Here is a 138,794-nt window from a genome sequence, read left to right as displayed (position 1 = left end):
TTGGGGATTCAAGACCAGCCTGACCAAGAGGGAGAAACCCTGTCTCTACTAAAAATACAAAATTAGCCAGCGTGGTGGCGCATGCCTGTAATCCCAGCTGTTCAGGCCGAGGTGGGCGGAACACCTGAGGTCGGGAGTTGGAGACCAACCTGACAAACAGGGAGAAACACTGTCTCTGAGACTGCGGCAGGAGAATCACTTGAACCTGGGAGGAGGAAGTTGCAGTGAGCTGAGACTGCGTCATTGCACCCCAGCCTGGGCAACAAGAGCGAAACTCCGTCTCGAGAAAAAAGAAAAAAAAAGAAAAAGAAAATTAGCCAGGCATGGTGGTGCATGCTTGTAGTCCCAGCTACTCTGGAGGCTGAGGCAGGAGAATCACCTGAACCTGGGAATTGGAGGTTGCAGTGAGCTGAGATTGGGCCACAGCACTTCAGCCTTGACAACAGAGCAAGACTGTCTCAAAATAAATACATACATAAATTAAATTAAATTAAATTAAATTAAACAATGCTGCTGGGTGCAGTGGGCTCACACCTGCAATCCCAGCACTTTGAGAGGTGGAGGCATGAGGTTGCCTGAGCCTAGGATTTCAAGGCTGCAGTGAACTATGATCAGCCACTATACTTCAGCCTGGGTAACATAGCAAAACCCTTTCTCTAAAAAAATAAAATAGTCTAATGCTGTGTCTTTATAGCGTGAAATAATAGTTATAATTTATTAAGCCCAAGAACCTTATATCCATATCTCATTTAATTCTCACAACACCCAGGAATATTAAACCATGGTGTTCATGTTTTGTAAAACAGTGGTGATGCTGGAGTTTGGTGTCAAGACTTGTTCTCAACCACTTCTATGCCAATCTTCTGTTTTAGTCTATATTGGAGTCACTTGTCCTTCCTGTCTCCACCCTACATCCCCTTACAGTGGTGCTGTTATTTTTTCTGTTTGTCCCACTGTCCTCCATTGCCATTCATTTTCCCTGGGAGACTGAACTTTCTCTTTAGCTTTCTTTCTTTCTTTACTTTCTTTTCTTTCTTTCCTTTCTTTCCTTCTTTCCTTCTTTCTTTCTTTCTTTTCTTTCTTTCTTTTTTTTTTTTTTTAACACAGAGTCTCGCTCTGTCGCCCAGGCTGGAGTGCAGTGGTGCCATCTCAGCTCCCTGCAACCTCCACCTCCTGAGTTCAAGTGATTCTCCTGCCTCAGCCTCCTGAGCAACTGGGATTACAGCTGCACCCCACCACGCCTGGCTAACTTTGTATTTTTAGTAGAGACGGGTTTCACCATGTTGGCCAGGCTGGTCTCAAACTCCTGATCTCAAGTGAGCCACCTGCCTCGGCCTCCCAAAGTGCTGGGATTACAGGCATGAGCCACCGCACCCGACCTTACTTTTCCTTCCTTCCCTCCCTCCCTCCCTCCCTTCCTTCCTTCCTTCCTTTTTTATCAAGTTTTTGCTCTGTTGCCCAGGCTGGAGTGCAATGGCACAATCTTGGCTTACTGCAACCGCCACTTCCTGGGTTCAAGCGATTCTCCTGCCTCAGCCTCTTTGTTTATTTATTTATTTTTTGTGACAGAGTCTCCCTCTGTTGCCCAGGCTGGAGTGCAGTGGTGCAATCTCGGCTCACCGCCTCTGCCTCCCAGTTCAATCAATTCTCCTGTCTCAGCCTCCCTGGTAGCTGGGACTACAAGCACATGCCACCACCGCAAGCTAAATTTTTTTTTTTTTTTTTGAGATGGGAGTCTTGCTCTTGTTGCCCAGGCTGGAATGCAATGGCACGATCTTGGCTCGCTGCAACCTCTGCCTCCTGGATTCAATTGATTCTCCTGCCTCAGCCTCCTAAGTAGTTGGGATTACAGGCACCCACCACCATGCCCAGCTAATTTTTTTTTTTTTTTTTTTGTATTTTTAGTAGAGATGGGGTTTCACCATGTTGGCCAGGCTACTCCCAAACTTGGATCACCTGAGGTTGGAAGTTCAAGACCAGCCTGACCAACGTGGAGAAACCCTGTCTCTACTAAAAATACAAAAAAGTAGCCAGGCGCGGTGGTGCTTGCCTGTAATCCCAGCTACGTGGAAAGCTGAGGCAGGAGAATCACTGGAACCCAGGAGGTAGAGGTTGCAGTGAGCCAAGGTCGCGCCATTGCACTCCGGCCTGGGAGATGAGAGCGAAACTTCGTTTCAAAAAAAAAAGTTTATCTTTTTTCCCTCTGGGCTCCATGCGGGTCCCCTTCCTTCTCCACTTTTGTTACCAGCAATTTACAGTTTCCTTGATTATCATTTCTCTGACAACTATGTTACCGGAAAGGGGTCCTGATGCAGATCCCAAGAGAGGGTTCTTGGATCTCACACAAGAAAGAATTCAGGGCGAGTCAGTAGAGTAAATGAAAGCAAGTTTATTAGCAAAGTAAAGGAAGAAAGGAATGCCTACTTCACAGAGCAGCCTGAGGGATGCTGGTTGCCCATTTTATGGTTATCTCTTGATGATATGCTAAACAAGGTGTAGATTATTCATTCCTCCCCTTTTTAGACCCTCTGGGGTAACTTCGTGACGTTGCCATGGCATTTGTGACAGTTGGCACAGCAAACTGTCATGGTGCTGGTGGGAGTGTAGGAGTCAGGACACCCAGAGGTCACTCTTATCGTCATCTTGGCTTTGGTGAGTTTTAGCTGGCTGCTTTCCGGCAAACTGTTTTATCAGCAAGGTCTTTGTGACCTGTATCTTGTGCTGACCTCCTATCTCATCCTGTGACTTAGAATGCCTTAACCTTCTGGGAATGCAGCCTAGTAGGTTTCAGCTTTATTTTACCCAGCTTTATTCAAGATGGAGTTGCTCTAGTTCAAATGCCTCTGACAATTATACCCTCTTAGTTATGTGCTTTCTGTTCTCTTGGTTAAGGTTTGTTCGTTTGTTTTTGAGATAGGTTCTCCTCTGTTGCCCAGGCTGAAGGGCAGTGGTGTGATATTTGCTAACTACAAACTCCATCTCCGGGGTTCAAGCTATTCTCATCCCTCAGCCTCCCAAGAAGGTGGGATTACAGGCACTCACCACCACGCCTGGCTAATTTTTGCATTTTTAGTAGAGAGAAGGTTTCACCATGTTTGCCAGGCTGGTCTCAAACTCCTGGCCTCATGTGTCTCGGCCTCTCAAAGTGCTGGGATTACAGGCATGAGCCACTGTGCCCCGCCTTGGTTAAGGTTTGAAGGTGTCACAGGGTGAACTCCAGAATTGGGGTTCAGCCTGGGAGGCCCCGTGGGTTCTTGGTTTCACAGGAAGTAATTCACAGCCTGGTCAACACGGTGAAATGCCGTCTCTACAAAAATACAAATATTAGCTGGGTGTGGTGGCACATGCCTGTAATCCCAGCTGTTTAGGAGGCTGAGGCACGAGCATCACTTGAACCCAGGAGGCGGGAGTTACAAAGAGCTGAGATTGCCCCACTATACTCCAGCCTGGGCGACAGAGTGAGACGTCTTAAAAAAATAAATAAATAGATGGGAGTGGTGGCTCATGCCTGTAATCCCAGCACTTTGGGAAGCCGAGGTGGGTGGATCACGAGGTCAGGAGTTCAAGACCAGCCTGACCAGCATGGTGAAACCCTGTTTTTACTGAAAATACAAAAAATTAGCTGGGCATGGTGGCGCATGGCTGTAATCCCAGCTACTTGGGAGGTTGAGGCTTGAACCCAGGAGGCAGAGGTTACAGTGAGCCGAGGTCACGCCGTTGCACTCCAGCTTGGGCAACAAGAGTGAAACTCCGTCCCCAAAATAAAGAAATAAATAAATAGGCCAGGCACCGTGGCTCACCCCTGTAATCCCAACACTTTGGGAGGCCGAGGAGGGCAGATCACAAGGTCAGGAGATCGAGACCATCCTGGCTAATACGGTGAAACCCCGTCTCTACTAAAAATACAAAAAATGAGCCAGTTGAGGTGGCGGGCATCTGTAGTCCCAGTTACTCGGGAGACTGAGGCAGGAGAACGGCGTGAACCCGGGAGGCAGAGCTTGCGGTGAGCCGAAACCATACACCACTGCACTCCAGCCTAGGTGACAAAGAGAGACTCCATCTCAAAAAAAAGAAAAAAAATAATAATAAAATAAATAAAAAGTAGCCTCCATAGGCAGAGCAGCCCTGAGGGCTGGTGGGTGGCTGTTTTTATGGTTATTATGGTTATTTCTTGATCATACGCTAAACAAGGAGTGGATTCTTCATGAGCTTTTTTTTTTTTTTTTTTTTTTTTTTTTTGAGACGGAGTCTCGCTCTGTCGCCCAGGCTGGAGTCCAGTGGCCAGATCTCAGCTCACTGCAAGCTCCGCCTCCCGGGTTCCCGCCATTCTCCTGCCTCAGCCTCCCGAGTAGCTGGGACCACAGGTGCCGCCACCTCGCCCGGCTAATTTTTTGTGTTTTTAGTAGAGACGGGGTTTCGCCGTGTTAGCCAGGATGGTCTCGATCTCCTGACTTTGTGATCCGCCCGTCTCGGCCTCCCAAAGTGCTGGGATTACAGGCTTGAGCCACCGCGCCCGGCCCTTCATGAGTTTTCTAGGAAAGTGGCAGGGAATTCCTGGAACCTAGGGTTCCTCTTTCTTTCAGAGCACACAAGGTAACTTCCAGACATTGCCATGGTGTTTGTAAACTGTCATTGCACTAGTGGGAGTTTCCTTTAACATGCTAATGTATTATAATTAGCATATGATAAGCAGTGAGGATGATCAGAGGTCGCTTTCCTGGCCATCGTGGTTTGGGTGGGTTTTGACCGGCTTCTTTTGCTCTATGTTTTATCAGCTGGGTCTTTGTGAGCTGTGTCTTGTGAAACCAGTCCTGTCAAACTCCTATCTCAAAGGAAGCGACTTCATTTCATCATCAACATTCTTAACATTTTTTTCCTTTTTTTTTCTTGAGACGGAGTTTCGCTCCTGTTGCCCAGGCTGGAGTGCCATGGTGCGATCTCAGCTCACTGCAACCTCTGCCTCCCAGGTTCAAGCGATTCTCCTGCCTCAGCCTCCTGAGTAGCTGGGATTACAGGTGTGCACCACCACACCTGGCTAATTTTTGTATTTTTTAGTAGAAATGAGGTTTCATCATGTTGGTCAGGCTGGTCTCAAACACCAGACCTCGTGATCCACCCACCTCAGCCTCCCAAAGTGCTGGGATTACAGGCGTGAGCCACCGTGCCCAGCTTAGTTTTTTTTATTGATTTAGTTTTCCTTATTGATTTGGAGAAATTATGTGTTAAAGAAGCTGGCCCCTTGTCCATACATAAGTGGTAAATATTTCCCACTTTTTTTGTTTGCTTTTGAATTTGTGTTTTGATCATGTTGATGTTTTAATATTTTTATATAATTGTGATGGTTAATTTTGGGTGTTGCCTCTACTGGATTGAGGAATACCTAAAGAACTAGTAAGCATTTTTTTCTGGATGTGTCTGTGAGGATGTTTCCTCACAGTCAGTGGACTGAGAAGGGAAGATTCACTCTCAGTGTGAGTGGGCACCATCCAATTCTCTAGGGGCCCAATAGAATAAAAAAAGAGAGGAAAGGATTTCCTTTTCCTCCTTCCTCACTCCCCTGATCCCCAGGCTGGGATATTCTCCTCCTCTTGCCCTTGGACATCAGAATTCCAGGCTTTCCAGGGCTTGGGACTCCAGGGCTTACAATCACCCTCCCGCAGGGTTATCAAGCCTGTGGCCTCAGAGTGAGAACTGTACCATCAGCTCCACTGGTTCTGAGGCTTTTGAACTTGGACTGAACCACAATACTGGCATACTAAGGTCTCCAGATTGCAGATGCCTTGCTGAGTCTCCCATAATCACCAGAGTCAATTCTCCTTATTAATCTTCTCTCTTATATTTATATCTCTTAATGGTCATGTCAATTTGGAGAACCCTGACTAACACAATAGTCTATTATTTTTTGATAGAAAATTTTATTCAAGCCGGGCGCGGTGGCTCAAGCCTGTAATCCCAGCACTTTGGGAGGCCGAGACGGGCGGATCACGAGGTCAGGAGTTCGAGACCATCCTGGCTAACACGGTGAAACCCCGTCTCTACTAAAAAATACAAAAAACTAGCCGGGCGAGGTGGCGGGCGCCTGTAGTCCCGGCTACTTGGGAGGCTGAGGCAGGAGAATGGCGTAAAAACCCGGGAGGCAGAGCTTGCAGTGAGCTGAGATCCGGCCACTGCACTCCAGCCTGGGCGACACAGCGAGACTCCGTCTCAAAAAAAAAAAAAAAAAAAAGAAAATTTTATTCAAAAATGCATATAATAGGCCAGGCGCAGTGGCTCACGCCTGTAATCCCGGCACTTTGAGAGGCCGAGGTGGGTGGGTCACCTGAAGTTAGGAGTTCAAGACCAGCCTGGTCAACATGGTGAAACCCGTCTCTACTAAAAATACAAAAAGTAGCCAGTCGTGGTGGTGCACGCCTGTAATCCCAGCTACTCAGGAGGCTGAGGCAGGAGAATCGCTTGAACTCAGGAGGCGGAGGTTGTGGTGAGCCAAGATCTCAGATGTCCTTCAACAGGTAAATGGTTAAACAAACTGGTACATACATATCATAAAATACTATTCATCAATAAAAAGGAATGAACTAATTTTTTTGTTTGTTTTGAGATGGAGTCTGACTCTGTCGCCCAGGCTGGAGTATGGTGGCGGGATCTCGGCTTACTGCAACTTCTGCCTCTCGGATTTAAGTGAGTCTCTTGCCTCAGCCTCCCAAGCAGCTGGGATTACAGACACACGCCACCATGCCTGGTTAATTTTTTGTATTTTTAGTAGAGGCGGGGTTTCACCATGTTGGCCAGGCTGGTCTCAAACTCCTGACCTCAAGTGATCCACCTGACTGGGCCTCCCAAAGTGCTGGGATTAGAGGTGTGAGCCACCGCACCCAGCCAAGAATGAACTATTGATATACACAACAACTTGGATGAATTTCCAGGAATTTATCCTGTGTGAAAAAAGACAATCCCAGGTTACATGGTGTAAAATTCCATTTATATAGTCTTTTTGAAATGAGAAAACTTCAGAAATAGAGGACAGATTAGTGTTTGTCGAAAGGATAGTGGGCAGGGGTGGGGATAGATCCAGTGGGAGGTAGAAGTTGTTATAAAAGGACAACATAAGGGATCCTTGTGATGTTCCAACTTTTCATTGTCTTGACTATGTTGGTAGGTACATGAACTTACACAGGTGAAAAATTATATAGAACTTAATGCACACGTACACAAATGAGTAAATTGGGGAAATCTGAATAAGACCAGTGGATTACTGAGCCAATGTCAATATCCTGATTATGATATTGTTCTATACTTTTGCAAAATGTTACCTTTGGTTGAAACTGAGTCAAACAAAAAAGGGATTTCTTTGTATTATTATTATTATTATTATTGTTATTATTATTTTGAGACAGGGACTTGCTCTGTCACCCAGGCTGGAGTGCAGTGGTGCCATCACAGCTCACTGCAGCCTTAACCTCCTGGGCTCGGGTGATTCTCCCATCTCAGCCTCCTGAGAAGTAGTTGGGACTACAGGTGTGAGCCACCACACTGGACTGATTATTATATTTTTTGTAGAGATGGGATTTCACCATGCTGCCCAGGCTGGTCTTGAACTCCTGGGCTCAAGCAATCTGCCTGCTTCAGCCCTTCAAAGTGCTGGGATTACAGGCGTGAGCCATCACACCCAGCCTGTATTATTTTTTACTACTGCGTATGAATCTGAAATTATCTCAATAAAATTTTCAATTAAAAATGCAGGCAATACAGTAGTTTAGAAAGTAAATAAGTAAGTACTAATAGTCTTCTCTCCATGGCGACGCTAGATAATTTCATTCCGGGCGCGGTGGCTCAAGCCTGTAATCCCAGCACTTTGGGAGGCCGAGACGGGCAGATCACGAGGTCAGGAGATCGAGACCATCCTGGCTGACACGGTGAAACCCCGTCTCTACTAAAAAAATACAAAAAAAAAAACTAGCCGGGCGAGGTGGCGGGCGCCTGTAGTCCCAGCTACTTGGGAGGCTGAGGCAGGAGAATGGCGTGAACCCGGGAGGCGGAGCTTGCAGTGAGCCGAGATCTGGCCACTGCACTCCAGCCTGGGCGGCAGAGCGAGACTCCGTCTCAAAAAAAAAAAAAAAAAAAAAGAAAGAATTTCATTCCCTAGAGAGAATGTTAACACTATAATATATATTTTTCCAGACTTTTTTCTATACTTACACATTTTTCTAAACAAAAGTGGGACTGTGCTATTTTTGTATCTCAGTAGCTTATTTCGTTCATATAAAAAAAAAAAACCAGACATCTTTCCATAGCATTTAGGGTTGCCAGATACAGCAAATAAAAATACAGGATGCCCATTTAAATTTGAAATGGCTGATCTTTTAGCATAGCTATGTCCCTAATATGTTGCTATTTTATTTGGCAATACTAATGGGAGTATGCTCACGTAACTCTTTCGAAATAATTGCATAATATTCCTCTGTATAATGCTTTGCCTTTGCCTAATAATGAGGGTGCTCTTTAGATCACAGTGTTCATCATCATTCTCATTAATACAGAGAGTCTCTAATATTTCTTTTTTTTTTTTTTGAGACAGAGTCTCTGTCACCCAGGCTGGAGTACCGTGGCTGCAACCTCCACCTCCCGGGTTCAAGCAATTCTCCTGCCTCAGCCTCCCGAGTAGCTGGGACTACAGGCACACGCCACCATGCCCGGCTAATTTTTTTAGTAGAGATGGGGTTTGGGGTTTCACTGTGTTAGCCAGGATGATCTCGATCTCCTGACCTCTTGATCCGCCCGCCTCGGCCTCCCAAAAGTACTGGGATTATAGGCGTGAGCCACTGCGCCCAGCCTTTCTTTCTTTCTTTCTTTTTTTTTTTTTTTTTTTTTTTGAGACGGCGTATCACTCTGTCACCCCAGCTGCAGTGCAGTGGTGTGATCACAGCTCACTACAACCTCCGCCTCCCAGGTTTAAGCAATTCTCCTGCCTCAGCCTCCTGAGTAGCTAGGATTACAGGCATGCGCCACCATGCCTGGCTAATTTTTACATTTTTAGTAGAGATGAGGTTTCACCATGTTGGCCAGGCTGGTCTTTAACTCCTGATCTCAGGATCTGCCCACCTCAGCCTCCCAAAGTGCTGGGACTACAGGCGTGAACCACCGGGCAAGACTGAGTCTTGCTGTGTCACTGGGCTGGAGTGCAGTGGCACAGTCTCGCCTCATTGCAATCTCTGCCTCCCAAGTTCAAGCAATTCTCCTGCCTCAACCTCCCGAGTAGCGGGGATTACAGGCGCCCACCACCACGGCTGGCTAGTTTTGTATTTTTTAGTAGAGATGGGAGTTTTACCATGTTGGCCAGGCTGGTCTTGAATTCCTGACCTCAGGTGATTCACCTGCCTCAGCCTCCCAAAGTGCTGGGATTATAGGTGTGAGCCACCAAGCCCAGCCTAAAACTTTTTTTTTTTTTTTTTTTTAGTCTTCCTGTGTTGCCCAGGCTAGACTGTAGTAGTGCCATCTCAGCTCACTGCAACCTCCAACTTCCTGGGTTCAAGCAATTCTCATGCCTCAGCCTCTTGAGTAACTGGGACTACAGGTGTGCACCACCAAGCCTGGCTAATTTTTTGTATTTTAGTAGATAAGGTGTTTCACCATATTGCCCAGGCTGGTCTCGAACTCCTGAGCTCAGGCAATCCACCCGCCTTGGCCTCCCAAAGTGCTAGGATTACAGGCATGAGCCACTACACCTGGCTGGTACCTTAAACTTTAATTGTTCTAACTGCTATATTTAATTCAGTGAACACTAAGAACTGCAGTGGGAAAAGCCTTGGCTTTCGATCCCTGGCTCTGCTTCTTACTAGATACCTAACCACCTTTTATTTATTTTTTACTTTAATTTAGCGACAGGGGGCCGGGTGTGGTGGCTCATGCCTATAATCCCAGCACTTTGGGAGGCGGAGGGGGGCAGATCACCTGAGGTCGGGAGTTCGAGACCAGCCTGACCAACATGGAGAAACCCCACCTTACTAAAAATACAAAATTAGCCGGGTGTGGTGGCACATGCCTGTAATCCCAGCTACTAGGGAGGCTGAGGCAGGAGAATCACTTGAACCCAGGAGGCGGAGGTTGTGGTGAGCCGAGATCATACCATTGCACTCCAGCCTGGGCAACAAGAACAAAACTCCGTCTCAAAAAAAAAAAAATTTAGAGACAGTGTCTTGCTCTGTCACCTGGGCTATGGTGCAGTGGCATGATCTTAGCTCACTGCAGCCTTGAACTCCTGGGCTCAAGTAATCCTTCCACCTCAGTCTCCTGAATAGCTGGGACCACAGGTGTACACTACCACACCTGGCTAATACCTCATGTTCTTTGGCCTTGGTTTCCTCACCTGTAAAATGGGAATAGAAATAATTATTTTACAAGATTAGAAATAATGTATTTACAACCCTCTAATCTAGTGTCTAGCAGAGAATGGAAACTTAAGAAATAAATCATTGTTTATTTATAGTAATGTTAAGATTCTATGGTGGGTACTAAGGGATAAACAGAGTTAACATTCCTGAAATTTTTTGTTACTTTTTTTTTGTTTTGAAACAGTACCTTGCTCTGTTGCTCAGGCTGGAGTGCAGTGGTGCCATTTCAGCTTACTGTAACCTCTACCTCCCAGGCTCAAGCAATCCCCCCACCTCAGCCTCCCAAGTAGCTGGGACTACACTACACCTGGCTTGCTTTTCATTTTCATATAATTGTTTTTTGAGGTGGAGTCTTGCTCTATTGCCCAGGCTGGAGTGCAGTGGCTTGATCTCAGATCACTGCAAACCTCTGCCTCCCAGTTTAAGCGATTCTTCCTGCCTCTGCCTCCCAGGTAGCTGGGATTACAGGCGCAAAAGCCACTACACCCTGCTAAGTTTTGTATTTTTTAATTCTTTTTTTGAGACGGAGTCTTGCTCTGTCGCCAGGCTGGCGTGCAGTGACGCGATCTCGGCTCATGGAAACCTCCGCCTCCCAGGTTCAAGCAATTCTCATGTCTCAGCCTCCCGAATAGCTGGGATTACAGGCAGGTGCTACCACATCTGGCTAATTTTTGTATTTTTAGTAGAGACGGGGTTTCACCATGTTGGTCAGGGTGGTCATGAACTCCTGACCTCAGGTGATCCACCCACCTTGGCCTCCCAAAGTGCTGAGATTAACAGGCGTGAGCCACTGCTCCCAGCCTGGACTTTCTCTTATACAACCACTTAACCACAGTTCAGTTATCAAAATTACAAAATTTAACAAATTCCTGAAGTAGTTTCTGAATTCAAATCCCTAAAATATTTTTAATAGTTTTTAAAAGCTGTTTCCTTTTCTGGCAGGACTGTGACCAAAACGCTAATTCTGTGTGGCTTCCCACTTGCCCTTAGATTGGATGTAAAATCTGGGCATGACTTGTAGCCCCAGGCTGGCTAACCTGGAGGCCCACAGAAGGGAAAGGGCATTGTACTGAGAGGTGCCTTCAGAGACTGGACTCCAGCCTTTGTTTCCCGTTCCACGGATGACTCAGCCACACATGGCACTGAGATTCATGGCATTCATTCTGCCAACAGAGAAGCACAGCTCTCACCCTGCCTTGGCAGGCCTGGCACACTCCAATGCTGGCCCAGCGTCTGCTCTGGCTTTCTCTGAAATGTAAATCCATTCTTTTCCTGGTCAGCACACCTCCCAGCTCTAGCCTGGCACACAAGGCTCTCCCACTGGGTCCCCTGCTTACCAGCTCTTCCTCTCCTGCCTTCTGCCATCCTGTGCTCCACCCAACTGGCCTTTCTCCACGTTGACTTGTGTTTTCTTGCCCCCTGCTTCTGCACACCTAGTTTCCCCTGCCTGGGGAATGCTCTTCTTCCCCCGTTGGATTTTTCTATTATTTTCAAGGCCTAGCTCCGGTAGAAAATATTTCAGTCGCTTCCCTCTGAGCTCTAAACAAGATAGCTACCTGCACTTGTATTTAGCACTTCTATGGGGTCCTTCATTAGCATTAGCCAACTCTAGTATGGGTCTGGCTCCTCTGTCTGTGAGCTCCGTTGGGCAGAAACCATGTCTCTTTTCTTCATTTCTCTGGTATTGCCCTGACCAGGGCCTGGCACAGTGTAGACATCGGTGACTGATGAAAGAATGAATAGCACAAATTACCCTGTGAGAGAGGGGCAGGCTTTTGAGTATAGAGATGATGCATGGATGTGCACATAAATCATTCAAAAGACTGTTGTGGGTTTTATTATTGCTGCTAATGGTGTTATTCTTGGTAGAGATGTTACATTCGGCCGGGTGCTGTGGCTCACGCCTGTAATCCCAGCACTTTGGGAGGCCGAGGTGGGTGGATCACCTGAGGTCAGGAGTTCAAGACCAGCCTGGCTAACATGGTGAAACGTCATCTCTACTAAAAATACAAAAATTAGCTGGGTGTGGTGGTGTGTGCCCGTAGTCCCAGCTACTCGGGAGGCTGAGGCAGGTAAATCGCTTGAATTCGGGTGGTGGAGGCTGCAATGAGCCAAGATTGTGCCACTGCACTCCAGCCTGGGTGACACAGTGAGACTCCATCTCAAAAAAAAAGCCCATAATCCCAGCCCTTTGGGATGGCCAATATGGTGAAACCCCGTCCGTACTAAAAATACAAAAATTAGCCGGTGTGGTGGCGCACACCTTTAGTCCCAGCTACTTGGGAGGCTGAGGCAGAAGAATCGTTTGAACTGGGGAGGCGGAGGTTGCAGTGAGCCCACTGCACTCCAGCCTGGGCGACAGAGAGAGACTCCGTCTCAAAACAAAGAAAAAAAAAAAAAGAACAACAACAAAAAAAGGATGTTACATCCCAAATGGCCTGACCTACCCAGTTAGTGACTCTTTTTTTTTTTTTCTTTTGAGATGGAGTTTTGCTTTTTTTGCCCAGGCTGGAGTGCAATGGCGCAATCTTGGGTCACTGCAACCTTTGCCTCTCGGGTTCAAGCGATTCTCCTGCATCGGCTTCCCAAGTAGCTAGTATTACAGGCATGCACCACCATGCCTGGTTAATTTTGTAGTTTTAGTAGAGACGGGGTTTCACCATGTTGGTCAGGCTGGTCTTGAACTCCTGACCTCGTGATCTGCCCACCTCAGCCTCCCAAAGTGCTGGGATTACAGGCGTGAGCCCACACAGCAGACCAGTTATCTTGATGCTCTTTTTGTTACTGTTTTAGGATACCATGAACTATGCCCATAATTAGACTGCAAACTTAATTAATAAATGTTGTGTGTGTTCTGACTGCTTCACTGGCTGACTGTTCCCGGTCTCTCTCCCTCTCCTCAGGCCTTCCTATTCCCTGAGACACAACAATGTTGAAATTAAGCCAATTAATAACCCTACAATGGCCTCTAAGTGTTCAAGTGAAAGGAAGAGTCACACATCTGTCACTTGAAATAAAAAGCTAGAAATGATTAAGCTTAGTGAGGAAGGCATGTCCAAAGCTGATAGGCTGGAAGGGAAGCCTCTTGTGCCAAATAATTAGCCAAATTGTGAATGCAAAGGAAAAGTTCTTGAAGAAAATTAAAAGTGCTACTCCACTGAACACATGAGTGATAAGAATGCGAAACAGCCTTCATGCTGATAGGTAGCAGTCTGGATAGAAGATCAAACCAGCCACAAAATTCCTTGAGCCAAAGCCTAATCCAAAGCAAGGCCACGACTCTCCTCAATTCTGTGAAGGCTGAGAGAGGTGAGGAAGCTGCAGAAGAAAAGTTGGAAGCTAGCAGAGGTCAGTTCATGAGATTTAAGGAAAGACGCTGTAGGCTGGGCCTGCAAAATCCCAGAGCCTTATGAATTATGCTGAATCTACTCTGCCTGTGCTCTATAAATGGAACAGCAAAGCCTAGATGACAGTATAACTGTTTGTACTATGGTTTACTGAGTATCTTTGTGTTTTTTTTTTCGAGGCAGGGTCTCACTCTGCCACCCATGCTGGAATGCAGTGATGTGATTATAACTCACGGTAACCTCGAACTCTTGGGCTCCAGTGATCCTCCTGCCTCAGCCTCCTGAATAGCTGGTACTACCAGCATATGCCGCCACACCTGGCTAAGGTTTACTGCATATCTTAAGCCCACTTCTGAGACCTACTTCTAAGAAAAAAAGATTCCTTTCAAAATATTAATGCTCATTGATAATGCCCCTAGTCACCCACGAGCTCTGATGGAGATGTACAAGAAAATGAAGGTTGTGGCCGGGTGCGGTGGCTCAAGCCTGTAATCCCAGCACTTTGGGAGGCCGAGATGGGTGGATCACGAGGTCAGGAGATCGAGACCATCCTGGCTAACACGTTGAAACCCCGTCTCTACTAAAAAAACAAACAAACAAACAAACAAAAAAACTAGCCGGGCGACGTGGCGGGCGCCTGTAGTCCTAGCTCCTCTGGAGGCTGAGGTAGGAGAATGGTGTAAGCTCGGGAGGCGGAGCTTGCAGTGAGCTGAGATCCGGCCACTGCACTCCAGCCTGGGCGACAGAGCCAGACTCTGTCTCAAAAAAAAAAAAAAAAAAAAAAGAAGGCCGGGCGCGGTGGCTCAAGCCTGTAATCCCAGCACTTTGGGAGGCCGAGACGGGCGGATCACGAGGTCAGGAGATTGAGACCATCCTGGCTAACATGGTGAAACCCCGTCTCTACTAAAAATACAAAAAATTAGCCGGGTGAGGTGGCGGGCGCCTGTGGTCCCAGCTACTCGGGAGGCTGAGGCAGGAGAATGGCGTAAACCCGGGAGGCGGAGCTTGCAGTGAGCTGAGATCCGGCCACTACACTCCAGCCCGGGCGACAGCGCGAGACTCCCTCTCAAAAAAAAAAAAAAAAAAAAAAAAAAAGAAAATGAAGGTTGTTTGGATGTCTGCTAACACAACATCCATTCTGTAGGCCATAGATCAAGGAGTGATTTTGACTGTCAAGTCATTTTATTTAAGAAATATATTTTGTGAGGTTACAGCTGCCATAGATAGTGATTTTATGATGGATCTGGGCAAAGTAAACTGGAAGCTTTCTGGAAAGAATCAACTCTTCTAGATGTCATTAAGAACATTCATGGCCAGGCGCGGTGGCTCATGCCTGTAATCCCAGCACTTTCGGAGACCAAGGTGGGCGGATCACGAGGTCAGGAGATCGAGACCATCCTGGCTTAACGTGGTGAAACCCTGTCTCTACTAAAAATACAAAAAAATTAGCCGGGCACGGTGGTGGGCACCTGTAGTCCCAGCGACTCGGGAGGCTGAGGCAGGAGAATAGTGTGAACCCGGGAGGTGAAGCTTGCAGTGAGCTGAGATCGTGCCACTGCACTCCAGCCTTGGTGACAGAGCGAGACTTCATCTCCAAAAAAAAAAAAAAAAAAAAAAAAAATTTATGATTCATGGGAAGAGGTCACCATATCAACATTAACAGGAGTTTGGAAGAAGTTAATTCCAACCCTTATGGATGACTTTGAGGGATTCAAGACTTCACTTCTGGAAGTAACTGCAGATTTGATGGAAACAGCAAGAGAACTAGAATTGGAAGTGAAGCCTGAATATGTGACTGAACTGCTGCAATCTCATGATCAAACTTGGATAGATGGGGAGTTTCTTCTTACTGATCAGCAAAGAGAGAGAGGTTTCTGGAGATGGAATCTCCTCTTGGTGAAGATGCTGTGATCCTTGCTGAAATAACAACAAAGGATTTAGAATATTCCATAAACTTTGTTGATAAGGCAGTGGCAAGGTTCAGAGAACTAATTTTGAAGGAAGTTCTACTGTGGATAAAATGGTATCACACAGCATTATATGCTACAGAGAAATCTTTCGTGAAAGGAAGTGTCCGTCGATGTAGCATTGTTGTTTTATTTTAGGAAATTGCCACAGCCATCCCAACATTTGGCAACCACCACCCTGATCACTCAGCAGCATGGAGGCAAGACCCTCCACCAGCAAAAAGATTATGATTTGCTGAAGATTCAGATGACCATGTTTAATTAAGTTTAGCCTAAAGCTGCCTCCTTATGCATTTTAAGTTCAGCCTAACTCCTTCCTTCCTTCCTTCCTCCCTCCCTCCCTCTTTCTTTCTGACGGAGTTGCTTTGTTGCCCAGCCTGGAGTGCGGTGGCAGCATCTCTGCTCACTGCAACTTCTGCCTCCCGGGTTCAAGAGATTCTCCTGCCTCTACCTCCTGAGTAGCTGGGATTACAGGCACGCACCACCACGCCCGGCTAATTTTTTGGATTTTTAGTAGAGACAGGGTTTCCTCATGTTGGTCAGGCTGGTCTCAAACTCCCGACCCCAAATGATCTGCCCCGCTAGGCCTCCCAAAGTGCTGGGATTACAGGTGTGAGCCTTTGCACCTGGCCTAACATTTTCTCCATACATAGTGAATTGTGTAAAGAAACTGTAACCTTTCTTGTAACGAGTAGCGAGTCTCAATCACAGCAGCGGATTTTTGGCCAATCACAGGTAGCCAACTGTTTAAACAGTGCTCAAAATAGTCAGAGGTTGAGTTGCAACCAGTCCGGCTGTTTCCATACTCGACTGCCATTTCTGTAAGTCATTTTCCTTTTTCTGTCCATAAATGTTATTTGAAGATATGGCAGCCCGAGTCACTCTGAACCTATTTTGGTTCCGGGGATGGCTGGATTCTGGACTCATTCTTTGGTCAATTCAACTCTGTAAAGTTTAATTTGTCTAAAGATTTTCTGGGCCGGATATAGTGGCTCACACCTGTAATCCCAGCACTTTGGGAAGCCGAGGCGGGAGGATCGCTTGAGGCCAGGAGTTTAAGACCAGCCTGGCCAACATAGCGAGATCCCGTCTCTACCCACAAATAATTTAGCCAGGCGTGGTGACGCGTGTCTGTAGTCTCAGTTATCGGAGTTTTTATTCCTAGTGGGAACACATTTTGGAGAGGGGGAGGTATTCCTGTCTTTGCTGGGTGGGAGAACGGCCAGTGGGCAAGGAAAAACGAAAATGAGAACTATGACTGCCAGAGGGCACGTCAATTTTAGGAAGAGAACGTGAGAAAGTTGGGTTATGTGGAGACTTGACATATCTACGCCACACGGAAAATCATCACGTGCCCTCCGGGGCAAGACCAAGGCCTCAAGTCCGGGGCAAGACCAAGGCCTCAAGTCACCCCTCGCAGCCCAGTGGACCTCACGGCCATCCCTTTCAGGGCTCCACAGCTACCTCCTACCGTTGCCCGGGTGAGAACCTCCCCGCACTGTGCGCGCCCCCGCCTGCCGTGCGCGTCCGCTTCCCTGGGATCCGGTGCCGCGCGCGCCCCGGCTGCCCCCCCCCGCCCCGCCCCTTCCGGCCCGGGAGATTTGATTCCCTTGGCGGGCGGAAGCGGCCAAAACCCGGCGATCGAAAAGATTCCTAGGAAGGCTGTACCAGCCACTTCTGTCAGGACAGCGCACTCCTGTCTTGTTGGGCGCCGCCCCGCCGTGCCCTCCACCCCTCAGGTCAGTTTTCCCGCCTGCCCGCCGGAGTCGCAGGTGAGGGCTGGGGTCTGGGCTGTGCAGGGCGCAGCGGCCCAAGCCCGGTTTGCTCCTGGCTCTCGGGAGACTGGAGCATTTCATCGGAGCCCCGCGCTTTACCAGCCCTGTTCCCTGGATAAGATATTTAACCTTTCCGACCCGCGTTTTTCTCCTCCGTAAGTGGGGGTAATGACCGCGTCTACTTAACAGGGTTATTGAAGTGCTCAGGCCAAGCGTTTGCCACCTAGGAGGCTGCGATAGATGTGAATTCCCATTTCCAGTTTCCGTGACTCTTCTCCGCTAAAAAAGTTCACAGAACAGTTTCGAGTTTTTTCTGTTTATACAACTCAGTTTCCTGGGGCAATCCAGTAAAAAAGGAGATGTGTTATCACTACCTTTTCAGAGTCCAAATCCATCCTCTCCTATCATCTCCCCAAAGTAGTGGCGTCAGAGGCGCACACTAAAGGGGAATTTTTTTTCTTGTTCTTCGAGATGGAGTTTAACTCTTGTTGTCCAGGCTGGAGTGCAATGGTACGATCTCGGCTCACCGCAACCTCCGCCTCTCGGGTTCAAGCGATTCTCCTGCCTCAGCCTCCCGAGTAGCTGGAATTACAGGCATGTGCCACCACGCCCTGCTCATTTTTGTAGTTTTAGTAGAGACGGGGTTTCACCACGTTGGCCAGGCTGGTCTCCAACTCGTGTCCTCAGGTGATTCGCCCACCTTGGCCTCCCAAAGTGCTGGGATTACAGGCGTGAGCCACCGCGCCCGGCCTAAAAGGGGAATTTGCACCGAATGCTGTATCAGTAATAGGAGCAGCAGGGTTGCTCCCACCAAGAAACCTGGTGTAGGGTGGGGGAGCTGGAAGGGTTAGACTCAGGAAAGGCTGCCCAAGAGAGGGATTAGGCCCCTAGTACTTAGGGCGAGTAATTACCTTTGGTATTTCTCCTTCGTTAGTGGAACGAGGTGAGTATCAGGAGCCTGGATTGTTGCTTAGAGGCCAGTGTTCCTAACTTTGGTTTGTATTTTGGTTTCTGTTTCCCATGGAGTCTGGGAGAAATTAGAAAATCAGAAAAGTCAGAAAAGCCCTTACTGGGCCTTCGTGGGCTTGTTTCGCCGGAGGGTCTGCCCTTTCTGTGTAACTAGTGTGGACCAACTAGATGGGCAAATCCATCCCAATGAGTGCCTCATTGTTGGTGCTCCCAGAAGCCTTTGCAAGGGAGCAGGGCAGGATGCTAATTAAATGTGTTGCAAGGCCACATTATAAACCATTCTGAGCCCCGCGTGGTGGCTCACGCCTGTAATCCCAGCACTTGGGGAGGCCGAGGCGGGCAGATCACTTGAGACCAGGAGTTCTAGACCAGCCCGGCCAACATGGCGAAACCCCGTCTCTACTAAAAACACACACACACACACACACACACACACACACACACAATTAGCTGGGCACACACACACACACACACACACACACACACACACACAATTAGCTGGGCATGGTGGCGCATGCCTGTAGTCCCAGCGACTTCGGAGGCTGAGGCACGAGAATCGCTGGAACCCAGGAGGAGGCGGAGGTTGCCGTGAGCCGAGATCAAGCTACTGCACTCCAGCCTACGTGACAGAACGAGACCCTGTCTCAAGCAAATAAACAGACAAACAAAACCGAAAAAATCATTCTGTATTCTACTTCCTCTTTGAAATTATCCTCAGCATCAGTGTCTTTCCAAGCTCTGAGGATAAGGTAAATGTATTATGTGGCAAGTAATAGACTAGCCCAAATAATACTGTTAGAAAATGCCCCCGATTTGTTGCTATCCTTTAAAATTTAACCATAAACATCTTCTCATTATCCCAATTCCTTGCTCTTCAGAGAAGTTTAAAGACCCCAATTATAGGCCGGGCATGGTGGCTCACGCCTGTAATCCCAGTACTTTGGGAGGCCGAGGCGGGTGGATCATGAGGTCAGGAGTTCAAGACCAGCCTGGCTAAGATGGTGAAACCCTCTCTCTACTAAAAATACAAAAAATTAGCCGGGCATGGTGGCACACGCCTGTAATCCTAGCTACTCGGGAGGCTGAGGCAGAAGAATTGCTTGAACTCGGAGGGTGGAGGTTGCAGTGAGCCAAGATCATTATGCCACTGCACTCCATCCTGGGCGACAGAGACTCCGTCTCAAAAAAAACCAGTTACATATACCCCCAATTCTTCTATCTATTTAGTCAAGCCCAGAAGGGCACTCAGGTGTCTGATTGGGGTCTAATTTCCTTCTTCATTCACAGTTGAGAGACTGTCTTCCACATTGACTGATAATATACCTCCTTCAGCAGCTACAAAGTTGGGTAACTCTGTTCACAAGGCTTTTCTGTATTCTATATTAACAAACTCTAGAGGATAAACAGGACACATAAGAATATTTAGAACCAGCTCCACATTCACAAAGATTTACAAATCAAGTATAATCTGCGATTAGTGTAGCAGTTTGTAATGTAAGCACCAGTTTTCTCATATAGCATCCACAACGATATTCCCTGGATTGAGTAGATATAATTTAGGCCCACATTGGTATTACTCATCCAAAGACATGGTGTAATTTGAGAGAAGGGTGTAGATAGAGAAAATGGAAGAAAGAAAGGGAAAAAAAAAGCACATGGCTTCAGTCTTACCTTACTTGTTAAATGGACAGCTAGCCCATCTCTGGTAGTTTCCAGAGGCCATGACTGGGATGTTTATAACTCTTTAGGGAGAAGTCTATTAAGTTAATTATGACACTCTTAAATCCCTAATCTGGGAAGTGAATTCCAACATCTTACAAATTGCTTTCTCTTTCTGAGTGACAATTTGAAATAGTCCAGTCCTTTGCATGGAATGTAGACATGTGCATTCAGATTTATAGCCCAGTGTTTCTCCATTTCCATTCTCCTGCTCTTTTTCTTCTTCTGTGTCAGGATTCCAGAGATTTCTGAGACTTAGGTTGACCTCTGTACTTTTACTGTTTTTATTGCCTTTTGGAATTTTTTAGTCCTATGGTTCCTGTTTGTTTTTAGGATGAGGTTCCTGTTTATCCCCACATTTGCCCCACTGACAAATGCCCTTTAAAATATTTCTGAATTAGTGTTGCTGTTTAAAGTATTTAATCCTGTGCCTTCAGGTGCCCAGTGAGAATAAATTTGTCCTCTGTGGTATCTCTTTGCCATGAGTAACTTTTTCTACTCCAGTGGAAGCAGAATGTTTCATTGCTATCAATAGTTTTCCCTCAGCACTGGGACCTAACCTTGCTGCTTCTAATGTTTGCCTACCCTGTTCATGCAGATTTCGTTAGGTTAAATTTTCAACCTACTTATTAAGTTGGGTCTAGCGTGATCTCTTCCTAGGAAATGGCTTAATATTGTTTATTTTATCAGAATGTCTTTTTGCATGTTATCTTTTTGCGTGCTGTTTCTGCTTTGATATTGAAGACTGAACCCTGTTTTTTAAAGCCGATTTAATTTTTTTCTTGAGTTTTGATATTTTTCCTTCTAAAACTTCTGCTCTAGTTTTCTATTCATTGACCAATTTTTTTTTTTTTTTTTTTTTTTTTTTTTTTTTTTTTTGAGATGGAGGCTCACTCCTGTTGTGCAGGCTAGAGTGCAGTGGCATGATCACAACTCACTGCAACCTCCACCTCCTGGGTTCAAGCAATTCTCCTTCCTCAGCCTCCCAAGTAGCTGGGATTACAGGTGTGCGCCACCACGCCCGGCTAATTTTTGTATTTTTAGTAGAGACTGGGTTTCTGCATGTTGGTGAGGCTGGTCTTGAACTCCTGACCTCAGTTGATCCACCTGCCTTGGCCTCCCAAAGTGTTAGGATTACAGGTGGGAGCCACTGTGCCCCGCCAGCTTTTTACTTGCTGATAATAATTTTCCTTTTCTCTCCAAGTAAAATGATTCATGGAATCAGTGTTTCAGGCATTGAAAAATGGTATTTTTAAAACGTCCTTTGTGGCTCTTGGGGTTTTGATAACTTCATTCAGATTTTTCTCCACCTCAATTTAAGAAGACTACTCATCATTGTATGAAGGGCCTTCTCTTATTACTCTGTCTTCCTTTATAAGCTTACCACACTTCTGAGGTTGAACTCACACTCTAGGTCTTCCAAATTCATGGCCATTATTAAGGCTTAGTAACATGCTAGTCACTCAGTTCTGGATAAGAACAGGGTAAAGAACACAGAATTTGAAGGTAGTTTATGTGGCACCTGCCACTCATCAATTTGAGGCTTAAACAGTCATGCTTGGCCAGCACGGTAGCTCACACCTGTAATCCCGGCACTTTGGGAGGCCAAGGAGGGTGAATCACCTAAGGTCAGGAGTTTGAGACTAGCCTGGCCAACGTGGTGAAACGCCGTCGCTACTAAAAATACAAAAATTAGCTGGGTGTGGTGGTGTTCATCTGTAGTCCCAGCTACTCGGGAGACTGAGGCAGGAAAATCGCTTGAACCCGAGAGGCGGAGGTTGCAGTGAGCTGGGATCACACGACTGCACTCCAGCCTGGACAACAGAGCGAGACTCCATCTCAAACAAACAAACTAGCCAGAAGTGGTGGCATGTGACTGACCTTGACTAGTTTTTAATTTTTTTTTTTTGAGACAGAGTCTCGCTCTGTTGCCCAGGCTGGAGTGCAGTGGTGCGATCTCACCTCACTGCAAGCTCCGCCTCCCGGGTTCACGCCATTCTCCTGCCTTAGCCTCCCAAGCAGCTGGGACTACAGGCGCCCGCCACCACGCCCGGCTAACTTTTTGTATTTTTAGTAGAGACGAGGTTTCACCATGTTAGCCAGGATGGTCTCGATCTTCTGACCTTGTGATCCACCTGCCTCGGCCTCCCAAAGTGCTGGGATTACAGGCGTGAGCCACCGCGCCAGGCCTAGTTTTTAATTTTTAATTTTTATTATATTTATTTATTTATTTGAGACACAGTTTAGCTCGTTACCCAGGCTGGGGTGCAATGGTGCGATCTTGGCTCACCGCAACCTCTGCCTCCCGGGTTCGAGTGATTCTCCTGCCTCAGCCTCACTAGTAGCTGGGATTACAGGCATGGGCCACAGCACCTGGCTAATTTTTTATATTTTTAGTAGAGACAGGGTTTCTCCATGTTGGTCAGGTTGGTCTTGAACTCCTGACCTCAGGTGATCCGCCCGTCTCAGCCTACCAAAGTGCTGGGATTACAGACATGAGCCACCATGCCCAGCTATCTTTATGCTTCTTCCTTTTGCCACTCCTAGCTGTAGGTTTGGTATGGGTAAGCCTTGGCTATATATGTTTTCAACTTTTCAGAGATTTGTCTTTTACTTTTACGTCTTTACAACTATTATTGATTTTGTTATGGTGTGAGATAGAGATCCAATGTGTTTTTTTTTTTTTCCTTCGCCTCATGGCTAACCAATTGTCCCAGCTCCAGATCTGCATTTCCATCACCTGTTACCTCTAAAAGCAGTCTCAGTTCAGTACCTGTCAACTTTTACTTCCTCTAGGATCTCTGCACCTAAATTCCCTCTTTCTGGAATATTCTCCCTCTAATTCTTTGTGGGCTATGACTGTTAAGGCCTACAGACCAAAGACCACATCCGTAGTAAAAATCATTAGATGTGTTTAGCTTGCTGCAGCAAGAGAAACCATACTCTTGAGAATTTTGGGTAGTCTCAGAGTGAGTTGAAAGGGGCAGAATGAGGGAATAATGAGGTGGGGCTGAGGATATCATTGAAGAGAATGAAGTCAGCCAAATAAAGGATCTTTATTTTAACAGCCTTGAATGGAAACATTGTTTACATGGTCATGTTCAGATTCTATTGAAACCATTGTTCAAGTTTTGATAGGAATATCACAGTCTGATTACTGGCAGGGCTGATTTTCTCAATTCTCATCCTTCGAATTAGAGCTTGGCTTAAATGTTACCTTCTCAGAAACCACTGTTGCTTATTTTTATTTCAGTATTTATTATAGATAATAATAATAATTATTATTATTTTTTGAGACAGAGTCTTGCTTTGTTGCCCAGGCTGGAGTGCAGTGGTGTGATCTTGGCTCACTGCAAACTCTGCCTCCAGGTTCAAGCAATTCTCCTGCCTCAACCTCCCGAGTAGCTGGGATTGCAGGCGCACACCACAAGGCCTGGCTAATTTTTGTATTTTTAAGTAGAAACCGGGTTTTAATATGTTGGCCAGGTTGGTCTTGAACTCCTGACCTTGGAATCCGCCCACTCCGGCCTCCCGAAGTGCTGGGATTACAGGCGAGAGCCTCCGCACCTGGCCTATAAATTATAATTATTAATTTGTTGTCTACTTATTTGTCTTTTGTCTTCTCCACTAGAATATACACTCCATGAGGGTAGAATCACATTTCTTCTCCATTACAGCCCTAGTGCCAAGGGCAGGTTTGGCATATCATAGGTGCTCAGTAAATATCTGTATGAATAAATGAATGAATAAAAGCAAATTCAAGAGTTTTCTAGGACTGCATTTGCAGTTCTTCCAGACACACTGCTGATCTCTAAAAGTCAACCAAGAGGATATTTTCCACAAGTAAGACAGAGATGGTATGAGTGTGACTTTGTTTATTAATGTGCATAACAGGGCCCTACTCATTTCTATGGTTTTTTTTTAAAATAAACTACTTAATTTTAAAACTCAGGGAGACAAAATCAGTAAGATCTACCTAATTTTTTTCACAACTAATTTTTATGTATTATTTGATGTATACTTAACTGTATATATAACCAACAAGTTGTGAAGCATAATAATAAAATACATCATATTCATATTAAAATTGTATATGACTGGGTTCTTAGTTTGGGTTTTCCTGATAATACTGATAAATTTTTTCACGTTTTTTTTTTTTTTTTTTTTTGAGAGAGAGTCTTGCTCTGTCACCCAGGCTGGAGTGCAGTGGTATGATCTTGGCTCACTGCAACCTCTGCCTCCTGGGCTTAATTGATTCTCCTGCCTCAATCTCCCGAGTAGCTGAGACTGCAGGTGCGTGCCACCATGCCCGGCTAATTTTTTGTAGTTTTAGTAGAGATGGGGTTTCACCGTGTTAGCCAGGATGGTCTTCTTTTCCAGACCTTGTGATCCACCCACCTCGGCCGCCCGAAGTGCTGGGATTACAGGTGTGAGCCACTTTGCCCGGCCTTTTTTTTTTTTTTTTTGGAGATGGAGTTTTACTCTTGTTGCCCAGGCTGGAGTGCAATGGCGTGATCTCAGCTTACTGCAACCTCTGCCTCCCAGGTTCAGCGATTCTCCTGCCTCAGCCTCCCAAGTAGCTGGGATTACTTACAGGCTCCCGCCACCACGCCCGGCTAATTTTTGTATTTTTAGTAGAGACAGGTTTTGCCATGTTGGCCAGGCTAGTCTCGAACCCTGAGCTTAGGTGATGTACCCGCCTCAGCTTCCCAAAGTGCTGGGATTAGAGGTGTGAGCCACCTCGCCCAGCCTCATTCCTTTTTTTTTTTTAATTATTTTTTCTTCAGGCAGCCTCCCAAGCCAGAGTAGGCTCAGAGACTCCCTTTTTCATGTTTTTATTGGCCATTTGTGTTTCTTTGAGAAAATTTTTTTTTTTGAGACAAAGTCTTGCCCTTTTGCCTAGGCTACGATCTCAGCTCACTGCAACCTCCACCTCCCGGGTTCAAGCGATTCTCCTGTGTCAGCCTCCCAAGTAGCTGGGATTACAGGTGAATACCACCACGCCTGGCTAATTTTTTGTATCTTTGGTAGAGATGGGGGTTTCACCATGTTGGCCAGGCTGGTCTCGAACTCATGACCTTGTGATCTGCCTGCCTCGGCCTCCCAAAGTGCTGGGATTACAGGCGTGAGCCACCATGCCTGGCCAAGAAAAGTTTTTTGTATCATTTGCTTATTTTGCTGTTGAGTTTTTCTTATTGTTTTGTCAGAGTTTATGTATTTTCTGTGTATATCCACTATTATATTTGTTGCAAGTATCTTCTCACATTTATGGTTTTCTTTTTTTGATGGTGTCTTTGTATGTATAGAAGAACTTATTTTTATTTTTATTCTTTTTAGAGACATGGTCTTGCTCTGTTGCCCACGCTGGCCTCGAACTCCTGTGCTCAAGCAATCCTCCCTAGTGGCTGACAACACATGCGCCACTGTGCCCAGCTGAAGTTCTTCATTTTAATGTTGTTTAATATATTAATTGTTTTCATTATTATTGGTACTTTATTTAAGTGATCCTCTCCTATCCTGAAATAATGACAGTATTCTTTAAAAAGTTTTAAAGGTTTATGTTTCATACTTTTTAAGTCTTTATCTGGAATTCATTTTTATATATGGTGTGAGATAGGAATCCTTTTTTTCATATGGCCAATAATCAGTTTTTTCAGTATCGTGTATATGCATAAGACTTATTTAGATTTGCAGTTGTAAGAATGGAGGAGATGATCCGATATTATTTCCTTTATTGATTATGTACTTTCTGTCTTCTAGGTTCTTTTTCTAATTCTAAATAAACTTGCAAGAGGACTATGAAAGATTATGAAGAACTTCTCAAATATTATGAATTACATGAAACTATTGGGACAGGTAATTATTATTTTTTTTGGAGGTAGTGGATCGATCAACTATTTGAGAGTATAGATTATTTGGGTAGGCATGAGGTTTTTCGTCTAACCCATACAGTTTTAAAATTCTTCTACCTACTTCAGTAAGAAAAAGTGGAGCAAGCAGAGAGGAGAATAGTAGAAGCCCTGTAGGTTATTGCAAGAACTTTGATTTTATTCTAAATAAAAAATTTATTCTAAATATTTATTTTATTTCTTGAGTTTTATTCTAAATAAAAGTCATTGGAGAGTTTTGAGTTAAGGGGTAATCTGACCTTTGTTTTTACAGAGCTGCTGTGGCTGCTTGGTAGATAAGAGGTTGGGTGAAGGAGGGCAAGAGCAGAGGCAGGGAGATGTTAGCAGGCTATTGCAATAATTCAGGTGTTGATGCTAGAGATGATGGTGGTGTGGATGAGCGTCATGTAGTAAAAGCAGTGAAAGGGGTGGGATTCTATACACTTTACACACACCCATATATACACACCTATGTGTGTGTGTTTTTATTGAGGTATAACATATAGTAAAATATGCAAAGTGCAATAATCTCAGTGGAGTTTTACACATATATATGTATACACACACCCATATATTCCCTGTGTGGATCAAGACATAGACTGTTTCCAGGGAGTACCTGCCTACTTTCCCCCAAGGTAACCATTGATACATTTTGAAGACAGAGCCAGTGGGATTTCTTTTTTTTTTTTTTTTTTTTTTTTTGAGACGGAGTCTTGCTCTGTCGCCCAGGCCGGAGTGCAGTGGCCGGATCTCAGCTCACTGCAAGCTCCGCCTCCCGGGTTTACGCCATTCTCCTGCCTCAGCCTCTCGGGTAGCTGGGACTACAGGCGCCCGCCACCTCGCCCGGCTAGTTTTTTGTATTTTTAGTAGAGACGGGGTTTCACCATGTTAGCCAGGATGGTCTCGATCTCCTGACCTTGTGATCCGCCCGTCTCGGCCTCCCAAAGTGCTGGGATTACAGGCTTGAGCCACCGCGCCTGGCTACCAGTGGGATTTCTTGATGGGTTAGAGTACTAGAGAAAGAGAAGGGCTAAGGATGGTTCCAGGGTTTTTGGCCTGAGCACCAGGGAAAATGGAGTTGCCCTTTGTTGAAAGGAAGAAGACCATGGGAGAGACTACTAGGAAGTTCTTTTTGGAAATTTTAATTTGGAGATTTCTTTTAGCTACCTGAGTGGAGACATTTATCCAGCTTTTGATCCAGTTTTGAAAAATAATTGCTTATCTTCAAAGTTTTAAAACTGAGTGGAATTTTCACATAATTTGTCTTTGGCCTCAGCAACTTTATATTGTATTCTAGCAGTGTTAACTATAAAGGAAATTTAATTGCAGTGTTAATCATAAAGCAAATTTCTAAAGTGAGTTCTGTTTTTTTTTTTTTTTATTACAAAGTTAGAGATACACTTTCATGGTAAAAACAAACAAACAAAAAAAAACCTTTAGCTAGACATTGGATAACAAGAAGCAACAGGAAAAAAAAAGCCACAAACTTCTAGGAAAATTTGGCTTGATAGAGTCTTTTAAAATTATTATTTATAAAAAGGTGTTTGTGCCTGAGTCCTTGCTTATGCTTTCATAATACATTTTCCTACTTAGGTGGCTTTGCAAAGGTCAAACTTGCCTGCCATATCCTTACTGGAGAGATGGTAGCTATAAAAATCATGGATAAAAACACACTAGGGGTAAGTTTAAATTTATTTTAAAAATAGTCTACTTATAGATCAGTTTTGTGAATTAAAACCTGAATTGTTCTAATGTTCTAGTTACTGCTCTTAGAATAATATTTTTATAGCTTTTAAAAAAACATAGATCTGTGGTTTTAAAAAGTAATCTGAGGGAAGGGATTACTTTGTCCTTCAGATTTTAATGCAGGACAGTGGCACATATTTGAAGTCTGTATCATCCATCTGTAGTCTGTAGTCTGTAGGTGTTTCTGGATATTAATATGTCCCATCTTTCTTTTCTTTTCTTTCTTTTTTCTTTTTGAGACGGAGTCTCGCTCTGTTGCCCAGGCTGGAGTGCAGTGGCCGGATCTCAGCTCACTGCAAGCTCCGCCTCCCGGGTTCACGCCATTCTTCTGCCTCAGCCTCCCGAGTAGCTGGGACTACAGGCGCCCGCCACCTCGCCCGGCTAGTTTTTTGTATTTTTTAGTAGAGACGGGGTTTCACCGGGTTAGCCAGGATGGTCTTGATCTCCTGACCTCGTGATCCGCCCGTCTCGGCCTCCCAAAGTGCTGGGATTACAGGCTTGAGCCACCACGCCCGGCCTTCTTTCTTTTTTTTGAGTGGCACAATCTTGGCTCACTGCAAGCTCTGCCTTCCAGGTTCACGCCATTCTCCTGCCTCAGCCTCCTGAGTAGCTGGGACTACTGGTGCCCACCACCACTCCCAGCTAATTTTTTTGTATGTTTTTTTTCTTTTTTTTTTTTTTTTTTTTTTAGTAGAGATGGGGTTTCACCGTGTTAGCCAGGATGGTCTTGATCTCCTGACCTTGTGATCCACCTGCCTCAGTCTCCCAAAGTGCTGGGATTACAGGCATGAGCCACTGCGCCTGGCCCCATCTTTATTATGATACTTTTACTAAATATAAATATATAAATCATTTTTGTAGTATAGATAGGTGGACAGATAAGTATTATGTCCCAGCTTTTTTTTTTTTTTTTTTTTTTTTTTGACAGAGTCTCACTTTGTCGCCCAGACTGGAGTGCAGTTGCACAATCACAGCTCACTGCAGCCTGTACCTGCCGGGCTTAAGTGATCTTCCCACCTCAGGCTCCAAGGTCTCACTCTGTTGCCCAGGGTGGTCTCAAACTCCTGGCCTCAAGCAGTCTTCCCATCTCAGCCTCCCAAAGTACAGGGAATGTAGGGGTGAGCCACTACACTTGGCCTGTCCCAGCATTTTATTCAAAATGGCTTTAGAAGTTATCTAATTAAATCCTTTTCCTAATCAGCCTCTTTTTCCTCTGTGTGAATTCTTCCAGGATGAACAGCTTGTTACCTCCTAAAGCAGCCCATTCAATTTGTGGTCTTGGCTACAATGTATAAAAAGTTATTTTTATATTGAGATAAAGCCTGTTTCTTTTGGTGGTTTTTCTGGGGCTTCTATACCCCTTCCGGTGTTTGAAGTCACCTTGAGTCATCTTTTTTTTCTAATTCCTCCTACTATTCTTTGTTTTTTTTTGTTTTGTTTTGTTTTTGTTTTTTTTGAGATGGAGTCTCACTCTGTCACCAGGCTGGAGTGCAGTGGCACAATCTCGGCTCACTACAACCTCTGCCTCCTGGGTTCAAGTGATTCTCCTGCCTCAGCCACCCAAGTAGCTGGGACTACAGGTGTGTGCCACCACATCCAGCTAATTTTTGTATTTTCAGTGGAGACGGGATTTCATCATGTTGGCCAGGCTAGTCTCGAACTCCTGACCTCAAGTGATCCACCCACCTTGGCCTCCCAAAGTGCTGGGATTACAGGTGTGAGCCACTGCTCCCAGCCTAACATTTTGTAAATGTTCTTAATTGTCAAACACAAACAATAATTTTTGGTTGGGTGTGGTGGCTCATCCCTGTAATTCCAGCACTTTGGGAAGCTGAGGCCAGAGGATTGATTGAGGCCAGGAGTTCGAGACTAGCCTGGGCAATATGGCAAGACTTGTCTCTACAAAAAATAAAAAAAATTTAGCCAGGTGTGGTTGTGCATGCCTGTAGTCCCAGCTACTCAGGAGGTGGTGGTGGGAGGATCCCTTGAGCCCAGGAAGTTAAGGCTGCAGTGAGCTGTGATTGCACCACTGCACTCTAGCCTGGACAACAGAGCAAGATCCTGTCTAAAAAAAATTTCGTTTTGATGTTTTTATTGTCGGAATGAGATAGAGCTTAATATCAATTGTTACCTACTTTTTTTTTTTTTTTTTTTTTTTTTTTGGGAGGGGGGACAGAGTCTCGCTCTGTCACCCAGACTGGAGTGCAGAGGTGCAGTCTCGGCTCACTGCAAGCTCCACCTCCTGGGTTCATGCCATTCTCCTGCCACAGCCTCCCGAGTAGCTGGGACTACTGGCGCCCGCCAGCACACCCGGCTAATTTTTTGTATTTTTTTAGTAGAGACGGGGTTTCACCGTGTTAGCCAGGGTGGTCTCGATCTCCTGACCTCGTGATCCTCCCGCCTCGGCCTCCCAAAGTGCTGGGATTACAGGCGTGAGCCACTGCGCCCGGCCGTTACCTACTTTTTTAATTGTTAAGGATATAAGTTCTGATTAACACATAAATAAGTCAAAGAGAGCCAGGCACGGTGGCTCACACCTGTAATCCCAGAACTTTGGGAGGCCAAGGTGGGTGGATTGCCTGAGGTCAGGAGTTTGAGACCAGCCTGGGCAACATGGTGAATGCCCTTCTCTACAAAAAATACAAAAAGTTTAGCTGGACGTGGTGGTACACACCTGTTCCCAGCTACTTGGGGGCGCTGAGGCGGGAAGATCACTTGAGTCTGGCACGTTGCGGTGCAGTGAGCCGAGATGGCGCCACTGTACTCCAGACCGGGCAACAGAACAAGACCCTGTCTCCAGAAGAAAAAAAAGTCAAAGAGAATGTAAGTAGTTTTGTTATAGCAATGTCATTAAATTCTTTGAATTTCTTCCTAAATATATGCTAAAATCATACAGTGACCAGTATAAGAAATTCTGTCAGTGGACAATTCAGGCTTTCCTTCAGTTTTTTTGTTTTATTCAATTTTTTATTTTCTATTTATTAATCTAAGAAAAAAGCATTAAAACCATTTTTCTTGAGCATTTAAACATGAGTATCAATTAGATTAAGCAGTTTAAACTGCTTAACCCTTAAGCAGTTTAAATTTCAGTTATAACTTTAATATGACTTACTTTAACATTTCAAATACTTAAATAGCAAACAAAATGTTAAATAACACAAAATGTGTTATCACATTGATGCTCAAAACTTATTCTAAAGCGTCAGTATGACATGATTTCTAAACTTGTTTTTATATTTTCTGTTGTTATTATGCTTATTTTAGTTATTTCCTAGGATTTTAATGTATTTTGATTATTTCCATGGTTTTATTTATTTTTATATTTATTTATTTTGAGATGGAGACTGGCTCTGTCCTCCAGGCTGGAGTGCAGTGGCGCAATCTCGGCTCACTGCAAACTCTGCCTCCCAGGTTCACGCCATTCTCCTGCCTCAGCCTGCCGCGTATCTGGGACTACAAGCGCCTGCCACCATGCCCGGCTAATTTTTTTTTGATTTTTAGGGGTTTCACCGTGGTCTCAATCGTCTGACCTCGTGATCCGCCCGCCACGGCCTCCCAAAGTGCTGATATTACAGGCGTGAGCCACCAGGCCTGGCCTTACTTATTTTTTTTTGAGGCGGAGTCTCGCTCTGTCGCCCAGACTGAAGTGCAGTGACGTGGGTCTCGGCTCACTGCAAGCTCCACCTCCTGGGTTCCCGCCATTCTCCTGCCTTAGCCTCTGGAGTAGCTGGGACTACAGGCGCCGTCCACCACGCTTGGCTAACTTTTTTGCATTTTTAGTAGAGACGGGGTTTCACCGTGTTAGCCAGGATGGTCTCGATCTCCTGACCTCTTGATCTGCCTGCCTCGGCCTCCCAAAGTGCTGGGATTACAGGCATGAGCCACCGCGCCCAGCCGATTACTTCCCTGGTTTTAGTCATCAGGCTTCCTCCCCACGAAGAAAAAAGATTATCATACTAAGATAGTCAAAGTTGCAGTTGATTCTTTGTCAAGACGTGACATCTAGTTGCATAGTCCTGGACAACTGGATCCTGAGCCACTGGCCATTAGACGGAGTCCCTTTTTATTTTATTTTATTTGTTTTTCAAGACGGAGTCTTGCTCTGTCACCCAGGCTGGAGTGCAGGGGTATGATCTTGGCTCACTGCAACCTCTGCCTCCCGGGTTCAAGCAATTCTGCTGCATCATTCTCCCGAGTAACTGAGATTACAGACATGCGCCTCCATGCCCGGCTAATTTTGGTTTTTTTTGTTTGTTTTTTTTGTTTGTTGTTTTTTTTTTTTTGAGATGGAGTCTGGCTCTGTCGCCCCGGCTGGAGTGCAGTGGCGCGATCTCAGCTCACTGCAAGCTCCGCCTCCCGAATTCATGCCGTTCTCCTGCCTCAGCCTTTGGAGTAGCTGGGACTACAGGCGCCCGCCACCAGGCCCGGCTAATTTTTTGTGTTTTTAGTAGAGACGGGGTTTCACTGTGTTAGGCTGATCTCGATCTCCTGACCTCGTGATCTGCCCGCCGTGGCCTCCCAAAGTGCTGGGATTATAGGCGAGAGCCACCGCGCCCGGCTTAATTTTGTATTTTTAATTTTGTATTTTTAGTAGAGGCAGAGTTTCTCCATGTTGGTCAGGCTGGTCCTGAACTCCCGACCTCAGGTGATCCACCCATCTTGGCCTCCCAAAGTGCTGAGATTATAGGCGTGAGCCACTGCGCCTGGCCCAGAGTCCCTTTTTGTTTTTTTGTTTTTTTTTTGAGACGGAGTTTCGCTCTTGTTGCCCAGGCTGGAGTGCAATGGCACGATCTCGGCTCACTGCAGCCTCTGCCTCCCAGGTTCAAGCAATTCTCCTGCCTCAGCCTCCTGAGTAGCTGGGATTACAGCCATGAGGCACCACGCCTGGCTAATTTATATTTTTAGTAGAGATGAGATTGGTCAGGCTGGTCTCAAACTCCCAACCTCAGGTGGTCTGCCCACCTCAGCCTCCCAGAGTGCTGGGATTATAGGCGTGAGCCACTGTGCCAGGCCTAAGTCCCTTTTTATAATGAAGTTTTACTTTTTACTTGGTGATATTTCTAAGCTTCTGTCCTTTAAAGTTTTTTCAGCTTGGCTTATCTTCGTCTCCCCACCCAAGTTTTTATTTTGAAAGTTTCAAGACCTCAGAAAAGATAGGAGACTGAGACAGTGAATACCCATATACCTTTTACCTAAGTTCACTGGTTTTCTGCTCAGCATACTTCTTAAACGGTGTTGCTGAGGCTGAAAGTGGTAGCTTAGGCATGATAACTGAGTAGTGTTTCTGTCATTTTCCTTGTTTGGAATGCTAACCTAAGGAGTCTGAGATTGTTTCCTGGATGTTGTACTGTTGACCCACATTGAACCTGTCTTTCATAAAATCTCCAATGCCCATTTTATGTACATGCAAATAAATTTTGCTATATTTTTCTGTAGTGTTGAACAATTTTTGGGGGGCTTTTTGATAGCTTTTGCTACTTAGTATTAAAGCTGGTAGTATTGGAGCTTGGAATACCACCGGAGTAAGTTTATTGCTCATTCCATATGATGTTTTGTCACAGAGTGATTTGCCCCGAATCAAAACGGAGATTGAGGCCTTGAAGAATCTGAGACATCAGCATATATGTCAACTCTACCATGTGCTAGAGACAGCCAACAAAATATTCATGGTTCTTGAGGTTAGTAGTATGTTCCAGATACCTAAAAACATTTCGTCACTTTATCAGTAGTAAAAGAGAAAAGTACATTTCACCTCAAAGATTAGAATAGATGTTAAGCGACTTACCTGTTTTGTTCCATTTGTAACAATTTAGATCAAGTAGATGTATATAATAAATTGGAGATTCAGTGTAAATGTCATCTTATTAGATAGAATATGTTAGAATTTTCTCTTAGAGGGAAGGACTCATTCTAGTTTTTTTTTTTTTTTGAGACGGAGTCTCACTCTGTTGCCCAGGCTGGAGTGCAGTGGTGCAATCTCGGCTCACTGCAAGCTCTACCTCCCGAGTTCATGCCCTTCTCCTGCCTCAGCCTCCCGAGTAGCTGAGACTACAGGCACCCGCCACCACGCTCGGCTAATTTTTTACATTTTTAGTAGAGACAGGGTTTCACCATGTTAGCCAGGATGGTCTTGATCTCCTGACCTTGCCCACCTCGGCCTCCCAGAGTGCTGGGATTACAGGCGTGAGCCACCGCGCCCGGCCTCATTCTAGTTTTATATGGTATATTAATTTCCTAGGACTATTGGAACAAAGTACTACAGACTTGGTGGCTTAAAGCAACAGAAACTCATTGTCTCACAGTTCTGGAGGTTTGAAGTCTGAAATTAAATGTGGGCAAGGCTGGTTCCTTCTGGAGGTTCTGAGGGGGAATCTGTTTACTGCCTCTTTGTTAGTTTTTGGTAGTTGCTGGCAGTCCTTGGCACTCCTTGGTTTATAGATGCACCACTCCCATCTTGGCCTCCGTCTTCAAATGGTGTTTTCCTCTCTGTGTAGCTCTGTCTCTTTCCAAATGTCTCTCTTCTTAAAAGGACCCAAGGATTAGGCTTACCAGTGACAGTTCAACACACAGCACTGGGTAGCTTCCAGTGTCTGTTATGTAAACCAAGCAATTTCAAGTTTTAACTTGCCCTTTTTGTCTTGAAAGATATCTTTAGAACTTGTATTATTCAACTTGTTTAGTTTTTGTTAGTCTCCGCCAAATAATATGTAATTTGCACATGATTTTCACAGGTTAGTACTGTTTTAAAAGCATATTTTAAAAATCGTAATTTTGGCCAGGTCCTCTCATGCCTATAATCCCAGCACTTTGGGAGGCTGAAGTGGGAGGATCATTTGAAACCAGTGGTTTAAAACCAGCCTCAGTAACATAGCAAGACCCTGTCTCTACGTACAAAAAAAAAAAAAAAAGCCGGGTATGATGGCGTGTGGTGCGCATCTGTCATTCCAGCTCCTCAGGAGGCTGAGGCGGGAGAATTGCTTGAGTCCAGGAGTTTGAGGCTGCAGTGAGCCATGATAATGGCACTGTACTCCAGCCTGGGTGACAGAGCAAAACCCTGTCTCTAAAAAATAAAAACAAAAAAATTACAACGTTGAATGTTTTGGATCTAGAACTATTTTCTGCCGTTACTACACTGTAGATCTATCTACATGGTCCACAATGGTAATTTTAAAACCTCTTTATATTTTTAGCTGATCCCTTTGTTCAAATAAAATTCTTAGGGCCAGGCATAGGGGCTCATGCCTGTAACTCCAGCTCTTTGGGAGGCCAAGGCTGGTGGATCACTTGAGGCCAGGAGTTCGAGACTATCCTGGGCAACATGGGAAAACTTCATTTCTACAAAAAATACAAAAACTTAGCCAGTTGTGGTGGTGCATGCCTGTAGTCCCAGCTACCTGGGAGGCTGAGGTAGGAGGATTGCTTGAGCCTGGGAGGCAGAGCTTGCAGTGAGCTGAGATTGTGCCACTGCACTCCAGCCTGGGTGGCAGAGCGAGACTCTGTCTGAAAAAAGAAAAAAAATTGTTAAACAAAATCTCCCAAGCATCCATGAATCTAGGAGAAAATTTAAAGGTACAAGAGAGTGGCTAGGTGCAGTGTCTTGTGCCTGTAATCCCAGCACTTTGGGAGGCCAAGGTGGGAAGATCACTTGAGCTAAGGAGTTTGGGACCAGCTTGAGCAACATAGTGAGACCTTGTTTCCACTTAAAAAAAAAAAAAAAAGGCTGGATATAGTGGTGCACACCTGTAGTCCCAGCTACTTGGGAGACTCAGGTGAGGAGTCTGGGAGATATAGGCTACAGTGAGCTATGACTGCACCACTGCACTCCAGCCTTGGTAATGGAGTGAGACCCTGTCTCAAAAAAAGAAAGGTACAAGGGAGTATATATTAAAAACAAAATCCTCTATTTCCCCTACATCCCAGTCATCCAATATTCTTTAATTTTTAAATTTTATTATATTATTCATAGAAATGCGGGTCTTGGCCTGTTGCCCCAGCTGGTCTTGGACTCCTGGCCTTAAGCGATCTTCCCTCCTTGGCCTCCCAAAATGTTGGGATTACAGGCGTGAGCAACCATGCTCCACCCCAGTCATCACATTTCTTTTTCTTTTTTCTCTCTTTTTTTTTTTTTTTTTTGAGACGGAGTCTCACACTGTCTTGAAGGCTGGAGTGCAATGGCGTGACCTTGGCTAACTACAACCTCCACCTCCCAGGTTCAAGTGATTTTCCTGCCCCAGCCTCCTGAGTAACTGGGATTCTAGGCATGTGCCACCACCTCCGGTTAATTTTTGTATTTTTTGGTAGAGACGGAGTTTCACCATGTTGTCCAGGCTGGTCTCAAACTTCTGACCTCAGGCAATTTGCCCACTTCAGCCTCCCAGAGTGCTTGGGATTACAGGAGTGAGCCACCGCTCCTGTCCTTCACATTTTCTTTTCTCTGAGCCATTCATGTATTTTTCTTGTGTCTCTTGTAGATACCTACAGATATTTTATACGTATGTGTATTTTATATGTGTGTGTGTGTATGTGTGTGTGTTGCTTATTGGTTTCTGTCACACAAATGGTCACAAATTATTACTTTGCACCTTGTTTTTTTCCCATGTAACAATTGATCTTAGAGACCATTTGAGCACATTCAGATATTTCAGACATTTTTATTTCTCTTTATTTTGTATTTCTTTATTTGGAAATATGAAGTAGGCTGTTTTCTTTTTGTAAAACTTATTGGATAACATTAAAAAAATTTCCTATTGAGGTGTAATTTAGATATAATAAAATGTGCACATTAGGTATGCAATTTGACAAATGTATATACCCATGTACCTCCCACCCCAAAGTGTAAAACATCTCTTACCACCTCAGAAAGTTTTCTCCTGCCCTTTTGAAGTTTTCGCTGTAACCATAGTCACCCTGCCCTTACCAGCAACTACTCATCTGATTTCTTTTTTTTTTTTTTTTTGAGACGGAGTCTCGCTCTGTTGCCCAGGCTGGAGTGCAGTGGCCGGATCTCAGCTCACTGCAAGCTCAGCCTCCCAGGTTCACGCCATTCTCCTGCCTCAGCCTCCCGAGTAGCTGGAACTACAGGCGCCCGCCACCTCGCCCGGCTATTTTTTTGTATTTTTTAGTAGAGACGGGGTTTCACCGTGTTAGCCAGGATGGTCTCGACCTCCTGACCTCGTGATCCACCCGTGTTGGCCTCCCAAAGTGCTGGGATTACAGGCTTGAGCCACCGCGCCCGGCCTACTCATCTGATTTCTATCACCGCAGATTAGTTTAATCTGTTCTAGAATGTGATGTAAATGACTCATACAGTATTCTTTTGCTTATTGTTAGGCTTCTTTTGCTCAGCATAATGCTTTTGCAAGCCACTATATCAATTTGTAGTCTTTTATTAACTTAGTACTGGACATTGTTTCATAGCAGTTTGTAAAGAGCTTCCTTTTTTTTTTTTTTTTTAAATTACTGCCTAGAATTCCATTCCGTGTCATAGTTTATCTAGTATCAGCATTTAGGTCTGAATGCTGGTGTTCCCCACAAATTTGTATGTTGAAACTTAATCCCCAGTGTTAAGAGCTGGGGCCCTTTAAGGAGGTGATTAGGTCTGGAGGGCAGAGCTCTTATGAATGGGATTAGTGCCCTTATACAAGAGGCTTTAGGGAGCTCGTTTGCTCCCTTCTACCACATGAGGATACATAGCATATGCCAACTGTGAGCAACAGAACCTCACTAGACACTGGATCTACTGGCACCTTGATGTTAGACTTCCCAGACTCCAGAACTGTGAGCGATACATTTATCTTGTTTATAAATTACTTGGTGTAAGGTATTTTGTTATAGCAGCCCAAATGGACTAAGACAGTTGTTTCTAGTCTTTTGCTTTTACAAACACTGCTGCTGTAGTAAATGATCTTTTTTTTTTTTTTTTTTTTTTTTTTTTTGAGACGGAGTCTCGCTCTGTCACCCAGGCTGGAGTGCAGTGGCCGGATCTCAGCTCACTGCAAGCTCCGCCTCCCGGGTTCACGCCATTCTCCTGCCTCAGCCTCCCGAGTAGCTGGGACTACAGGCGCCTGCCACCTCGCCCGGCTAAGTTTTTGTATTTTTAGTAGAGACGGGGTTTCACTGTGTTAGCCAGGATGGTCTCGATCTCCTGACCTCGTGATCCGCCCGTCTCGGCCTCCCAAAGTGCTGGGATTACAGGCTTGAGCCACCGCGCCCGGCCTGTAAATGATCTTTAAGGTACATTTTTTGTTAGTGATGGTGTTTGTTTTTTGAGACGAAGTCTTACTGTGTCACCCAGGCTGGAGTGCAATGGTACAATCTTGGCTCACTGCAACCTCTGCCTCCCGGGTTCAAGCGATTCTCCTGCCTCAGTCTCCTGAGTAGCTGGGATTACAGGCACCCGCCACCACGCCTGGCTAATTTTTTGTATTTTTAGTAGAGACGGGTTTTCACCATGTTGGCCAGGCTGATCTCAAACTCCTGACCTCAAGTGATCCACCCACCTCGGCTTCCCAAAGTGCTGGGATTGCAGGTGTGAGCCACCGCGCCTGACCAAAGTACTGTTTTTTGATATGAGTGAGTACATCTATAAGAGCAATAACTAAATGTGGAACTGTGAGGTCAAGTCTATATGCATTTGTAATTTTAATTGATATTGCTAAAATGGAAACCCAGCTCACAGAAAAGTGGAACTGCCCTGGGAAAGGGATGGAAAGCCTTGAGCTTTGTGCTCTGGTACCTGTTCTGCAGCGTCTGAGATACCTCTGTAGACCTGGGCTCCTTCTGGTACAGATTGAAAACCACTGGTCTTTGGGATAGAGAAACAATAATTACTGCTGGGTTTTAAAATTTCAGGTAATTACACTAAATGAGAGTGCATTAAGATGAGAATGGGTTTTAATACTTTGCTATAAAAATATAAAACCCTGGATGAGCTTTTTAAAATCACAGTGGTAGTTGGTTTTACTTCTACTTACTGGTGATAAAACTGTTCGAGGAAAGAGTTATTGTTCTCATTCCTGGAGTCATTATTGACTTGTTTGATCCTGAGAGTGTACTTTTGAATATGCCTTACTCGGTTCTATTCCCTATAAAGTCAAATTAATAATATCTGAGTTAAGTGTACTTTTTGATTTTAAATTTCTGTGAAGTGATTTTTGTACGTTGTAACAATATCTGTGATTCCATTGCTGTTGAAGTACTGCCCTGGAGGAGAGCTGTTTGACTACATAATTTCCCAGGATCGCCTGTCAGAAGAGGAGACCCGGGTTGTCTTCCGTCAGATAGTATCTGCTGTCGCTTACGTGCACAGCCAGGGCTATGCTCACAGGGACCTCAAGCCAGTAAGTGACTGCATCATAGTTAGATGCTCACCTGAGAGTTCAGCATCATTTACCTGTTAGTTTTAGGTTTCCAAATGATCTGTTTAGGAATCTATCTTAGGTTTGCTATTTTTTGTTGTTGTTGCTCCAGTCATAACATCACATTTCTTTTTTCCTCTTACTTTTTTTTTTTTTTTTTTTTTTTTAGAGGTGGTGTCTCACTGTGTCGCCCAGGCTAGAGTGTAGTGGTGTGATCTCAGCTCACTGCGACCTCCACCTCCTGGATTCAAGCAGTTCTCCTGCCTCAGCCTTCCTAGTAGTTGAGATTACAGGCATAAGCCACCATGCCCAACTAATTTTTGTATTTTTAGTAGAGATGGGGTTTCACCATGTTGGCCAGGCTGGTCTTGAACTCCTGACCTCAGGTGATCCACCTGCATTGGCCTTCCAAAGTGCTAGGATTGCAGGCGTGAACCACTATACCCAGCCTTTCTTCCTCTTATTTTTGACTTCTGGGAGGTGTTACTTTTATTTTTATTTTTTCTGTTGTTCAGACAAGAGTGCAGTGGTGCAATTTTGGTTCACTGCAGCATTGACCTTCAGGGCTCAAGTGATCCACACACCTCAGCCTCTTAAGTAACTGGGAGTACAGGTGCACACAACCATGCCTGACTAATTTTTTAGTTATTTGTAGAGACAGGGTTTCACCATGTTGCCCAGGCTGGTTTCGAACTCCTGAGCTCAAGCTATCCTTTTGCCCTGGCCTCCCAAAGTACTGAGATTACAGGTGTGAACCACTACTCCTGGCCTTGGTAGGCTTTTTGGATGCATTTAGGAGCATTCTGTGTATCTGTCAATTGTGTGTGACTTTATAAATGTCTTTTTTTTTTTTTTTTTTTAACAAGATCTCACTCTGTCACCCAGGCTGGAGTGCAGTGGCATGATCAAGGGTCACTGTAGCCTCAACCTCCTGGGCTCAAGTGATTCTCCCACCTTAGCCTTCCGAGTAACTGGGACTACAGGCGTATGCCACCATGCCCAGCTAATTTTTTGTATCTTTATTTTATGTATATATGCGTTTATTTATTTTTATTTTTAATTTTTTGAGACTGAGGCTTGCTCTGTTACCCAGGCTGGAGTGCAGTGGCGCAATCTTGGCTCACTGCAACCTCTGCCTCCCAGGTTCAAGTGATCCTCCTGCCTTAGCCTCCTGAGTAGCTGGAATTACAGGTGCCTGCCACCACTCTTGGCTAATTTTTGTATTTTTAGTAGGTCCGGAGTTTTGCCATGTTGGCCAGGCTGGTCTCAAACTCCTGACTTCAAGTGATTCAAGTGATGTGCCTGCCTCAGCCTCCCAAAGTGCTGGAATTACAGGCATGAGCCAGGGCACCTGGCTGGAAACTCTTTTTCCGCCTGTTTATACTGAACTCGTTGATTTGAACTCACTCTTTTGGTTTAAATTTGCTTTTGGCACAAATGGTGTTTGCTTGTAGTTGACCCTCAGAACACCAAGGAGAAAATAGGAGAAAATGGTTTATACTAGTGAGTCTTGTGGGGAAGTGATAGAGTGATCAATATTCCTCCTCTTTTCCCTCCTTTTTTTTTTTTTTTTTTAAGACGGAGTCTCACTCTGTCACCCAGGACGGAGTGCAGTGGTGGGATCTCCGCTCACTGCAAGCTCTGCCTCCCAGGTTCACACTATTCTCCTGCCTCAGCCTCCCAAGTAGCTGGGATTACAGGCATGCACCACCATGCCTGGCTAATTTTGTACTTTTAGTAGAGACGGGGTTTCTCCATGTTGGTCAGGCTGGTCTCGAACTCCTGACCTCAGGTGATGTGCCCGCCTCAGCTTCCCAAAGTGTTGGGATTATAGGTGTGAGCCACCGTGCCTGGCCCTTCTTTTCCCTTATATACTTCTTGTCATTTCATTAGTTTCTAGTCATTTTCAGTTTGTAGTATCCAGATTTTTTAACAGAAACAACCTTAGATCATTTTTACTCATTTTAATTAATTTATTTTTAAAAAATGAGACCAGGTCTTGCTGTGTTGCCCAGGCTGATCTTGAAAACCTGGGCTCAAATAATCCTCTCCTCTCTGCCTTCAGAGTGCTGGGGGATTACAGGCATGAGCTGCCACACTCGGCCTTAAATCATTTTTAGAAATGGCTAGAGGTGGGATTTGATATAAGGAAGTCAGTATACAGTTATCAAAATATCTTTGTTTTCCCAGGAAAATTTGCTGTTTGATGAATATCATAAATTAAAGCTGATTGATTTTGGTCTCTGTGCAAAACCCAAGGTAAGTACAGAAATAAGATGCATCTATGTTCTTTGTAAATGCATTTGTTTCTTAGTGCGTGATTTCGTCCTGACTTCCACTTAGTCTTTATTGAGCTTGGTTGCATCCATTGAGAAGAATGTTAAATTTCATCCCTGGTATCGGTAGTTTTTGTAAGTTCTCTAGATGATCATAACATGCAATCAAGATTGAGAGTCACTGCCCTAGTTCTAAGATTGGTCCTGCTGAAGACTCCATGAGTATGCTGTGAAAATTTGCAGTGCAGAGGTGACTTGAGGCTATTATAGCAAGAATGCTGACTTGACAATGTGCTTGCAGTTTGAGTATATTGCCACTAGATGATGCCTTTGTTTGTTTAGATAAAAGTTGAGAATTTAGTGCAAATCTATTATCCAAATGGTTCTATAGCTAACAATTAGTTACATTTTGAGAAACAATCCCCTTTCCTTTTAAAAGAAGGAAAAATCCCATGTGCACTTCTAAATTTATAACTGTTATATATTTCCTTAATTTGCATTCCATGGTTACGTTTTGGTGTTCTCCAGCATAACTTCTCTTTGAGGTGACTGAACTTTCTCGCTGTCCTGTCTGCAGCAGATCTCCTGTGTGGTTGCCTGTTGGAGGCTTCCTCTGGAGTTCTCTAATCATGGTACTCACAATCTCAAAAATGAGCTGTCTACACTCATTAAGAATGTTGAAATTGCAGACTTGTCTCAGGCTTTTGTAGTCCCATTACTGTTTCCTGTCCCGATCAGAATTAGCTAGGTGCAAAGGGAAGCAGATTTTACCCCTTTGGCAGAATGACTCTTTCTGATTCTTCTCTGTTTCCCTTGGCTCTTCAGAAACTATCAGTGGAACCTTTTTTCTGGGAACCAAATGCTAGAAGGCAGGTTTTTTTTTGATTGACAGACATGTAAAGATAAAACATACTTTGAACAGATAAACTGGTTTAAGTCATTCTCCATGGGAGGCAGTGGAGAAGGCTTGTGACAGACCCTGTGTGCCTTCATTTATGGCTGCCACAGATTACCCACATAGACACATCTAAGGAAAGCGGGGTTGCCTGGGAGAGGATTGCCTCAGCCTTCTTCCGAGGAGCGCGCTCCTGGGCATGTTGTTTCAGTTGTAAATGACATCTCACAATTCACAAATCCTTTGCCAGCTGTAAGAACTCTATGCAGCTGTTGGACTGTAGCTTTGTTTTCATTATGTCTTGATATTCTGTGGGAGGGCAGAGGAGGATGAGCAGATTACTCATTTTAACAGATCTGGAAGCTAAGGGAGTGATTTGTCTTATAACTGCATCTAGAAAACAGACTTTGAAGGCACTGTTCTATGTAACATATTGCTTTTTTCCCTCTAAAAAAATAGAGCTCTTCTGTATTTGTAAAGATTTGATACTGGAGATAAGGTCCAGTAAATAAATTTTCCCCCCCGGGATACTTGGGGATGGAAAGACTTGGATGCTTGGATATATGCTAGGCTTATTTATGTATGTGGATATTTAGGGAAGTATGAACCTGATTTGACTGAGCTAAGGGAAAAGGATTTGTTCATGCCAGGTTGTAGTGGTGTTGGGAATCCAGAGAAGCAGAGACCACACGTGCATGCACACATGTATACAGAGTATTGCGTTGGCTACAGAAATCCTTTATAATGTGGGGTAGTTTTTCATCTAGCTTCTCTTTGCTTGTGCTCATAAAATGCACAGGTATAGAGTTTCAGTTTTGCAAAATTAAAAGAGCTCTGGAGATCGGTTGCACAACAATGTGATTATATTTCAGTACTACTAAACTATACATTTTAAAAAGGTTAAGATGGTAAATTTTATGTTATATGTTGTGTGCCATAAAAATTGGCATACAATAAAAATGGCCGATAATTTTTATCAGCCAGGCACGGTGGCTCATGCCTGTAATCCCAGCACTTTGGGAGGCCGAGGTGGGTGGATCATCTGAGGTCTGGAGTTTGAGAGTAGCCTGGCCAACATGGCGAAACCCCATCTATACCAAAAATACAAAAATTAGTTGGGCATGGTGGCAAACTGCGCGCCTGTAATCCCAGCTACTCTGGAGGCTGAGGCAGGAGGATCACTTGAACCCAGGAGGCAGAAGTTGCAGTGAGCTGAGATTGCACCATTGCACTCCAGCCTGGGTGACAGAGTGAGACTCAGTCTCAAAAAAGAAAAGGATGTTTATCAAGGTTTAATTCTCTTAAGGGCTGTAATTAATAAGTGTTTCATTTTTATCTTATTGACAGGGTAACAAGGATTACCATCTGCAGACATGCTGTGGGAGTCTGGCTTATGCAGCACCTGAATTAATACAAGGCAAATCATATCTTGGATCAGAGGTAATTATTCATTGATTAATTCATTATATAATCAACAGGCATTTATATTGGTGACCTGTAGTGAGTCAGGCACTGTGCATTGGGGGTATAATGATGAAGTAAGAAATAATCTTGTTAATCAAAGAGTTCAGTCTATTTGGTGAGTGAGATATATATACTTATAAATGAAATTAATAACTTGCAATAAATATAGTAACACATAATATACTTTTGAAGCAGGGATATTTCTGGTGTCCTTGTTGTGGTTGCTTTTGAATTAAATAGTGCCATAGTTTGGACTGGTTAGTCTAGCTGGATAGAACAAAAGACCGAGGTTCCAGGCTCAGTTTTCAGAGATGCTGGTTAGCACAGAGAAAACCTGTGCTTTGTTTATTCATAGCTGATTCTCCAAGGCCAGCAGCCCTGTGTAGGAGTCCAGGCTGAGAAGGACTGGGCTTTGCCTGATTTATATTTGCTGTATCTCAAATTATCAAATTAGCAGCTCCTCCCATTCTCTGGAGTACTAGTTTTGCTGATGTTAGTGTCATAGGATTTAAAAAAACACTGTAGTTGTGAAAAGCTCAGGAACTGCTCGGTTAAACGGGTTTTTTATTTTAGGACATGTCCAAATCTTTTTTTGTTTTGTTTTGTTTTGTTTTTTCGAGATGGAGTCTCACTCTGTCACCCAGGCTGGAGTGCAGTGGCGCGATCTTGGCTCATTGCAACCTCCGCCTCCTGGGTTCAAACGATTCTCCTGCCTCAACCTCCCAAGTAGCTGGGATTACAGGCACCTGCCACCACGTTCGGCTAATTTTTGTATTTTTAGTAGAGACGGGTTTCACCATGTTGGTCAGGCTGGTCTCAAACTCCTGACCTCAAATGATTTACCCACCTCGGCCTCCCAATTATAGGCATGAACAATTGTGCCCGGCCTCCAAATATTTAATGTACTCTTGTGCAGTGTGATCCTTCAGGAAAGGAACATCACAGATAGCAGCTGGTCCTGATTTTATTTGCCTATGGGATCCACTTTTGATGGAGAGCATCTTTTGGAACTAGTGTAAGGAACTTTGGGAATACCAAGTTACTTCCTAACACGAGAAGATGGGAACTGTTTTTGGTGACTTTTTATTTTGATATAATCTCTAACTTACAGGATAGTGCAAAAATAGAATGGTATATCTTTTACTCAAATTCACAGTCTTTTACATTTTTCCTTATTTGCTTTATCATTCTCTATGTTTATATATATGCATTTGTTTTGAATCATTTGAGTTAGCTAGAAACATCATATCTCTTTATCACTCAATATTTCTTTATATATTTTTCCTGAAAGTAAAGACCTTTCCTTTTATAACCACACTTTAGTGTCAAAATTTAACATTGATACCATTTATTTAATTCATAATTCATATTCAAATGGTATTAATTGTGCCAATAATGTCCTTTACAGTTTTATTGTCCCCCCCAGTCTAGTATTTGGTGCAGGATACATTTAGTTATTGCATTTAGTTATTGTGTCTCTTTTTTTTTTTTTTTTGAGACGGAGTCTCGCTGTGTCACCCAGGCTGGAGTGCAGTGGTGCGATCTCGGCTCACTGCAAGCTCCGCCTCCCAGGTTCACGCCATTCTCCTGCCTCAGCCTCCGAGTAGCTGGGACTACAGGCGCCCGCCACCACGCCCGGCTAGTTTTTTGTATTTTTAGTAGAGACGGGGTTTCACCATGTTAGCCAGGATGGTCTCGAACTCCTGACCTCGTGATCCACCCGCCTCGGCCTCCCAAAGTGCTGGGATTACAGGCTTGAGCCACCGCGCCCGGCCATATTGTGTCTCTTTAGTCCCTTTTAATCTGGAAGACTTCCTTAGGCTTTATTTTTCTTGATCTCAACATTTTTGAGGAGGCCAGTTATTTATAGTAGAATGTACATTAATTTGAATTTATTTGATGTTTCCTTATGATTAGATTCAGGTTATGTATATTTGGCAGAAATACCACAGAAATGATGTTGTAGCTTCTTAGTGCATTATAGGAAAGGGACCAAATGTTTTCTGAATGTTTATCATGGTCCTGGAATCATGCTGGATACTTTTTATTTTTAATTGTGGTAAAATACACATAACATAAAATTTACCATCTTTTTTTTTTTTAAATGGAGAGTTAGGTCTCTCACCACTTTCTTTTTTTTTTTTTTTTTTTTTGAGACGGAGTCTCGCTGTGTCTCCCAGGGTGGAGTGCAGTGGCATGATCTCGGCTCACTGCAAGCTCCGCCTCCCGGGTTCACGCCATTCTCCCGCCTCAGCCTCCCAAGTAGCTGAGACTACAGGCGCCCGCCACCACGCCCGGCTAGTTTTTTGTATTTTTAGTAGAGACGGGGTTTCACCATGTTAGCCAGGATAGTCTCGATCTCCTGACCTCGTGATCCACCCGCCTCGGCCTCCCAAAGTGCTGGGATTACAGGCTTGAGCCACCGCGCCCGGCCAAAATTTACCATCTTAACTGTTTTTAAAATGTGTAGTTTAGTAGTACTGAAATATAATCACATTGTTGTGCAACCAATCTCCAGAGCTCTTTTAATTTTGCGAAACTGAAACTCTATACCTGTTAAACAATTCTTCATTTCTGCCTACCCTATTCCCCTACCCTTCTGCTTTCTGACTCTATGAATTTGACTAATCTAGGAACCTCATATAAATGGAATCATACAATATTTGTCTCTTTGTCACTGGCTTATTTTACTTAGCATAATGTCCTCAGGTTCATTCATGTAGCATGTGTCACAATTCCTTTCTTTGTAAGGCTGAATAATATTCCATTATATGTATATACCACATTTTGTTTATTCATTCATCCACTGGTAGATACTTAGATTGCTTCTACCTTTTGGCTCTTGTGAATAATGTTGATAGGAATATGAGTGTACAAATATCTCTTTGAGATCCTGCTTTCAATTCTTTGGGTATATATTCAGAAGTGGAGTTGCTGGATCATATTGTAATTCTATTTTTAATATTTTATGGAATCTCCATACTGTTTTCCATAGTGAGTGCACCATCTTACATTTCCACCAACAGTGTACAAGAGTTTCATGTGGGCTGGGCGTGGTGGCTCATGCCTGTAATCCCAGCACTTTGGGAGACTGAGGTGGGTGGATCATGAGGTCAGGAGTTCGAGACCAGCCTGGTCAACATGGTGAATCCCTGTCTCTCTTAAAAATACAAAAATAAGCCAGGCATGGTGATGTGCACCTGTAATCCCAGCTGCTCGGGGGCTGAGGCAGAAGAATCGCTTGAACCTGGGAGGCAGAGGTTGCAGTGAGCAGAGATTGTATGATTGCACTCCAGCCTGGGTGACAGAGCAAGACTCTGTCTCAAAAAAAAAAAAAAAAAAAAAGAATTTCACATGCTATATACATTTAATAATTTTCACTTAAGCTCTACAGACTTTTTTTTTTGAGACGGAGTTTCGCTCTTGTTGACCAGGCTGGAGTGAGATTTGAATGGAGTGAGGTACTGTTTCCACTACTCCATTTAGTTTCCCAGAAGGAGTGATAATTGTATGCTTGATCTCACAAGATTCTTAGAGGTGATGAAAATCTGCTGATTTGAGTGTATCTGGGTTTTTCCTATGTAATTTTAAATTGTTTTCTTGTCCATGTTTGTTCAACTTCCTGTCCTTCTCAGAGTGTCTAAAGGATAGTGGACTGAGGAGTCATTTGAGGTACTTACTAAATGATGCAGAGCTCAGGGTAGTAACTCCTTCAGAGATTTTGGTTTCATTTTCTAAGATGGGGCTTTAAGAATCTTCATTTAAAATACTAATAAAATAGTTGATGCTGATGTTCACGGTCCTGATTGTGCTTTAAGGACATGTTCCATTGTAAATATCTCTAATTGCTTCAGTAATTTTTCATGGGAAATGGTTTCAGTTCTCTCTTCCTCCCAATTATTTTATTATCTCTTTTTTTTGAGACAGAGTCTCACTCTGTCTCCCAGGCTGGAGTGCAGTGGCATGACTATGGCTCACGGTAGCCATTACCTCCTAGACTCAAGCAGTCCTCCCACCTCAGCCTCCCAAGTAGCTAGGACTACAGGTGTGCACTACCACACCTGGCTAATGTTTTTTATTTCTTTGCAGAGATAGGGTCTTTCTGTGTTTCTGGGGCTGGTCTTGAACTCCTGGGCTCAAGTGATCCTCCTGCCTTGGCTTCCCAAAGTGCTGGGAGCCAGTTATTTTTCATGTCAACTGGTAGTTTTTGGATTTACTTGCATTTGCTTTAGTTATGATTTTAGTTAATTTATTCTCATATTCAATTCAAAACAGTGAAGTAAAAGTGCTTTGAGTTAACTGAAAAATACTTTTTCTGCTTTCTTTTCTCTAATAAGTGTTGGTAGCACTATGAGGATGTTATTATAATTTTATTCCTCTTTAAGTTTAACCCTAGACATAATCTTTCTGTTGACTTTTTGTTTGTTTGTTTGTTTGTTTTTTGAGACGGAGTTTCGCTCTTGTTGCCCAGGCTGGAGTGCAATGGTGTGATCTTGGCTCACTGCAACCTCCGCCTCCCGGGTTCAAGCGATTCTCTTGCCTCAGCCTCCCGAGTTGCTGGAATTAACAGGCATGTACCACCCCTCCTGGCAAATTTTGTATTTTTATTAGAGATGGGGGTTTTTCCATGTTGGTCAGGCTGGTCTCGAATGCCCGACCTGAAGTGATCCACCCGCCTCGGCTTCCCAAAGTGTTGGAATTACGGGCATGAGCCACCGTGCCCAGCCTTATTTATTTATTTATTTATTTGAGACAAAGTCTTGCCCTTATCCCCCAGTCTGGAGTGCAATGGTGCGATCTCGGCTCACTGCAAAGTGCTGGGATTATAGGCGTGAGCCACCATGCCCGACCCTTTTTTTTTTTGGAGACAGACTCTCACTCTGTTGCCCAGGCTGGAGTGCAGTGGTGTGATCTTGGCTCACTGCAACCTCCGCCTTTTGGGTTCAGTGATTCTCCTGCCTCGGCCTCCTGAGTAGCTGGAATTACAGACATACACTACCACACCCGGCTAATTTTTTTTGTCTTTTTAGTAGAGACAGGGTTTCGCCATGTTGGCCCGGCTGGTCTTGAACTCCTACCTCAAGTGATCCGCCTACCTCGCCTCCCAAAGTGTCGGGATTACAGGCATGAGCCACCGTACCTGGCCCCTCTTGTGATATTTGATGAGGCCATGTAGCTCACTGTTTCCTGTGCAACCTCTTTGGTTTGATTTTTTTTTGAGATGGAGTCTCGCTCTGTCGCCCAGGCTGGAGTGCCATGGTGTAATCTCAGCTCACTTCAACCTCTACCTCCCGGGTTCAAGCGATTCTCCTGCCTCAGCCTCCCGTGTAGCCGGTATTACAGGTGCCCACTACCACACCCGACCAAATTTTGTATTTTTAGTAGAGACAAGGTTTTACCATGTTGACCAGGCTGGCCTTGAACTCCTGAGCTCAGGTGGGAGGAGGCCCGTTTTGGCCTCCCAAAGTGCTGGGATTATAGGCGTCAGCCACTGCACCCGATCTGCTTTGAATTTAATACCATGAATGAGTGTCATGCCATCATGTCTCAATTTATAGATTAAATATTTGACATCTCTGAGGCATAAATGGTCAATTTCTGACCTCCTGCAACTTGGAAGAGTAATCAGGTGTTTGCTTCAAAGCAGATTGTTCACTTGAGCCATCGTAGTAGAGTCCTAATAATCTGATATGATTTGGTAAACAGGACTAGGGGTTAGATTTGGCTTATCTAGTATAAGTACTACCCAGATACGTGATGCTGCTCAACTTATTTTAACTCTGTTTTCTCTTTGTTTCTTTTCTTTCTTTGTTTTCTTCCTTCCTTTCCTTCTTTCCTCTTTTTCTTTTTTTCCTCTTAAACTTTCCTAAGCCTGGGAGGCAAATGTTGTAGTGAGCTGAGATTGTGCCACTGCACTCCAGCCTAGGCAACAGAGTGAGACCCTCTCTCCAAAAAAAAAACATTTTCCTAAGGCTCAAATGAGAATAAGAGCTGTGACTTCTCCTCGACTAATGGTGGCATCATTACTAAGGCCAAATACTGCTTGAATAAATAGTTACTGCTTAGGACTCATGGGACACATGGATATCACGTATAAAGGTTAAGCTCTTTCCTGGGATTTTGAGATTTGTAGGACTATTTGTGCTGGTAGGCTAATTTCTAGTCTCTCTCTCCATATATATACATATAAATACATATATATATTTTTTTGTTTGTTTGTTTGTTTTTAGATGGAGTTTCACTCTGTGTCCCAGGCTGGAGTACAGTGGCGTGATCTCGGCTCACTGCAACCTCCATCTCTTGGGTTCAAGTGATTCTCCTTCCTCAGCCTCCCAAGTAGCTGGGACTGTGGGCATGCGCCGCCATGCCTGGCTAATTTTTGTAGTTTTGGTAGAGATGGGGTTTCACCATGTTGGCCAGGCTAGTCTCGAACTCCTGACCTCAGGTGATCCGCCCACCTCGGCCTCCCAAAGTGCTGGGATTACAGGCATGAGCCACCATGCCTGGCTGCCTCTACATTTGAAAAGTCAATCATTGAACTTTATTAAAGTTCTCTACATAGAATTTTATAGTACAGCTTAGTCATACTTGCTGATTATTAATACATTTTAAGACATCCTCATGCCTGTTTACATAAACTTCATGTGTAACCTAAACCTTCAGTAGCACTGTAGAATTGTCTCATCTTCTTATAATGTCCAATACAGCCCAGCCTACTGGAAATTATGTTCTGTTAAGTGTTAAGAGTCCAGCTGGAGGAGAGTGCATTGAATTGGAAGTCAGGAGGCCTTCCTGGGTGGCCTCCAATTGACTGGGTGACCTTAGAGAAGCCTCCTTAGCTTCAGGTTCTCTGACTATAGAATGAGCAGGTTGAAGTTGTTGATCTCTGAGCTCTCTTTTAGCTTTGTGACAATTCTGTGATTGTATCAAGAGTCCTGCCGTTCTGAAATATGTTTGAATTTTTGTTTCAGTGATTTTCCTTTTTCCCTCTTTCTCTCAGGCAGATGTTTGGAGTATGGGCATACTGTTATATGTTCTTATGTGTGGATTTCTACCATTTGATGATGATAATGTAATGGCTTTATACAAGAAGATTATGGTGAGTATTACAAGGCATAGAATTTCAATGTAGAACTTTTCTATTCTGCATAGTATATGCTTCCATTCATAAATGTACAAAAACAGGCAAAAAAGTTATTCTCTGCTGTTAGAAGTCAAAAATCATAGTTATTCTTTGGGAATGGTTAAGGAGTAGGCTTCTGTTCTGTTTCTTAATCTGGGAGTTGGCTACACCTATATACAGTAGTTCCCCCTTGTCAGCGGTTTTGCTTTCTGCAATCTTAGTTGCCCATGGTCAACTGCGGTCTGAAAATTGGTGAGTTTATATAATACAGTAAAGATATTTTGAGAGAAAGAGGCACATTCAGGCCGGGCGCGGTGGCTCACGCCTGTAATCACAGCACTTTGGGAGGCCAAGGCTAGTGGATCACGAGGTCAGGAGATCGAGACCATCCTGAATAATGTGGTGAAGCCCCGTTTCTACTAAAAATACAAAAAATTAGCCGGGTGTGGTGGCGGCGCCTGTAGTCCCAGCTACTCGGGGGGCTGAGGCAGGAAAATGGCGTGAACCTGGGAGGTGGAGCTTGTAATGAGCCGAGATTGCGCCACTGCACTCCAGCCTGGGTGACAGAGCAAGACTCTGTCTCAAAAAAAAAAAAAGAGGCACATTCACATAACATTTTTAACTGTATATTGTTATAATTATTCTATTTTATTATGTTATTGTTAATCTCTTATTCTACCTAATATATAAATTAAACTTTATCAAACACACACACATATATATATATACACACACACAGAAAGAAACATAGCACATATAGGGCTCAGTACTATCTGTGGTTTCCGGCATCCATGGGGGTCTTTGAAGGTATTACCTGCTGATAAAGGGGACTACAGTATTCAGGTTTTGAAAACTCATTGAAGTGTACTCTCATGATATACAACCTATATAACCTTCTTCTTTTTCTTTTTTTTTTTGGAGACAGTGTTTCACTCTTGTTGCCCAGGCTAGAATGCAATGGCTCTATCTTGGCTCACTGCAACCTCAGCCTTCCAGGTTCAAGCGATTCTCCTACCTCAGCCTCCTTAGTAGCTGGGATTACAGACATGTGCCACCATGCCTGGCTAATTTTTTGTGTTTTTAGTAGAGACGGGGTTTCTCCATGTTGGTCAGGCTGGTCTTGAACTCCCGACCTCTGGTGATCTGCCCGCCTCAGCCTCCCAAAGTGCTGAGGCGTGAGCCAACGCGTCCGGCCCAATATACAAACTTCTATATATATACTTCCTCAATGAAAAGCTTAACAAAACAAAAACAGAATGCTGTGTAAAATCACATTTTCCTTTTGACTTATAAAATAAGAATCTCTTCTTCTCTTTTTTTGGAAGATAAAATTTTGACTTCAGGGTATAATAAAACCACAATTGAGATCACCTACTGTAAGCTTTGTTAAAATCCTATATATCAGAGACAGAGAGTAGATTAGTTGTTGCTTGGGGTTGGGGGTGGAGAGTGACTGCCTGTGAGTATGCATTTTCTTTTTTTTTTTTTTTTTTTGAGACGGAGTCTAGCTCTGTTGCCCAGGCTGGAGTGCAGTGGCCGGATCTCAGCTCACTGCAAGCCCCGCCTCCCGGGTTCACGCCATTCTCCTGCCTCAGCCTCCCGAGTAGCTGGGAGTACAGGCGCCCACCACCTCGCCCGGCTAATTTTTTTTGTATTTTAGTAGAGACGGGGTTTCACCGTGTTAGCCAGGATGGTCTTGATCTCCTGAACTCGTGATCCGCCCGTCTCGGCCTCCCAAAGTGCTGGGATTACAGGCTTGAGCCACCGCGCCCGGCCTGAGTATGCATTTTCTTTTTGGGATGATGAAAACATTCTGGAATTAGAAAGAGGTGATGATTACACAACTTTGTTAATATACTAAAATCTACACTTTAAAAGGGTGAATATTATGGTATGTGAATTATGTTCAGTTAAAAAAATCAGAAAAAAAATCACAGGAAGGAAAATAGGAAAATTATTTTAAAGAGTAATATTTCAAAGCAAACTAACAAAAGAAGACAGGTAAAGAGGAAGAAAGAACATCTTGTGTTCCATAGCAAACCAAGGTCAGAGTAGCAGAGCAGCTTCTCTGAATGCTTCTCTGTATTTCTTCTTTTTTTTTTTTTTTTTTTGAGACGGAGTCTCGCTGTGTTGCCCAGGCTGGAGTGCAGTGGCGCGATCTCGGCTCACTGCAAGCTCCGCCTCCCGGGTTCACGCCATTCTCCTGCCTCAGCCTCCTGAGTAGCTGGGACTACAGGCGCCCGCCACCTTGCCCGGCTAATTTTTTGTATTTTTAGTAGAGACGGGGTTTCACCGTGGTCTCGATCTCCTGACCTTGTGATCCGCCCGCCTCAGCCTCCCAAAGTGCTGGGATTACAGGCGTGAGCCACCGTGCCCGGCCTTTGTTTTTTTTTTTTTTTTTTTTTTGAGATAAAGTCTTGCTCTGTCACCCAGGCTGAAGTGCAGGAGTGCGATAATGGCTCACCGTAGCCTCAACCCCCTGGGCTCTAGTGGTCCTCCCACCTCAGCCTCCCAACTAGCTGGGACCACAGGCACTGCACCACTACACCCAGCTAATTAAAAAATTTTTTCTTGTAGAGATAGGATCTTCCCTATGTTACCCAGGCTGGTCTCAAACTCCTGGGCTCAAGTGATCCTCTCACCTCAGCCTTCCAAAGTGCTGAGATTACAGCCGTGAGCTACTGTGAGAAGCCTTCTGAATGCTTCTTGAATCCAATTGTTTAACAAATATTTCCTGAATTTCTGCTTTATATGAGGTGCTGAAAGGCATAGAAAAGATCTAATGAAACTTTATTATTGTCCACCAGGGCCTCATTTCTTGTTGGAGACAAGTATAAGCTATCTAAAAATTGCAAAGGGTGGGGAATGCCATATTATAACACAGTGTAAATGAAGTTAATATAGGAGTTGGGGTGGGATCTGGGAGGGCATCTTAGAGGAAGTGAGGTTTGAGCAGGTCTTTAAAAGAAGGGTAGAAGTATTTCAGAAAGAGATGTGGGTGAGAACATTCCTGATAGTACAGATAGTATGAGCAAAGGCATAGAGATGGGAGAGACGTGGGGAGGAATGGGCAGTTTTATGTAGCTGAACCATTGGATCTCTAACAATTAGACGAGGAGACTACCTAAAGCAACTCTTACTTCTAGGAAGTAGCACACAGCGTTGAAAGTGGTAGACCCGGTTGGCTTGTTGCCCACTCTATAGAACACCAAGTCTAAGGATACAGTTTTTCCTATATCCCACCTTGGAAGATTCTTTAAAGTTGATTCCCAAGCTTCAGAGAATAGCTTTGGGAAGAGATGGAATTGCAGTAGTTCCAACTCCTTGAAGGCTGAGGAGCTCTGATTCTACAGGGTCAAAGAGAAGCAGTGTGAGTGGTAGCTGTTAACACCGCTTTGGGGACCCATGTGTGTCCAGGCTTCTCCTTGTGAAGGGGAGATAAATGAGGAAGTGGGCTGGAGACCGGCCTCCTAGAGCCTGCTGCTGTAGCCAAGACAGCTTGTTTTCCTCCCGAAAAACAACTTCTTGAACTTCTCGAACTTTGCTGAGTAGCACTCGTTGCTTTGGCTTCTGCATGCTGACTGTGGCAGTAGTTCCTGACTCCATAGAACCACACCTGACTGCATCAACATCAGGATACAGAGGAGAATAGGGTTAGGATCCCTTTGTGGCTTTAGCTCCAGTCAGCAGAAGTGATCTTTGTGCAGCTCAGTAACATTTATCCAGTTATACTTTTACAAAATATTAGGTTGGCCTCTTGAATTCTTCCCTCTTTTTGCTACTCTTTTCTGTAAAGTAGAGCTGTGTTTCTTATTCTTAAATAATTGTATTCTAGTATAGGTTGAGTATCCCTAATCTGAAAATCCAAAATTTGAAATGCTCCAAAATCTGACACTTTTTGAGTGCTGAGATGATGCTCAAAAGAAATGCTTACTTGGACTCGGGAAGGGGAACATCACACACCGGGGCCTATCATGGGGAGGGGGGAGGGGGCACGGATTGCATTGGGAGTTATACCTGATGTAAATGATGAGTTGATGGGTGCTGACGAGTTGATGGGTGCAGCACACCAACATGGCACAAGTATACATATGTAACAAACCTGCACGTTATGCACATGTACCCTAGAACTTAAAGTATAATTTAAAAAAAAAAAAGAAATGCTTACTGGAGCATTTCAGGTTTTGGATTTTCGGATTTGGGATATTCAGTCAGTAAGTATATAATGCACATATTCCAAAGCCTGAAATCTGAAACACTTCTGTTCCCAAGCATTTGGGTAAGGGATACTCAACTTGTATTATAAGTTGCTAGGATATTTTACCCTATTCTTGTTTTGGGAACTCTATCCCAAAGAAATAAGCTGACAGATTTCTCCAAAGTGAACTAGAATTGAATCTGCTAGCTGGTGTAACATGGAATATTACACCTCCTAGACTTCTAGAAAGACTATGTGGAAACAGATAATGGTAGACTTTCACTGTTGGAAAACACTTGGGAAATCGTTTTCTGACCCTTGTTGCTTGTTTTATATTTAATCCTCACTAAAACGTCTCCTGCCTTGGCTATGTCCATGTACTGTCTCTCAGGGTGGGGGAAGTTAGCTAATGGATTTAGTTCTTCGTAACCCTAGTTGCACATTAGAGTTGCTTGGGGTGCTTTAAAAAATATTGGTTCCACCCCCCAGAGCAATTAAATCAGAATATCATTGATGTTTTTGAAATTCATAATCTTCAGAATCTCTACTTTCTTTCTTTTTTTTTTTTTGAGATGGAGTCTCGCTCTGTCGCCCAGGCTGGAGTGCAGTGGCCGGATCTTGGCTCACTGCAAGCTCCGTCTCCTGGGTTCACACCATTCTCCTGCCTCAGCCTCCCGAGTAGCTGGGACTACAAGCGCTCGCCACCTCGCCCAGCTAGTTTTTTGTATTTTTTAGTAGAGACGGAGTTTCACCGGGTTAGCCAGGATGGTCTCGATCTCTTGACCTCGTGATCCGCCCGTCTCGGCCTCCCAAAGTGCTGGGATTACAGGCTTGAGCCACCGTGCCTGGCCAGAATCTCTACTTTCTATCTGTTGACTTTGGTAAATTATGTAGCCTCTCTGTGTCTTCATTTCTTTGTAAAAATGGATGAAATAACATGGCATAGGGTTGTTGTGAAGATTAAATGAGTTAATCTATGAAAAGCATTTAGAGTGGTGCTTAATAAATGTGGCTATTATTATTATTTGAGATGGCGTCTTGCTCTGTCACCCAGGCTAGAGTGCAGTGGTTAGATCTCAGCTCACTGCAACCTCCACCTCCGGGTTCAAGCAATTCTACCTCAGCCTCCCAAGTAGCTGGGACTGCAGTTGCACACCACCATGCCTGGCTAATTTTTGTATTTTTAGTAGAGATAGGGTTTCACCATATTGGCCAGGCTGGTCTTGAACTCCTGACCTCGTGATCCGCTCGTCTCTGCCTCCCAAAGTGCTGGGATTATAGGTGTGAGCCACCGCGCCTGGCTGCTATTATTATTTTGTTTTTGTTTTTTGTTTTTTTCTGTGACAGAGTCTCACTCCGTCACCCAGGCTGGAGTGCAGTGGCGCGATCTCAGCTCACTGCAACCTCCCCCTCCTCAATTCAAGCGATTCTCTTGCCTCAGTCTCCTGAGTAGCTGGGATTACAATCATGCGCCACTGTGCCTGGCTAATTTTTTTATTTTTAGTAGAAGTGGGGTTTTGCCATGTTGGCCAAGCTGGTCTCGGACTCCTGACCTCAAGTGATCCACACACCTCGGCCTTCCAAAATGCTGGGATTACCGGCATGAGCCACCACATCTGGCAATTATTTTTGAGACAAAGCCTTGCTCTGTTGCCAAGGCTGGAGTGTAGTGGCGCCATCTTGGCTCACTGCAAGCTCTGCCTCCTGGGTTCAAGTGATTCTCCTGCCTCAGCCTCCCAAGTAGCTGGGATTACAGGCGAGTGCCACCAAGCCCAGCTAACTTTGTATGTTTAGTAGAGATGAGATTTCACCGTGTTGGCCAGGCTGCTCTCGAATTCCTGACCTCAAGTGATCCTCCTGCCTTGGCCTCCCAAAGAGGCTGGGATTATATGCATTTCTAAATGAGATTTGCTAGTATTTTGTCCAGGACTTAAAATTGGCTCAAAAATTAATGGGTGCTTTTTTGGGAACTATCTTTGTATGTTTGGTTTTAGATTCATGATTTGTATTAGCCCCATAAAGTTACATTGGGGAGTATTCTTTCTTTTACTTGTCCTGGGAGAGCTTAACATTTTGTGGATGGAAGTTCAGCTCCACCTGTGCCTTCTTTATGGAAAGATTTTTAACTAACATGTAACATTTAACTAACATAGATCATAACATTTCATTTGAAGCTCTCTAGTGGCCTCTTTCTCATCTCATACAAGCCAGAGTTTGCCCTGTGTGCTGTGGGGTTTCCCCCGTGTAATGTGGCCACCCATCACCTCACTGCCCTTGTGGTTTACTTCCTGCCTCACTTGTGCCACCCGCATTGTTCTCCTTGTTGTTTCTTTTTTTCCCTTTTTCTGGAACATGCTAAGGTGTGCCTGCCTCAGGGCATTTGTACTTACCCTTTCCCCTGAAATGGTTTTCTCCAGGAGAGATGCTTTGTTCCCTCTCTTCTTTCAGGTCTCTGTTCAAATGTTCTCTAATCAGAAAGACAACCCCTTGTTTATGTGTTCATTTACTCATTTATTCGATGTCATTTCACCTCAGGGAAGAGTAAAATAGTTACCAAACACCTAATATGTGCCAGGCACTTTTCTAGATGTGTGGGGTATATCTGTGAATAAAACGAATGAAAGATCCCTGTCCTCGTGGAGTTTATCTTCTAGTAGTGGGGATATAAAGAAAGACAATAAACCTAATAAGTAAATTTTACTAAAAGATGATATGTACTTTGGAAAAGAGAAAAAAATTGAGTAGGATAAAGAGGAATCAGGAGTACAGATGGGGGAGTTGTAGAGGAAAGGTCCAGTAGGTTGCATGATTAAATAAGATAGTCAGGATAAACTTCATGGAGGCGAGGTGTAAGGAGACTTGAAGGATGTGAGAGTGTCAAGTGGATATCTAGGAGAAAAATATTTCCGGCAGAGGGAGCAGCTAGAGCAAAGACTGGGAGGTAGGAACACACCTGGTGTTGTCAAGGGAGGGCGAGAGGGCCAATGCAGCCTGAGTTTAGTAAGTGAGGAGGCCAGTAGGAAAGGAAACCTTGGGAACAGGAGGTCAAGCTGCTTTGGGCTGGGTAGGCTCTCATAAGGACTTTAGCATTTTTTCTACGTGAAGTGGATAGCCATTGGAGGCTTTTGAGGACATGATTTGGTTTAGTTTTTAACAGGATCACACTGGCTGCTGTGTGGAGATGACTGTAGGAAATGAAGAAGAGAACCAGGGCATCTGGTCAGGAGGATATTGTAATGATTCAGATAAGAGATGGTGGCAGTGGAGGTGGTAAAAAGTGGGTAGACAACAGATGTCTTTCTTTGTTTGTTTGTTTTGTTTTTGAGATGGAGGCTCACCCCGTCGCCCAGGCTGGAGGGCAGTGGTGCGATTTTGGCTCACTGCAACCTCCACCTCCTGGGTTCAAGTGATTCTCCTGCTTCAGCCTCCCGAGTAGCTGGGATTATAGGTTCTTGCCACCACGTGTGGCTAATTTTTGTAGTTTTAGTAGAGATGGGGTTTCGCCATGTTGGCCAGGTTGGTCTTGAACTCCTAATCTCAGGTGATTCACCTGCCTCGGCCTCCCAAGGTGCTGGGATTACAGGCGTGAGCTACCGCTTCTGGTCTGGATGTCTTTTTTAAAAAATTATTTTTGTATTAACATAAAGTAAAATTGACCCTTTGTATATACAGGTCTATGAATTCTAACACATGTATAGGTTCATATAACCATCGCCACAGTCAGAATGTAGAACAGTCTGGATGTCTTTTGAAGGCGTAGCTAACATGATTTGTGGATGGATTGGATGAGGGGAGTAACCTGAGTAGCTAGAAAGTTGGAAAATTATTAAAGGTATCTAGCATGTGAAACTCTTTTTTTTTTTCTTTTGAGGCAGAGTCTTACTTTGTCACCCAGGCTGGAGTGCAATGGTGTGATCTTGGCTCACTGCAACCTCTGCCTCCCAGATTCAAGCGATTCTGCTGCCTCAGCCTCCTGAGTAGCTGGGATTACAGGCTCCCACCATCACGCCCAGCTAATTTTTATAGTTTTAGCAGAGACGGGGTTTCACCATGTTGGACAGGCTGGTCTCGAACTCCTGACCTTAGGTGATCAGCCTGCCTCGGCGTCCCAAGTGTTGGAATTACAGGCGTGAGCCACCGTGCCTGGCCATAAAACCTGTTTCTTAGAGGCAATCATTGTTACCACGTTTATCAGATTTTTATGTATTTTTTTTTCAGACATTAGTCTGCATATGTAAGGAATTATATATTTATATATTTTCTCTTTCTGTTACCCCCTTCCCAGTTTTTTTTTTTTTTTTTTACACAGATGGTAGCGTACCATAAACACTGTTCTGCACCTTGTTTTCCTCCCTTAGCAGTGTGTCTTGGAAGTCATAGCACTTCATACCCAGCTCAGAGCCTCTTCATTCTTTTTATGACTGCATAGAATTGCAGTGTATGCATGTACCATAATTTATTTAACCAGTCCTAGGTTAATGGACGTTTAAGTAATTTCCAAGTAGTAATTTGTACATTGTGAATATAATAAATCTGTAAGAAAATTTCTAGAACAGTTGTTGGGTGAAAGGCATGTGAATTAGTAATTTGATAGATATCGCCAAATTGCTTCCTAGTAAAGTCGTATTGGTTTATGCAACTACCAACAGTAGCATAATAATGCCAGTTTCTCCATATCCCCCACCAATACAGTGTATCACTGTTTTTGATCGTTATGTTTAAGACTTGTTTTTTGCTCTGCAGGAATTTTTTGTTTTTAGTGGAATTCATCAGTCTTTTTCTTTCTTTCTTTTTTTCTTTTTTAGAGACAGGGTCTTGCTCTGTCACCCAGGCTGAAGTACAGTGGTGCAGTCATAGCTCACTGCAGCCTCAGTCTCCTGGGCTCAAGTGATCCTCCCGCCTCAGCCTCCTGAGTAGCTGGAACTACAGGCGTGCTCCACCACACTTGGCTAATATTTTTTGTAGAGATAGGGTCTCACTATGTTGCTGAGGCTTGTCTCTGGCCTCAAGTGATCCTCCCACCTTGGCCTCCCAAAATGTTGGGATTATAGGCATGAACCACTGTGCCCAGCCTGTCAATTTTTTATTGTCATATTTGGAAGGGCTTTTTGACTTTATTTTTTGAAATGTCCGTGTTTTCTTCTAGTGCTTTTATGGTTTCACTTTTTAAAAATGTTTAAATGTTTGATGCATCTAGAATTTGCTTTAGTGTGTTTTCTTGACTTTAAACATCATTAAAAAAAAAACAAAACTGTAGAGATTTGCTTTCATATTCTGGATTCTGGATTTTAAAAATCTAATTGTAGGCCAGGTGTGGTGGCTCATGCCTGTAATCCCACCACTTTGGGAAGCTGAGGCAGGGACATGGCTTAACGCCAGATGTTTGAGACCAGCCTGGGCAATGTAGTGAGACTCTGTCTCTACAAAAAATAAAATTAGCTGGGCATGGTGGCATTTGTCTTTAGTCCTAGCTACTTAGGAGACTGAGGTGGGAGGATTGCTTGAGCCTAGGAGTTCAAGGCTGCAGCGAGCTATGATTGCACCATTGCACTCCAGCTCAGGCTACATTCCCCACATCTTAAAAAAAGAAAAAAAAAAAGAAAGTCAGGCCCAGTGGCTCACGCCTGTAATCCCCACACTTTGGGAAGCCAAGATGGGCAGATCACTTGAGGCCAGGAGTAGCTTGGCCAATATGGTGAAACCCCATCTCTACTAAAAGTACAAGAGTTTGCTGGTCGTGGTGGTGCATGCCTGTAATCCCAGTTACTTTGGAGGCTGAGGCATGAGAATCATTTGAATCCGGGAGGCAGAGGTTGCAGTGAGCTGAGATCGCGCCACTGCACTCCGGCCTGGGTGACAGAGAGAGACTCCTTCTCAAAAAAAATAAAATAAAATAAAATAGAATTGTGATGGCAATATAGCTATATATACTTAAGATTTAAGGTTCATTGTTAACAATAGTGTATATAAGTCCTTATTTAAAATAGTCTTGCTAATTTCAAGTTTTGCAGACAACTTGTTAAATCTAATTAGGTCTTTTTTTAACTTTGTGTTTTGGTTGATATACCAAAAGTCAGCTCCATTACTGTTTGCTTGTATTCATAGTCTTCAATCTGTGGTTTCTTTGCAAGAGTCTTCAGCCACTTGTCTATTCAGTGAGGATTTAGCTTCATTAAACTGTATACTATAATCTGTAAATCCATTTAACTGTGCTCCTGTAAAGCACAGTGCTTTGCAATACCATTCTTTCTTAAAAGTGTCTCATAATGTAGGTTATATAGGGACTAGTGAGCGTACCAGTGCCGATCCATATACTAAATATTAACAAAGCTCAATTTCTTATTTATTAGGTAGAAAATGAATATAAATAGAAGTCTTAATATATTCTTTCCACACCTCAGTGATCATCTTGCATATTCTCTGTGGTACAGATGCCCCAACTTTGAAGACTGCCAATCAAGAATGAGTAAATGGTTAACTCTACGTTTTTTGTTTGTTTGTTTTGAGACGGAGTCTTGCTCTGTTGCCCAGGCTGGAGTGCAGTGGCGTGATCTCAGCTCACTGCAACCTCCACCTCCCGGTTCAAGCAATTCTCCTGCCTCACCCTCCCAGCTGGGATTACAGGTGTGTACGACCACACCTGGCTAATTTTTGTATTTTTGGTAGAGACAGTGTTTCACCATGTTGGTCAGGCTGGTTTTGAACTCCTGACTTCAAATGATCCACCTGCCTTAGCCTCCCAAAGTGCTGGGATTACAGGCATGAGCCACTGTGCCTGGCATAACTACATATTCTTTAGGCAGTCCCTTGATAAGTATAATACCTCTCAGCCAAGTTATTAAGTGTCAGTCAATTAGGGATTATTCTACCTGGAAATTCACTTGAAGTTATGGGTATTCTATGATGCTGAATAAGAACAAGAGGGGCCGTGAGTATAACTGGGGCTAGGATTGGCATTCTTCTGTAAATATTGAGCCTTCTAACCATACTTTACTTCTTGGTTATGAGATACTGTGCCATAAAGGATAACTAGAGTCATTTTATCCAGCTAAGATTTTGAATATTCACCTTGACCATAAAAAGTCTTGATAAAGATGTATGTTGTGTAAAACAAAATGAGGTGTTATGTGGATTTTTAAAAAAATGGAATGATAAAGTTTTCAGTGCGTTTTGAACCCCCAAAAACTGATGTAGAAAGTGGGGGAGATGCCGACCTGCAGACCAGGTCTAAGTCTTAGGTGTCCAGAAATGGAGTTCTGTGTTTGAGTTGTGCTGAATGAAATCTCTTCCATCTAGAGCATCTGCAACACTCTTTTGGTTGTTTTAATTCTTTCTGCTTTTTTCTCTACTTCCTTGTTTCCCCCTCCAAATGGATAGTTTTCTGAAGTGTGTGTGTTACATATCTTTGTGGCTCTTGCACATGGTTGCTCAGAAAAAATAAAATACTTGCTGGCATGCATATTCTCATCCTATTGTCACAAAAATAATACTTAACATGCATGAGCTTTTGTTACTTACCAGGCTCTGCTCTAAATGAGGTGGTTGCTATTATTGTCTTCCTCTTACAGATAAAGAAACAAAGGGACAGAGACCTTAAATAACTTATTCAGGGTCTTATAGCTAGTGAGTAGCAGAGCTGGGATTTGAACCCTAGCAGTCAAGCTGGGAGCCCACTCTCATAGCCACTATGAAATAAATATTGTTTCTCAGCTCTGTAGTTGCTAGTCATCTGAGAATCACAGATGCCTAAAGAAGGAAGGATCCCCATCCCAAGCATCTTTTTGTGCCTATTAATTTGGGAATATTCCCAGACATCCCATCTTTTCTGATTTACTAAGGCTACAAGTTAGTTCTCCTAATTCATTTAGGTATTACTGTGCATCGGCTTTCCCACGCATTTTAGGTGTAACCCCGGAAGGGTACTTAGTGGTCCTTGTTTACTTCATCAGCAGCGTTAGAGCATTGCAGTAATCAATTATTTTCAAGATCCATTCCAGCTCTGAGTAGCTATAAGTTCTTTGACTTCTGTTTCTTCACATTCAGTTCTTCTTGTTTCAGCCTAGCATTCTCTTCTTTTTTTTTTTTTTGAGACGGAATCTCTCTCTGTTGCCCAGGGTGGAGTGCAGTGGTGCGATATCAGCTCACTGCAACCTCCCCCTCCTGGGTTCAAGCGATTCTCCTGCCTCAGCCTCCAGAGTAGCTGGGACTACAGGCGCCTGCCACCACACCCAGCTTATTTTTGTATTTTTAGTAGAGATGGGGTTTCACTATATTGGCCAGGCTGGTCTCGAACTCCTAACCTTGTGATCCGCCTGCCTTGGCCTCCCAAAGTGCTGGGATTACAGGCATGAGCCACCTCACCCAGCCGCTTTCCTTTTTTTTGAAATTTTGAATCTTGATTCTGCACTCATGTAATAACAGCTGTCTCTGCCAGCATTGCACCTGCCAGCATTTGCACATTTCTTAAATATCCCTAAACTAAGTTGTTGATTGAAAAACTGAATAGAGGCCGGGCGCAGTGGCTCACGCCTGTGATCCCAGCACTTTGGGAGACTGAGGTGGGCGGATCATGAGATCAGGAGTTCGAGACCAGCCTGGCCAACACGGTGAAACCCCGTCTCTACTAAAAATACAAAAAAAGGCCGGGCGCGGTGGCTCAGGCCTGTAATCCCAGCACTTTGGGAGGCCAAGACGGGCGGATCATGAGGTCAGGAGATCGAGACCATCCTGGCTAACACGGTGAAACCCCGTCTCTACTAAAAAGTACAAAAAACTAGCCGGGCGAGGTGGCAGCGCCTGTAGTCCCAGCTACTCGGAAGGCTGAGGCAGGAGAATGGCTTAAACCCGGGAGGCGGAGCTTGCAACGAGCTGAGATCCAGCCACTGCACTCCAGCCTGGGTGACAGAGCGAGACTCCGTCTCAAAAAAAAAAAAAAAAAAAAAAAAAATTAGCTGGGCATAGTGGTGCACGCCTGTAATCCTAGCTACTCAGGAGGCTGAAGCAGGGGAATTGCTTGAACCTGGGAGGCGGAAGTTGCCGTGAATTGAGATCGTGCCTCTGCCTTCCAGTCTGAATGACAGAGTGAGACTCTGTCTCAGAAAAAAACAAAACAAAACAAAACAAAAAACTTGAATAGAACAGGACCACTCCCTGAGTGTTCCAAGTATTGGTTTTTAGTTTTATTCTGTTTCAGTTACACTTAACTAAGATTTTGTAGTCTTATCCACAAAGATAAGATAAGTAACTGTTATTTTACTTACCCCCCACACCTAGCTAATTTTTGTTATTGTACTTCTTTTATTAGATGAAGAAACTAAAGCACAGCAAGGTGAAATAGCTTGTGTAAGGTCACACAGCTAGTAAGAGGTAGGTCCTGGATTTGAACCTAGCCAATTTGCTTTCAGAGCCTTTCTTAGGATCCAGGGCCAGAGAGACTGAATACCTTACCTTGTTAATACCTTACTGAAATGGAACTACATTATATTCATGGTGATCCTAATTTATTGACTTAACTCTAACCTTTGCTATATTTTTTACCTGTCTGGACCTTAATCCTCTGTGCTGTTTATTTGTCTTCATTTGTTGTTACTGCAAGTTCACATTCATATGGCAGCCATGAAATTCATACTATTATCAATATATTGTTTCATCAATAAAAGGTGAATGTACCAACATACAAACTTCAGTGTTTTCTACTTTTATTTATTTGAATGCACTAGTGGATCCTAGATTAATCCTTTGAGGGAGAGAGCTTACCTTAAAATAATACAAAAGTATATCCTAATAGTATATGTGAGATTCAAGTTCTGATATTTTTGAAAAATTAAATATCTTTGCAGTGGAATGAATATGGTAGAAAATGTCTAATTCTTGTTCAGTGGAAATTTGGCCTTCCTAATTAATAGTATTTACTGATACTTGTCTATTCTTTGTTTCTCCTACCCTGAATTTCATTTTTTAGTTTTTCATGTATTTGCAAGTTGAAAATTGATTCAAATTAGGACTTTTATGCATTATTGTAGAATTTAATTTCACACATTATAGATTTTGAAATTTATTGTAATCTTGGCTCAGAACTATTGTTCCGAGTCGCAGTGTAATACAGTCTGCTGGTTGAATCTAATTAAGGTGTCGTATCACTTGCATGCAGTATGTATCTTTGCCTAGAATGTTCTAAAATTCCTCACTTGGGAATAACACTTTCCTCAGTTCTTGGTTTGATTGAAAAACCCAGCAATATTTGACGCACCGTATGTAACTCTTGTTTAAAAGGCAGACTTCGTTTATCTTTTGCATTTGTTGACTCTTTTAACCAAAATGCTCAACTGCAATTTCCAGCATGATTACTAATGGCTTGAATATTAATCTTATTAATGTCACCTATATTCATTTGTCGTCACTGCATTCAAAGACAAGCACGATTGTACTCCAGCTGTGGTATACAAATATTAGGGAAGTATAAATAACTTAGCAATTGAAAATTGAGTAGCTTGAAAATAAAATTGCTGCCTAACAATTATAATTTATAATTTTAAAGAGCAAGTTGTCTCTTTATGAAATTGTATTTTTACAATTACAGAGTTGACTATAGCATTATGATTATGTATTGGAGAGATGGCCTGCCTCTTTTAGAACAGTGTGAAAAGCAAACAATTTCAAGCCACTGGAATTCCCAGGATTATTTTGCTTTGTCCATAGATCTTTTCTCCCCCTCTTCACTTGGATTCTTCCACTGTTATCTGTTTCTTGCTCTTATTTGCAAGGTAATTGTCCCTTAAATAAACAAACAAAAATTCTTTAAAGAATAGCAGAAACAAGGGTCCTATCTCTGACCCTTTTTTGCTCTGTAACAGTGTTTCTCAACATTAACACCGTTGGCGTTGGAACCACATAATTCGTTGTTGTAGGGGACTGTCATGCATTATAGGATGGTTAGCAGCCTCCATGACCTTTATCCACTAATTGCTAGGGGTAATATCCACGTAGTGACAATTTAGAATGTTTCCGTACACTACCAGATGTCCCCTTGTAGGACAAATCATCCCCAGTGCCCTACAATATTGAACAAGTACTTAATCTCCCTGGCTGAGACTTGGTTTCTCCATTTGTATAATGTGGTTAATAGTCCCTACCTCTACTATACAGGGTAAAATATATGTACAAGTGTTCTGTGCATTTTAAAGCATGGTGTACAAATAAGAGATTGGGTTAAGCCTGGCAGCAGAGCTTGTTTCTGAACTCTATTTTGGCCAGTATTTCAGCACAGAGAATGAAGTTGAGAATGTCAGGACATGGTAATGAGTCAGAAGCCTTATGACCCACTTGTGAGTGATACTCTACAGAGGTGTTCTGCCCAAATAGGGGAAGTGGATGGGTACATTTCAGGAGGTGATGTGAACAGGGCTTGACTAGACGATGTGTACCTTACCAGACAATCCTGAGATTCTGAGATAGCTGCAGTGGGGCAGTGCTCCATTGGGAAGGCCTATGACATTCCTCAGAATGCCTTTAGCCTTTCTTGCTGCACCGAGTATTTAACACTTTTGGATACATGGGTTTTGGCCAATGTGCCCATCTCTGGCCCTCAGAAAAGGAATACTACTTTTTTGAGTATTCCTATCTCCTCCTATTTATTTCAGATTCAACACATATTTATTGTCTCTTACGTGCAAGGCAGTATGCCAAGTGCTTTCACATACATTGTCTTGGCTTATAATCCTGTAAGTGGCATTAGTTGTATTACAGATAGTAATAATGGTAGTAATAGTATCATCAGCAGCAGTCAAAGCTAACATTTATCAAGTTCTTACTGTGTTCATGGCACTGTGCTAAGTGCTTTATGTATACTAAATCATTGAATCCTAGCAAAAATTCTATGCAGTAGGTATTGTTGTTATACTTCTTTTTTTTTTTTTTTTTTTTTGAGTCTTGCTCTCTTGCCCAGGCTGGAGTGCAGTGGCGCGATCTCGGCTCACTGTAACCTCCGCCTCCCGAGTTCAAGTGATTCTTCTGCCTTAGCCTCCCAAGTAGCTGGGACTACAGGCATGCACCACCATACCCAGCTAATTTTTGTTGTTATACTTTTTTTTTTTTTAGATGAAGAAACTAAAGCACGGCAAGGTTAAATAGCTTATATAAGGTCACACAGCTAGTAAGAGGTAGATCCTGGATTTGAACCTAGGCATTTGTCTTCAGAGCCTTTCTTAGGAAATGGGGCCAGAGAGACGGAATACTCTTACAAGCCCATGGAGCCAGTAAGAGGTGGAACTGGGATTCAAATATAATATATGACTCCAATCCATTGCTGTTCCAATGTGCCAAACACCACACTTCTCATTCACTTGTTTTTTTCTGCTGCTTTCTGGATAGGATTGCTTCCATGGTGCCAGCTTATAGCTGGGGAATCTATTAAAAGATACTTGAAGAATTCAAAATAGGTTGATTAAAAGGGGTGATAAAAAGGCAAAGAGGAATTTGGAATCAGTGTGGTAGAGTTCTCTTTAGTACTTTGGTCTGAGTATTTATTTTTACATTTGGTTTCTGTGGAGTACTCCTTTTAGTTAAGAGTACTTTTCAGAATTTAAAGGCATAATGTCTCTTATTACGATAGCTTCAGAATTTAAAGGCATAATGTCTTTTGATTATGATAGATCTGGTTATGGGTCTGTTATTTGTGTGTTGGAGCAGACCACAAAGGGCTGAAACCTGGAATCAGACTTGTCCTTGAGATGAGCAGATGTTGGTGTCAGGGAGGTGATGTGAAGCAGCTAAACCCTCATAGATAGTGTATGAGCTTCCTAGAGTTGTTGTAACAAAGTACTGGAGAGTGATGCGTTAAAACAACAGAAATGGATTCTTGCGCAGTTGGAGGGATACTGTTCAACCCAGTACAGATAGTGTCCAGAGAGTAAGCAGCAAACAGCTTTGCAAATAGCAGAGGGGAGACCACCCAGAGTACAGGGAGTGAAGCTGGCAGAGGACACTCTAGGAGCAGGCTGTGATCAGAGATTCAGACAGCTCATGGCCATTTGATCAGCACATAGGAAGCTCTTTGTTCCAAGCTGATCTCCACTCTCTATGGGACCCTGGCAAGAGCAAGCTGAAATATTTGAGGCCGGGCAAATAAGCAGTTTGCCAAGGAAGAGAACAAGGCAAGTCCTCAGGATTGGGATCACGAAAAGCCTGGGTCTCAGGAATAAAGTAAAGCTCAGATATGAAAGTGGGGCCAAGTAGGTCAGGGCTAGTCATGCAGCAACTGTGACTCACTACTGCTGACTCCCAGAGAGCCGGCTAGAGCATCTAAAACCCCTCCTTCCCAGGGATAGGCATGGAGCCCAGGCAGCAGTGAGCCTTCAGGTTGGGGTCTAGTTGGCTGTAGATGAAGCATGGTGGGGAGAAATGAATTCAAGGCTTCATTGCTGTAGTTCAAAAACAAACTTTGAGCAGGGCACAGTGGCTCATGCCTGTAATCTCAGCACTTTGGGAGGCTGAGGCGGGTGGATCACCTGAGGTCAGCAGTTTGAGACCAGCCTGGCCAACATGGTGAGACCCTGTCTCTACTTAAAATGCAAAAATTAGCCAGGCATGATGGTGCACACCTGTAATCCTAGCTACTCAGTAGGCTGAGGCAGAAGAATGGCTTGAACCCGGAAGGCAGAAGTTGCAGTGAGCGAAGATTGTACCATGAGACTCCATCTCAAAAAAAAAAAAAAATTATGAAGAATAACATTCATCACAGAATTGTTTATGATATAATTAGGAACTGGTCTATGACAAACTCCAGAGGGTCTCCAAAATGAATGAAAGACAAAATGCACTGAATAAGGATTCTAGGTTAGAAATGTAAGTGCAAGTGTGGTAGGCCAGGTCTCACTAATGCGGGCCTCTATTACAACTGTCTCAGCACTGACTGAGCAGCTAGGTTATACATTAAAAGCTGATTGAGCCAGTGCCCTTATACCAAGGCTGGAGTGTAACAAAGAGCCCACCAAGAGTTTTGCCTACGTTTTTCCAGGGCCTTGAAGCATAGCAAGATAACGAAGGAATTCTTATCAGGACCCTTTTAGGATTAAACAAATTATATTGGGGGTCTGAAGAAATTCCCCAGGCCTGCACAAAAAATTTCATTGGAGTCTAAAGGAACTCCCCAAACCTTTATGACTTAGCAGGATACAAGATAAGGGTAATCACCCCAGCACCTAGACCCATTTAGATTAAGTAAACTTACTGAGGCTCCAGAAGGTCTTCGGGACTCAGACCTTAGTTATAGCTTAAAATAAGTTAATCACTTATGTTTTTAGATAAATACACACTTACATGTAGACATATAGCTTAGAAGATATATAAGCTCTGGAAAACTTGGTAATTTTGAGTTGGTCTGGCGATAATTTCCAGGCCTTTTCCCTGTGGCTGGTTACAGAGAAAAATTCTTCCTCCGCAGTTCATCTACATCTTGTTATTGGGCCACAAGAAATAGCAGCCCAAGAGGCTGGGCGAGGTGGCTTACGGCTGTAATCCCAGCATTTTGGGAGGCTGAGGCGGGCGGATCACCTGAGGTCAGGAGTTTGAGATCAGCCTGACCAACATGGCGAAACCCCATCTCTACTAAAAATACAAAAAATTAACCAGGTGTGGTGGCAGGCACCTGTAATCCCAGCTACTCTGGAGGCTGAGACAGGAGAATTGCTTGAACCCAGGAGGCGAAGGCTGATCGCGCCATTGCACTCCAGCCTGGGCAACAAGAGTGAAACTCCATCTCCAGAAAAAAAAAAAAAAAAAAGAAAAGAAAAGAAGTAGCAGCCCGACCCTCAGTTTAGTCTGGGAACACAAGGGAGACAAGGACAATCACAAGCACGCGCGCACACACACACACACACACGCCAACTGTAAATGAATGCGGCTAGAAGGATGGAGGCAGGTAGGTGAGGAAGCCATTGACTTGTACTGGCATTGGGGTTCTCTGTTCTTATGAACTGTGTAGGATATAATTCTTACAGAATCAGTCCACCTTAAAGGTGAAGGAGAAAATAGACAGGTATGGATCACTCAGAGTCCTAAGATGTTAAGGCAGGCTGGCTTTTGATTATGTTAAAGAAATAATCAAAGTCCCGAAGCATTGTCAAACAATGAATCTAAAAAGAAAGGGTCAAAAATCAACCTCTCTGATGAGAGTAGACACACTGACCCATGAGTGTTTCCTAGGAAGAACAGTAGCTTTCATTTTACAAATGCCTTTTAATATTATTACATTTTTATTCCCTTTATCTAAAGCACTCAATATTACCCAGAGAGCCCTTTTTTTTTTTTTTTTTTTTTTTGAGACAAGAGTTGCGCTCTTGTTGCCCAGGCTGGAGTGCAATGGCGTGATCTCGGCTCACTGCAACCTCCGCCTCCCAGCTTCAAGCAATTCTCCTACCTCAGCCTCCTGAGTAGCTAGGAATTATAGGTGCCTGCCACCACACCTGGCTAATTTTGTATTTTTAGCAGAGACGGGGTTTCTCCGTGTTAGTCAGGCTGGTCTCAAACTCCTGACCTCAGGTGATCCACCCGCCTTGGCCTCCCAAAGTGTTGGGATTACAGGCGTGAGCCACAGCGCCCAGCCTGAGAGCTCATTCTTATTTATACCTTGCCAGGGCACCTTAACACTTGCCAGAGACAGAAACTAACAAAGTTTTTTTGTTTGTTTTGTTTTTGAGATGGAGTTTCACTCTTGTTGCCCAGGCTGGAATGCAATGGTGCAATCTCTGCTCACTGCAACCTCCACCTCCTGGGTTCAAGTGATTCTTCTGCCTCAGCCTCCCAAATAGGTGGGATTACAGACATGGGCCACCATGCCTGGCTAATTTTTTGTGTTTAGTAGAGACAAGGTTTCACTGTGTTGGTTGGGCTTGTCTCAAACTCCTGACTTTGGCTTTCCAAAGTGCTGGCATTACAGACATGAGCCACTGTGCCTGGCTCAGAGTTTGTTTTTGAATTATAGCAATGAAACTTTGAATTTATTTTTCCCTACCAAGCCTCATGTACGGCCAACTGGACCCCAACCTGAAGGCTCACTGCTGCCTGGGCTCCATGCCTATCCCTGGGAAGGGGGGGTTTTAGATGCTCTAGCCGGCTCTCTGGAAGTCAGCAGTAGTCTGACAGTTGCCTGTGACCTTTGGAAAAGGCTTTTTCTCAATTTGTTGTTAACTTTGTTAATGATTTTTTTTTTTTTTTGAGACGGTGTCTCGCTCTATTGGCAGGCTGGAGTGCAGTGGTATGATCTCGGCTTGCTGCAACCTCCACCTCCCGGATTCAAGCAATTCTTCTGCCTCAGCCTCCCGAGTAGCTGGGACTACAGGTGTTTGCCACCATGCCCGGCTAATTTTTGTATTTTTAGTAGAGACAGGGTTTCACCATATTGACCAGGATGGTCTTGATCTCTTGACCACCTCTTGATCCACCCACCTCGTCCTCCCAAAGTGCTGGGATTACAGGCATGAGCCACCATGCCCGACCAATGATGTTTTGTTATACAGAAATATCAAATGTTAATTTTGTCATATATTATTCTTTATAGTGGTTGGCTTTGCTGTCATGTCTAGAAAGATTATAAAAATAATCACTCATGCTTTCTTTAAGTACTCTTATGGTTTTGTTTTGTATTTCCCTTTTTTGTTTGAGACAGAGTCTTGTTCTGTCGCCCAGGGTAGAGTGCTGCAGTGGCGCAATCTCAGCTCACTGCAACCTCTGCCTCCTGGGTTCGAGCAATTCTCTTGCCTCAGCCTCCCGAGTAGGTGGGACTACAGGTGCCTGCCACCACGCCCAGCTAATTTTTGTATTTTTAGTAGAGACGAGGTTTCCCTATGTTAGCCAGGATGGTCTGGAACTCCTGACCTCGTGATCCACCTGCCTTAGCCTCCCAAAGTGCTGGGATTATAGTTGTGAGCCACCGTGCCCAGCCTGGTTTTGTATTTTCATTTAATCTGGGTGGAATTAATTTTGGTATGTTCTGTGAGTTACAGTTCAATCAATTTTTCTCAAATAACTTGTTTTCTTAGCATCATTAAACAATGTGATTTCTGCCGTGAGAAACTGTAGTATTGCTTCCTCTGAATTGGGAAAGAGGATGTGTGTGGCAGGTTTATAAGAGATATTCTATCATGTGTTAGTATTTAGCCAAGTCCCTGATCTTATCTTTGATGACTTGCTGGCCATAATTTCTGAGTATACTAGGTTGTATACATTTGCCTTCTTAGTCTCTTTTAGTCCTAAAAGAGGTATTTAACTTAGAAAGTGGCTTTCACTAGTTTTCCTCAAAGATTGTAAATTCTGTTTTGTGGATGACCTGTTTTTAACCATAGCCTATGTCCTGTCACCAAATATGCTTTTCTGCTGCTTCATTTTGTCAACTGATAATTGGTCTGAGATTATAGACTAATACTTGTTTCAGCAGTACAAAAATGGACTACAGTGTTTACTTGCTGTCCCTTTAATACTACAGATTCCAAAGCTGTATTACATTTATGTTTTCTGTGGTTACGTTCTTTGTGCTCTAGCCCTTCTCTGATATGTGGGTAATTTAGAGGCAATGATAGTATTTAATATGCTCGATTTTGTTCTTTGATTTTTTTATTTTATTTTATTTTATTTTTTGAGATGGAGTCTCGCTCTGTCACCCAGGTTGGAGTGCAGAGGCGCGATCTTGGCTCACTGCATCCTCCGCCTCCCGGGTTCAAGTGATTCTCCTGCCTCAGCCTCCTGAGTAGCTGGGATTACAGGCGCTTGCCACCACAATTGGCTAATTTTTGTATTTTTAGTGGAGACGGGGTTTCACCACGTTGGCCAGGCTGGTCTTGAACTCCTAACTTCAGGTGATCTGCCTGCCTTGACCTCCCAAAGTGCTGGGATTGCAGGTGTGAGCCACCACTCCCAGCCAAGAAATTGATTTTTTTTAGTTAATAATGTTTACCAAGTATTGTAGTTGGGAGAAGTCTTCAAGCTTAAAAGTAAACCTCCAGCATGTTATTACCTAAGGAATTTGTGTCAAGGCTGATTGAACCTGAACCTCTTAAATGTTTTGTTTTTTGTAGAGAGGAAAATATGATGTTCCCAAGTGGCTCTCTCCCAGTAGCATTCTGCTTCTTCAACAAATGCTGCAGGTAAACTTTATTTTTAAATAATAGAAGTCTATTGTAATTGTTTGGTTCAACTTTTAAGATATCTGTGGTGCTACATCATTTCCTATTAGCTTGAAAAAAATCCCACTCATATCTACCTTGAAAATATCCTCTATTAGATCCTTTCTTAATTATGTTGTAAACCTAATTTGTTTTAGACACCTACCATATGTCGTAGCTGGTGTGGTTTTTTTTTTTTTTTTTTGAGACGGAGTCTCGCTCTGTCACCCAGGCTGGAGTGCAGTGGCCGGATCTCAGCTTACTGCAAGCTCCGCCTCCCAGGTTCACGCCATTCTCCTGCCTCAGCCTCCCGAGTAGCTGGGACTACAGGCGCCCGCCACCTCGCCCGGCTAGTTTTTTGTATATTTTTAGTAGAGACGGGGTTTCACCATGTTAGCCAGGATGGTCTCGATCTCCTGACCTCGTGATCCGCCCGTCTCAGCCTCCCAAAGTGCTGGGATTACAGGCTTGAGCCACCGCGCCCGGCTGGTTTTTCTAACTTTTTTTTTGAGCACTGTCTGTTTTCTCTAACTAGCTCTTGTTCCACTCTCTTTTAATCCCAAAGTATTAATTGATTGATTGATGGAGATAGAGTGTCACTCCTTAGAAGACCCCCAGGCTGGAGTGCAGTGGCACGATCTTGGCTCACTGCAACCTTTGCCTTCTGGGTTCAAGCTATTCTTCTGCTTCTGCCTTCCAAGTAGGTGGGATTATAGGCGTGAACTACCTTGCCTAGCTAATCTTTGTATTTTTAGTAGAGACGGAGTTTTGCCATGTTGGCCAGGCTGGTCTCGAACTCCTGACCTCAAGGTATCTGCCTGCTTCAGCCTGCCAAAATGCTGGGATTACAGGCATGAGCCACCATACCTGGCCCCAACTGTTTTTTTTGTTTTTTGTTTTTTTGAGACGGAGTCTCCCTCTGTTGCCCAGGCTGGAGTGCAGTGGCGTGATTTTGGCTCACTGCAAACTTTGCCTCCCAGCTTCAAGTAATTTTCCTGCCTCAGTCTCCTGAGTAGCTAGTACTACAGGCGTGTGCCACCATGCCTGGCTAGTTTTTGTATTTTTAGTAGAGACAGGTTTCGCCACGTTAGTCAGGCTGGTCTCGAACTTCTGACCTCACGTATTCTGCCTGCCTCGGACTCTCAAAATTCAAAGTGCTGGGATTGCAGGTATGAGCCACTGGCTTTTTGTTGTTGTTGTTGTTTGTTTGTTTTTGATACAGAGTTTTGCTTTGTTGCTCAGGCTGGAGTGCAATGGTGTGATCTCAGCTCACCGCAACCTCCGCTTCCTGGGTTCCCAGGTTCAAGCGGTTCTTGTACCTCAGCCTCCCAAGTAGCTGGGATTACAGGCATGTGCCACCATGCCTGGCCAGTTTTTGTACTTTTAGTAGAGATGGGGTTTCACCATGTTGTCCAGGCTGGTCTTGAACTCCTGACCTCAGGTGATCCACCCGCTTTGGCCTCCCAAAGTACTGGGATTACAGGTGTGAGCCACTATGCCCAGCCTGGCCTCTTGAAAAAAAAAAAAAAAAAAATTTATAGACAGGGTTTTACTCTGTCACCCAGGCTGGAGTCCAGTGGTATGATCTTGGCTCACTACAGCCTCGACCCCCAGGTTCAAGTGATCCTTCTACTTCAGCCTCCCGAGCAGCTGAGACCACTGGTACACACCATCACACCTGACTAATTTTTTGTGTTCTTTCTTTAGTTTTCTTTTTTTTGGTTGTTTTTAAATTTTATTTATCATTTCATTCCTTATAATTACTTTCAGCAAACCATATATTTTTTGTAGAGATGGGGTTTCGCTCTGTTGCCCAGGCTGGTTTTTAACTCCTGAGCTCAAGCGATCTGCCTGCCTCGATCTCCGAAAGTGCTGGGATTACAGGTATGAGCCACGGCGTCCCGCCTGTTCCCAACTCTTGCACATTAAGTATGTTAGTAGATAATATATGCTTGAATATTAATTAATGTTTATTTAATTAATTAAAGATAATAAATGCTTGAATGAGTTGATGTGCTATTGAATGGGCCCTGTTACCTAGTGCAGTGGTTCTCAAACTTCAGCAGATATCAGAATTACCCCAGGCTTGTTAAAATACAGATTGCTGAACTCCAGCCCCAGAGTGTGTAATTCAGTAGATTTGGGGCAGGACTGAAATTTTGCATTTCTAACAAGCTCCCAGAAGATGCTGATGCTGCAGGTCTTGGGGCCACACTTTGAGAACCACAGTTTTAGTGGAATGAGCCTCTGAGGGTGAAAGATAGGAGTGCTGAAGCCTAGGTAAGCACTCTACCAGTTAATCAATGTATCACCTAGTCTGATCTATAAAATGGGGGTTCTGAGCCTGGCCTCACTGCTATGTAGTAGTATGAGGACAAAGTGAGATTGATAGGAAACACTTTGAAAATCTGAGTATCTTATTAGTGCAATTTTTTTTTCATTATGTATTCAGAATATCTTCTGTTTTTTCCATCTATTAAGTCATCTCCATCTTTTATTCAAAATTTACCTCAGACTCACTCACCTTGATTAAGTAGGGCCAGACCACCAAATCTCCTTAATGAGATTGAAAATGACTTACTCTTTCTTCTAGACTCCAAAAAAACCTTAAATCTTTGTTGATTAATTTTTCTCTCCTTACATTTGAAAATTACAAATGGAAAAGTGTGCTTTTTCAACTTGTTCTGTGTGATTGTAAGCTCATTGGAGGTAGAGATTGCCTGTTTAGTATGAATGCCCTGCATTGTGGCTGCTTGAATGTTAAATTGGTGAATATTTCCCGTGAATAGGTTTTCCAGCAAAAGACTATTACATCATACAATAGATTGACTGAACTTCATGAATAATGTCCATACCAATGAAGTTCATGTTTGTTAAACATTTATCTTCTAAGCCTGTGTTGTTTGCTATAGTTTTCTTGCCTCTGTTGCCTTTTTAAAAGAATTTATTCCAAGGCCATTTTAAGGTCTTTGACAGCATTTTTGTGATGATAAAGTTTACATCTGTTCTGGTGCATGTTTAGTTCTCAGGAGGAAAGGTGTTCTATGTTCTGTATTTGAAATGTTAATCTCTAACTACTTTTTAATGGCCACTAGGTGGACCCAAAGAAACGGATTTCTATGAAAAATCTATTGAACCATCCCTGGATCATGCAAGATTACAACTATCCTGTTGAGTGGCAAAGCAAGAATCCTGTAAGTAAAATGAAATCCCGTAGAATTTTTTTTTTTTTTAACTTTGTGTGGTTTTTGGGTGAATTCAGAGCCTACAATGATGTGGTCTAAATATACAAGAAAATATATTTTGTAGACTTACTAATCAGATTGGTGTTTAGGAGACTTGACACCTAATAGACAGTGGTTCCTTGACCCCATCTGCAAATGAGAATTACCTGGGACCTTAAAAAGAAATGCCTGCTCCCCATCCGAGAACACTTAACGGGAGTTTTTAAAAGCTCCCTGGTGTTTCTCATGTGCAGTCAGTCACGGTGCTCTGGGAATCTTGGGCAAGTTACTTAACTTTGCAGAGCCTATTTATTCATCTGTAAAAAGTAGGTTAAACCACTTCTACTTCCCAGAGAAGTTATGAGGGTACAGTAGTTCTCAAACTTTTTAGTTTGAGGACCCCTTTATACTCTTAATATTTATTTATTCGTTAAAAAATAACATAACTATTACATATTAACACAAATATTTTTATGAAGAATAACCATTTATAAAATACATTTAGCAAAAAGAATGACATTGTTTTACAACTTTGCAAATTTCTTTAAAGTCTAGCTTAATAGAAGACACCTGTATACCCACGTGCTTCTGTGTTCAGTCTGTTTTGATAGGTTTTGATTGAAGCCAAGGAATAAAATGCAGCCTCACACAGATATGTACTAGGAAAAGGAAGAAAAATTTTAATAGCCTTTCAGACAGTTTCTGATATCCCATTAAAACTTGAAAAGTGGTAGTTTCTTAAAGGGTAATTGCATGTGGAATCTGAAGCCATATCAATGACATTTTGTACTCCATAAAATCCATTGTTCTGTCCATTGGATCTTTTCCCCACATAACGTGATGCATTGGTTATTTGGAAAACACTGGTTCGCTGAGTTATGCAAATCTTCCAAACGTTAACAGATTTCATTATACAACATTAAATCACATTCCTTAAAATCACTACTGATCTCAGTAGAAAAGTCTTTTAACTATTGGAAAGCACTGAAGATCATGGTGGCAAATAAAAGTTTTCTAAATTCTAATTTTTGCTTAAAAGTTCAAATTCTGTCATTGACAACAAATGTGTCATTTTCCTTGAACTGACAAGTTCCCTTGGTTCATTTTTGAGAAAATGTCTGCTAAACATTTAAGTCTAAATAACTATAGTTGGTCAGTGTTCTTTCTCGTCAAAATGGTTTTCTTTGAAAAAAACGGCTAATTAGGCCAGGCATGGTAGCTTGCGCCTGTAATCCCAGCACTTTGGGAGGCTGAGGCAGGCATATTACTTTAGGTCAGGAGTTCCAAACCAGCCTGGCCAACATGGTAAAACCCTGTCTTTACTGAAAATGCAAAAAATTAGTTGGCATGGTAGTGCCTATAATCATGCCTATAATCCCAGGTTCTCGGGAGGCTGAGGCAGAAGAATTGCTTGAACCCAGGAGGTAGAGGTTGCAGTGAGCTGAGAGCGCCACCGCACTCCAGCCTTGGGTGACAGAGTGAGACTCTGTTTCAAAAAGAAAAGAAAAGAGGCTGGGTGCGGTGGCTCACATCTGTAATCCCAGCATTTTGGGATCCCAGGCAGGCAGATCATGAGGTCAGGAGTTCAAGACCAACCTGACCAATATGATGAAACTCTGTCTCTACTAAAAATACAAAAATTAGCTGGGTGTGGTGGCACACACCTGTAATCCCAGCTACTCAGGAAGCTGAGGCAGGAGAATCGCTTGAACCCCAGAGGAGAGTGAGACTCCATCTCAAAAAGAGAAAGAAAAAAATGACGAATTGAGCTTATAATTCAGTCACACAGGTGCTTTTCCTCAAGACAACTATCATACTTTGGTATGTAGAAGTACATTATGCTACTACCTGTTTAGTCACACAGAATATATATATATATATATATTTTTTGAGACGGAGTCTCGCTCTGTCGCCCAGGCTGGAGTGCAGTGGCCGGATCTCAGCTCACTGCAAGCTCCGCCTCCCGGGTTCGGGCCATTCTCCTGTCTCAGCCTCCTGAGTAGCTGGGACTACAGGCGCCCGCCACCTCGCCCGGCTAGTTTTTTGTATTTTTTAGTAGAGACGGGGTTTCACCGTGTTAGCCAGGATGGTCTCGATCTCCTGACCTAGTGATCCGCCCGTCTCGGCCTCCCAAAGTGCTGGGATTACAGGCTTGAGCCACCGCACCCGGCCGTCACACAGAATATTAAAAACATGTACTCAAAGTAAAAATGTAACAAAATTAATATCTTTTACTGGTTTATCAAGGAAATTCTTAATTGAAACTGCCTTCTTTTCAAACTATGGGTATATGACAAAGAATACAATATTTTAGTACAGTTTGGTGCCACTGTATTGATTAATACTAAGGTGCCAGCAATTTTATTTATTTAATTTTAATTTTTTATTTTTTTGAGAGGGATTCTCGCTATTATCATCCAGACTGGAGTGCAATGACACGATCTTGACTGATTGCAACCTCCACCTCCCAGTTTCAAGCAATTCTCCTGCCTCAGCCACCCGAGTAGTTGGGATTACAGCCACCTGATACAACGTTTGGCTAATTTTTGCATTTTTAGTAGAGACAGGATTTCACCATGTTGGCCAGGCTGGTCTCGAACTCCTGACATTGGTTGATCCGCCTGCCTCAGCCTCCCAAAATGCTGAGATTACAGGCATAAGCCACTGCACCCAGCTGCCAGCAATTTTACTTATCACTGCTTTCATACCATCCATACAAATGTCAACACTTTGAAAAATGAAAAATAATATTATAAAAAAGTTTGACCTTGGAGACTCTCAGGCATCTGCAGACCGTGCTTTGAGAACTGGTCTAACATGCATATATGTAAAAAACATAAACAACACCAAATGTTATTTAAGTTTAAACAGTTTTAAAAATATTTCTACATTGTTTTTAAAAAATGCTTTTTTTTTTTTGAGACAGAGTCTTGCTCTGATGCCCAGGGTGGAGTGCAGTGGCACAATCTCGGCTCACCACAACCTCTGCCTTCTGGGTTCAAGTGATTCTCTTGCCTCAGCCTCCCGAGGAGTTGGGACTACAGGCACGCGCCACCATGCCCGGCTAATTTGTATATTTTTAGTAGAGACGGGGTTTTTCTCTGTTGGCCAGGCTGGTCTCGAACTCCTGACCTGCCTGCCTTGGCCTCTCAAAGTGCTGGGATTACAGGTGTGAACCACTGCGCTGGGCCTTAAAAATGGTTTTTTTCAAACAAACGGCCACTTGGTAAAAATGCGGATATTACTATAGGACATGGATATTTTGTGTATTAGTTACTGCTGCATTAAGAACTACCCTGAAATTTAGTGGTTTAAAACAATAATTTGGCTGGGTGTGGTGGCTCACACCTATAATCCTAGCACTTTGGGAGGCCAAGGTGGGTGGATCACCTGAGGTCGGGAGTTTGAGACCAGCCTGACCAAGATGGAGAAACCCCGTTTCTACTAAAAATACAAAATCAGCCTGGCATGGTGGTGCATGACTGTAATCCCAACTACTCGGGAGGCTGAGGCAGGAGAATCACTTGAACCCGGGAAGCAGAGGTTGCGGTGAACCAAGATCGCGCCATTGCACTCCAGCCTGGGCAACAAGAGCGAAACTCTTCCTCAAAAAATAAATAATAATAAAAAATAATAATAATTTACAATTCTGTGGACCAGACATTTGGACTGGGTTCAGCTGGGCCGTTCTTACGTACGCCTTGCCTGGGGTCGTGGCTACAGTCGTCTTGTAACTGGGCTGAATGGTCCAAGCCTCGCTAGAAAGACTGGCTGTTTCCTGGGCCACATGTGTCCATCAGGCTAACCTGGACTTTTTTATATAGCAACTGGATTTCCTTTTCTTTTCTTTTCTTTTTTTTTTTTGAGACCAAGTCTCACTCTGTCACCCAGGCTGGAGGGCAGTGGCGCGATCTCTGCTCACTGCAAGCTCCGCCTCCCAGGTTCAAGCCATTCTCCTGCCTCAGCCTCCCGAGTAGCTGGCACTACAGGCGCCCGCCACCATGCCTGGCTAATTTTTTTTTTTTTTTTTTAGTAGAGACGGGGTTTCACTGTGTTAGTCAGGATGGTCTCGATCTCCTGACCTCATTATCCGCCTGCCTCAGCCTCCCAAAGTGCTGGGATTACAGGCGTGAGCCACCGCGCCCGGCCAGCAACTGCATTTCGGAAGAAGAAAGAGGATAAGCCCTAGTATCGTAGCATTTTTCAAGCCTCTGCTTGCATTGTACTAACTAGTGTCCCACTGGCCAAAGCAAGCCATGTGGCAAAGCCCAGAGCCACTATGGAAGCTGTATCTTTCAAGGTTGTACAGTTCTTATTCTCTATTTATAGATAAGGGAACGGAAAAATGAAAAACAACTATTTATGAAATAAATTTAGTGAGAAGAATGGCATTGCTTTACATCTTTGCTGATTTCTTTGAAGTCTTATTAGAAGACACTCGTGCTTCTGCACTCAGCCTGTTTTGATAACGTCGTTTTGATTGAAACAAATGAAGAAAATACAGCCTCACACAGATATGTAATTAGAAAAAAGAGAAGTATTTTAATAGTGTTTCCAGATAATTGGGGATATTCTCTGATATCTCACCAAAACTTTTTCAGTGGACTAGGACATGTGCATGAATCAACAGAATAGCTTAGAGGTGTGTCTCAGATATGCCAAAGCGTAGAATTGGTAGATCTGTGGGGTATTTGCTTTCTGGAATAATCACACCAATGTAAATATCCTTCCCAGTAGCCAGCTCATCTTGGAAAGAAAGACTATACTTGTTCCAGGCCCCTTCCCACTATTCTGCCCACTATTAATGGGCCATGTGGCCTGAGCTGAAATCACTCCTAATTCTCCTATGATTGTTAACTCCTAAAACTTCTCTTATCCAAATTTCCCCTGGCCCTACGTGACATCTTTAATATCTATTGAGCAAATACAACATAATTCTAACAGCAACCATACCAAGATCCTAAGAATAGTAGAATGTGCAAGCATCTGAGCAGTGTAGCAGCAGAACCAGGGAAGCTATGATGTGCCCCTTGTGAGGTGGAGAGAGTGGGTGGTGCAAATGCCTGTGTTCAGCCATTGGGGGTCATCATTTCTCCATGTGTGGAGGGCTTTGCACATCTTCTCAGCCATGATCCTAATAGGATAGAATACATTACTGTTTGTGTTAGATGCCAAAATGAAGAAAGTCTCTACTTTCTACAGCCCCAATATTTTTTTTATTTGGGACACAGTATAAAGTAAAATATATAAAGTTTTGAGTGTTCCAAAAGAGTCTACCGTTTCCCCACATGTTTTTTTTTTTGAAAATAGAGTTTCGTTCTTGTTGCCCAGTGACGTGATCTCAGCTCACCGCAACCTCCGCCTCCTGGGTTCAAGCGATTCTCCTGCCTTAGCCTTCCGAGTAGCTGGAATTACAGGCATGCACCACCATGCCCGGCTAATTTTGTATTTTTAGTAGAGACGGGGTGTATCCATGTTGGTCAGGCTGGTCTTTAACTCCTGACCTTAGGTGATCCGCCGATCTCGGCCTCCCAAAGTTCTGGGGTTACAGATGTGAGCCACCACGCCTGGCCTCCCTTACATCTTAATATAATAATTGCTACTATTTATTGAGCACGTAGAGTAGAATAGTGTACTATTATAGTAAGGGCTCTCTGTATATTATACTGTGGTATAATATAGGTAGAACTCTTAGGATAGTACCTTTAAGAGTCAGGTACTACCCTGTGGGCTTTATGTTTTTTAACTCCTTTAATCCATTTAATCTGTACACCAACCCTCCGAAGTAGGTACTATTATTGCCCCCTTTTGCAGATGAGGCAACTGAGACACAGAATCATTAAGTAACTTGCCCAAGGTCAAACAATGAGTAAGTGTAGAACCAGGATTTGAACCTACACTGAAGGGTTGTGGAATGGAATGGATCTGATAGACTAGCTGATTCAAGCTCAGGGCCCACATCCTGTGTATTTGCAGCCAGCATTGCTTATCTGGTTTCTATTGAAGTAGCTACTGGAGCAGAGTGATGGAGAGGTGGCATTGTGTTATGGTAGAAAAACCTGGGGCTAGGAATGAAAAATGCCAGTCTTGGGCAGATCACAGTAACTTTTCTGAGTCTTCATTTTATCACCTCTAATATGGGTATTCTAATGTCAATCTGTGCATGTTTGGGTCATGTTTTGCCATTTATAGAGTACCTTTACATGTTGTATCATTAATCTCTTTTGCCTGCCTTGCAGAGCTGTTACAAGATCAAATGAATTATATACAGGAGAGGCATAATGGATTGTTGTTGCTTTTTGAAGGATTTGCTTTTCTCTTTCAGTATTGTGTTTCATCAAGAGTGAACTATTTAAAAAATTCAGATTTCCTTGAATATTTAAGGTATAGATGCTGTCTGTTCTGTAACTCTATGCATGATCTCCTCCTACCATTTTCATACATAGTTCTGGTACCCAAGTATTGTATCAAATAGAAGTTATAGTCAGTTCCATTTTCTGCCTTAGTGAACAGGAAATGTAGTAGGCACGGATAATCCAAAATAATTGGCTAGCTTTTGGGATGCAGTTTTGTACTTAATTTGAGTATGTATGGCTGAGAATTCAGAGCGCTTTAAGTATTGATCCTCTTTGGAAAACACAGCTTGAGATTAATCATGTTTTTCAGACCCTTGGTATCTTTTCTACCCCACTTGTTTCATTGTTTCCAGTTCAGGAGCCCAGCAGAGATGGTAGCACCTCCTTCCTCTGTCTCCTGCCTTTCTCACACATATGCCTTGTGGTAAAGGTACAGGCAGGAGGCTGGGGGAGAGAGGGGTTCTTTTACAGTTAAAAAAAATTTTTTTTAAACTTAAGATGATGGAGGGAACCTCAAAAATTTATTTTCTTGCTTGAGCAGTGTTGACATCAACAAGAAGATAACAGATATTAAGGTGTCTAGGCTTCTGAGGTTGAGACCATCTTGAGGGGGAATCTACAGTTCTAGGAGCAGTCACAGTCAAAGCAGCACAATGAAAACTTATTCTTAGCACTTTGGATTTTCACATTACCACTAGTATAAACCTTTGTGGTCTCTACTTTGTCTGTAACCCATGAGGTTGTACTTGTACCAGTCAATAATGCAAGGCTGTCTCAGTCTGTTTGAGCTGCTATGACAAAATACCATAAACTGAGTGGCTTAGAGAGAACAGAAATTTATTTCTCACAGTTCTGGAGGTTGGGAAGTTCAAGATCAAGTCATCATAGAGCTACAGTTCTGAAGGGTAAAAATAAAGAAAAAAAAGATCAAGGCACCAGCAGATTTGGTGTTTGATGAGGTCCCACTTTCCGGTTCATAGAATGGTTCTTTCTTGCTGTGTCCTCACATGATGGAAGGGGACAATGGGGAAAGGCCTCTGGAGCCCCTTTCCTTCCCTTTCCCTTTCCCTTTCCTTTCCCCTTTCCTTTCCTCTTTCCTTTCCTCTTTCCTTTCCTCTCCTTTCCTTTCCTCTTTCCTTTCCTTCTTTCCTTTCCTTCTTTCCTTTTCTTTCTTTTCTTTCTCCTTCTGAGATAGGGTCTCATGCTTTTACGCGAGCTGGAGTGCAGTGACTTAATCATACATCACTGTAACCTTGAACTCTTGGGCTCAAGTGATCCTCCCACCTCAGCCTCCTGAGTAGTTAGGACTGTGAGCCATTGCACCTGGCTAATTTTTGAATTTTTTTTGTAGTAACGGGATCTTGCCGTATTGCCCAGGCCAGTCTCCAACTCCTGGCTTCAAGTGATCCTCCCACCTCAGCCTCCCAACGCCCTGGGATTACAGGCATGAACCATTGTACTTTGACCTGGGGCCTCTTTTATAAGGGTACTAACCCCATTTATGAGGGCAGAGCCCACTCATGACCTACTCACCTCCCAAAGGCCCAACCTCCTAATACTATTACACTAGTGATTAGGTTTCAGCATATGAATTGAGGAGAGAAATTTATCTTTACTGTTTCTTTTCATGATGGTAGCCTTACTTTCTCTTGAGCTTTTTGTTACAAGTGTGATGTTCAAAACAAGGGAAGCTCATGATATTGCCCTGCTTTGTGCTGGGCAGACCTCTCATGTTATGTTTGGTTCTGAATACCGCACTTCGATGTATAGTATCAACCTAGAGTGTGATCTAAAGAAAGGGCCAGAATAGTAAGGGGAGTTAATCAATAAAGTGGAGGTTGGCAGAACTAGAAAACAGAAGACTTGCAGAGGAAAGGTTGCTTATAATAGGAATACTCAAATTTCTGAAAGGCTCTTCTATCATAGAGGAAATAGAATTATGACTGTTAGTGAAAATAACCATTTTTTGAGGGCCTACTCTGTTGAGATGTTGTACTAGGCACTTGCTCTATGTTGCATATATTGCAGGGCACATTCCATCTCTCTCTAACAGATGATGAAACTGAGACTCAGAGGTGTAGTCATGTTCAAGGCCAAATGGTTATTAGTCCTGTTGCAGTTAAAACTAAGGTCTGTCTAATTCCAAAGCCTGTTAGCCATCAGGTTGTACCAATTCCCAGTGGACAGAGATCACAGGGAGACAGACCTCAGGCAGCAGGAGGGAGATGCTAACCATTCCAGCTGTTCTGTGTACACTTTAGAGGAGGCCTTTAAGCAGAACGTAAAGCATCCCTCACTTGGGCTGCCATAAAGAGAGTTGTTTTTTGAAATGGAGTTTTGCTGTTGTTGCCTAGCCTGGAGTGCAATGGTTTGATCTCAGCTCCCCACAACCTCCGCCTCCTGGGTTCAAGTGATTCTCCTGCCTCAGCCTCCCGAGTAGCTGGGATTACAGGCATGTGCCACCACACCTGGCTAATTTTGTATTTTTAGTCGAGATGGGGTTTCTCCATGTTGATCAGGCTGGTCTCGAACTCCTGACCTCAGATGATCCACCCACCTCGGCCTCCCCAAGTGCTGGGATTACAGGCGTGAGCCACCGCACCTGGCCTAAGAGAGTTCGTATGTTGGAAACATGAACTTTGAAGTTATATTCCTCTGCTTCTCTTCCCGTGTAATCTTCTGAGCTCCCTTCCAGGTCCAGGCCAGGCTATTCCTGCCTTTTTGTTCTCAGTGATCTTTGTTTGGTTCTGAGAACCCATTTCCGGCCCTACCTTTAGTGAGGTACCATCATGTAGGGATTATTTGGATAATTTCTGTCCTTAAGCAAAATGAATTTTGGGTAGAGGCTTTTACTTATTCTTTTTTAAAGTTGTAGTTGAGCATAATAATGATTATGTGGCATCTATGGCACTGTCGTAAAGGTTCCTTGAATTGTGCTAAACATAAATATAATGAGAGGTACCCTGTGCTCTACCAGTCTGAATCTTTTACCAGTCTGTTGTATAACCACTGATTTTAGATGCCTAGGTGGCTGCTCTTTGATGAAAATACCAACGCAGAGGCCGGGCACAGTGGCTCAAGCCTGTAATCCCAGCACTTTGGGAGGCCGAGACGGGCGGATCACAAGGTCAGGAGATTGAGACCATCCTGGCTAACACGGTGAAACCCCGTCTCTACTAAAAAATACAAAAACCTAGCCGGGCGAGGTGGCGGGCGCCTGTAGTCCCAGCTACTCGGGAGGCTGAGGCAGGAGAATGGCGTAAACCCGGGAGGCGGAGCTTGCAGTGAGCCGAGATCGTGCCACTGTACTCCAGCCTGGGCGACAGTCGAGCGAGACTCCGTCTCAAAAAAAAAAAAAAAGAAAAGAAAATACCAATGCAGGTCTCGCAGTAGGGAAGGGGGATATACAGTCCCTGGGCTGTACAACAGAATTTTTTTTTTTTTTTTGAGACAGTCTCACTCTGTTGCCCAGGCTGGAGTGCAATGGCACAATGTCAGCTCACTGCAGCCTCTGCCTCCTGGGTTCAAGTGATTCTCGTGCCACAGCCTCCCAAGTGGCTGGGATTACAGGCACTCACCACCACGCCCGGCTAATTTTTGTATTTTTATTAGAGATGGAATTTCACATGCTGGCCAGACCAGCCTCAAACTCCTGACCTTAGGTGATCTGCCCGCCCCAGCCTCCCAAAATGCTAGGATTATAGGCATGAACTACTGCGCCCAGCATTGTACAACAGAACTTTAACAACAGTTGCTCAGATAATGATGGGGATATAAAGAGCTGGGAAAGAGCTTATCTTGAAATGCTTCCTGGAATATGCTTACATCTTAAAAGATTGTAGAGAATGTTGATTCTTCCCCAAGAAATTGACAAATTCATGTTTTACATAATGATATTTGATTGTATAAAGTATACTGATTTTAAAATGTCAAAACAATGATATATTTGTAATTTTTTGTTAATAAAGTGCATAATTTTTTTTTGTAGTTTATTCACCTTGATGATGATTGCGTAACAGAACTTTCTGTACATCATAGAAACAACAGGCAAACAATGGAGGATTTAATTTCACTGGTAAGAAATACAGCACGGGCTGGGTGCAGAGCTCACGCCTGTAATCCCAGCACTTTGGGAGGCCGAGGTGGCAGGATCACTTCAGGTCAGGAGTTCGAGACCAGCCTGGCCAGTGTGGTGAAACCCCGTCTCTACTAAAAATACAAAAATTAGGCGGGTGTGGTGGCACGTGCCTGTAATCCTAGCTACTCAGGAGGCTGAGGCACGAGAATCACTTGAACCCAGGAGGCAGAGGTTGCAGTGAGCTGAGATCCCGCCCCTGCACTCCAGCCTGGGCGACGAGAGCTAAACTCCATCTCAAAAAAGAAAAAGAAAAAAAAAATACAGCAATACAGCATGAATTTGAGAGTAATATCTTTTGTTTCATTGTTCTTTATTTTATCAGTACATGAAAAATAGTGTAGCATTTTCAGACCTATGATTTTATTATGGGTACAAATATTGCATTTAAAAAATATTTACATATGATTTCCACACAATCCTGATGTGTGCTAGATATTTTCTTTAAAAATGAACACTCCATACTTAAAACATTGATGAAGAAGCATTACAGTGAAAAAATAATTAAGAAACAACTGGCCGGGCGCGGTGACTCAGGCCTGTAATCCCAGCACTTTGGGAGGCCAAGGCAGGTGGATCATGAGGTCAGGAGATGAAGACCATCCTGGCTAACACAGTGAAACCCCGTCTCTACTAAATATACAAAAAAATTAGCCGGGCGTTGTGGCGGGCCCCTGTAGTCCCAGCTATTCGGGAGGTTGAGGCAGGAGAATGGCGTGAACCCGGGAGGCGGAGTTTGCAGTGAGCCAGGATTGTGCCACTGCACTCCAGCCTGGGTGACAGAGCGAGACTCCAGCTCAAAAAAAAAAAAAGAAACAACAAACTAGTGCACAAAGAATGGACAGAGTTCTAATTTTGACTACTTTAAAGTTCTCTAACGTGCACCTGGGTTTCTGCTGTGGAAATGAGGTAAACACAAAGCAATTTTCTTCTCACCTGAAAGCAACAGCAGTGTCACATCACCCCTAAGTGGACAAACCAAATACCATGAAAGCGTCATCATCATTTCTGGTGTTTGATTATTTTGGCTTTTTCAGATGCTCAGTCTCTAGATCATACCTGCGTTGTTTGTGTGTGTGTGTGTGTGTGTGTGTGTGTGTGTGTGTTTTAAGAGATCAAGGTAGTCACAGCTGTCTCTAATGTGAAGAGTGACTTGTACCTCACTTTGTTCCTGGCCCAGTGCTATGTCTTCTATCACCTGTAATTTATGTTTGCTTTATCTGTTCTTTAACTTGCAAGGTGGAGTCCTTAAGCAATTAAAAAAAAAAAAAAATCAAACAAAGCTTTGCTAAGGCACAATTCTTTTCAGTAAGGAGAAAATATAAAGAAATTCTTTTGAATGACATAATAAGTAAAGACAAACAGAATGTATCTGGAAATGGTAGTGTAATTTACTTTTTCATGGATAATGCCTTTAGGGGAATAGTAAGAATTGGGAATTGCTGTAAGATTTGTATGGTCCTTAGTCTTTCATTAGTGAAAATTTGAAGTTTCCATTTAAGCCACCTAAAAAAATAAATTGTAGGACATTTTCTTTGGGATGGTCTTTAATGGAAGACTATACTTTAGATACTGAAATTTTAAAAAATGTTATTATAGAAAAATTTTCCCACCAAAGTAGAGAGAATAGTATAACAACACTGAGTTTCCATGTTCTCATCATTCAGTTTCAATAGTTAATAACGTTTTGCCAATTTAATCTGTATTCCACCACTTTCTCCCTTCCTCCCTTTCCAGCTGGGATATTTCCAAGTAAATCCCAGATAGCATGTCATTTTATCCAGGACAAATTGGTGTGAGATCCACAAACTTTAAAAATCTGAATCTTTTTTTTTTTTTTTTTTTTTTTGAGACGGAGTCTCGCTCTGTCGCCCAGGCAGGAGTACAGTGGCCAGATCTTGGCTCACTGCAAGCTCTGCCTCCTGGGTTCACGCCATTCTCCTGCCTCAGCCTCCCGAGTAGCTGGGACTACAGGCGCCACCACCTCGCCCGGCTAGTTTTTTTGTATTTTTTAGTAGAGACGGGGTTTCACCGTGTTAGCCAGGATGGTCTCGATCTCCTGACCTCGTGATCCGCCCGTCTCGGCCTCCCAAAGTGCTGGGATTACAGGCTTGAGCCACCGCACCCGGCCAAAAAATCTGAATCTTAAATGTAACATACTTAAGCCAGGCGCGATTCCTCATGCGTGTAATGTCAGCACTTTGGGAGTCCGAGGTGGGCAGATCATGAGGTCAGGAGATCAAGGCCGACATGGTGAAACCCTGTTTCTACTAAAAATACAAAAATTAGCTGAGTGTGGTGGCACGCCCCTGTAATCCCAGCTACTTGGGAAGCTGAGGCAGGAGAAAGACCTGAACCCGGGAGGCGGAGGTTGCAGTGAGCCGAGATCGCGCCACTGCAATCCAGCCTGGTGACAGAGTGAGACTCCGTCTCAAAAAAAAAAAAAAAAAAAAGTAACATACTTAAGAGTTTCAATAATCATTGAAAAGAAAGTCTTTAAAATGGTATATTTTATGACATCTCTACCTATAATTGTCAGACTTAAAAGTGAAATGGAAATACAAATTATTTGCTTTCCTTCTGATGCATAAAACATAACAAAGCATAGTAGAGGTTGTTTCCTGGTGTTACAACTCTCTAAAGAGCTTCTCAGTTATTCTTAAAGTTAAGCATGACCAACATCAATAATGCAGTGAGGAAAGTAATATTTTTTATTCCTTTGTACTTTTCTCTCATTCTTAAATCCCTGTTCATACTTCATTGAGTCCCAGGGATGAGTAGGATATAGGCTACTCACTGTCAATCAGAGATTCTCACCTTGGCTGTACAGTGGAATTTCTTGGGAACTTTAATCCTGATGTTTAGGTCTCAACCCCACAGATGATGATTCAGTTGGTCTGGGGTTTGGCCAAGGCATCAGAATTTTTTTTAAAGCTTCCCAGCTGATTGTGGTATGCAGCCAGAGTCGAGAAGTAGTGCTCTAGATTCTTGCTGTTCAATGTGTGGTCTAGGACCAGCAGCATCAGCATCAACATCTAGGTGTTTATTAGCCATGCAGAATTTCAGGCCCCACCTCAGACCTACTTAATTGGAATCTGTGTCAAATCTCCAAGTGGTTCATATGGTCAGTAAAGCTTCAGAAGTGTTGGTCTAGGTCAGTTCTCAACCAGGAGTGATTTTGGCACTCAGGGGGCATTTGGCAGTGACTAGAGACATTTTTGGTTGTCATAACTGGGGTTTGTGTATGTGCACTAATGCCATCCAGTGGGTAGAGGCCAGGGATGCTGCCAAACATCCTTCAATGCACAGAAGAGCCCCTCACAACAAACAATTATCCAGGTCAGATGTCAACAGTGCCAAGGTTGAGAAACCCTTGTCTGGGTAGCTCAGGGAATTCATACTGGCTCTACATACTTTCCAATTCGAACAGCCTCAGAAAACCAGGTTTGAGATTAGCCAGCGTCTGTTATGTTTTTCTGTGACATCCTGAGACCTCTGCCTTCACTTTTGGGGCTGATGAGACAGGACAGAGAGAGATTAGATTAGATTAGTGTGATCTATATGCTGGTATGGTGCTGCTGATCTTTGTACAGAGAGAGAGTAACAATATTTCTTTCAAACATTCAACTCATAACGTGTCTGGAATTGGTGGGTTCTTGGTCTCACTGTCTTCAAGAATGAAGCCATGGACCCTTGCGGTGTTACAGTTCTTAAAGATGGTGTGTCCGGAGTTTGTTCCTTCAGATGAGTTCAAATGTGTCTGGAGCTGCTGCTTTCTGGTGGGTTCGTGGTCTCGCTGACAGGAGTGAAGCTGCAGACCTTTGCAGTGTTACAGCTCATAAAGGCAGCATGGACCCAAAGAGTGAGCAGCAGCAAGATTTATTGCAAAGAGCAAAAGAACAAAGCTTCCACAGCCTGGAAGCAGACCTGAGCGGGTGGCCACTGCTAGCTAGGGCAGCCTGCGTTTATTCCCTTATCTGACCCCACCCACATCCTGCTGATTGGTCCGTTTTGACAGAGTGCTGATTGGTGCATTTACAATCCCTGAGCTAGACACAGAGTGCTAGACAGAAAAGTTCTCCAAGTCCCCACCTAGGTTAGCTAGATACAGAGTACCAATTGGTGTATTTACAAACCCTGAGCTAGACACCGAGTGCTGACTGGTGCATTTACAATCCTTGAGCTAGACACAGAGTGCTAGACAGAAGAGTTCTCGAAGTCCCCACTAGGTTAGCTAGATACAGAGTACTGATTGGTGTATTTACAAACCCTGAGCTAGACACAGAATGCTGATTGGTGTATTTACAATCCCTTAGCTAGACATAAAGGTTCTCCAGGTCCCCACTAGACTCAGGAGCCAGCTGGCTTCACCTAGTGGATCCCCGCACTGGGGCTGCAGGCAGAGCTGCCGGCCAGTCCTGAGCGGTACCTGCACTCCTCAGCCCTTGGGCGGTCGATGGTACCCGTTGCCATGGAGCAGGGGGTGGCAGGGGGCGGCGCCCGTGGGGAGGCTTGGGTAGCGCGGGAGTCCACCGCGGAGGGGGTGGCTAGGACATGGCGGGCTGCAGGCCCCCAGCCCTGACCTGTGGGGAGGCGGCTGAGGTTCAGCGAGATTTTGAGCGCCGTGCACGTGTGCAGGCGGTGCTGAGGAGTCCCAGGCAACCTCAGCAGCTGCTGGCCTGGGTGCTAAGCCCGTCACTGCCCTGGACCAGCGGTGCTGGTCGGCTGCTCCTTGTGCGGGCCTGCTGAGCCCACACCGGCGCCTGGGCCCACGGGAACTCGCGCTGCACTCGCGTGCAGCCCCGGTTCCCGTCCGCGCCCCTCCACACTTCCCGGCAAGCAGAGGGAGGCAGCTCTGGCCTCAGCCAGCCCAGAGAGGGGCTCCCACAATGCTGTGGTGGGCTGAAGAACTCCTCAAGCGCCACCAGAGTGGATGCTGAGGCCGAGGAGGCCCCGAGAACGAGGGTTGCTAGCACGTTGTCACCTCTCAATAAGAACTCCCACTTTTATATTACATACAGGAGCACTCTGGTACTGCTTTTTATATGCAGCAGTGAGTCTCCTATGTCTTGTGATTTTGACTGATCTCATTGTATTCCTTTTGAGATTCCCAACAGTACTTTCCTTACTTTCTCCCTGTTCCTCCAGCCCTGAGTGGCTCTGGATTGTGGCAGCAGCCAGTCCTCTGCTAGAGGACCTTCACTAAGGGTCACATGTGTGTTCAAGAACCTATTCAGTCCAGGACAGATCCATTTTCCCCATCCCTGTGATGTAAACACCCATGCGTGTAAAGACTGAAGGCCTCAGGAGGAGGGTCAGAGGAAGGGTGGGGCCACTCCTCCGTGTCTCTACCCCTCTGCACTAGTAGCTGCGTCTCCTCAACCCAGGTGCCTGGACACTTCTTTAACATTTAACTGGGGATTTAAAGATGTTTTTAGTTTTCTAGAAATGGAACTTTCTCGTGGGTAACCCTATCACTTTACTTTCAGACATTTGACTTTCAAAAGAGGGAATTGCCTATAAAATAAGGGAAACCTTTGTCTTAGACTTGTGGATTGACATCACCTGAAAGCATAACTAATGTGTTGATTTATCTGTTTTTGAACACAGAACTCTCCTGTGGTGCATCTTATAATGAGAAGTATACAATGGCACTGGCCAGAAAGTTATAAAAAAGATGCTTTGTTTGCCTAGGGAAAAGGAAGGTTTAGAGGATGGTTGTAGAAATCCTAGGCATGATTAGGAAACTCCATCTAAAACTCTTAGCACTATCCAGGAATTGTTTACAGTGCCTGAGTTATGCCATCCCATTGTTGATAAGAAAGTGACAACTTGTTTCTTAGCCATTGTCTCTAGTCAGTTTATGACACCTCTTTCAAAAAGTTGGCTATAATACATGGGGATATCATAGATATGGGGTGGAAAAAAGTCTTTAATGTAGTTTTTGGAAAGTGGAGAGTGATTATAAGTACATAGTTTCCTCCCACCATAGTTTCCCAGACACCTTCTCTATGAAGCCTCTTCTTTTCATTTTTCTTTTTTCTTTCTTTTTTTCTTTTTTTTTTTTTTGAGATGGAGTCTCCCTCTGTCGCCAGACTGGAGTGCAGCGTCACAATCTCCACTGCCTGCAACCTCCGCCTCCCGGGTTCAAGCGATTCTCCTGCCTCAGCCTTCCCTATAGCTGGGATTACAGGCGCCTGCCACCACGCCCAGCTAATTTTTGTATTTTTTGTAGAGACGGGGTTTCACCATATTGGCCAGGCTGGTCTCGATCTCCTAACCTCAAGTGATCCACCCGCCTCGGCCTCCCAAAGTGCTAGGATTAAAACATGTATGAGCCACTGTGCCCAGGCATGAAGCCTTTTCTGTCCTTTCTTTGCCTCATCCTGTTTGGATTAAAGGCAACATTTCATAATTTATGATAGTATTTTATGCTTCCTCTACTAGATTGATTGGGCCATTATGCGAATTTCAAAGCTTATACTATGATCGTGGCCATCTAAGTTATTAACTAATAAAATTCATTACTGAAAACAGAGTTGGTAGTTGACTTTTGAGTCATGTACTTTGTGAGGGGGCTACATAGCATGAAAGACTATTCAGTACTATTAAAAGTTAACACTTTTGTAGGGCAGATAGCCCCATAGTTTTCTCAGTATATTATTTAGAAACTTTCCATTAAACATAGTGGATTGAACAGCTAAGTTTACATCGAACACTTCCTAAAACCTTAACAAAAAGGGATAAAAAGGCAAAACATTTACAAACAATAAAAGGGGAGACAAAGGGATGTCATTAGAAGTTTGGAAGATATAGATAAGTGGTATAAGTGGTAGTTGTTAGAGCATTTTGGAGAAAACTGAAAGCTAAGTGCTTGCAGTGAGAAAAGGCATCAAGCAAATGGATGAGAGCTCCAGAAAGGCTCAGGAATCAGAGGTACCAGGAGCTTCTGAAATCAGGGAAGTGAGGAGGGAAAACAGGAAGATGGGTGAAAGCCTGTATTGGAAGCAGTTAGAACCCTAGATTCCTTTCTCTACCTGTGCTGCAAAACAGCCTTCTCTTCCCCATCCCAGCAGAAGACTGGAGGTCACAAGGCATTCTTGTACCAGACACAGCTCAGATGCGGATGATGAACCATTCTGAACCATTCTGAAATGGATGCACAAAGTCTTCATATTGAACAGTGAACCACCATCTCGAATTCCCTTCCCTATTCAACTTTGAGAATGCTGAAACCAGGATTTGTATCCTATTTGCAGTGAGGGTGGGGAAAATAGTAGAAGATTTATCTCTAGGGAAAAGCTAAGATAAATGTCCTACTATATCAGTGGTTGAGAGTTCAGGTTCCTGCCTGTTCATCTTGGAGAAGAGCCTTCAGGGTATTGAGCAGCCCCATCATACACATAGAGCCTCGAATCAGCTGTGCAACATACTTCTTCACTTTTAAGTAGAAACAGACAACCAAAAATCACTAGAAATTTGAGAAAACTTCTAACATGAAAGTCGGAGATCAAAACAAATGGAGTAAGGTAGGGAAAGGAAAGAATAAAAAGTAGATACTGAGAAAAAAAAAACGCAGATATGCAGGGAGCAGGAGAAAATGGCTAAAAACTGCTAATTAATATTCTCAGATAAGAGAAGTGATTTTCATTCTTGACATAGGAATAAGATGAATAAAAATGAACATTCCAAGAAATAGCTCTTCAAAATCTAAAATGTGACCACAGAAATTAAAAGCTCAGTAAAAGTGTTGGAAAATGAAATTAATTTGAAATCTTTTAAAAGTAGAACCTGGCTCAGCTGGGCGCGGTGGCTCATGCCTGTAATCCCAACACTTTGGGAGGCTGAGGTGGCGGGTGGATCACTTGAGACCAGGAGTTCGAGACCAGCCTGGCCAACATGGTGAAACCTCATCTCTACTAAAAATACAAAAATCAACCAGGTGTGGTGGCATGTGCCTGTAATCCCGGCTACTTGGGACCCTGAGGTGAGAGGATCACTTGAACCCAGGAGGCAGAGGTTGTAGTGAGCCGAGATTGCACCATTGCACTCCAGCCTGGGTGACAGAGCAAGACTCTGTCTCAAAAAAAGGAAAAATAATACAAGAAGAAATATTCCAGTCTGGGCACTGTGGCTCATGCCTGTAATTCTAAACCTGAGAGGCCAAGATGGGATGATTGGTTGAGTCCAGGAGTTCAAGATCAGCTTGGGCAACATAGTGAGACCCTATCTCTATTTTATTAAAAATTAAAAAAAAAATTTAAAGTTAAAAACAAAAAAGAGAACTATTCCAGAACTGAAAAATACGAGTTTTCAAGAATGAAGAGGCCTAACCTGGGATGAAACAGTAGATGAAAATAGATTCACACCAAGGCCTGTTCTAGTGGAATTTCAGAAAACGGGGAAATGATAAGATTCAGGAAGTTTTCAAAGATAAAAATGAAAGTTCATACACAAAGACTGGAGAATCAAAACCTAAATGACTATAGGTTTTTCAGTAGCTGTACTAGAATCAAGAAGAGTATATTGCCATCAAAACCGTGAAGATTATTATCAACCCAGAATTCTCTGCTTAACCAAATCAGAATCAAGTGTGAAGATAGAATGCAGTCATTTATCAGACATGCAAGATCTCAAAAAATTTACGTCCCGTGCACGCACCCTCAGGAAGTCACTGGAGGATGTGTTCCACCAAAATGAGAGAGTAAACCAAGAAAGAAGAATACTTAGGATCTAGGAAACTGGGGCTACATTGTAAGATAGAGGGGAAAGGAATCCCTAGACTGACAACTGGGTAGCTGGCTGAGAAGCTGGTCCAGAGTATGCAGAGAGCAGAGGATGCAGACATCTGGTAGAATCTCTCTAAGTGGGGAAGCAGTTAGCAGATGTGTGTGAACATGTTGAGAGGAGGTAAAGTGTTGAAGAGGGTGGAGTTCAATTTGTGAGGAATAACTGACTCTTTTATTTTTATCTTCAGGAAGAACAAAGGTATAAAAAAATGGAAATGCAAGAATAGCACCCTGTGTGGTTTAGCTGCAGAGCTGATATTCAGCCAGCATGACCACATTGGTTGTTAAAATATTGGTGTATTTATATACTGACTGGTAAATAACCACTGTCTCCAGTGCCCTCCATGTTGCCCTGTTACTTCCCTTAGACACCCTGGACACTACTCCCTCCCCTCTTCTCACAATTAAAAGATTAATAATTGGAAAGGCAGGCGTCTCCCAGGACCCTACTGACCTCTTGGCCTCTATTTTGATGGTTGGTGTCAGGGTACCAATTAAATATTTTGAACATTATCCCTGCTTAGTTGTGAATGCTATTTACATAATCATCATAATGCAAATATTAACTTAGCTAAACATTGTGATAAAATTATAGTAGGAGGATACAGGGAAAAGATGTATCGGAAAGGGAGGGAGTTGTACTAGAGCTAAATTCGTATTTCTCATACTAGGAAATGTATACATAATATTTGAAGCTAAAAAGAGTTTTAAACCATGTAAGCATTTAGTTTAGAAATACAGAATTAAGGCCGTGTGCGGTGGCTTACACCTGTAATCCCAGCACTTTGGGAGGCTGAGGTGGGCGGATGATGAGGTCAGGAGATCGAGACCATCTTGGCTAACACGGTGAAACCCCATCTCTACTAAAAATACAAAAAATCAGCTGGGTGTGGCGGCGGGCGCCTGTAATCCCAGCTACTTGGGAGGCTGAGGCAGGAGAATGGCGTGAAGCTGGGAGGCGGAGCTCTCAGTGAGCCAAGATTGCGCCACTGCACTCCAGCCTGGGCGACAGAGCGAGACTCTGTCTCAAAAAAAAAAAAAAAAACAGAATTAATAACAGAAGAAACAGCTAAAAGTGTTTAAAAGTTGTTCCTTAGGGGGAGTGGAAATTGTATGTGTGTGGAGGTGTGGTACGATGGTTGCTGTTTTCCATCATATGCCTTGTAAACCTATTGGCTTTTAAAGTTCTGAATGTTATACTGAAGAAAAAAATTAATTGAAAATAGAACATCATTTCCACAAACAAGTAGTCTTCTAACCAACTTGATTTTCTTTTCCTTTAGTGGCAGTATGATCACCTCACAGCTACCTATCTTCTGCTTCTAGCCAAGAAGGCTCGGGGAAAACCAGTTCGTTTAAGGCTTTCTTCTTTCTCCTGTGGACAAGCCAGTGCTACCCCATTCACAGACATCAAGGTAAGTGTTACAGCCTGTTGTGTCTTGCCACATGCCCTCCCTGTTCCTGAGTGCGTATACTACTGGGATGGTAAACTTTCTGGTGTCAAGGAGTCAGAGGCAAGACATTTTATGATTTCAATATTTTTGATGAGAAAAATGGGAAGATCTAAAGTTGAGCTCTAATTTTTTTTTTTTTTTTTGAGACAGAGTCTCACTCTGTCATCCAGGCTGGAGTACAGTGGCGTGACCTCAGCTTACTGCAACCTCTGCCTCCTGGATTCAAGTGATTCTTGTGCCTCAGCCGCCCGAGTAGCTAGAATTACAGGTGTGCATTATGCCTGGCTAATTTTTGTATTTTTAGTAGAGATGGGGTTTCGCCACGTTGGCCACGCTGGTCTCAAACTCCTTTCCTCAAGTGATCAGCCTGCCTTGGCCTCCCAAAGTGCTGGGATTATAGGCATGAGCCACCGTGCCCGGCCTCTAAAATTCTGAATGTTAAAATGGCATTTTACAAACCTCCTCCCCCAGCCCCTTCTTTTACATAATAGCAATTCCTGATGGCTGTAGAAAATGTTTAAGCCACAGATGAGAATTTACCTATAAACCTACTACCTACGGAGGATGTAGTTAACGTTTACTGTATCCTTTCAGTCTTTTTTTTTTTTTTTGAGATGGAGTCTCACTCTTGTTGCCCAGGTTGGAGTGCAGTGGCATGATATTGGCTCAATGCAACCTCCACCTCCTGGGTTCAAGTGATTCTCCTGCCTCAGCCTCCTGAGTAGCTGGGATTACAGGCACACATCACCATGCCCAGCTAATTTTTGTGCTTTTAATAGAGATGGGGTTTCACCATGTTGGCCAGGCTGGTCTCAAACTCCTGGCCTCAAGTGATCCTCCCGCCTCAGACTCCCAAAGCGCTGGGATTTTAGGCATGAGCCACCGTGTCCAGCCTCTAAAATTCTGAATGTTAAAATGGCATTTTACAAACCTCCTCCCCCGGCCCCTTTTTTTTTCATAATAGCAATTCCTGATGGCTGTAGAAAGTGTTTAAGCCAGGCCGGGCGTGGTGGCTCATGCCTGTAATCCCAGCACTTTGGGAGGACAAGGCGGGTGGATCACAAGGTCAGGAGTTCGACACCAGCCTGGCCAATATGGTGAAACCCCGTCTCTACTAAAAATACAAAACTTAGCCAGGCGTAGTGGTGAGCGTCTGTAGTCCCAGCTACTTGGGAAGGTGAGGCAGGAGAATCGCTTGAACCGGAGAGGCGGAGGTTGCAGTGAGCTGAGATTGTACCATTGCACTCCAGCCTGGGCGACAGAGCAAGACTCTGTCTCAAAAAAAAAAAAGAAAAAGAAAATGCTTAAGGCACAGAAGAGCTAAAAGGAAAATAGAATTTACCTATAAAGCAACTACCTGTGGAGGATGTAGTTAACATTTATTGTGTCTTTCCAGTCTTTTTTTAAGTATGCTTTTATATAATTTACATGCATTTAAGTGCTTTTAAAGGACACATTATTGAATTGCAGAGAACAAATAAATTGTTGGGAATAAGATCTGTGATACAGAATATATAATACTTTATAAGACATAAAATATTTTGATAAATATTTTGATATTTATGTTAAGGGTTTAGGCTTTTGTTTCTTTTAAAATTTGCATACCAAAATGGAGCATGTTGATTAGTGTTTCTTCTTGTGTTATTCTGAGCAGTAGCTAGAGCTCCTGCAGTTCTTGCATGAGAGTGAGTTATAACCAAATTATTTTTCTCTACTTTGCTGTCTTTGTCTCAGTTTTCTTTGTCGTGGACTTCAAAAAAATTTTTTGTTTTATTTTTTGAAACAAAGTCTTGCTTTGTTGTCCAGGCTGGAATACAGTGGTGCAATCATGGCTCACTGCAGCCTCAACCTTCCAGGCTCAAGCGATCATCCTGCCTCAGCCTCCGAAGTAGCCAGGACTACAGGTGTGTGCCACCACACCTGGCTAATTTTTAATTGTTTGTAGAGATGGAGTCCAGCTGTGTTGCCCAGGCTGGTCTTGAACACCTGGGCTTTAGCAATGCTCCCTCCTTTGCCTCCCAAAGTGTTGGGATTATTGGCATGAGTGACTGCACCTGGCCTGTCGTGGCCATTTAAAATGGTGAAGAAGCTTACATACATAGAGGCACGTGTCATTCCTAAATGCTTGTGTTAGTCCTTGTTTTCTGTGTGATTCTTTGTATTTCCCATGGCTTAAAATTCAGCTATCCAAATACTTTGCCAGATGGGTATGGAACTTTGTAATGTCATCTTCCCTCAGATTAATTCAGGTTGCAATGTAAATAATCTTAGCACTAGGAAATTGCACCTCATCCTCAGAGAGAGGTAGTTGGCCCTCTATGAAATTCAAGATAACACAATAGACTATGTGGATGAAAGTTTTTTCTTTTTTTCCCCTTTGTAGGCCTCAAAACTGTAAAAAAAAAAAAAAAAAAAAAAAAAAAAAGTTAAAATGCCACCTCTTTTGTGATCTTTTGTTGAATTCCCCCTCCCTCAAATTCCTTTAATATCTCATTTAGGTCTCCTTTTGGTACTCATCAGTCATGTGCTACAGGTATAGTGGGTCTTATGTCACTGCCAGACCTAACCTGCCCCCCTTTTTCCCTCCCTGCTTGGTCAGTACACTGGCTATTGTGTAAAGAAATCTCTGAAGGGAGATAATCTTATTCCTGCATGGTTTTCTAGTCTGTTGTCGGAGAGTTTTAATGGCTGGTAAATATTCTGTGCCTAGGCAGCTCTTTTGCACATGGACTCCGTGAATCAGCCAATCCCTCATCCCGCCCACACTGCCAAACCCTTTAAACTTTCAGGTGCAAGTAACACATTTGGGTCCCGGGAAATGCAAAACCCTGAATTTTGCTTCTGCTCAAGGTAATTGGAGAAAATTATTAGATACCTATACCTCTATGTTTAGAAAAACCACTTTCATTAAATTTTAAAATTTATGACACCTCAGTTAAGGGGCCTGAGACATTTTCCTGAGCCATTGGATTGTCTTTTTTTTTTTTTTTTTTTTTTTTGTGAGACGGAGTCTCGCTCAGTTGCCCAGGCTGGAGTGCAGTAGTGTGGTCTTGGCTCACTGCAACCTCCGCCTCCTGGGTTCAAGTGATTCTCCTGCCTCAGCCTCCTGAGTAGCTGGGATTACAGGTACATGCCACCACACCCAGCTAATTTTTGTATTTTTAGTAGAGATGGGATTTCACCATGTGGTCAGGCTGGTCTTGAACTCCTGACCTCAGATGATCCACCTGCCTCAGCCTCCCAAAGTGCTGGGAATACAAGCGTGAGCCACCATACCCGGCCTGGATTTTCTTATATCTGAATTGACCTGATCTCAATTGATCTGCTTATATGAATTATAAGTGGAAAAGACCTGGAAAGATATTTACTCTTATCTTCCATCTACTACATAATGAACATTTACCTAATAATTTAATTATTTGCAAAGTCATATTATTGAATCAATTTTATGGCAGATCAAGAGACATTTTAGTGACAAGAAGTGAAATAGAAATCAAATTTTGGGTTCTCTTCTGATCTTTATGCAAATTGCTGAGACATGAAGCAAGTCACATAGTCTGGTTGTACTGTTCTTCCCCTTGATAGAATTATCCCTTTTCTCTGGGGTGTTTATAAGAAAGTAAGTAATCCTGATAATCAATCAATAGATGGCCCTTTCAGTGAAACAGCAATACAGACTGATCCAAGAATCACAAATGACCACATCATCATCAGTGTCATTAGCATTTTCAGGCCCCATGCTGGGCTGCTGGGAAACAAATCTGTGTAAAGTATGGTACTTGTTCTCTAACAGTCAAGTTGAGGCAAGACATATATATACATAGATAATACTGCATCATAGTAGATGATGGGGGCCAGAGAAGTGGCCAGAGGTGCCCTGAGGAGCTTTAGAGGACAGGAATGATCACCATGGGATCCAAACTGGACCAACAGTCGAGTTGGAAAGATGGAAAAGAAGTGGCACAACATTCAGGGCAAGATAAATGGAATCAGCAAAAGCATGGGCACCTAATTTTGCTTGATGTATTCTGTTGACAGTGGCTGGACTTGTGTTTAAAAAGAGTTCAAGTAGGGGAAGAGAGAGAGAAAGAGAGAAAGAGCGAGCGAGCGAGCAAGTGAGCTGGAGGGGTGGGCAAGAGCCAGATAGTAGAAAACCTGAAAATGCACATCAGAATTTTAGACTTTGTTCAATAATTAATGAGGAGCCATTGATTTTTGAGCAAGAGAGAGAGACATGAACATGATTTTGAAAAATTCGTCCAGTGGTGTATACAATTGTTCAGTCAGGGGTGATGTGTGTGCTATTAGTCCCTACCGGAGTACCCGTGACAGCCGTCATTCATACAGCACTGTACTTCCCTCCACCAAGCCTAGACTTAGCTTTAGGATTTTTCTCAGCCTAGCTCTTCAGGCACCCAGTTCCAAATGATGGTAACTGGTAATCCTGGAGAACTCTGTCATCCTTGGTTGGGAGGGTGGAAAGATGAGTGGTACAGACAATATTGTCTGTTTGAATAGTCTAGGTATGAGAAGATTTGTCCTTGATCTAGGATAGTGGCAGTATGACTTTGGGAAGAAAAGGATGAGATATAACAAATTCAAGTAAAATTGCTTGGCTAGATTAACAAGATATTAAGGGAAAAGAAAGAAAGGAGAAATAAAATGCAAGTACACCCACAGTCTTGAATTCAGGGTATAATTACTATACCCTTAGTTTATAGAGGAGGAAGAATGAAAGAACGTAAGTTATCTGGTGGCATTGTTAGCACAAGACCCCAAATGTCCTGTCCCTGGGAGATCCTTCATAAGGCTAATTTTCTTCCTGGTAGAAATTACTCACTACCCTGTATATTTTTACAAAGAAGAAACATATATTTCGAAGTTGTTTCCCCTCCATCCTCTACTTTGTCAGATCTTTTTATTTGTAAATTTGCAGTAGAGTCGTCTGGTATTATAGTGATTATGTGGTAATGAAAAGTAGTATGCCATATAACATAAGAATGTTGCAAGACATATTATTTGAGAGTCAGACATTTTCCTTTCTGATAATTTGAACTGAAATTTTCTGACTTCCTTTTTCTGACTGGATGGTCAGCTCCTTCATTATAGTGTCTCCTATTCATTTTTGTTTCCAAGGCCTTGCCCTATGCCTGGAATACAGTTTTGTGCTGCATAAAGATAACATTGGACTGCATTTATGATGATGGTCCCATAAAATTATAATACCATGTTTTTACTCTAGTCTTTCTCTCTCTCTCTTTCTTTTTCTTTCCTTCCTTCCTTCCTTCCTTCCTTCCTTCCTTCCTTCCTTCCTTCCTTCCTTCCTTCCTTCCTTCCTTCTTTCCTTCCTTCTTTCTTATCTTTCTATCTTTCTTCTTTCTTTCTTTTCTTTTTTTTTTTTCAGAGTCTCGCTGTATTATCCAGGCTGGAGTGCAGTGGCACAATCTCTGCTTATTGTAACCTCCACCTCATGGACTCAAGCGATCCTCCCACCTCAGCCTCCCAAGTACATGGGCCTACAGGCACATGCCTGGCTAATTTCTATTTTTTGTAGAGATGGGGTTTCACCATATTGCCTAGACTGGTCGCGAACGCCTGAGCTTAAGTGATCCCACCTGTGTTGGCCTTCCAAAGTGCTGGGATTACAGGCATGAGCCACCACGGGGACGGCCTTTTTCTATGTTTAGATTTGTTTAGATACATAAATGTTTATTGTTGTGTTAAAGCCACCTACAGTATTCAGTACAGTAACATCCTACACAGGTTTGTAGTGTAGGAGCAATAGGCTATAACATATAACCTAGGTGTGGCCTAGGTGTGTAATAGGCTCTGACATCTCAGTTTGTGTAAGTACCTTTTATGATGTTCACACAATGATAAAATTGCCTAATAACACATTTCTCAGAATGTCTCTGTCGTTAAGTGATGCATGACTGTATTTTAAATATTGAATCATAATACTGTTGTCTTTAAGTTCTTCTGTCTTTCATTGAATAGTCAAAGAATCGGAGTCTGGAAGATGTGACCACAAGTGATGAAAATTATGTGACTGGATTAATAGACTATGATTGGTGTGAAGATAATTTATCAACAGGTGCTGCTACTCCCCAAAAATCACAGGTTAGTAATTTTTATTACTATTTAAGGCAGAATCTATTGTTTCAATTATAAAAACAACCAGAGTAATGTGAAACCAAGGTGTGATTGCAAATTTAATGAATGCTTAAGCCACCGAAAATGTTAATGAGAGATAACTGGAATATGAATGAAAGGGAAGTCAATTATATCCAATTTGAAGCAAGCCAAGATCCTATTTTAGAGCTCTTTACTGCTCCTTTATTTCCTGTTTATTATTATTATTTTTTAAGACTGAGTCTTGCTCTGTTGGCCAGGCTGGAGTGCAGTGGCACGATCTTGGCTCACTGCAACCTCTGCCTCCCAAGTTCAAGTGATTCTCGTGCCTCCTGAGTAGCTGGGATTACAGGTGCCTGCTGCCTCTCCTGGTTATTTTTTGTATTTTTAGTAGAGACGGGGTTTCACCATGTCGGCAGCTGGTCTCAAACTCCTGACCCCAGGTGATCCGCCCACCTCAGCCTCCCAAAGTGCTGGGATTACAGGCGTGAGCCACCGTGCCCGGCCTTCTTTTTTGTTTAAAATGAGGTATAATGAGGTATACTTTACATGTAGTTAAATAGGTAGTCACCTTTTTTAGTGTGTAATTCTGTGACAAATGCATACAGTTGTATAACCACCACCAAAATTAAGATATAAAACAGTTCATTACTCCTCAAAATTCCCTCATTCCCCTTGTGGTTAACTTCCCCTCCCAACTCTCGGTGGCGATTGATCTGTTTTTCTTTCCTTTTGATAATCTTTTTATTGTACTTTAAGTTTGTTGAGCTTTTTAGATTAATGAAGATTAGTATAGATTAATGTTTTTCATCGAATTTGGGAAGTTTTCAGATATTTTGTTTGCCCTACTCTCTTTGTTTTATCTTCTGGTACTCCCCTTCCATGTATATTGGCACACTTGATGATGCCCTGCAGTACTCTGAGGCCCTGTTCATTTTTCTTTATCTATTTGCATTCTGTTTCTCAGACTAATTTCAGTTAACTTGTTTCTAAGTTTCAGAAGTTTCAGATTCTTTCTTCTGCTTACTGAAAGTGCTGTTTAATCCCTCTAGTGAATTTTTTGTTACAGTTATTGTACTCTTGAACTCCAGAATTTGTTTGGTTCTTTTAAATAATTTTATCTTTATTTATACTCTCTATTTATTGTGACATTGCTCTTACACTTTCCCTTGGTTCTTTAGACATTTCCTTTTGTTCTTTGAATATATTTAAAAACTGCGATTTTCAGTCTTTGCTTGGTAAGGCCCATGTCTGGACTTCTTCAAGGACAATTTCTATTGACTGCTTTTTTTTTTTTTTCCTGTGTATAGGCCATCCTTTTTTTTAAAGATGGAGGCTAGCTCTATCACCTAGGCTGGAGTGCATTGTGTGATCTCTGCTCACTGCAACCTCTGCCCCCCGGGTTCAAGCGATTCTCCTGTCTCAGCCTCCTGAGTAGCTGGGATTACAGGCACCTGCCATCGCCTGGCTAATTTTTTTTTTTTTTGTATTTTTGTAAAGATGGGGTTTCACCAAGTTGGCCAGGCTGGTCTTGAACTCCTGACCTCAGGTGATCTGCCTGCTTCGGCCTCCCAAAATGCTGGGATTACAGGCGTGAGCCACCGTACCCGGCCATACTTTTTCACTTCTTTGCATATATATGTCTTGTAATTGTTGAAAACTAGACATTTAAAATAATATAATGTGGCAGCTCTGATAATCAGATTTATCCCCTCCTCAGGATTTGGTATTATTGCTGTTTGTTGTTGTTGTTTAGTGACTTTTCTGAACTAATTCTGTAAAGTCATTTAGGTCAGTGTTGGGCTGCATTTATGATGATGGTCCATGAAATTATAATACCATATTTTTACTATACCTTTTCTCTGCTCAGTTAGCATAGCGATCAGCTAATGCTTGGCGAGGTTTCCTTAGATGCCTGGAATCAATATGTCTCTCAGTCTTTGTGCCGGCTCTGTGTACATCTGGGGTATGCCTTCAGCTTTCAGCCAGGCAGCCGATAACTCTGCCTTAGATTTCACTTCCTATTTGTATAGAACCTCACGGTCAGCTTGAGGTGAGATCTTAGATCCTTCCAAAGTATGGCTTTTTTTTTTTTTTTTTTTTTGAGATAGAGTTTCGCTCTTGTTGCCCAGGCTGGAGTGCAATGGCGTGATCTCAGCTCACTACAATCTTTGCCTCTTGGGTTCAAGCGATTCTCCTGCCTCAGCTTCCCAAGGAGCTGGGATTATAGGCATGTGCCACCACACCTGGCTAACTTTGTATTTTTAGTAGAGACGAGGTTTCACCATGTTGGTCAGGCTGGTCTTGAACTCCTGACCTCAAGTGATCCACCTGCCTCATCCTCTGAAAGTGCTGGGATTACAGGCGTGAACCACTGTGCCTGGCACCTCTAAATCTTTTTAACAGATGCCACTGGGGAAAAGGTTTTTCACACTGGGCAGGCTGTGAGTAAGGTCAAATGAAGACAGCTTTCAGGCCGGGTGCGGTGGCTCATGCCTGTAATCCCAGCACTTTGGGAGGCCAAGGTGGATATATCACCTGAGGTCGGGAGTTCAAGACCTACCTGACCAACATGGAGAAACCCCGTCTCTACTAAAAATACAAAATTAGCCACGTGTGGTGGCGCATGCCTATAATCCCAGCTACTCGGGAGGCTGAAACAGGAGAATTGCTTGAACCTGGGAGGCGGGGTTTGTGGTGAGCTGAGTTGGCACCATTGCACTCCAGCCTGGGCAACAAAAGCAAAACTCCATCTCAAATAAAAAACAAACAAAGAATTAAAAAAGACAGCTTTCATAGTAGGGTCTTGTAGGGAACTACTGGCCAGGCTAAATAATGACAATTTTCTGAGCATAAAACTTTGAAGGAGCTCCAGCCTGTTCTGCCCCGTCCAGTGGCTCCTAGGTTGCTGGTTTTCATCATGATTGTGGGCTATGAGTTTCTAAGACGATTATAGAGCTGGAGAGAGGGGAATGGGGATAGGTAGGACAAATTAAAACACCTCAAAGCTCACTGTTTCTACTTAGCTGTTTTCTATGAATAAATGCTGTGATCCTTGGCTAATACGCAGAGTTCTGAAAGAAAAGAGGTATACTTTGTTTATGGATAGGGAGATTTGAAGGTATAGATCTCATTTTTTCCCAAAATGAATTTTAAATTTAATGTAATCTGAACTTTTCAGTGGATGTAAAATAAGTCAAAATGATTCTAAAATGTATGTGGAAATACAGAGGGGCAAGAATAACTAAATCATGCCTAAAGAATAAGAAGATGGTAGGAAACTGGTTAACCTGATACAAGAACTATTATAAAATTAAAGAAATTAAGATTTCCTTAATAAATAAAAAATGAAACAATGAAACCTTTCATACCTTGTATTTAGGTATATCTCTTTAAAAGTAACATAGTTAGGCCGGGTGCGGTGGCTCACGCCTGTAATCCCAGCACTTTGGGAGGCCAAGGCTGGCAGATCATGAGGTCAGGAGATCGAGACCATCCAGGCTAACACAGTGAAACTCTGTCTCTACTAAAAAATACAAAAAATTAGCCAGGCGTGGTGGCGGGCGCCTTTAGTCCCAGCTACTTGGGAGGCTGAGGCAGGAGAATGGCGTGAACCCAGGAGGCGGAGCTTGCAGTGAGCCGAGATCGCGCCACTGCACTCCAGCCTGGGTGACAGAGCAAGACTCTGTCTCAAAAAAATAAATAAATAACATAGCTAGATTTGGTATGCAAACTGAAAATCTGTCTTTTGAATTGTGAGCTTACCCAACTTACATTTATTTTTATTATGGATTTATTTATTATATATCTTTCATTTTTTATGTTTCCTATTTGTCTTTTTCTGTATTCCCCCTTGTTTCTTATTTTTTTGCTGTTAATTTCCCCCCACATTTTATTGGTTTCTATTTGATTTATATTCTTTTAATGTTTACTCTAAATTTTTAACATATTTAACCAAATATAAAGTAAGTCTGTAGTTTTTTGTTTTTTTTTTTTTGAGATGGAATCTTGCTCTGTTGCCCAGGCTTGCGTGCAATGGCATGATGTCGGCTCACTGCAACCTCTGCCTCCTGGGTTCTAGTGATTCTCCTGCCTCAGCCTCCTCAGTAGCTAGGTTTACAGGCACCCACCACCATGTCCGGCTAATTTTTTTTTTTTTTTTTTTTTTTTTTTTGAGACGGAGTCTTGCTCTGTCACCCAGGCTGGAGTGCAGTGGCCGGATCTCAGCTCACTGCAAGCTCTGCCTCCCGGGTTCACGCCATTCTCCTGCCTCAGCCTCCCAAGTAGCTGGGACTACAGGCGCCCGCCACCTCGCTCGGCTAGTTTTTTGTATTTTTTAGTAGAGACGGTGTTTCACCGTGTTAGCCAGGATGGTCTCGATCTCCTGACCTCGTGATCCGCCCGTCTCGGCCTCCCAAAGTGCTGGGATTACAGGCTTGAGCCACCGCGCCCGGCCTCCGGCTAATTTTTTTGTATTTTTAGGAGCGACAGGGTTTCACCATGTTGGCCAGGCTGGTCTCGAACTCCTGACCTCAGGTGATCCACCTGTCTCGGCCTCCCAAAGTGCTAGGATTACAGGTGTGAGTCACTGCACCCGGCCGTGAATCTGTATCTTTACTTTCCTTCTAAACAATATGAAGGCCTTAGAACACTTAATCTCTGATTACCCCTCCTGGATTACATGCTATTGATGTGTCCAGTGTATTAGCTCTTGAATGTTTTTAGCTTTTTATTTTGAAATATTTATGGATTCACAGGATGTTATTGAAGATATCATTCTACTTTCTTCTTGCTTCTATTGTTGCTATTGAAAAACTAACCTCAGTCTAGCACCTTTTTAGTTAGTCTGTCTTTTGTCTCTGGCTCCTTTTAGGGCCATGTCTTTGCTTTTGGTGTTCTGCAGCTTCACTGTTAGGGCTACTGCACTGCACACCTCCAGGGAGCACACCATCTGAGTGGTGTCTCTGTGGATAGTGTCCTCTACAGTTGTATAATCTGGTAAGTAGAGATGTGGATTTCTTTTATGTATCCTGTTTATGATTCATCATGCTTTCTATGTATGGGGATTTGTATTTTTAATCAAATTTGGAAAATTTGTTGAATAATATACTGCTTTTTCTTTTTTCTTTTTTTTTTTTCTTTTTTTTTTTTGAGACAGAGTTTCTCTCTTGTTTCCCAGGCTAGAGTGCAATGGCGCGATCTCGGCTCACTGCAACCTCTGCCTCCCAGGTTCAAGCGATTTTCCTGCCTCAGCCTCCCGAGTAGCTGGGATTACAGGTGCCTGTCTCCATGCCCAGCTAATTTTTGTATTATTAGTAGAGATGGGGTTTCACCGTGTTGGCCAGGCTGGTCTTGAACTCCTGACCTCAGGTGATCTCATGACTTGGCCTCCCAAAGTGCTGGAATTACAGGTGTGAGCCAGTGCGCCCAGTGTGCTTTTTCTTAAAAACAATATTTATATACATTTGTAGGGTACAAGTACAGTTTTCTTACCTACATAGTGGTCAAGTGAAAGGTTTTAAAGTGTCACCTGAATAATGTACATCGGACCCCTTAAGTAATTTCTCATCACCTACCCCTTCCCATCTCCTCACCCTTCCAAGTCTACATTTTCTGTCATTCCACTCTCTACATTCATGTGTACACCTTTTTTTGGCACCCACTTATGAGTGAGAACATGCAATATGTGTCATTCTGTGTCTGGCTTGTTTCACTAAAATAACCTCCACTTCCATCCACCTTGCTGCAAAAGATAGGATTTCATTCTTTTTTATGGTTGAATAGTATTCTTTCTCTCTCTCTCTCTAACTCTCTCTCTCTCTCTGTCTCTCTCTCTCTCTCTCTCTCACATTTCCTTTATCCAGTCATCCGTTGATGGACACTTGGGTTGATTTTGTATCTCTGCTATTGTGAGTAAGTACTGTGATAAATAATACAAGTGCAGGTATCTTTTTGATGTATTGATTTCTTTTCCTTTGGGAAAAGAAGTAGAGGGAATTGCTGCTTTTGCATTGTCCATATTATCTGTCTCTGTAACTTAGAATAGCCTTATGTTGGACTTATTTATTTCATTTTCTGTTTCCTTAAACCATCTTTCATGTATCTTATATCTTTTTCTCTCTTGACTACATTCAGAGTAATTTCAGATTTATATTTCTATTCAAATGTCTCTATTTCCTTTATTCTGTTATTTGGCATGTGCATTGAACTTTTCATTTTTATCATGTTTTTATTTTTCAAATCTATTTGAACAGTTTTGGTAGTCTTGTTCTTTTCTCATGTTTTTGTTTCGCTATTTTAAACATGCAAACATACTTATTTATGTTCTGTATTTGATAATTTTAATACCTGAAATCTTTATGCTCATAGTGCTTGTGTCTTTTGGAATTTCTTTTGTAGGTTTATTTTTCTTTGAACTCTATGGGAATTATCTGAGGCTTGGGTTAAGGTCTTGAGTTGGGTTGGACTGAAGCTTTTCTTTCAGGTAGGAGTTGTGCTTGCTTCTACCAGGTTCCTCACGCACAACCAGCCTAGGACTACTTTAAGTTAAAATTAGGCGTGAGGTTTTTGGAACCTTGCAGGTTGTATTAATTTGGACCTTTATTTATTTGAAGACTGGCCTGTGTTTACTTACAAATTATTAAAAGAAGCTTCATTTTTCTCCTCCCTCAGAACCAAGACCAAGACACTCTTTTTCTTGCCTACTCCCTTTGAAGAGCAGATTTATATTTAACTCAGCCTTTCATTATAGTTATAGCGCTTCCTGGCTTTACATGGGAGCTTTGGATCTAACTCACCACCTTACAGAGGCCCAAGGCTTCTGTGGCTGTAGAAACACAAGCTGTAGGTTATCAGAGATAGAAGATAGATGCCCTTAGGGCAGCAGAGAGTTTCAGCCTTGGTTACTCCTTTGGATTCATTCTCAGGTTTTTAGTTTGGCCTCTTAGGATTTTCCTTATTCTCTTGCAAGCTCAACCATAAATTTAAAAGGATTAAAAAGTATTTTTTATCCAACATTTCTGTTAGAGTAGTTAATAACATGTTTTTTCTGCCCTAATTGCTGACTAAACTTTTTTTTTTTTTTTTTTGGTATATATCAGAGGCAAGCCGTGACTATCTATAGATTATGCCATAATGCCATAATCTATCTAGGTATGGAAAGCATTTCTTAGCGATTGATTTGTGGCCATTCACAATATTGCCTAGGATCTGACTATGTATATACACTCAACCTGTATCATGTTGAAAATTACTGTCAATAGAACAGACTAAAGTGTTCTACATGTATTAAAGAAAACTATATATTTTCAAATTTCCTAATATTGTCAATAATACCTTTTGATAATTCATTTTAATAAATAGTACAAGGGGCCGGGCACGGTGGCTCAAGCCTGTAATCCCAGCACTTTGGGAGACCGAGACGGGGAGATCACGAGGTCAGGAGATCGGGACCATCCTGGCTAACACGGTGAAACCCTGTCTCTACTAAAAAATACAAAAAACTAGCCGGGCGAGGTGGTGGGCGCCTGTAGTCCCAGCTACTTGGGAGGCTGAGGCAGGAGAATGGCGTAAACCCGGGAGGCGGAGCTTGCAGTGAGCGGAGATCTGACCACTGCACTCCAGCCTGGAGGACAGAGCGAGACTCAAAAAATAAATAAATAAATAAATAAATAAATAAATAGTACAAGGTAGTTTGCAAATGATTAAGGAATGTTGTAAAGAAATTGACTTTTCTTCTTCAGTGTGCTTTATCAAGTAACTTTTTTTTTCCAGTTTACCAAGTATTGGACAGAATCAAATGGGGTAGAATCTAAATCATTAACTCCAGCCTTATGCAGAACACCTGCAAATAAATTAAAGAACAAAGAAAATGTATATACTCCTAAGTCTGCTGTAAAGAATGAAGAGTACTTTATGTTTCCTGAGCCAAAGACTCCAGTTAATAAGAACCAGCATAAGAGAGAAATACTCACTACACCAAATCGTTACGCTACACCCTCAAAAGGTATTTGCTAAGTGAATTAAGCAGTAAGAAGTTTCATTTTTCTTACCACATTAAGTAAACGTATAGCAGGTCAGAAGTGACTAGCATTGCTTTCAGGAATTTCTAGAAGTCAAGATGCTTTTTTATCATGTCGTTTGCATTAGTTGAAATGAAAGCATATTTGTCAATTTCAATTTTTTCTCAAATGATACCGAGTTTTTCCTCTTTTTCACATTTATAAAATTGAATCATAGCATCGTAGGATATCAAAGCTGAAAGGCAAGTTAGAGTTCATTTAATCAAACTCCCTTTTTTATAACTAAGATACCTGAGACTCAGAAGGAGTGAAGTGATTTGTCCAAGGTCATATACCCAGGTTTAGACCTTGCACGCACCTTTACCCCGACTTACGACTCAAGCTGACGCCTCCATTGAGCCTTTACTTACCTGGAGCTCCAGTTCTGGTGTCTGGTCCTATTCTGCCCTATGGTATTACTGCCTGTCCTTAACAGACAGGGTGAATCTGTGATGCCCTTCCAGATATCTGTCTTTGTCCAGTTACTACAACTTCCTCATTTCCCTTGGTTTCCTCTTCAGTTTAGTCATCACCAGTTATTTAAACCATTTCTTTTATGATACTTCACTGTTTTGGTTGCTGGCCTCATCTGGACACATTCTATTTGGTCAGTCTGCCTCTTAGAATACAGTACCTAAAACTAAACTGAGTTTTCTAGACTGGGTCTCACGAGGATAGGGTGGTAAGTGTCATGACAGTAGAGACTCTCTGCCTTGTTTATTGCAGCATGGCATGGTCTATAGTAGGGGCCATACCTGTCTGGTACATAGTACTAGGCCTGATGCCTAGTACATAATAGGGGCCATATTTATGTAATGAAATAATAAGAGCCCAAAGGAATTTTATTTTTGGTGATCCTGTTTGTGTCACTTTAAAAAATGTTACCTAAACTTTATTAGCCTTTTTTCCCCTAGCAATTGTGACCTTCTCTAGTTTTAAGATTCTAACAAACCTAAACTCTGGAGCATTGCCATGTGAACTGCTGTGAAACAGCATCCTACCTTTGTGCTTCTAGTTCACTAATGCAGCTTGTAGCCGGTTTGAGGGGTTAACTTCTTATCTATAAAGATATTACGGAAGACTTTGCCAGAATATTTGCTAGGAGTCCCATTTTTATGTTAATGACATTTTCCGTTTCATCAACTCAAATAACACTTTCCCCCCAAAATGTGAGACCAGTTTGGTGTCCTGATGTGTGTGTGTGTGTGTGTGTGTGTATGTGAGATGGTGGGTGGGGGGGGGGCGGGCACTTCCTGTGGTTGTTGTGAGAATTCAGTGAGATAGCATCTACCCTGCAATGGTAGCTGCTATTGCATTCTTTCCCAATGAAAGGGTCTCTTTCTGTTCTTTCTCTTACTGTAAATACAGTACCCTCTGTGAATCATGGGATTGGGCAGGGAGATAAACTGGATCTCAGCTCACCTTAGCTCATTCAAGGCCTTTTTTTTTTGCTTTTTTTCTTTTTCTTTTTTTTTTTTTATTTCTTTGAGACGGAGTCTCACTCTGTTGCCCAGGCTGGAGTGCAGTGGCGCGATCTCGGCTCACTGCAGCCTCCACCTCCTGGGTTCAAGCAGTCCTCCTGCCTCAGCCTCCCTAGTAGCTGGGATTATAGGCACCTGCCACCATGCTCGGCTAATTTTCGTATTTTTAATGGAGATGGGGTTTCACCACATTGGTCAGACTGGTCTCGAACTCCTGACCTCAGGTGATCTGCCTGCTTCAGCCTCCCAAATTTCTGGGATCATAGGCGTGAGCCACTGTGCCCGGCCCAGGGCTTTTTTATTTAAAAAACTTTTAGTGCCATAATCCCTTCCATTATTGACATTTTTTACTTTTTGTGTAACTCTGAAGGTTTTACAGTGTGGGTAGTTTGGAATTTATTTTACAATCTTGAAATATTATCAGTTGACATATGTTGTCATGACGAGAAAGATTGTGTTGGTCAAAGCTATTATTATTGGTCGTTTCTCTTTAAACACAAGAGCCACTTAAGGAAGCAAGTGGCTGAAGCCATGATTGCTAGCTTCCATTGGTGCTTTGCTCCTCTCCTTTCCTTTCCTTTCCTTTCCTTTCCTTTCCTTTCCTTTCCTTTCCTTTTCCTTTTCCTTTTCCTTTTCCTTTTCCTTTTCCTTTTCCTTTTCCTTTTCCTTTTCCTTTTCCTTTTCTTTTTCTTTTTCTTTTTCTTGCTCTTGCTCTTTCTTTTTCTCTTTTTCTTTTTTATTTCTTTTTCTTTTCCTTTTTCTTTTTTTTGAGACAGAGTTTCACTCTTGTTGCCCAGGCTGGAGTGCAGTGGCGTGATCTTGGCTCACTGCAACCTTCGCCTTCCAGTTTCAAGCAATTCTCCTGCCTCAGCCTCCTGAGTAGCTGGGTAGCTGGGATTACAGGTGTGCACCACCATGCCCAGTTAATGTTTTGTATTTTTAGTAGAGATGGGGTTTCAACATGTTGGGCAGGCTGCTCTCGAACTCTTGACCTTAGGTGATCCATCCATCTCGGCCTCCCAAAGTGCTGGGATTACTTTGGGATGAGTAATCCCAAAGTAAATTTGGGGTGAGTAATCCCAAAGTAAATTTGGGGTGAGTCCACCATGCCCAGCCCTGCATTTTACTTTCATTGTGAGTTATTTTTGACATAAATATTAATTTCATTTTTGTCACTCCTACACAATGCAGGCATTGGCAGTTTGTTGAAGGTCAGTTCTGTATGGTGATAGATACTGTCTGTATACAAAGATGAAAACCATTTTTATAGATCTTTCTGATTGCTCTTATTTTCTTGTTCTTGTGCAAAGTGAGAATATAGCCAAATAGTCATAAACAAAACCAAGCCCCTAATCTCTTTTACAAATTTTGATATTATATCTTTGTTTTTATAGTGTGAATATTATGTCTAAAGGGTATAAAACTTTTAGATCATGAGCTAATCAGCATAACCAGATTTGTTAGTACAAATTTGTCACAAACTATCTGGAATGCAAATACCCTACTTAGAATAAAACATAAAATTCTGGAACAGAGAATATAAAAAAAATCAAAGCTTACATCTCTTTTTTTTTTTTTTTTTTTTTGAGATGAAGTCTTACTCTGTCTTCCAGGCTGGAGTGCAATGATGTGATCTTGGCTCACTGCAACATCCGTCTACTGGGTTCAAAGGATTCTTCTGCTTCAACCTCCCAAGTGGCTGGGATTACAGGCGCCCGCCACCAGGCCCGGCTAATTTTTCTGTATCTTTAGTAGAGATGAGGTTTCACTATGTTGGCCAGGCTGGTCTCGAACTCCTGACCTCATGATCTGCCCTCCTCGGCCTCCCAAAGTGCTGGGATTACAGACATGAGCCACCGTGCCTGGCCAAAGCTTACATCTCTTTAATAACTTATGTCAAGCTTTCACAGGGGTCTGTTCTTTTTGCCTAACATGAGTTTAATCGGGCTATGAATTGAATTAACACCTTTTAATATTAGATCAATTAAAAGCATAAATTGGGCCCTTGTACAAATACAGATTGACTTTTATTTTTAGAAAAAGAATCAGTAATTATGAGATTTGTATTTTTATGATCTGTTTAGATTTATCATATGATGTTTGTAATAAAATTAAAAGCATGGCCTCAATTTGCAGTGAAGAAAAAAAAGAAGAGCCACACATACAAGGCAAAATGATTTTGTTTTTATTATAAATCACATGGAAACATTTCTTGAAAGAGTTAGAGCCTTTGACATCACAGGTCAAGTGATTATACTATTTCTGAGTCAATGAATAATGTGATACATGCATTATTATTAATAATAGAAATTTCAGAACCATAGTATGTGCTGCATATGGATTGTGTTTGTTCTGTTTCTAATAGCTAGAAACCAGTGCCTGAAAGAAACTCCAATTAAAATGCCAGTAAATTCAACAGGAACAGACAAGTTAATGACAGGTGTCATTAGCCCTGAGAGACGGTAAGCGTTTGGTTTTTTTAGGTTCTAATCTTTAGTGTATGTAACCAGATTTCCTTTTTCATATATTAATAGACCTGATTAATGTAAATCATCACATAGATTCTGTTGGAGAGTAGGAATATCTGTTTATATGTGGATGACCTGTGGCCATTCCTGGACATGTAGCTACTGCCTTCCTCATGGGGTAGAATTGTGAAACTGATCAGCAGTAGGACGGCACCTTAAGTACAACAGGCTGGGAAGACAGTGGACCCCATCCCAGCCAACTAGTTGCCTCTCTGAGGCCCATCTTACCCTTCTCTTCGGCCAGTGAAATATAGATACCCACTAACAGATTGTAGTCCTCCCAAATCGTAAAGATACTCACTGTTGTTTCAAAGAAAATCCTCTGTATGAGAAGTTCTGCAGCATAGGTAACCCTTCAAGTTGCTATTCTTTTATAGCAATTTCTTAAAGGCATTGTCTATTTTAGAGACAATTGGGAGAATTAGAATGTGAACCGGGTATTAGATATTATGGAATTATTATTAATTTATTGATGTGATAATGGTATCGTCTTTATGGAAGACAGCATCCTTATTCACTGGAGATGTATACTGAAGTGTTTCAGAGTGAAGTGTCATGATATCTTCAGATGAGTTACTTTCAGTTGGCTTAGCAAATAAGTAAATTTAATGTATATAGGTAATACATTAAATTACTTATAAGTAAATTTAATGTATTACTTATACATTAAATTTATGTACATAGATATATGCATTGATATATATATCAGTATATATCTATATACATATGCACATTAATATATTATCTATATCCATACAGAAAGCAAAGTGGCAAAATATGAACAATTGTTGAATGTAGGAGGATATACTGGTGTTCACTGTACTCTTCTTTGAACTTTTCTATGTATATGACATTTTTTAAAAAAGAAGGGGATAAATAGTTTTGCTGAGTGGCAGTTGCCTGGTGGAAGGGTGACAGCTCCTGTCCAGGAGGAAATGGCTTTGGTGCTTCCTGATGAGGAGAGAGGTGATCTGGCCCTGGCATACCTGAATGAGGCACCCTAATGTGTATGAAGGGACAAAAGTTTGCCCTTGTGGACCCCACAGGCCGGAGGCCCAGCTCTACTCATGCCTTTTTTGTTTTGTTTCAGGTGCCGCTCAGTGGAACTGGATCTCAACCAAGCACATATGGAGGAGACTCCAAAAAGAAAGGGAGCCAAAGTGTTTGGGAGCCTTGAAAGGGGGTTGGATAAGGTTATCACTGTGCTCACCAGGAGCAAAAGGAAAGGCTGTGCCAGAGATGGGCCCAGAAGACTGAAGGTAAGCAGGCTGGAATTCTTTCATATGGATTTCAGAAGCTGACTGCTAATGGACTGCCTTTTTTTTTTTTTTAAAGGTACTGAATGAATTTATTAGTGTTTTTTATTTGAGTATTTATTCACTTAGTTAATATATGTTTTTTGAGCAACTAAAATATGTATGTTATTGTGCAGTCGGTAAATAGATACAGTCACTCCCTTCAAGGAGCAAACAGCTATCATTCAAATATTCAAGAGCAGTTGGAGGGATTGGTCACAGGGGCAACATGGAGGTGAGGAAGCAGTGGGCACAGATGGAGAACTGAGAGCTGCCTTAAGGAGGGGGACTTGAGCTTAGTTGTGTCCCTGATTCATTGATACTTTGTAGGCCCTCATGAAATATTTGAATGCATGGGAAGATAATTGGAACTTTGAATGTGGTGTGTGTCAGGAAAACAGTGAGTGACAAACGGGGAAGGTAGGCTGGAAGGGCCTCAAGGCCTGGCTAAAAAGATGTGGATCTTATTTAATAGACCCAGTATACTTTAAAAGGGTTAATGTGTCACTGGTGTGGACAATATATTTGGTCAAGGAAGGAAAGGAAAAATAAACTATTAGTTGATATAAAGTACTTTTTATTCTCTTGGATTCTCTCTGAGCATTCATTCAAACACCTAATGAATACATGTTTGTTTTGTGGAAGGGGAGTAATTAAGAGGTAAAGGGATGAATGAGACACAGCCCGTGTCCTTGAGGAACTCTTAGGCTGGCTGTGAAAACAGGCTGGGATGTTGTTCTGACACACTGGGCTCAGTGCTATAGTAAAAACACGTTCCAAGAGGTGTGGACCCAGAGCGGGGGAGAAGATGGTAGTGTGCCCATCATTTGGGGACTGGGTCTGTGTTTAGTTTTTGCACTGAGACTCTCGTAATGAGCAAATCTGGGTGGTTTGAGGGAAGGAAAATGCTGAGCTATTGGGCAGAAGGGTGTTTCAGAGGAGAATGTTCTGAGATCTCATTTGTGTTCTGTCTTAAAGTGGAAGAAGATAGGATTTATCCACTAGCAGTCATTGCCTTGAACTTACGTAGTGTGCTGAGAAGTTTACGTTACATACGGCTGTTTATTAGGCATATTTTGTTCTGAAATTTCTCTGGTTGGAGATAGTTAAGTATTTCAAGGACTGACACTGGGATTTAAAAAAACCATAGTACCATTGCACTGAAAAATGTTAAATAAAATTAAGGAAACTAGTTCAACCATATATATGTATATATACATTATTGAGAAGCTCAGCAGTTACCAAATACTAATGGATAATGTTCTAAAAATGGTCACTTATGTAAATATTTTGGAACCTGAATGCATTTTTCAATAGAAACTACTGTGGTATTAGTTGGCTTTCTAGGGAGTTCTCCAGTACTTCCAGAATGTAGGAGAAAAACCACAAGATTGGGAATGAGAAGACCTGGGTTCTGGCTCCAGCTTTGTACTATATAGCTTTGATAAATCATTTTATTCCTGATCTCCTCAGTTTCTTCATTTGTAAAATCTGGAAAAATGCCTACCCTGGCAACCTCACAGGGCTGAGATGTAGAAACAAGACTCTACATATGGGATGCTACGTGGCGTATTAAATACTTTATTAGTATAAGGTGGTATTTCCAACATCAAGGATTACTATCAGTGTTGAGCACTTTACCCCCCCCCATGTATAGGCCCATGGTCTAATTAGCAGAGTGCTAAGATCAAAAACTTTAACTTTAGATCTTTAACACTTTTTATTGCTTTTAAGTTTTTGCAAAACTGAAGGACTGTCTTTGGGAAATTAACCTTATTTTTTTCCACCAACTTCAAATACTGTACTAAAAACTATACACTTACCAGAAGAGCTGCAAGGATAGTAGAAATAATACCATAGTTTTTTAAGATAGCAAATCATATGTAGTTATGTCCTCTTTTAGGAAGCAGTCTATTAAAAATCCAAAATTTAAATAGATAAATTAGGATTCATTCTTTATTTTACCAAAGCAGTAATTTATATTGTGATTTGAAGGTGTTCAGTTTATTATTAATATCGTCTTGACAGAGCCAGTTTAGTTTGGTGAAAAGAGTGCTAGATCAGGAACCAAGAAAGAGAGGGTCCCTTTGTTAACACTCAGTTTCACGACATTTGCTATATGGGTGTATTGTGTGCACTATTATTTATCTGGTATTTTCTTTATGTTGACTCTCCTTTAACAAATAGATTTATAGAGATACAACTGATATGTAATAAACTTGCACATATTTTATTTTATTTATTGTTAATTTTTTGAGGCAGAGTCTTGCTCTGCTGCCTAGGCTGCAGTACAATGGCATGATCATAGCTCACTGCAGCCTCAACCTCCTGGGCTCAAGTCATCCTCCTGCCTCAGTCTCCTGAGTAGCTGGGACACGTGCCACCACACTTGGCTAAGTCTTAATTTTTTGTAGAGACGAGATCTCACTATGTTACCCAGGCTGGTCTTGAACTCCTGAGCTTAAGTAATCCTCCTGCCTTGGCTTCCCAAAGTGCTGGGATTACAGTCATGAGCCACCACACCTGGCCAACTGTGCATATTTTAAAGTACAATTAATATGCTTTGGCATTATATATAACATCTGTGAAACCATTACCACAATCAAGATAATTTTTTAAAACTCAAGTTTATTTAAAAGGAAACATATATCATTAGGTTTTTTTTTGTTGTTGTTAATTATGTTTTCTAAATCAGATGGGAACAAATACATATTTAATACAAATATGTTTTCTAAATCAGATGGAAACAAATACATATTTTAAAATATTTATCCATGTGCCACCCAGAATTACCTTGTATAACTTATATCACACTATGAGAAGCACTACCTTAAGAAACTTATATCTCTTCTTTGGGCAATAGGTTCTTATTTTGAAAAGTTGGATACTTTTTTCCCTCAGCATTTTATTTATACAATGAACTCAAACCTGAAAGATATAGAAACTAAGATTTTGTTTGACAGTGAAGGTACTTACCAGAAAGGGAAGGATTTTTGTGTGTCCAGGACCCGCTAAAACAGTGCCTAGCACATAGTAAATATTCAAAAAATAGTTGTTGAATGAATGAAGGATAAATATCAATTAGGAATGAAATTATCTCTCAGGATTAGGCTCTCAGTCAATGAGAAAAAATAACATGACATTACTTTTTTAAAGGAATACCTGTTACATTTATTTCCTCATATAACTGTCATAAAATCAGCTCCTGGAACTCTATAATATTCTTTTTTTTTTTTTTTTTTTTTTTTTTGAGACGGAGTCTCGCTCTGTCACCCAGGCTGGAGTGCAGTGGCACGATCTCAGCTCACTGCAAGCTCCGCCTCCTGGGTTTATGCCATTCTCCTGCCTCAGCCTCCTGAGTAGCTGGGACTACAGGCGCCCACCATCTCGCCCGGCTAGTTTTTTGTATTTTTTAATAGAGACGGGGTTTCACCGTGTTAGCCAGGATGGTCTCGATCTTCTGACCTCATGAGATCTTCTGACCTCGTGATCTGCCTGTCTCGGCCTCCCAAAGTGCTGGGATTACAGGCTTGAGCCACCACGCCCAGCCTGTATTCTTTAAATAATCCAGAAAGAATTAAGGAAACATATCCAACTAAGTACAAAGCAAACTTCGTATGGTGTTTATCTTTCTGTGGTATACATTTCAGGACTGTTAATGTCTCTTAAAATAGTGTGGAAAGGGGAAAACAAGCACAGCTCAAACAGTTAGATGGATGCTCTTTAATATTTATTTCTTTAAAAGGATTGGTAGAGAGGAAGATGAAAGTATGAAAAGGAAGCTATGGGTGTGGTTACTAATAACCATCATTTCTCCAAACTTTCCCAGTGTGCCATGAACTCACTAAGAGTTGACTGTAAATTCCTTTGGTATTTTTCAGGAAATAGTTCCATTTGAAATGGTACTATATTGAGGAGTTTTGGAACTCTTGATCTGGTGTGATAGTCTTTGTGTTGATGTAAAAATTTACTTCTCTTCTTTTTCTTTTTTAAGCTTCACTATAATGTGACTACAACTAGATTAGTGAATCCAGATCAACTCTTGAATGAAATAATGTCTGTCCTTCCAAAGAAGCATGTTGACTTTGTACAAAAGGGGTAAGAAGCACATTTACAAGCTGTTGCATTTATTACTTAATGTCTTTTGGACTTTGAGAAAATAGGGGTCGGTTGGGTGCTGTGGCTCATGCCTGTAATGCCAGCATTTTGGGAGGCTGAGGTGGGCAGATCACTTGAGGCCAGGAGTTCAAGTTCAGCCTGGCCAACCTGGAGAAACACCATCACTACTGAAAATACGAACAAATTAGCTGGGCATGGTGGCGCATGCCTGTAGTTCCAGCTGCTTGGGAGGCTGAGGCATGAGAATCACTTGAACCCGGGGGTGGAGGCTGCAATGACCTGAGATCACACCACTGTACTCCAGCGTGGGTGACAGAGCGAGACTCTGTCTCAAAAAAAAAAGGGAAAATAGGAGTTGATCTCCCCACCTCTCTGCTTTAGAAAAAATATATTACTCCCACCTCATTCCAAAAGCTTTTAAGGTAGTGTTATTGCTTATAATTTATTCTCTTTTGTTTGGTTCAAGCTATAAAAGTTTTAGAAGCATAGATATTGTTCCACTTTCAAAGTTAGACTTTTTATTTCAAAATAGGAAAATTCAAAATTCTTCTGGCTTTCTTGTAGATCCTCTATTTTCCTTTGATTTTTCTGCTTTACAATAATATTTATACATTATAATTAAATTTGTGAGACATTTCAAACAAATCAGGGATTTATATAGAATCCTTCTCTTCATGACTGGCTGTTTTTCAGGGCTGGATTTTCAGTGCTTTAGGAAGTTTTTTCACCTTATTTCTCTCCTTTTGAAGGAACTGCCATCAAAAGCTCCTTGGTTATGATCTCCTGGTCTCAATAGCCAGGCCTCTTCTGGTTACCCAAGATGGCCATATTTCTAAGCATTTCCATTCAATTATTTCCCTTTAAAATTTCTGTATTAGGCCGGGCGCGGTGGCTCAAGCCTGTAATCCCAGCACTTTGGGAGGCCGAGACGGGCGGATCACAAGGTCAGGAGATCGAGACCATCCTGGCTAACACGGCGAAACCCCGTCTCTACTAAAAACACAAAAAATTAGCCGGGCGAGGTGGCGGCGCCTGTGGTCCCAGCTACTCGGGAGGCTGAGGCAGGAGAATGGCGGGAACCCGGGAGGCGGAGCTTGCAGTGAGCTGAGATCTGGCCACTGCACTCCAGCCTGGGCGACAGAGCGAGACTCCGTCTCAAAAAAAAAAAAAAAAAAATTTATTAAAGCAGCCAGTAGAGACATGCATGGATTTAAACATGTAAATAGAATAGTCAATATAGAGTAAGATTTTAAGAAACATTCTTGTACAGATATAATTTTACTTTTTACTTACCTGTAAATGTTGGCAAGCATTCCTTCTATGAACCCTGGCATTCCTCTCAGGCTTCATTAGAACACGTCTCTCCCACTCTGATCTCTTCTTCATGCTTGGGGCTTAGGAGCCTCTGGGCATATCTCTGTCACAGGCCTCTCAATGATCTGTTCTCTAACATGTGACTAAATTGTTCTATGCCTCATCTTCCTGTCAAGAATCTTAACTACAGGGTGCTCCTTTTGGCATTTCTGATGTTGACTGCTTATTTTTGAGAGATCAAGCCTCTTTCCCAAAACACATGACTAAGTTACTAAGAAAAAGAATATTTTGGTACATAACAGTATGAAACAGAAAAAAGTGCGTAACAGAAACAATGTAACTTCTCCACACATCTGCGGAACAGCACCTAATCAGGAACCCTTAAGTATTTAGGGAATTGAAGCTTAAAATCAGTTCTATTTATTGAAGATTAGTAAGACAAAACTCTAAAATAGAATGTAAACTAATTAAAAATTATTTACATGAATTAAATTTATCCAAGTTTTCAGGGTCATACATGTCTTAAGATGAGTTTCAGGCTTCATTTTGACTGGGCCTTTCCATTCTCAGAGTAGATAATGTGGCAGTTCTAGCTATAAATGCTATACATTTCAGTTATGGAAATATATCATTTCCTTGGGCTTTTTCTTCTGCTATTCTTTCTGCCATAAAGTGATGTGATGATCATAACCTCTTATTACTAATTAGAAAAACCTCAGAAACACGTGCCTTTCTGACAGGTTAGTGGCTTCAGCTTTATTTATATGAAAGACAGAAATTTCTGACAAGGCTCACACATATGAAATATTATCTTTCTTGCCCTTTCCTTTGTTGTGAATGTTGTGGAAATGCCCAGTGTTTGCGGATTACACTGTTGAAAGGGTTACGTAAAGAATGCCAGATTTCTTGAGCATGAATGGCATGTATAGCTATGAAATAGGGGCTTTTCTTTGGAGCAAGGGTGAATTCTAATAAAGCCTTTTCATGCTTATTCTTAGGATCCTAGTTCAGTTTCTGGGAAAACACCAGTCATACTCTATTACTAAAGCATAGTTAGGTCATTTGGAAACTGTAAACAGTAATACTTTGCTTAATATGAAATAATGGTTCATTTCCTCCACTGGCCTCCTAGAGGCTTAGAAAACTCTTATATAGAATATGGTTCTCCTACTAACTAGCGTCTTATCTTGTTTTTTGCAGTTATACACTGAAGTGTCAAACACAGTCAGATTTTGGCAAAGTGACAATGCAATTTGAACTAGAAGTGTGCCAGCTTCAAAAACCGGATGTGGTGGGTATCAGGAGGCAGCGGCTTAAGGGCGATGCCTGGGTTTACAAGAGATTAGTGGAAGACATCCTATCTAGCTGCAAGGTATAATTGATGGATTCTTCCATCCTGCCGGATGAGTGTGGGTGTGATACAGCTACATAAAGACTGTTTTGATCTCTTTGATTTTAAAGTTCATTGGAACTACCAACTTGTTTCTAAAGAGCTATCTTAAGACCAATATCTTTTTGTTTTTAAACAAAAGATTATTTTGTGGATGAATCTAAGTCAAGCCCATCTGTCATTATCTGTTACTGTCTTTTTTAATCATGTGGTTTTGTATATTAATAATTGTTGACTTTCTTAGATTCACTTCCATATGTGAATGTAAGCTCTTAACTATGTCTCTTTTTAATGTGTAATTTCTTTCTGAAATAAAACCATTTGTGAATATAGCAGGCTTCTCTTCTTTGTATTTGATTTTGATCCAAATAAAACCTCAAATGGCTTCCTGACTATTAAGTAGAGACTATTTGGAGTATGTTTTATCTGTTATCAAATATGCCTTGGGCAGAAAAACAGATAAGAATTCATTTGCATAATTTTTTCCTGTCTCTGATTTAAGTAGGATTTATTGTGATCGTTAACTAAGTCACAGCTGTGGTTACCAGAGTTAAACAACACATTTAATATGTTGAATAAAAGAGTATTGACTTCAGTAAGTATGTTTGGTCAACAAATGATAAGTATCCAAACTATGAACCCCCCCTGAAATGTTACTTTATGGTAATTTCCCTAAGTCTCAATGTTGGCCCCAAATTTGTATTTTTATTTCATTTTATTAGTCTCTAAAGGCTAGAACTCAAGTTATATTGGTATGGATTTCACCAATTAAACTAGTTGGAGGAAAAATAGCACTCCTTCTGGTCAGTAGTGAAGGGAATGTTTTGTCATTCATTTATTCAATAAATGTTTACTAAGTACTTACAAGCTTTAGGTCCTCAGGCTGAAGCTGCTACTGTCTAGTAAACCCAAGGATTTCAGAGTCTGTTAGCAGGGACAGATGTATTTGTAGCATAGCAGGACTGACCCACTTTGCATGGAGTTAGAAATGAATTCTTGAAAGAAACAGCATTTGTCATTGAAGGATATATAGGAGTTCAGCAGAAAGAGAAGAGTGAGGAGTGTGACTTTTTTCTTTTCTTTTTTTTTTTTTTTTCTGAGACTCAGTCTCACTCTCCCAGGCTGGAGTGCAGTAGCGTGATCTCAACTCACTGCAGCCTCGACCTCCTGGGCTCAAGCAGTCTTCCTGCTTCAGCCTCCCAAGTAGCTGGTAGTACGGGCATGTGTCACCACACCCAGAAAATTTTTTTATTTTTTGTACAGACAGGGTCTCACTATGCTGCCCAGGCTGATCTCAAAACTCTTGATCTCAAGCAGTCCTCCCACTTCAGCCTTCCAGAGTGCTGGGATTACAGGCATGAGCCACCACCTCAGCTTGGGACATGACATTTTTGAGAGAACAATATGTGCAAAGACAGGGAGTTATAAAATGTCATTATGTGTTTGGGGTGGAAGTGGGAAATGACAGTAGATGAGTTTGAAAGTTTAGATGGAAGTAAGTCATGAAAGTACTTGAATGCCCCATTAAAATAAGTTTTTTGGCAAAGGAGAGCTGTCAAAGGATTTTTAATTTTTTAACAACAGCTTTATTGCGATGTAATTCATATGTCATAAGATTTACTCCTTTAAAGCCTGTACAATTCAGTGGGGTTTTAAAAGTATATTCAGTCCGGGCGCCATGGTTTATGCTTGTAATCTCAGCACTTTGGGAGGCCGAGGTGGGTGGATCACCTGAGGTCAGGAGTTTGAGACCAGCCTGGCCAACATGTTGAAACCCCGTCTCTACTGAAAACACAAAAAAGTATCCAGGTGTGGTGGCATGTGGCTGTAATCCCACCTACTTGGGAGGCAGAGACAGGAAAATCACTTGAACCTGAGAGGCGGAGGTTGCAGTGTGCCGAGATTGTGCCACTGCACTCCAGCCTGGGTGACAGTGAAACTCCGTCTCAAAAAAAAAAAAAAAAAGTATATTCATAGTTGTGCAACCATCACCACAATGTCATTTTAGAACATTTTTATTATCTCAAAAAGAAGCCCCATACTTGTTAGCAGTTACTCCCCTTTCCCCACCCCCCAGCCCCTGGCCACCACTTACCTACTTTCTCTTTCTATGAATTTGACTGGTGTGCAAATTCATATAAATGGTTCATATAAATGGAATCATACAATATGAGACCTTTGGGGTTTAGTTACTTTTACTTAGCATAACATTTTCAAGATTTGTAATGTTGTAGCATATATCAGTACTTCCTTTTATAGCTGAATAATATTCCATTGTATGGATATATCACTATTTATCACTTGATAGACATTTGGATTGTTTTCACTTGGCTATTATGAATGCTGCTGTGAATGCTTGTATATAAACAACTTTTGTGTGGACATGTTTTCATTTCTCTTGTATGTATACCTAGGAGTGGAATTGCTGGGTCATTTAACATTTTGAGGAACTATCAAACAGTTTTTCCAAAGCCACTGCACCATTTTATGATCCCACCAGTGATGTATGAGGGTTCTAACTTTTCCGCATTCTATCAAACACTTGTTATCTGTCTTTTTAATTTTAGTCATCCTAGTGGGTGTGAAGTGGTATGTCATTGTGGTTTTGATTGTCTTTTCCCTAATGATTAATGATATAGAGCAGCTTTTAATATGCTTTTAGCCATTTGTATATCTTTCTTGGAGAAATGTCTATTCAGATCCTTTGCACATTTTAAATTGGATTATGTTTTTATTGTTGAATTGTAAGAGTTCTTTATATATTCTAGATATGTCTGTTACCAGATATATGATAATATATGATATGCAAATGTTTTTTCCATTCTGTGGGCTTAACTTTCTTGATCGTGTATTTTGAAGAACAAAAGTTTTTAATTTTCTGAAGTCCAATTTACCTATTTTTATGAAATATAAAAGTATGATTAATTTTTCCCTATGGGAAGTGGTGTGGTTTGAAATAGTGATTCTCAGAAGTTTTTGACCACTAGCCACAGCAAGAAACAAGTACACGTGATGGAAGCACTTGTAGTGCACTAGTAGTATCTATCTCATTTGCTTTTAATTTACGTTTCCCTAATGACTTTAGGATCCATCACATATAAACATATATGAAGCACTGCTTAGCCTTACTAAGTGACAGCATATTCCATTTTCTCTTATAAATGTCTACTCTGACAATTGTAATCTTTAAATTGGAGTTCTTTTTTTTTTTTTTTTTGAGACACAGTCTCGCTCTGTCACCCAGGCTGGAGTGCAGTGGCCAGATCTCAGCTCACTACAAGCTCTGCCTCCCAGGTTTACGCCATTCTCCTGCCTCAGCCTCCCAAATAGCTGGGACTACAGGCGCCCGCCACCTCGCCCGGCTAGTTTTTTTTTTTTGTATTTTTAGTAGAGACGGGGTTTCACCGTGTTAGCCAGGCTGGTCTCGATCTCCTGACCTCGTGATCCGCCCGTCTCGGCCTCCCAAAGTGCTGGGATTACAGGCTTGAGCCACCGTACCCGACCTCAATTGGAGTTCTTTAGTACATTTACTTTAAAATTAAAATCCTTTTGGGGGATCAGGCTTATTGAGATGTAATTTACATATGGTGGAATTTACTCTTTTTTTTTTTTTTTTTTTTTTTTTGAGACGGAGTCTCGCTCTGTCGCCCAGGCTGGAGTGCAGTGGCACGATTTCGGCTCACTGCAAGCTCCGCCTCCCGGGTTCACGCCATTCTCCTGCCTCAGCCTCCCGAGTAGCTGGGACTACAGGCGCCCACAACCGCGCCCGGCTAATTTTTTGTATTTTTAGTAGAGACGGGGTTTCACCGTGGTCTCGATCTCCTAACCTTGTGATCCGCCCGCCTCGGCCTCCCAAAGTGCTGGGATTACAGGCGTGAGCCACCGCGCCCGGCTGGAATTTACTCTTTTTAGGTGTACACTTTGATGAGTTTCGATGAATATTTGTAGTTGTGTAACTACCACCATAGTTGAGATTGGAATGTTTCCATCACCCTAAAAAGTTTCATCTTGCTTTTTTTCAGACAATCCTTCCTTCTCCCAGGCTCTTACAATCACTGATAGGACTTCCATCTCTATAGTTCCGTTTTTTTTCCAGAGTATTATATAAGTGGAATCATTTACTACGTGGGACTTTTGGGTATAACTTCTTTTCATTTAGCATGATGATTTTGAGACTTATCCATGTGGTTGTCTATATTAGTAGCTCATTTTTTATTGTTGAATAATATTGTTGACAGTAGTCAATTGGATATACCAAAATGTGTTTATTCACCAGTTGAAGTACTTTTGAGTTTTTACTTTTGGGGTTTTATTCTGCTATAATCATCCGTGTGCAGGTTTTGATGTATGCATGTGTTTTCATTTCACTTAGGTAAATATCCAGGAATGGAATTAATGGATCCTGTGGTCAGTGTATGTTTGTAGAAGGAACTACCAACAGTTACTAGCACATATGAGGTTTTTTTGTTTTGTTTTCTTTTTGAGACAGAGTCTCCCTCTGTTGCCCAGGCTGGAGTGCAGTGGCACGATCTCGGCTCACTGCAACCTTCGCCTCCTGGGTTCAAGTGATTCTCCTCCCTCAGCCTCCTGAGTAGCTGGGACTACAGGCACGTGCCATCACACCCAGCTAATTTTTGCATTTTTAGTAGAGCCAGGGTTTCACCATGTTGGCCAGGCTGGTCTTAAACTCCTGACCTCAAATAATCTGCCCACATTGGCCTCCCAAAGTGCTGGGATTACAGGCATGGAGCCACCGTGCCTGGCCTGATTCTTTTTCTAAGTCATGTCAGGAAAAATATTGATTCTTTTGATTCGTCAATGTGGTATTTGGTCGTCTTTAATTTGTCTCATCAGTGCCTCCCATGTGTTTTTGATGCCTTTGAACTGGTGTTTTTAAAATTTCAATTTCTAATTGTTCATTATAGAAATACAATTGGGTTTTATATATTGGCGTTGTATTTTGCAACTTTCCTAAACTCACTAGTAATTCTAGTAGCTTTTTTTGGTGGATTCTTAAGGATTTTCTATGTAAATAGTTATGTCATCATTTGTGAATAAAGCCATTTTATTTCCTTTTCAAATTTTGTGCCTTTTATTTCTTATTCTTACCATATCACATTGGCAAAGACCTCCAGTATGATGTTGAATAAAGGTGGTGAGAGAAGACATTCCTGCTTTGTTCCTGATCTTATGGGGTAAGAATAATTCTTTTACCATTAGGTATGATGTTAACTGGGTTTTTCGTAGATGTTTGCCATCAGTTCAATGAAGAGCCCTTCTATTCCTAGTTTGTTCAGATTTTTGTTCATGAATGAATGCTGAATTTTGTCATATCCTTTTTCTGTTTCAAGATGATTACATGGGTTTTCTCCTTTTTTTTTTTTTTTTTTTTGAGATGGAGTCTCGCTCTGCTGCCCAGGCTGGAGTACAGTGGCGCGATCTCCGCTCACTGCAAGCTCTGCTGCCTCCCGGGTTCACGCCATTCTCCTGCCTCAGCTTCCCAAGAAGCAGGGACTACAGGCAGCTGCCACCACGCCCAGCTAATTTTTTTTGTATTTTCAGTAGAGACAGGGTTTCACCATGTTCGCCAGGATGGTCCCGATCTGACCTCATGATCCGCTCACCTGAGCGTCCCAAAGTGCTGGGATTACAGGTGTGAGCCACCACGCCCAGCCATGGGTTTTCTCTTAAATTTGTTCATATAGTAAATTACGACCAATTTACTTTTAATGTAATCATATAGTTGAATTTACAACTACCATTTCACTATGTCATAGCATTGTCTTCTGGTTTCAATCATTTGTTTTGAGAAATCAGCTGTCAGTTTTATTGTTGCTTCTTTGAAGGTAATGTTTCTTTTCTTCTGACTGCTTAAAAAATTATTTTTATTTGTTTCTGGTTTTCAGTAGGTTGACTTTGATGTACATTTTTTTGTTTGTTTTGTTTTCTGGAATTTATGCTGGTTGGAGTTTGTTGAGAGACTTGAATCTTTATGTTGATGTCTTTTCTCAGTTTTGAAAAATTCTTTACTGTTATCTCTTCAAATACTGCTTCTGGTCTATTCTTCCTTCTGAGGCTCCACTTAACGTGTAAGTTAAACCTTTTCCTTGTGTCTCACATACTTTTATTCCCTTTTGTATGTTTTCCACCCTTTGTGTGCTTCAGTTTACTTACTAACATGTCTTCTAGCTCATTAACTTTGTCGTCTTGTGTCTAATCTGCAGTCATACTTATGTATTGTTTTTATTTATTTTTATTTTTTTATTTTTTTATTTTTATTTTTATTTTTATTTTTATTTTTTTTGAGACGGAGTCTCGCTCTGTCGCCCAGCTGGAGTGCAGTGGCCCGATCTCAGCTCACTGCAAGCTCCGCCTCCCGGGTTCACGCCATTCTCCGGCCTCAGCCTCCCAAGTAGCTGGGACTACAGGCGCCCGCCACCTCGCCCGGCTAGTTTTTTGTATTTAATAGAGACGGGGTTTCACCGTGTTAGCCAGGATGGTCTCGATCTGCTGACCTCGTGATCTGCCCGTCTCGGCCTCCCAAAGTGCTGGGATTACAGGCTTGAGCCACCGCGCCCGGCCCTCTATTTTTTTATTTTTTATTTTGAGACGGAGTCTCGCTCTGTCGCCCAGCTGGAGTGCAGTGGCGGGATCTCGGCTCACTGCAAGCTCCGTCTCCCAGGTTCACTCCATTCTCTTGTCTCAGCCTCCCGAGTAGATGGGACTACAGGCACCTGCCACCACGCCCGGCTAATTTTTTGTATTTTTAGTAGAGACGGGGTTTCACCGTGTTAATCAGGATGGTCTCGATTTCCTGACCTCGTGATCCGCCCGCCTCAGCCTCCCAAAGTTCTGGGATTACAGGCGTGAGCCACTGCACCTGGCGCTTAGCTCCCACTTATAAGTGAGAACATATATTTGGTTTTCCATTCCTGAGTTACTTTATTTAGAATAATGGCCTCCAGCTCCATCCAGGTTGCTGCAAAAGACATTTCATTCCTTTTTGTGGCTGAGTAGTATTCCATGGTGTATATATACCACATTTTCTTTATCCACTGGTTGGTTGATGGGCACTTATGTTGATTCTGTATCTTTGCAATTGCGAATTGTGCTACTATAAACGTGTGTGCATGTGTCTTTTTCATATTACTTCTTTTCCTTTGGGTAGATACCCCGTGGGATTGCCGAATCAAATGGTAGTTCTACTTTTGGTTCTTCAATGAATGTCCATACTGTTTTCCATAGTGGTTTGAACAAACATATTTTAATCCATTTTTTTCTAGTTCTTTGCAGGAGCGTTAATCTGCCACAAACTATTCTATCCTATTTTGAGGGAGAAGTCTCTTATTCTTAAATATGCAGATTAAAGCTTACTCAGTTTATTTCATGATACATTGATTAGTTGCAACCTGCAGTTTATGAAATGCATAAAGGATAAATGTGTGAGACAAATCCAGGAGATGGGTAGAATTATCAGATTTTAGGAAGTGTTTAGTTGTCAAAGGGGAATGAGATGGTGGAATGAAGAATGCGCTGATGTTGCTGACTCAGACATCCAGGTGGATAGGCAAGCCATTTACCACGATGGACTAATAAAACAGGAGAGGGATCTATTTTAGAGAATTGAGATTAAGTTTACTTTTGTACACATTGAGTTTGAGATACCTATAACATCCAGGTGGGAATTTCTGATATGCGGAAAGAATCACTTATTTAGAACTCAAGAGAGAGATGGCAGCTGGAGCTGTGAATTTGTTACTCATTAGTGGATAGGTAGAAGTTTTCAAATCAATTTTATACATTTTTTAGTTAATCACATCAATTCAGCTGACAAATGCTATTCTACTACCCATCAGGCTGGATCAAGTAAAAATAGGTACTCTGCTAGTTAGGCTAAATCTTTTCTTTCTTTCTTTCTTCTTTTTTTTTTTAGACAGAGTCTCTGTCACCCAGGCTGGAGTGTAGTGGTGCAATCTCGGCTCACTGCAACCTCCGCCTCTCGGATTCAAGCAATTCTCATGCCTCAGCCTCCAGAGTAGCTGGGAGTACAGGTGCACACGACCGTGCCTGGCTAATTTTTGTAGTTTTTTTTTAGTAGAGACGGGGTGTCACCATGTTGGCCAGGCTGGTCTGGAACTCCTGACCTCAGGTGATCCCCCTGCCTCGGCCTCCCAAAGTGCTGGGATTACAGGCATGAGCCACCACCCCTGGCCTAAATATTTTCTTTTTTTTTTTTGAGACTGAGTCTGGCTCTGTCGCCCAGGCTGGAGTGCAGTGGCCGGATCTCAGCTCACTGCAAGCTCCGCCTCCCGGGTTTACGCCATTCTCCTGCCTCAGCCTCCCGAGTAGCTGGGACCACAGGCGCCCGCCACTTCGCCCGGCTAGTTTTTTTTTTGTATTTTTTAGTAGAGATGGGGTTTCACCGTGTTAGCCAGGATGGTCTCGATCTCCTGACCTCGTGATCCGCCCGTCTCGGCCTCCCAAAGTGCTGGGATTACAGGCTTGAGCCACCGCGCCCGGCTAAATATTTTCTTTAAGGAAAATAAAACATCAATGGTTGCCATGTCATCTAAAACCTATCATTTAATTCTAATTCTATAGAATCACTTGGAAAATTAAAGGAATATAGATATGAGTTAGACAAGTGAGCTGGGCTAGTTCCTAAGAGGCAAATATGATCAGGTTGCTGGCACTAAACTAAATCTGCACAGTTGTAAGTCTGCCTCATCATCCACTGGCCAGCCACACCTAGGCTTCTTTGTAGGGCATTTAGGGATTTTACATCCAGAGGAAGGCAGTATGAAGAGATGATAAGGGAACTTACAGTTGAAGAAATTAAGCGTTTGGAACCTGAGAAAACTCAGGGCATTACCCTCAAATATCTAAATGACTGTCATGTGCGGGAGATTATGAGACTTGTTTTAGCAGGCTGTATTGGGGTTCTCTAGAGGGACAGAACTAATAGGATATATATATAGAGAGATATATATAGTATTAAGTTTAGTATTATTAAATTTATTAATTATTAACTTAATTAACTTAATTAAGTATTGAGTTTATTAAGTATTAACTCACACAATCACAAGGTCTCACAATAGGCTATCTCCTGGCTGAGGAGCAAGGACAGCCAGTCTGAGTCCCCAAACTGAAGAAGTTGGAGTCTGATGTTCAAGGGCAGGAAGCATCCAGCACAGGAGAAAGAGGTACACTGGAAGGCTAGGCCAGTGTAGTCTTTTCATGTTTTTCTGCCTGCTTTATATTCTAGCTGCACTGGCAGCTGATTAGATGGTACCAACCCAGATTAAGTGTGGGTCTGCCTTTCCCAACCCACTGTCTCAAATGTTAATCTCCTTTGGCAACACCCTCACAGACACACCCAGGATCAATACTTTGCATCCATCAGTCCAATCAAGTTGACACTCAGTATTAACCATCACACAGGCTGAGTTAAGTCCAGTGAGAAGTTGGAGGTAGAGATTGTATCTTACTCATCTTTGTGTTTCCAGCATGTAGTAGAGTGTGGAACACATCAGAGGCTCAGCAGATGCTCATAAAGTTGAATCACATTAAACTTGAGCTCACACTAAAAAGCTTTCAGAGACAACTCAAAGCTACCTGACAAGAGAAAGGGCTGCTTATACAGTGGTTTCCTTGTTGTTGGAGTTCTTCAGACATGTTAGACAACCATTCGTGGGATGTTGTCATAGAAGGGATTTAAGTATTGAACTAAATCCCATTGTCTTAAAAGCTTCCTTTAACCTTAGCATCTGTGATCCAGTAACAATATGGAAGATAATGGATCAATTATTTGGGTGTTTGTTGGCTGTAATAGGGAGAAATAAAATAATGATCACAGCAGCGATCATATATCGAGCACCCACTATGTGCCAGACACTATGCTGAATAATTTATATCAAGGATCAGCAAACTATGGCCTGTGGGCCAGCCTGTGGCCTCTTTTTGTGACGTTTTATTGGAACATAGTCATAGTCACATTGTCTATGGCTGCTTTTGTGCTACAGTGGCAGAATTGGGTAGTTTTGACGGAGACTGATGACCTGCGAAGTATGAAGTATTTTACTATTTGAACCTTTACAGAAAAAGTTTGCTGACCCCTGATTTAGGTAAATATAACAACTCTGCATATTATACATATTAGCTCATTAATCTTTACATTAACTCTGCCAGGTAGATGGTGTCCCTTTTTACAGAAGAGGAAGCTCAAGCTCAGGGAGGCAAAGTAATAACTCTCAAGGTCAAATAACTTACAAGTGGTTTGGATTGGAACCAAGTATGGCAGGCTCCAAAGTCCATGTTCTTTCTTATACCAGAAATAGAACTTCTACCTCTCTCCTGAAATTGTACCATATATGAAAGCATGGTTATATATGATATTTATGAAGACATTGCCTTTTTACAGCAGTAATCTTACGCAAACTGTTGAAGTATAGGAAAACTTCACCAATTCAGACCAGATTACTGTGTATTTACTACAGTTGAGTGTTATGTGATTCTTATTTGTTAAAGTAACAAGTTCAGAGTGTTTTCCTCTGAATAAGAATAGAGCCTACTAAGAAAATAATCGAGGCCGGGCGCGGTGGCTCAAGCCTGTAATCCCAGCACTTTGGGAGGCCGAGACGGGTGGATCACGAGGTCAGGAGATCGAGACCATCCTGGCTAACACGGTGAAACCCCGTCTCTACTAAAAAAAATACAAAAAACTAGCCGGGCGAGGTGGCGGGCGCCTGTAGTCCCAGTTACTCGGGAGGCTGAGGCGGGAGAATGGCGTGAATCCGGGAGGCGGAGCTTGCTGTGAGCTGAGATCCGGCCACTGCACTCCAGCCTGGGCGACAGAGCGAGACTCCGTCTCAAAAAAAAAAAAAAAAAAAAAAAAAGAAAATAATCGAAAGACTTTCAGCTTCTAGGTTCCTCTGTAATTTCATGCATTTTAAAGAACTTTCTGTTTTATGTAATATAGGGCCTACAGCATTATATCATTAAAAAAAGAAAATCCTATTCTTTGTAATGATTTATAATGCAAATATTTATTAATAATTGTGAAACTAATCTCTTTACAAACTAGTGAGATTCTGTGATAGTCTTAAAAAATGATGTAATTTAAGTATATCTGAATTTATTTATTTAGGTTGTCCCATAAGCTTCCTGAAAAAAAAATACAACTTTTCCAATTCTTTCCCTCTTCTCCAAAGAGGATTACAGGTGTGAGCTACCGAGCCCAGCCCTGATGATTTATTAATAATTATCATTGACTTTGAGATATGTATACATATATTTGAATAAAGATATATCCTGGGACCCTTCTTCAAACAAATGGTGAAGCTGCACTGAAGAGCAGATTTAGCAGAGAGTAGCAGAAAGCACTGTGCAAGGAGTCTGAAGACTTAGCTTCTAGTTCTGACTCCCGCTTACTATCTATAAAATCTCAGATATCTAAAATCTCTTTTGGAGAGCTTACCTGTTTCCTAACCATCAATTTTCTCATCTTCATAATGAATGTCAAATAAGATAGTAGATACAATGATCTTTTAGAAACCACAAAGATAAAAATGATCAAGACATCTGGATATCAGGTGGTAGTATTAGTAGTTTTTTTGTTGTTGTGAGTTTTTGTATTATGCAACAGATCTGGGGTGCCTGTTGCCAAGTGTCGGGGCAGAGCCAACTGTAGTAAGTGTGGAGTGTGCCTCTCTAGACTGTGGTACGGATACAGATGCAACTTCACTGCTCTTTTCCTAGGTAGATGTACTCTAGCTGGAGCTTTTCCTGGCTGGCCCAATACTCATCCAGCAGGCTCTACATCAGGATTTGGGGTGAACCTTGGCAGAGATTTAGTTTGTTTCTGAGTTAAAGGAACTGAAAGAAGCTGTGGGAAAGGTATGGGAGACTCTGGAAAAGTGACTGAAATGAAGGTACTATGATATTAAGTCCTATATTCATTGGTATTTCCAGAGCGTTGGGTACTGTTTTGGAGTGTAAGGTGTTATGAGGCACCTTTCTTTGGAGAGTAAGTTTATTGCAAGAACTATCTTTCACAGAATTCCTGTTCACTACCATGGCAAAATGTCCTGCCCCCACTGCCACATCTAACAGTATTTGGAGTAATCAAAGAGTAAGCAAGAGCCTGAAGGTTAATGTATTAAAATGATGTGATTCAGTGCCTTCGATGTTTGACTTTGTAATGCGGCATCTGGAGCACATGCTATAAGGCAGGAGGGTGAGCTGATGGCAGTGGTTAACATGCAAGTGTGAACTGCTGAACCCTGAGAAGGTCTGTCTATTCTGGCATCAGTGGGGATACAGATCCTCAGAACCCAGGTGACTTGATGATGTTGTTGGGAAAATGGTAAGAAGCTAAGGAAACTTCAAATAAAATGGATTAGACAGGAAAATGAGACTGGAATACAGAGAATCTAGGATAGTGGAGATTGGAAGGGCCTCAGAATAAGGACTTGGAAGAAAGAGTGCAAGCCTGCTCTAGGAAAACCTGATGGCCAGGTGGTGGCTACAGAGACATCTGGTCAACCAGAAGCCAAAAGGCAGAGTACCTCGTATTCAAATAGAGGATCCAGCACCATCAACTGTTCAGAGTGCTTCTTTATCCGTCTTGGATCTTCAGATAACCTACAAGGAGAAGCCTTACCCCTATGCAGGAGGGCCTAGGGGAAGAGTTCATGCCCCCAACGGGTGAATGGTTTGAGGTATCTGGAAGGTCTGGTCTGGGCTTTAACCTAGTGCTTGTTAAAGGTGGGGTCCATACCTCAAAACTCTCATCTCTAGAAATAGGTTTGATTATAAGGGTCTGGAGGGAAGAGAGGAGCATGTTGAAAGGTGAAAGAATTCAACAGTTACTTGGATGCCATCCTCAAACCTTGGATGATCAGCTATTACCTGAAAGGGTTAGAGTAACAGGAGGATCACTTGACTGTGGGTGAATCCTTCCCTTAGTCCTGTACTTTTTGTGCTGTGGGAGCTCTCTGCCCTGGGACTGATGTTTGAGGAGTATGGAGACACAAGGGTGGCAGGGTGGGGAGAGCAAAATGTCAAAATTAGGTGTAATGCTGGTTTCTCTCTTACTAGACACATGACCCTGAGGAATTTGCTTTATCCCTCTAATTGCTTTAGTTTCATCTATGTGAAACTAATGCCTGTGAGATAGTAGTTTTATAAAGAAGAAATTAGAATGTCTAGAAATGTCCTATAAATGACCTGAATTAATGTATCTGAATCATAGAACTTTGCAAAAAATGGATGTTTTTAAAAACGCCCTGGGAGTTGGCTTAACATCTAAAAATAAGTTAATGTAATGCACCACTTTAAGAGAATAACAGACAAAAAACCTACATGATCATTCCAATAGATGTGGAAAAGAATTGACAGAGTCCAACACCCTTTTGTAATAAAAATAATCAACAAACTAGGAATAGGAGGGAACTTCCTCAACCTGAAAACCCAAAGTTAGGATCATACTTCATGGTGAAAGGTTGGATGCTTTCACTCTATGATCAAGTACAATATAAGGATGTCTGCTCCTGCCACTTCTCTTCAACATTGTACTAGAAGATCTAGCCAGGGCAATTAAGCTAGAAAAGGAAATGAAAGTCATCCATATTGGAAAGAAGAAGTAAAACTATCTCTATTTGCAGATGACTTGATCTTGTATATATAAAACACTAAGGAATACACACATACCAAAAAAACTATTAGAATTAATAAGTTCAGCAAAGTTGTGGGATACAAATGAATTTTGTTTCTATACACTAACAATGAGGAATCTGAAAATGAAATTTAAAAAACAACAAGAAAGAAAAATACTTAGGAAAAATATGTAACACATGTACACTGAAAACTACAAAACATCATTGAAAGAAATAAGACCTAAATAAATGGAAAGACATCCCATGTTCATGGATTGGAAAACATAATGTTAAGATGGCAGTGCTCTCCAACCTGATCCAACAGATTCAATGCAATCCCTATCAAAATTTCAGCTGTGTGTTGTTGTTTTTAACAGAAATTGACAAGCTGATTCTAAAATTAATATGAAAATGCAAAGACCCACAATAACCAAAACAATCATGAAAAGGAACAAAGTTGGAGGCCCGACACTTCTCAATTTCAAAATTTACCACTAAGCTACAGTAATCAATATGGTGTGGTACTGGTGTAAGGATATACATATAAGATCAAGAGACTAAAATTGAGAGTCCAAAAATAAACACATTATAATTGTATTATTTTTCTAGTTCTCTCATAATAACCACAAATTTAGTGGCTGGAGACACAGATTTATTATCTTACAGTTCTGTAGGTCAGAGGTCTATCACAGGGCCCACCAGGCCAAAATTAAGGCACTGACAGGGCTGCATTCCTTTCTGTAGACTCCGGGTAGGATACATTTTCTTGCCTTTTTCAACTTCTAGAAGCAGCCTACATTCTTTGACTTATTGTTCCCTTCCTCTATTTTCAAAGCTAAGAGAGGCAAGGCAAGTCTTTCTCACATTACATTACTCTGACTTTCTGTAGTCACATTCCCTCTGACTCTGAATTTTTCTGTCTCTTTCACTTTTAGTGATGCTTATGATTACATTGGGCTCATTCAGATACTGCAGGATTATTTTCCTATATTAAGGTGGGCTAACTGGCAACCTTGTTTCCATCTGCAACTTTAATTCTCCTTTGACATGTAACATATTATATCCGTAGGTTCCACGAATTAGGATGTTGTATGTGTGTAGGGGGTCACATTCTTCTGATTATTACAATGGCCAGTTGCATTTTGACAAAGATACCAGGACAAGTCAATAGGGAAAGAATAGTCTTTTCAGTAAATAGTGCTAGAACAACTGGATATACACATGTAAAAATAATGAAGTTGGATTCCCTACTTCATACCACATATAAAAACTCAGAATGGATCAGGGACCTAAATGTAAGAACTAAAATGATAAAAATTCTTAGAAGAAAATGTAGGAGTAAATGTGACCTTGGGTTAGGCAATAGTTTCTTAGATATGCTACCAAAAGCACAAGCAACAAAAGAAAAAAGTTATACATTGAACTTCACCAAAATTAAAAAGACTTTTTGCTTCAAGGGACACCATAAAGAAAGTGAAAAGACAACCTACAGAATGGGAGAAAATATTTGCAAGAACTTGTATCCATTTGCAAAAAGACTTGTATCCAAAATATAAAAGACTCGTTAAAACTCAACAATAAGAAAACCCAATTTA

The 138,794-nt window shown here is 42.5% G+C and overlaps 1 protein-coding gene across 9 annotated transcripts; it reads left to right on the top strand.

Moving 5' to 3' along the window:
• Positions 1-17,333: 17,333 nt before the first annotated feature.
• MELK (maternal embryonic leucine zipper kinase) lies at positions 17,334-123,876 on the top strand. 9 transcript variants are annotated; one of them, XM_065530344.1, is made up of 19 exons: positions 17,334-17,441; positions 25,503-25,618; positions 25,926-26,021; positions 27,647-27,732; positions 33,361-33,477; positions 38,995-39,138; positions 41,347-41,415; positions 43,675-43,767; positions 50,792-50,890; positions 73,181-73,249; positions 76,363-76,461; positions 86,836-86,922; positions 97,055-97,186; positions 103,223-103,345; positions 111,131-111,362; positions 115,264-115,360; positions 116,517-116,685; positions 120,716-120,819; positions 123,355-123,876. In XM_065530344.1, the coding sequence occupies exons 3-19, from the start codon at positions 25,964-25,966 to the stop codon at positions 123,530-123,532; spliced, it is 1,956 nt and encodes a 651-aa protein (XP_065386416.1). In that variant the 5' UTR covers positions 17,334-17,441; positions 25,503-25,618; positions 25,926-25,963; the 3' UTR covers positions 123,533-123,876. The 9 variants fall into 9 exon arrangements, 8 of the variants coding, with proteins under 8 accessions (XP_065386416.1, XP_005581345.3, XP_015292468.3 ...); XM_065530345.1 differs by lacking the exon at positions 17,334-17,441 and adding an exon at positions 17,445-17,632; XM_005581288.4 differs by lacking the exon at positions 25,503-25,618.
• The last annotated feature ends 14,918 nt before the right edge of the window (positions 123,877-138,794 follow it).

The sequence above is a fragment of the Macaca fascicularis genome, chromosome 15 (assembly GCF_037993035.2).
Source record: "Macaca fascicularis isolate 582-1 chromosome 15, T2T-MFA8v1.1".
Classification (NCBI taxonomy): domain Eukaryota; kingdom Metazoa; phylum Chordata; class Mammalia; order Primates; family Cercopithecidae; genus Macaca; species Macaca fascicularis.
The sequence above is the reverse complement of the archived record's forward strand: the minus strand, read 5'-3'. Positions and strand labels throughout refer to the sequence as shown.

Coding starts and splice junctions, on each gene's coding strand:
- MELK (XM_005581288.4), top strand. CDS start 25,964: ATGAAAGATTATGAAGAACTTCTCAAATATTATGAATTACATGAAACT. Junction 39,139..41,346: donor CTCACAGGGACCTCAAGCCA/GTAAGTGACTGC, acceptor TTGTTTTCCCAG/GAAAATTTGCTGTTTGATGA. Junction 97,187..103,222: donor CCCCATTCACAGACATCAAG/GTAAGTGTTACA, acceptor TTCATTGAATAG/TCAAAGAATCGGAGTCTGGA.